General features: G+C 41.4%; 1 protein-coding gene across 2 annotated transcripts; it reads right to left on the bottom strand.

Moving 5' to 3' along the window:
• Positions 1-28,923: 28,923 nt before the first annotated feature.
• AP4E1 (adaptor related protein complex 4 subunit epsilon 1) lies at positions 28,924-97,543 on the bottom strand. Of its 2 annotated transcripts, XM_079767613.1 has the most exons (21): positions 97,334-97,543; positions 95,367-95,438; positions 90,225-90,348; positions 84,058-84,131; positions 81,842-81,963; positions 77,289-77,448; positions 75,511-75,677; positions 72,267-72,340; positions 63,246-63,368; positions 63,034-63,143; positions 61,588-61,727; positions 59,633-59,745; positions 59,408-59,526; positions 54,585-54,887; positions 52,595-52,709; positions 49,367-49,490; positions 43,459-43,714; positions 39,613-40,167; positions 38,221-38,411; positions 34,463-34,620; positions 28,924-31,967 (listed from the first exon to the last, which is right to left on the bottom strand). In XM_079767613.1, exons 1-21 carry the CDS (start codon positions 97,481-97,483, stop codon positions 31,807-31,809), a joined length of 3,411 nt encoding a protein of 1,136 aa, XP_079623739.1. In that variant the 5' UTR covers positions 97,484-97,543; the 3' UTR covers positions 28,924-31,806. The 2 variants fall into 2 exon arrangements, with proteins under 2 accessions (XP_079623739.1, XP_079623740.1); XM_079767614.1 differs by lacking the exons at positions 84,058-84,131; positions 95,367-95,438; positions 97,334-97,543 and having other exon boundaries at positions 90,225-90,311.
• Between the last annotated feature and the right edge of the window lie 6,802 nt (positions 97,544-104,345).

Below are 104,345 nucleotides of genomic sequence, written 5' to 3'. Positions count from 1 at the left end.
TAACCCAGTGGTCGGCAAACTCATTAGTCAACAGAGCCAAATATCAACAGTACAACGATTGAAATTTCTTTTGAGAGCCACATTTTTTAAACTTAAACTTCTTCTACCGCCACGTCTTCAAAATAGACTCGCCCAGTCCGTGGTATTTTGTGGAAGAGCCACACTCAAGGGGCCAAAGAGCCGCATGTGGCTCGCGAGCCGCAGTTTGCTGACCACGGCTCTAACCCAACCTTATGTGTACATTTCAACTTACCATTGGCATATAAATTCAAGTGACTGTCAAGTTTCCTCAGCCAAATGAAATGGTTACAAATTTCAAATACTTTACATAACAATGCAGTGACCAAAGAAAGGATCTAATTATTGGTTTATTCCCAGGGTTTTAACTACATCACTTAGTGGCCCTGAAAAGCTGTTTTGGCCGGGGGGGGGGGGGGGGGGGGGGGGGGGAGTGTGACAGGCTAGCAGAGGCTTTCATAAACAGGACTCTGTGGATGTGCATTTTGCTCAGAATCCTGTACAAAATTTTCAAAAATGAGAACCCACAAAAGCAAAGTTAGCGTGTCTACATGTAAGTGGCACCTGAAATAAAACTGATTTCAAAACAAGTAACAGTACAAAATCACTCAGTTACAAACCAGAGAGCGATGCCTGGCTGCGCAATTCCAAGGCAGAGAAAGGACTCATTCTTTAAGGGGGGTGAGAGGGCGGCAGAGCAGCTTGTCTGTCATCTGGAAACATCACCGAGTCTCTGAGCATCCCTGAGCACTCGGCTCTGTCCCCGCGGGAGGGAGGACACGAGGGATGCATGCTGAAGTTCCCACCCCACCCTGACTAGGTGCCGTCCGCGAATCTGAACCCTGCAGGAACACATTCCCTGCCGGCTGTGCCTGCCATACGTCTGTATCACTCTTCCTCCGTGTTTGCATCTGTGAGTCTTGACACCCTCAGCAACTCCAGGTCTCTGCTCAGTGACAAATGAAAATGAAAAGACTTCTCCATCTGTGCGTCTCTCCAAACTCCCATCTCCCCCATCTGTACATTTCTCAGAAGCAAATCAGTACATTCACTGGCTGCTCCAATGAAATTCTTGTATTCATTTATATAAAAGAAGAAAACTCAAATCAGGCCTCCATGTCCTCCATCCCAATGTCTTTGGGGATTTTTTATTTATTATTATTATTATTACTATATGGTCCCAGATGTCAAGAGCAAAACCAATCAGTAAAAATTCTAGAGCAGCCAACTGGCTGCCATGACACTGCATTAGCAGACACTGCAATGTCCAGTAAAGGGCTGGGACATTGACAAGAGTCATGACTCAGACAGCCTGGAAGGAGAGGGTTGCCAGGCTCTCCCAACTCAGAACTCTGTGGTCAGTGGGTTTCCCTTACTTAGTCCGACCCGGCTCTAGGGGCTACAACCAGGCCAGGCCCACCTCCTGCTCTTTCCTTAGAAGGTTGCCTTGCTTGTTAGAGAAAGGACTTTTCTACAATCCTGTCCTCAAAATGGCACCTAGGAATCCTGTGGCGGGTGAGCTGCAAGGAGCAAGAGTCCATGAGTTCTAAAAGGAGTTTTAAGATTTTTGTTTCATCCTAACTTAAAAAAAAAAAAAAAATCAAGATCAACATCAGTAGCTTCTGAATCATGTGGGGATGACTATCTTATAACCAGCTGGTGCCATCTGGCTTCAGGGTTTGAGTTATCTTTGTGTTTACAGTGTCATTCATGCTGATTGATCAACTCAAATGAGAGAAAATTATTTAACTTAATATGTTTCTCTACCTTGGCCTGGGCATCCCCTAGGGGTCTGCAGGCCTAGTTGCGCATCTCTGAGTTCTCAATTTTGAGAAATGTTGCTACTACAAGTGGAAGTATAGGCTTGTAGAGAATGAGTGTCACCCTGCCCTGGAGGGTGACTCATCTGTGGGCCTCAAAGGCAAACCTGTGTCTGAGGGACACAGAGGCCTGCTGCAGAAAGGGGCAGGCTCCCACAGGAAAACTGGCCAGGTAGAGCTACCACACATAAATCAAAGGATTGACAAATCTGTCCTGGCGATCCTAATACTAAATCTCAAAGGTACAAGAGAGGCCATCGCCGGACATGCCAGGCACTGCTGCTCCCAAGGAGGGGAATAGTGGAGAAAGCTTGCAAAGCTTCCTTGCAAAGAGAAGTGACCTGGACCTGCCCGCACTGTCCCAGTTCCAGCTGCACCTGCAGCATGCAGATTCCCAGGTGTTAAGTGTATGTGTGGTTCCAGGATCCCAACAGCTTAATCTTTGGTTGAATTGAAGAATAAGGCATGTGGCACTCAGAATGCCTCCCAGTCCCAGGAGGAGGAAGGGGTAAGCCAGAGCAAGCCGTTCTCACACCCCACCCTGATTAGCACCTCAGTGCCACACTAACCTGTCCTTTCCCTTTCTGTCCTTTGTTGCTGAGTTGGGGCAGGTCTCTACAGAGGAGGTGTGCTGGCCGCCCACCCAGGCAGCCGGAGTTTGGGCAACCGGACCCCCCAGGCCGTGGTATAGGACTCTTCCTTGCTGACTGCTAAGGCCTTTCTGGACCAGTTCCTGGGAAAAGGGAGTCTGGGGATTGGCTCCACCTCAAGGAGGGGCTGGGTGGGAGCCAGGGCTTGGCACAAAGCGAATGCTGAATGCCCAGGCTAGTGGGGACGCAGCAATTAGGTTATGTTAGGGGGGAAAGAGCGCTCTTCCAGCCTCTGGCTTGTGAAGGGAGAGCTTGCGGGCTAGGTCCCGAGGGTGACTGGGCTCCCTCTGTCCACCTCTCAGAGCAACGTCTTCCCTGCCAAGAGGGTCATATTTCCTTAGTGATGGGAATGGGCTGCCCTGGTCTGTGTAAGAAGCAGCTACAACTTGACCTTAGAAATTGATAGTTGGGTTTGGGAGACAGAGAGTTGCACAAGGCCCCTAAGAACGCTTCCAGTTCCATAGCTCCGTATTCTGAGCATCACAGGAGAGAAGCTTTGGACATTTCTTCATTGCAGGTTTCTTAGAGGGAAGCTATTCATTATTTAAATGAAGAAATAGCTTCCAAATAGACTGAGGAATGACTCCTCGATGATCCCCGTCAGGACTTCTGACCGTAGGTCTAAGTTCATGATTTCAAAAGGGAAAAGCTTTAAGCCAGAAAATGCAGGGTAAAATCAATCCATGAAGACCAGTGAGCTGCAATGTGGGCCCAGATAGTCAGGCAGTCACCAGCTTAGCAGGTGCTCGCTGGAATCCAACGTTAGGACTGACCCTCTACCGAGACACACATTTCAAATCAAAACGTGTCAGACTCCAGGAACACATCTTTGTAGAGATAATAGGGTGATAAGCAAAGTCATGAATAAGTCATTACTGATTTGAGTCAAATATCATAGCAAATTATCAGAATTAGGTTTAAATCCTATTAAATAAAAGACTAATATGCAAATCGACCAAACAGAGGAACAACCAGTCGCTATGATGTGCACTGACCACCAGGGGGCAGATGCTCAACGCAGGAGCTGCCCCCTGGTAGTCAGTGTGCTCCCACAAGGAGAGTGCCACTCAGCCAGAAGCCCTGAGCCAGGCTCACAGCTGGCGAGCGCAGCAGTGGTGGTGGGAGCCTCTCCCGCCTCCACGGCAGTGCTAAGGATATCCAACTGCCGGCTTAGGCCCACTCTCCGTGAGGGAGTGGGCCTAAGCCGGCATTCAGACATCCCCCGAGGGCTCCCGGACTGCAAGAGGGCACAGGCTGGGCTGAGGGACCCCCCAAGTGGACAAATTTTGTACATTGGGCCTCTAGTATATTAATAAGGCCATTCTCCCAATAAATGGAACATTTATGAAGTTCTCAGAACTTCTCCCCCCACTGTTTGAAACATTTTTAGTACATGTCATTACAGCCCAAAAGCTCTTCCTTCACAAGGATGGAAGAGTGCTCTTTCCCGCCTAGCATAACCCTAATACATTCAGCATTCTCTCTGTGCCAATGACATGCACCCCAGTATGGGGAACTCATTCTCTCACTGAAATAACACTATCCTTATTCGTATATACAACTAGCGTTCTTTGAAATATCTCTAATATGCATCTTTATGTTGCATTCCATGCACCCCAGTGTTGTGAATGCACCTTTTTAAATTAACACTTTTATTGAGATATAACTCACATAGCATACAATCCACCCATTTAAAGCCCGCAATTCAGCAGATTTTGGTATATTCACAGATATGTGCAACCATAACCACAGTTTTAGAACATTTTCATCACCTCAAAAAGAAACCTAGTACCCTTTAGTTATCATCTCCCTCTGCCCATTCATGCCTTACTAGCAATATAAAAGTTGCTCTTTTTATATTGCTGTACATCACACATAATAATTTTTCAATATTGGAATTGCACTACAGGTGTAGGTTAAGAACAAACCAATCCCAATGACATGCACAACTAAGACTCATTGTGTGGATCCAGGTTGAGCCTCACGCATCCTCTGCATCATTCCTGGGAGGACAAGCCTCACCACCCTCTTAAAGGGTGGCCTCTGCAAGGAGGTGGATTCGTCTAAGTCTAAGGATGACAGGATATTAAAGTATCCAATTATTATTATAGAATCATCTACTTCTCTCTTTAATTCTATCAGTTTTTGCTTCCTATCATTAAGTGCATAAACATTTATAATTGTCGTGTCTTCTTATTGTGTTGAACCTTTTATTAATATGTAACACTAGAGGCCCAGTGCACGAAATTTGTGCCTTGGGGGGGTGGCCCCTCAGCCTGGCCTGTGCCCTCTCGCAATCCAGGAGCCCTGGGAGGATGTCCGACTGATGGCTTAGTGGGCCTAAGCCATCAGCCGGACATCCTTAGCATTGCCACGGAGGCAAGGAGAGGCTCGCACACTGACCACCGGGGGCAGTTCCTGTGTTGAGTGTCTGCCCCCTGGTGGTCAGTACACATCACAATGATCGCTCATTCCACCATTCGGTCATTTGCATATTAGCCTTTTATTATGTAGGATTCTTCTTTGCCTCTTGTGACCTTTTTAGATTTAAAGTCTGTTTTGTCTGATATTAGTACAGCCAATCCTGCTCCCTTTTGGTTACTATTTGCATGAAATATCTTTTTCCATCCTTTCACTTTCAATCTATTTGTGTCTTTGGATCTAGAGTGAGTCTCCTGTCAACGGCATATAGTTGGATCATGTGTGTTTTTTCCATTCTGCCAATCTCTGTCTTTTGATTGGATAGTTTAATCCATTTACATTTGAAGTAATTACTGATAAGAAAGGACTTCTGTCATTTTACTATTTGTTCTCTACCTGCCTATAGCTTTTTATTCCTGCATTTCTTCCTTATTTTGTGTGTAGTTGATATTTTGAAGTGAAATGCTAAAATCTCATTTCCTTTTGTGTGTATTCTACAGCTGTTTCCTTTGTGTTTACCATGGGGAATACATTTAATGTCCCCAAGTTAAACACTCTCATTTGAATTTATACCAGCTTAACTTCAATAGCATACAAAAACTCTGCTCCTTTACAGCTCTGTCCCCACCCATTTTAGTTGCTGTCACACAAGTATATCCTTCTACGTTGTATGTCCAAAAACATAGATTAATAATTATTTTAAACTAGAGGCCCGAAGCACGAAGATTCGTGCAAGAATGGGCCTTCCTTCCCCTGGCTGCCAGCATCACCTTCGTTCTGGCTGGAGCCGCCTTTCCGCTCCAGCCCGGAGCCTCCTTTCTGCCTTCCTACACTGCCCAGAGGCACTGAGCCACTGGGGTGGTGCGGAATGCCCGTGTGTGGTGACGGCGCAAGTGTCCCACCCCGTCCTCAGCTGCTCGGTGCCTGCGTATTTAAATTAACCTGCCATCTTTGTTGGGTTAATTTGCATACTCACTCCTGATTGGCTGATGGGTGTCATGAAAGTACGGTCAATTAGCATGTTTCTCTTTTATTAGTGTAGATGTATTTGTCCTGTAAATCATGTACAAAACAAAAAGTGGAGTTATTACAATAATGCTAGCCTGTGTATTTACCTTTATTGTGATCTTTATTTCTTCATCCTTTCATTTTGTCTTGCAGGACTCCCTTGAGTTTTTGTTTTACAGGCTAGGCCCAGTGATACCAAACTCCCTCAACTTTGGTTTTTCTGAGAATGCCTTAATTTCTCCCTCACTTTTGAAGGTCAGTTTTGCCAGACATAGGATTCTTGGTTGACATTTTTTTTGTTGTTGTTGAAAACTGGACATTTGGATCTAAAAATGTGGTAACTCTGGATATCAGCTTCTCCTCTTTCCCAGGGTTTTCTAGGTATTTTTGTTTGGTTGTTTTTTGTTTGTTTGTTTGTTTTTGGTTGTTCTTGTTCTTGCTTTATTGTTGTAGGCTGTCTCTGTGATAAGGATCAGCCTAAGACATAAATGTAAGGTCTTTTCAGGTCTTTTCTGAGCCTTCGCCTTTCCCTGGGCATGCACAGTCACTTTCTAATTATCCCCATATATGTAGTTGTTTTCGAATGTCCTGGTCTTTAATATCTGCTCCCAGAAGGGAAAAATGAAGGGGAGAAGGTGCCGGTGAGGAGATAGAAGGTAGCTGGGCAGTTAGGGATGGGAACTGGAGAAGGGAAACTAAATAGAGAAATCCAAGAATATCAGAACATTGCAGACATGGCAGGATAGAGTTTGCTGGCTGTGCCCTATTCTGAGAAAAACCGCAGAAATAAACAAGATGACCCAGGGCCGAACCCAATTGAGTGAGGAAAAGACAGTGACATCACCTCAGACCTGACATGGCAATCCTCAATCAGGTCCATCCCACCGGTGGGAACTTGAGCTTTAAAATGTATAGATGTTGCTATGGCAGAATTCTTTGAATGATCAATCAGGAGCTAGCAAAGCATGTATCTACCCCTGGACAAAGAAGCTTCACCGGCAACCAATTTGGGCCCCCTCCCCACTGGGGGGAGTCTAACTCTCTCAATAAAATTTTATTTTCACTTACCTCCTTGTCCATGAATTAATTGTTCAACTTCACGAGACAACAAACTCAGACCCAAACAGAAAAACTGGTATCACCAGCTCTTTAAGTCCCCTGGAAGTCACACCAGCTGGAAGGTAAAACACAATTACAGGAGGTGCAGCAACAATGACCACCTGCCTCTTTGCATCTCTGTGATCAGAAGTGACAATCAGTGATCAGAACCCATATTTGGAAGACAGGATCCTTTTTGACCAACCTGATTCCTGCAATTGTGTGCAAGCTGCTCAAAACTGAACATGCGCACAGCTGCCTGCCACACGACTGGGAATAGGGAGTAAGTAGCTGCTACTGTGCTAAGAGCTGAAATTGACCAAAATTAACCATCCAAGCCTTCTCATAAAAGTTGTAAGCCTTATTGACAGACTCCATAGTTCCAAAATAGTTTACATCAGACAACTTCTGCCAATGAAATTGTTGTCTATGTGGGGAGACATTTCCTGTTGCCTCTTACTCTACCATCTTCCCAGAATCCTCCTTGGCACATTTACTCTAGAGTCTCCAGCCTACTCTCCCATGCCCTATCACATGTACATATCCATGACCTCCATGAAGAATGCCTCCTGTTGGTGATACTTCCTGCCACTTAGGTGTTCAAACCATTGAAGAGGTCGTGAATTCTGCTCAGCAATGGTCATTGGCCAAATGCAGGATTTATCAGTGTAGGAGGACTAAGGAGCCACCTCTTTAAATCTCTCAGCTCCTCAATCATGCATCCTTTCACATTTTCTACCAATGTGATCAAAATTCTAAGAAAAAGAGAGGATCTTCATGCTGTGTTTGTGTATGTGTACACATATGTGTGGATATACAAAAACTTCTTTTCTAACTCCCAAAACCACGAAATATATATATATTTTAGAGTAAAATCCTATTGAGAAATTTCCCCAACCTCTCCGAGTTAACTACAAACAACAGGATTGCTTAAAATTTTCTTGGCAAAACTTAACACCTCCAAGAACTTGAACAAAGAAAGCCAGCCCATGAGCACATGTGCTTGATGCCTCTGAACTTGGAGCAGGTTCTCTGACCATCAGTAGTGGAGAGAAGTGGTGACATTTCACCTCCCACCTCTCCCCTCTCTGCCTCTCACCCTCTGTATGATGTTGGTCTCATTGTGGACCAATTAACACTGGGTTGATGTGAGGGGAGACTGCAGACCCCTTCACTCAGCAGGGAACTTACTGGGCTGCTGAACTAGGTCTTTGTGAGAGACTGGTTCCCCCTGACTCTCCTCCCCCACTTTGTAACTGCCCTGGGAGAAAAGGCTTACAGGGGAGTGGGTGGCCCTCACAGTTGTGGCTGGCCAACTCCTCACTTGCCTGTGAGTTCCCAGAGGAAATGCAAACAAATCAGACTACACTTGGCTGCTGGCCAGTGAATCTTTGAACTTCTTCAATAAGTCTTTAAAACTTTGGTTCTGACCCAAATCTTTTGCTCCAACATAAAAACTTCTGGGCCTCAAGTCTCTCTGTGTAGGGAAACAGTGTGTCTGTGGCATTTGAATAAGGGTGTTTATCTAAAAATGGTTCCTTGAGTTCTACCAGATTGCACAATGAGCTCACTGTGCCTCACCTTCCATCTTCAAACCTTCCTGAATATCTAGTTTGTTCACCTACACCCTTTCCCTCGGCTGTTGGGTGTATTTACTTGTGAATGTTCCTAACTCTTGTCTTCTTTCTTTGTAAGCCCCCAATTGTGCTTTGTAAAAGGGCCCAGAGGTTGCTGAGTTTTCACTGAAACCAGGATGAGAGAGAACAAACGCTCCAGCGGGAGGCGTTTGGAAGGTATTGGCCGCGGGTATTCACTATGTAAAGTGGCTGTGGAGCTACCACTGTTACCAAAACATGTTTTTAATTTGAGAAATTGGGGAGATATAAGGTACAGTTTTTTTCTTTTAGACTAAATGGTACATTAGTTGTTGTTGTTGTTGTTTTCATTCTCTCTTTGTTGCTTAGTTTCAAAGCAGATTATATGGCAGATACCTGCTCTCCAAAGCCACATCTCCTGCCCTTATAAACAAGTCTCAAGGGAGAACCAAGTGTTCTAGACCAGGCATTCCTCTGAGTACCAAACCAATACCCTCCCCACCTTCACTTCCACACCCTCCTGGAAATACTATTATTGGGTTCACTGTGAGACGGAAAGGAAGCCAGTTGCCAGTGAACCACTAAGCAGGGTTTGTTTGTTTGGGTTTTTTTTATCTACCCTCCCACCCTTTTACCTGTACAGCATGGATATTCCAACAGCAACCAAATCCTCCCCAGGGTGTCTCCTTAGGTACTAAACTTGAGACCTCCTCAACCTGAAACATGCCTGCTCCAGACCTACAGCAGATCTGGGGATGAGAGGCATCAAGTCAGTTCCCCCAAAGAGCCCTAAATAGCTTGAAATGTAATTGGAAGCAAAGGAGGATTCCAGACTCAAGGAAGGAAGAGAAAATCACAGATAACACCCTAGGCGTCTTTTTTAAAAAAATTGGAGTGATCAATAATTGTTAACCCACCCTAGCTGGTGTGGCTCAGTGAACAGAGCAATTGGTTCTTGGACTGAAGAGTCCCAGGTTCAATTCTGGTCAAGGGGTCCATCCCCCACCGGGTCAGGGCACATTTGGGAGGCAACCAATCAATGTGTCTCTCTCACATCAATGTTTCTCTCTGTGTGTCTCTCCCTTCCTTCCACTCTCTCTAAAAGACAATGGAAAAATATCCTCAGGTGAGGATTAACCAAAAAAAAAAAAAAATTGTTAACCCATTTCCATTACTGCTCTCTTAATCAACACCTCCATAGAGTCAAGCCTGAGCTGTTCATTTTCATCTGAGTGACTTTTAGTGACCATAGCTGGAAACAGACTCCATTTCAGAATTAGTTTTCTTTACGGCACACTTCCAGCATGTCATAGGGCCTTGAGTGTTGTGAAGTACCATTCTTTGTTCCTCTTAAAGTGTCAGCTTAAACTTATCCTATATAATAAAAGCCCAGTGACCAAATGGCGGAACGACCAGAACGACCAGTAGACTAGTCACTATGACGTGCACTGACCACCAGGGGGCAGATGCTCAAGGCAGAAGGGTATTCACTATGCAAAGTGGTCAGTGCTCTCCCACAGTGGGCTAATCCCCACAGGCCACGCCCCCCACTAGTGCACAAATCCTGTGCTCCAGGACTCTAGTATTGTTATAATTGTTCTGTTTTATTAGTAGTTATTGTTATTCTATTATTGTGCCTAATTTACAAATTAAACTTTATCATAGCTTTGTATGCATAGAAATAATATATATAGGGTTTGGTGCTATCCAAGGTTTCAGGCATCCACTAGGGGCCTTGGAATGTTTCCCCCATAGATAAGAGGCACTACTGTACATATTTATTTTGTACACTAGTGGCCCAGTGCACGGATTCACGCACATTGAAAGGGAATTAATTAGAGGAAATAGCTGGTTTTCAGACATATTCTGTCACTGACACCGGCTGGGGGGAGGGACCATGAGGATGGGGCTCCCTCCTCCCTCCTGTCAGGGTTCCGGGTGCAGGTGAACAGGATTAAGGACTGTTAGGGCGCCGGCAGAAAGCTAACCAATGGCTGACTCCACGAGGAATCAGGCTCCCTCCTCCCTCCTGTCAGGGTCAGGAGTGGGGAGGGCTGATTGGGGCAGGGTCGGCCGGGCGGAGGGGCTGCGGGAGGTTGGGGGAGCCGATCAGCCTGGATCCAGCCGTTTAGACTCCGCAGTGCACAGGAAGGGTCCCTAGGCCTGGGCAGTGATCAGGGCCTATCAGAGCTTTCCTTCCCCCAGCTGCCGGCAGCTGGCCCCGCCCCCACTCCTGCCACTGCTTGCCATCTATGCTGCACCACCCCCATTCCTCCCCCGCACCGGTCACCTCCCTCTGCAGGCAACAGGCATGGGGTGCAATTGCTTAGCTGGCCTGGGCCTCCCTCTGTAGGGCGATCGCTGGCCAGCCCTGCTTATCTGCCACAGCATCGCTGGCCGGTGGCCTGGGCCTCACTCTGCGGGGCGATCATGGAGCCCCCCGATTGATCGCCCCGCCGGCCAGTGGCCTGGGCCTCCCTCTGCGGGGCAATCGTGGGGCAATGGCGGGGCCCCCCTGACCAATCGCATTGTACCCGCCTTGGCTGTCCTGGTGCCAGTGCGTGTCATAGCGTGGTCGTACAGACGGTCATTCTGCTGTTCGGCCGTTCAGTCTATTTGCATATTATGCTTTTATTATTACAGATATTTTTTACTTAACTGAAAGTAAGTTGCATACATGATGTTCCTTTATCCCTTTATCCCACTCCAGTGGATATTTCCTAAAAACAAAGACATTTTCTAACTTAATCTCAGTACAGTTATGAAGATTAGGAAATTATCATTGATATAGTATTCTATCATCTGATCTCAGACATTATTCAGATTTCCTTCATTGTCCAATAATGATCTTTTTAGCAAAAGCAAATTCAAAGTACAGTATAAGAAACATAGTTAATAATCCTATATAGCCCTAACCGGTTTGGCTCAGTGGATAGAGCGTTGGCCTGCGGACTGAAGGGTCCCAGGTTCGATTCTGGTCAAGGGCATGTACCTTGGTTGCAGGCACATCCCCAGTAGGGAGTGTGCAGGAAGCACCTGATCGATGTTTCTCTCTCATCGATGTTTCTAACTTTCTATCCCTCTCCCTTCCTCTCTGTAAAAAATCAATAAAATATATATATTTAAAAATATTAATAATCCTATATAATAAAATGCTAATATGCAAATTGTCCCCTTGACTGGGAGTTTGATCAGGAATTCAATCGGGAGTTTGACTAGGGGGTGGGACCGGCCCGCCAACCACCCGTTGCCCCTCCCCCCGGCTGGCCCCTCCCCTTGGCCGGCCCAGCCCGATCAGCCCCAATCGGGGCAGGCTGAATTCATGCACCGGGCCTCTAGTATGTACATAAATGTGCTGGGCCTACTATTTCAGGACACCACCAAATCATTTACAAAGATGGACACCATCACCAGAAAAAAGAGGAGCTTCCAAAGATGCATGCTCCTTGCATTCCCTATTTAGGCATCCTTTGTCTTTTTAGATGTGGTAATAATCACATCATCTTCCCGCCACCCCCAAAAAGGGTTTACTTTAACCACCCATAAAACAACTTCATATTCTATCATAATATTTGTGGATTAAATGTGATACTTGACCTCATTTTGTTCTGTTTTCATTTTTTCTGTACCCATCGTATTCAGATATTTACATAGAAATTTCTAAAATTGGCCAGAACACTGACAGAGCAGACAAGTTATGTGAGCAGATGAAATAACATATTCATGGATATTTATGATGTTGTAACTTTCTAAAATGCTGTGAAGTCAACTCCTCATACAAAGATAATATTGCTAGTGCTGGTATTTATGGCAAGTCATAAATGAAAAGGTGGGATGCCTATTTTGGGTAATGGCTGCTGTAGGTCACTTCGACATTACTCTCTGCTATAGAGAATTTCGGGATGGCAGTTTAAGAGCAGGCTGATCTTGGAGGGAGGCAGCCCAGGCTACATGTAAAGGGGTGCAGTCATTGTCAACTGCCCAGGTAAAGAGTGGTTTCTGCTGTCCTACCTCGGCTGCCTTGAGGTAGGTGGGGAGTCACACTGTGCACTCGCTTCTTCTTCTATCCTTGTGCTAGTTATCCCCACAAGAGCTAGGACCTCATTGCTCTGGAGTTCAAACACAATTACAGAAATACAGAAAATCCAGTAAGGGATGGCTCAATGTCCCTAAGGAGATTACTACCATGGGGTGAAGTGGGCAACATTAAGCACCCAAGAATTATAACCAAAAGAAAATAGGGGAGCTGTCTGAAACAACCAACATGCAATCAGGAAAACAAAAAGCACTCCAGACATTTCAAACAGAGAGAGTTTAGTACAGGGAATTGATTGCCGAGTTGACAAAAGAGCTAAGAAGCCTAACAGGATACAGTAATGCACTCCAGAGATCGGCAATAACCATAAACCCAAATTCCACCAATCTTTAGGGCTGGAGGTACCAAGCAAGGGAGGCAATGTTACTTGCTCTCAGGAGCAAGGGCATCCAGTTTGGATAAAAATGTGAAGTAGATTTTGGGCACATTCCAACCTCCATTTCCACCCCTTTTTCAGGAATCCCAGCCTGGGGGACAAAGCTTTCTTTATAGATTACTTAAAAGGTTAAAGAAAGCCATGTACCTCATGGTACTCAGTCTAGATCCCATTAGGTAACAAAGAAATGCCGTGTCCTATCAGGTCTTTGAATAAACATAAAGGAGAGTAACAAATACAAGTGTGGCAAAAGTAGGTTTACAATTATATGTGAAACAGTTTATTCTTTTTTTAAATATATTTTTATTGATTTCAGAGAGAGGGAGAGAGAGGGAGAAACATCAATGATGAGAAAGAATCATTGACTGGCTGCCTCCTGCATGTACCACACTAGGGATGGAGCCCACAACCTGGGCATGTGTCCTGACTGGGAATTGAACCATGACCTCCTGGTTCATAAGTCGATACTCACTGAACCATGCCGGCTGGGCTGAAACAGTTTATTCTTGCATTATTTTGCATATGAACTATAAATCTGCTTTTGCCTCACCCTATATATATTATTAACATAATAATCATTTATCCTATATAATAAAAGGCTAATATGCAAATCGACCGAAAGGTGGAATGACCAGTCACTATGACACTCACTGACCACCAGGGGGAAGACGCTCAATGCAGGAGCTGCCCCCTGGTGGTCAGTGTGCTCCCACAGGGGGAGCGCCGCTCAGCCAGAAGCTGGGCTCATGGCTGGTGAGCGCAGCAGCAGTGGCGGGAGCCTCTCCCACCTCTGCGGCAGCGCTAAGGAGCAGCAAGCCCAGCAGTAAGGAGCAGCAAGCAGGCAGGCGGTAAGGAGCAAGGGGTCCCGGACATCCCCCAAGGGCTCCCATACTGCGAGAGGGCACAGGCCGGGCTGAGGGACCACCCCTCCCTGAGTGTACAAATTTCGTGCACTGGGCCTCTAGTATTAATATCTATATATATAAAAGCCTAAGCAACTGAACGACTGATCAACCAGTCGCTATGATGTGCACTGACCACCAGGGGTCAGATGCTCAATACAGGAGCTGCCCCCTGGTGATCAGTGTACTCCCACAGCCAACCTCCTGCAGCCAGCCAACCTCCCACGTTCCCTCCCCTTTGGACTAGGCAAGATGGCCCCTACAGCCCTGATTGCTGGCCAGGCCAAGGGACCCCACCCGTGCACAAATTTGTGCACTGGGCCTCTAGTAAAAAACATAAAATATTTTATCTACCCTTGCCCCTGCCCTCCCCTACCCCAAGCTGGCTCTCTCCCACAGTCCATCAGAAGTATGGAGACCAGATGTCATGGTTTGCCAGGGACAACTATAATACACTTAATGTCCTGGTATCCCATTTTTTTAGTATGTGTCCTGGAATTTTCATCTTTTTGAAGAACTAAAACTTGAAAATGCTAAGAAGGAAATATAGGTGAAAAATCTGTGTGACCTTGGATTCAACAACATTTTCTTGGATATGACACCAAATGCATAAGCAAATGAACAAAAAAATAAAATTGGACTTCATCAAAATTAAAAACCTTTGTGCTTTCAAAGGATACTATTAAGAAATTTGGAAGACAACCCACAGAATGGGGAAAATATTTGCAAATCATACATCTGATAAGGGTCTAGTATCCAGAATATCTAAAGAACTTAGAGCTAAACGATAAAACAAGTAACCCAAATTAAAAGTTGGTAAAGGATTACTGATAGTTCTCCATAGTGTTAAGCACATGAAAGGATGCTCAACATCATTAAAATTAGGGAAATGCAATCAAAACCACAATGAGATGCCATTTCACCCCTAGGATGGATCTATACTAATAAAAGGGTAGTAAGCTAATTAGACCGGACATCTTCCAGACATCTTCCGAACGTCCTTCCAAACAAAGCCACGGTGACAGGGGCCGAGGCAGAGGCGGTTAGGGGTGATCAGGCTGGCAGGGGAACAGTTAGGGGCATCAGGCCAGCAGGCAGAGGTGGTTAGGGGTGATCAGGCAGGCAGGCAGGCGAGTGGTTAGGAGCCAGCGGTCCCGAATTGCAAGAGGGATGTCCTGGATTGGAGAGGGTGCAGGCCGGGCTGAGGAATCCCCCCCTCATGCACAAATTTCATGCACTGGGCCTCTAGTATAATATAAATAGCAGACAATAACAAGTGCTGCGGAGGATGTGGAAAAATTTGAATACATTGCTCTACGGGCCATGCCCACCTCGTTCTCTAATGGGGGGTCTGGGGACAACCATGGGAAGCCTGGTGTGACCACTGGCACTTGCTCCCTCTCCTCTCTAGGCTTCTGGGACTGGCGACCACACAGTGAACCTTAAAATGTGGCCTCAGACAGCTGGCCCAACCCTGGCCACATCCTGAACTCTAGTCCTCCAGCACTCGGCTTGTTCCCAGCACTCTGGACAGGAGCTGGTGGTCTGATGCTTCTATATCAGTGATGGGCAACCTTTTGAGCTTGGTGTGTCAAACTTCGCCAAAAAACAGCATAACTCGGGTAGTGTGTCACTTTGAGGAAAAAATATTATTTCGCAAATGTTTCATCCTCGGCATGCGGCTGCCTCAGCGGCCGCGTGTCATCAAAAATGGCTACGCGTGTCAGTGCTGACACGCGTGTCATAGGTTCGCCATCACTGTTCTATATTATGCCCTGTTGGGAGCAGGCAGGGCACATTAGCTGAGAAACTTTATATTCAAAGGGTCTCAAATTGATGTAGCTGAAATAATTCATCTATTTTAAAACGGCATTTCATGTATATAAATAAAAGTTAATTTCAAACACATTTTATTTCATTAAATAATTATACATATACCTGTGGGTGTATCTGTGTATGCATTCTAGATTAATATGATTATCACTCACTTTTAGGTGATGGTTGTTCTAATACGAAACAAACACAAAATATCAGTGAATAATCAATTATCAATGAATGACTCATTGAAAATAGTATTCCTCTGGATTCACAATTACCTGCTTCAATTAAATAAGATAATTGTAGCATAATTTAATTTCCTGACAACTGCCAAATTAATCTAAAATTTAAAAATGACTGTAATTTCTCAATTTCCTTTAGACTACCTGGATTCTCAGCATTCAGAACAGCTTTAAATCTGGAAGTAACCAAGAAAAGAAAACGTAAAACGTGTCTTTCTCAAGTAGAAAAGGAAGAACCCTTCCAGCGACAGGCTTGTCAATCTGCTCGCAGAAGTTATGGCACCTTCTAATTGGCAGAACTCCCAAAGGGCCAGCTGCTTCTCACCAAAGCCAAGAGATATGGAAGGGGAAAAAAAGAAAAAATGAAATAAAATAGGCAGAGGATATTTAAGGACGATCATAATATCCCAGTCTAAGTACTACCTCTACTGCTATATATCTGTATGACCTTAGGAAAGTCACTTAAGTTCTCTGAGCCTCAATTTTCTCACTAATAAAATAGGAAAATAGCCCTGGCTGCTGTGGTTCAGTTGGTTGAGCATAGTCCCCTACACCAAAAGGTTGCCAGTTGATTTCTGGTCAGGGCACATGCCCAGGTTACAGGCTCAATCCCCAGTAGGTGACGTACAGGAGGCAGCTGATAGATGTAGCTCTCACATGGATGTTTCTCTCTCTTCCCCTCTTTCTAAAAATCAATAAAAAATCTTTTTTAAAAAATAGGAAAATAATATCTGTGTTCAGGGATTTAGGGAAATCAAGCACATGACTGTGTTTGGAACAGCTTTTGACCCAGTGGCACTCAATAAATGTTTCCTTGTTTTTGTAATGACAAATTAATTTCTTTGGAGACCTTTAGGATTTAATTAGGGATTGAGTATCATTCTAGACTAGAGGCTCTGTGCACAAAATCCATGCACTTGGGAGGGCCCTCAGCCCAGCCTGCATCCTTTCGCAGTCTGGGAGCCCTCGGGGGATGTCCAACTGCTGTGGAGGCGGGAGAGGCTCCTGCCACCGCTGCTGCACTCACCAGCCTTGAGCCCGGCTCAGGGCTTCTGGCTGAGCGGCGCTCCCCCTGTTAGAGCGCACTGACCACCAGGGGGCAGCTCCTGCATTGACCGCCTGCCCCCTGGTGGTCAGTGCATGTTACAGCAACCAGTTGTTCAATTGTTCACTTGTTCAGTTGTTCCGCAGTTCGGTTTATTTGCATATTAGAGCTTTATATATATAGACTAGATACCCTGTGCATGAAATTCATGCAAAGGGGGGTTCCCTCACCCAGCCTGCACCCTCTCCAATCTGGGACCCCTGGCTCCTAACTGCTCACCTGCCTGCCTGCCTGATTGCCCCTAACTGCCCCCCCTGCCAGCCTGATCACCCCTAACTGCCTCTACCTGCTGGCCTGATCACCCAAACTGCTCCCCATGCCAGCCTGGTCACCCCCAACTGTCTCCCTCTGCCGGCCTGGTCACCCCTTACTGCCCCCCTGCCGGCCTGGTTGCCCCCAACTGCTCCCCTCTGCCGTCTGGTTGCCCCTTACTGCCCCCCCTACTGGCCTGGTCACCCCTTACTGCCCGCCCCCCATTGACCTGGTCACTCCCAACTGCACCCCCACCAGCTTGTGACCCCCAAATGCCCCACCCCCGCCGGCCTGGTCATCCCCAACTGCCCCCCTGCCGGCCTGGTCACCCCACGCAGCCTGCTGTTCAGTCGTTTGGTCATTCCTCACTAACCCCCCTGCCTGCCTGGTCACCCCACGCAGCCTGCTGTTCGGTCGTCCATCTGGTTGTTTTGGTCGTGATGGCCCCTGGCGTTTTATATATTAGGATAACCTGACCAAACCTAAAATATACAGAGAAGGGTTCTGTGTCTACACACAGTAATACAAATCTCTTCCTTCCAAATTCTATATGGAATTTGATCAAGGGCCTCAGAAATTCCTAGAACAGGATAGGGATGTGTCCCTCACAAAAGTAGAACCTGGCTAGGGCACTAACCCTTCTAGCCAAGAATAACAAAGACTGGATTTACCCTCCTGCCTTAAACAACTAAGAAACTAGAGAAATTATATGAATATTTTGAATTTTTTAGGCATTGAAAACTAATCAACACAGGACTCTGATTTCCCTGAAAGATGGAAACAAGAACAAGGCAAGGCCTGTGACTGCCCCAGCTTACTGCCTACACGCAGTTTCCAGGGCACAAGATAGAGAGGAAAAATTCCAAGAGTTCAGGAAGGCAAGGATGGCTAGAATTTGGGGTGGAAATAGTTTATGTTTCCACCAGCCACAGTGCCATCATGATACAGAGGTAGAATCCTCAGAAGCGTGTTTTCTTAGTGGGCATATATTATCAATAGTCCTGCTCTGGACTCGACATAATAAAAGTTTATAGGCTGCTCTTGAAATGAGCAAACTCCAAGTGATCGACCTGTGCACCAAAACAAACTCTAACACTACATAAAAGAACACAGTAAAATCCAGCACCCAACAGGGTAAAACTCACAATGTCTGACATCTAGTAAAAATCACTAGGCATGCCCTAGCTGGTTTGGCTCAGTGGATAGAGCGTCGGCCTGTAGACTGGAGGGTCCCAGGTTCGATTCCGGTCAAGGGCATGTACCTTGGCTGCAGGCACATCCCCAGTAGGAGGTGCGCAGGAGGCAGCTGATAGATGTTTCTCTCTCATCAGTGTTTCTAACTCTCTATCCCTCTCCCTTCATCTCTGTAAAAAATAAATAAAATATATATTTTTAAAAAATCACTAGGCATGCAAAAAGACAGGAAAATACTACCAATAACTAGGAGAAAATGCAATCAGCAGAAACACACATGGGCCCCATAGGGCAATGGTTAGCATTCTGGACTCTGAAACAGACAGAAAGCACAGAGATGGCAGAATTATCCAACAAAGACATTATAACAGCTATTACAAATACACCCCATAAGTTTAAGAAAGTAGTAGGAAACATAATCATGATGAAGAGAGAAATTGAAGATACAAGAAAGACCCAAATGGAACCTCTAGAAGTGAAAATTATTATATCTGAACTGAAAAACATACTAATAGCAGTTTAGACAAAGATAAGTTAGATATAGAAAAGAGACAAATACAGGACCAAATAAGAATTCTTCCAGAAGTAGAGGGAAATTCTTTCTTTTAAGAAGACATAATTCTCTCTGAGTTGCCATTAAAGTTTAATAATAATGGATTTAATGTTAGGATTAGCAGTAAGGTATAGAATAATCACTGATTGCTTTTTCTAGATTTGATCTTTACAGGACTATAAATTGAGATTTTTTTTTTAAGTAAAAAATATGTTTTTATTGATTTCACAGAGAGGGAGAGAAATATCAATGATGAGAGAATCATTGACCAGCTGCCTCCCACACACCCCCTACTAGGGATTAAGCCCACAACCCAGGCATGTGCCCTGACCAGGAATAGAACAGATGACCTCTTGGTTCATTGGTTGACACTCAACCACTGAGCCACACCAGTAGGGATAAATTGAGATCTTGGTTAAACATTAGATCTAAGAGAGGACCAATCAATCCTATACAATAAAGAGGTAATATGCAAATTACTATCACTCCCACACACAAGATGGCCGCCCCCATATGGACATAAGATGGCCTCCACAAGATGGCTGGCAGGGGAGGGCAGTTGTGGGCGATCAGGCCAGCTGGGGAGGACAGTCGGGAGGGACCAGGCCTGAAAGGGAGGGCAGTTGGGGGTGACCAGGCCGGCAGGGTAGGGCAGTTATGGGTGACCAGGCCAGCAGGGGAGGGCAGTTAGGGGCAACCCAGCCTGCAGGGGAAGGCAGTTCGGGGGTGGGGGGGGGGTGGGGGACCCAGGCCTGCAGGGGAGGGCAGTTGGGGGTGACCAGGCCTGCAAGGGAGGGCAGTTGGGGGGACCAGGCCTGCAGGGGAGGACAGTTATGGGTGACCGGGCCAGCAGGGAAGGGCAGTTAGGGGCAACCCGGCCTGCAGGGGAAGGCAGTTGGGGGCAATCGGGCCAGCAGGGGAGCAGTTAGGCGTAAATCAGGCTGGCAGGGGAGTGGTTAGGGGGTGATCAGGCTGGCAGGCAGAAGCAGATAGGGGCAATCAGGCAGGCAGGCAGGCGAGCGGTTGGGAGCCAGCAGTTCTGGATTGTGAGAGGGATGTCCGACTGCCCATTTAGGCCCGATCTCACTGGGAACAGGCCTAAACGGGCAGTCGGACATCCCTCAAGGGGTCCCAGATTGGAGAAGGAGCAGGCTGGGCTGAGGGACCCACCCCCTTCCCCCAAGCATGAATTTCGTGCACTGGGCCTCTAGTAGAAATATAATGAAATGCAGTCACATATGTAAGTTTAAATTTTTCTAGTAGCCACATTAAAAAATAATAAGGAACAAGTAAAATTAATATTGATGTGTTTACTATTTTACATTTTTGTACTAAATCTTTAAAATCCAATGTTTATTTTATACTTAGAGCACGTCTCAATTCTGACTAGCCATATTTCAAGAGCTCAGTTACCACATATGGCTAGTGGCTAACATATTGGACAGCATGGGTCTAAGCAGTTGCATCAATCAGGGTAAAGCTGGGTGCTGAAACAAACCCCAAAATCCCAGGGGCTTAACACAACCCAAGAGTTATTTTTAATTCAGATTACAGTCCAAGGAGGTTGACAGGGAAAATAACTTTGCTTCATCCCAAAACCCGAGCTTCTTCCAGCCAGTGGCTCCACTGTCTCCTTTCTGGAGACTGTCACTGGAGTTTCTTCATCCACCACCTGATGAGCAAAGGGTAAGGGATGCCACTGAAGGAGCAGCAGCTACCAGCTCACAATCTCCTCGTAGCTAATCACAACTATACAAGAGCCCAGCCAAACCACATACACATTTAAGACCTCTGCTCAAAGAATGGAAGGGAAAGGAGAAGAAGAATGAAATGTCACATCTTGTGGATGGTTCAATGTGAAAAGTCTTTGGAAAGGAGAGAAACTAAAACTGAGCTAATGATGTGTTTCCTTCTCCACAGGCAGTGGTAGTCTTGCTGCCCCCATCTTCTCCAAAGAAGATACAACATAGATTAACGTATTATAATTATTATAGATAATCCTATATAATAAAAGGCTAATATGCAAATCGACCAAACGGTGGAATGACCAGTCGCTATGATGCGCATTGACCACCAGGGGGCAGACGCTCAACACAGGAGTGATAAGGATGTACAACTGATGGCTCCCAGACTACGAGAGGGTACAGGCCAGGCTGAGAGAAACTGCCCCCGCCACCCCTGAGTGCACGAATTTTGTGCACTGGGCCTCTAGTAAATAATAATATGGACTGAAAACAACAATCATTACAGGAAATGACAAACTTCACTAGGGGCATCTTAATGACCTACAACTTTTTAGAAAACCCTTTTTTAAAACTGTAAAATAAACCCTAGACACAGAAAATTGCATTCTACAAATGAGTAACTTAATAAACTATTAATAAGGGGGAAACTATTGTTATACCACTTAGATAAAAAAATAATACTTTGCCAGTCACACAAAAAGCCCCATTCCAATCATAATTTCCTGCCCCCAAAGTAATACTACCCAGGCTGTTATTTCAATCACTTTCTTGTACTTCTTTTAGTTTTAATACCCAGCTGTGCATCCCTGGACACTATAGTCTTGCTCATTTTTAAGAAACTTGATATGTCCCTTTTCATCTGAAGATTCCTCTTCATGCCTTTCTTTTCCTTATCTGTTGAAGAACCCAGGCCATTTGGCCTCTAGGATTTTCTAGTCTGAATTTTGCTGATTGCAAACTTGTGGTGCAGTTAAACTTATTCCTCTGTCCTCTGTATTTTGAGTTGCAAGTTGGCAATTCAATCTAAAGACTTAAACAAACTCACATTATTCTATTATTTTTTATAAGACTATGGGTGATTTGTATTCTTTCATCAGGTGGCACAAAACATCTGGTTGCCTTTCTTTTCAATATTAGCAGTCATTAATTGGTGTTCACTGCCTAGATCTATTAATACACTGAACACTGCAAAGTGTAAGTATTCCATCATTTGTTTTCATTTATTAGCAGGAATACTTAAAAGATGCTTCTCTTCATCTATTTTGCTACCCAGTGGTTTAATTTCTGTATTTGGTAGTTTTCAAGACAATGAATTTATTCCCTAGTAAGCGTTATAAATTCAAGGATTTAAGCATATTTGGATTTCAATACATACCTGTACTGAAGCTCAAATTGTGTAATGTTTGGCCAGTGGGAGTCTCTTCAAGTTAGCTACTGTGGTCTTTTGTAATGACTTAGTAGTTTTTGATAGATTATTCACTACATGGTATAAAAGGCATTCTAGGCTCATTTTGTACAATTTCTGCCCCAGACCTGGAATGAACCATTTCTACAAGAAGCCTTAGTTTCTTTCAGTGGGAAATGGTGTTATAGTATTTCAGGACCATAATGATGGTACTAGGGGTGTGTATGTGTATCCTCAACACAAAATGAAAACTAGAGTTTACTCACCCTCTTCTATAACTGTTTACTTTCTTCCACTGAGAATCCAAAGATACAGATTATGACAAAATTAATATAGCCCATAATCAATCATTTGTTTTATCCCACATTAGAATTTTAGATAATACTACCACTGCCAATTACTAAAGGTGCTTTTTAAATTTTGCATATGCTTTTTCTACTTCCCCCCCTTTTTTTCAGTTGTACTGTATCTACATTGTCAGTGCACATAGCCATTACATACTGTACTTTCTTCCTTTTATTTTTAAAAAAAATATATTCTATTGATTTTTTACAGAGAGGAAGAGAGAGGGATAGAGAGTTAGAAACATCGATCAGCTGCCTCTTGCACACCCCCTACTGGGGATGTGCCCGCAACCAAGGTACATGCCCTTGACCGGAATCGAACCTGGGACCCTTGAGTCCGCAGGCCGACGCTCTATCCACTGAGCCAAACCGGTTTCGGCTGTACTTTCTTCCTTTTAATTCTCTCTATTCCTAGTTCTGCATGTATTTTATGCTTACAACCAGCCCTTATGAACCTCATTCTCTAGGAAGTTCCTCAGGAAGGGTTCATAGGAACAATATTCTGTGACTCCTTATATGTTGACAACAGTTTGTGCTCTTTATACTAGTACTTGAGGATCAATTTTACTGAGCATAAAATTCTTGGTTTACATCTTTCCTGGAATATTTAAAATGTATTATTCTATTTTCTTCTGGTGTAAAGCAAGTGTCAAAAAGTCTGATAATAATCTAACTTATTTTCCTTATAAGTCACTGGCTCTTTTTCCTTAGATGGCCAACAAATTTTTTCTATTTTTAAAATGGTTTAGTAATCTTACTAGAATGTCGTATTGGTGTTTGCCAGTTGAGATCCTCGGGTATGCAGTGTCTTTTTAGTTTCAAATCATTTTTTGTTGTACTTTCAGGAATGTTTCCTGGAATTATTGTTTCATATTAGTTTTGGTTCTGTGCTTTGAATGTCTTCTATAGGAGCTCTTACAATCCATATGTTGGACCTTCTTTGCCTAGCTTCAATATTTAACACTTTCTTTGAATATTTACCACCATTTCACTTCATTTTGAGTTTATATAGCTCTAATTTATGTTGTTCTTCCTCTTTCTTTCTCTCTCTCTCCCTCCCCACCCCTACCCCTACAGAGTTTATATGGGATTTGACCATGGTATCCTTTTCTGTTGTTTATATCTCTATAAAATTAGTTTTCCTAAATATTTAGGAGGCATGTTTCAGGGTAACTTTTCTGACTTTACAAAGCATTTTTTCTGTGTGTTTTTTATAATGTTAAAATACTAGTAAAATGGCAACATGCTTTCTGACTCTGTTAACTTTTCCCACTTTTATCTGGACCTTCTATTTCCTGTCTTTTTATTGCCTTCTCTTTGTTTCTTTTCTCCTAATGATGCTAAGAAACTGATACAGAAACTGATACAGAAACTGACAGATCATGATCACACGAACCACCATGTGCATTAACTCATTTCACAGTCCTATAAGGTAGGTATTATTATCCCCATTATACAGATGGGAAACTGGAGCAGAGTATTTAAGTAATTTCCACAAAGGTATAAATTAGTAACAAGTGGAGCCAGGAATAAATTTTTTTTTTTTTGGAATAAAATTTGTCAATATACCAGCAACTATGTATCCTGCTCAATTTTGATACCTCTCCAAGCAGTTTCTACTCAGTATGTTGTCCTTTTCTGGAAGAGAACCATAACTAGTCAGTTTCAAGGGTTCATACAGTCTACAATGCTTCAGATCTTACTGTGACTTGCACTCATTCCCTGTGAATTGTGCAAGACCCTGTCCCGTTTCAGATGCTAACCTCAATTTGATTCACTGTGCCTTCCAGAGACCTGTTGGCTATTGTGGAGTTGTCCTGTTCTCGGGTCTATTACACAACCATTGCTTCCCTTTGCTTCCTCCTGCAAAGATGCAAATAAGATGCACATATTTTAGCTTTGATGACTTGTTACCACCTTCTTGCATTTTGAGACCCTGTCACTTAGTTTTGTTGCAAAAATTGTATGTGGGTTTTTGGTTTTGCTATCTAGTTTCTCTGACCATTTTTGTGTGGAGATTCAGGAAAATTCAAACCCTAATTGCTACTGCCACCATCTCCCCAGGACCTACAACATTTTATATACTCACACAAGATTCCTCTCCCACACCTGCCCAATCTTTCCAAATAATTCCCTTACTTACCTCCCAAACACTCAATAGCGAATTATTTGTAATCAATCTCAATTGCAGGAATGGGTATGGGGAAAACACAATCACAAACAATCCCAATGAGGAAGAGGAGAGTGAGACAGAATCTAAAACAGTAGTTCTCAAACTTGGCTGTGCATTGTAATTACCTGTGCAGTTTAAAAATTACTGAACCCTGAGTCCCATACCTCAGAGACTCTGATTTAATGGCTTAGGGCCGAGGTCGGCAAACTGTGGCTCACGAGCCACATGCGGCTCTTTGGCCCCTTGAGTGTGGCTCTTCCACAAAATACCACGGTCTGGGCAAGTCTATTTTGAAGAAGTGGTGTTAGAAGAAGTTTAAGTTTAAAAAAGTTGGCTCTCAAAAGAAATTTCAATCATTGTACTGTTGATATTTGGCTCTGTTGACTAATGAGTTTGCCGACCACTGGCTTAGGGTATGAAATTTTTAAAAGGTCCTCAGTCTAATGGACAGCATGGTGATTATCCTATATAATAAAAGGCTAATATGCAAATCGACCAAATGGTGGAACCACCAGTCGCTATGACACACACTGACCATCAGGGGAAGATGCTCAACACAGGAGCTGCCCCCTGGTGGTCAGTGTGCTCCCACACGGGGAGCACTGCTCAGCAAGAAGCCGGGCTCACAGCTGGCGAGCGCAGCAGCAATGGCGGGAGCCTCTCCTGCCTCTGCATTAGTGCTAAGGATGCCCGACTGCCGCCTTAGGCCCACTGGGCCTAAGCCATCGGTTGGACACCCCCTGTGGGTTCCCAGACTGTGAGAGGGCGCAGGCCGGGCTGAGGGACCCCCCGCCCCCTCCCGCCCCCCCCCCCCCCCCCCCGTGCATGAATTTCGTCCACTGGGCCTCTAGCAGTTAATAATACTGTATTATATACTTAAAATTTTCTAAGATCTTGTGTTTTTACCATACACACAAGTAACTATGAGGCGATGAATGTGTTAATTAATTTGACTGTGGCAATAACTTCACAATGTATGTACATTAATTAAATCATCATGTTATACACCTTTAAAAAACCACATTGTACAACCTAAATATAAATCATTTTTGTTAAATGATGCTTTTCTTCCACACCATGAAGCAATTCTCTAGTTCTTAGCAGACATACACTAGGTGTCCCACAAATAAACTCAATTCTGACACTATCTACCTGGAGACAGCATCACAAGTTAAAGGCTCAGTCCCACAAGACTGCCCCACTTCAGATGCCAATCGCAAGTCCAGGCTGTCGCCTGTGCTTCTGACCAACTGACTATAAATTGGAGGCTCCCACAACCCTCTTCTCAATTAATTTGCTAGAGTGGCCCAGAGAATTCAGAAAAATATTTACTTCGGTTTATCATTTTATTACAAAGGATATTATAAAGGTTACAGATGAAGAGGTGCACACAGTGAGAGACAGAAAGGTCCTAAGTGCAGGAACTTTTGTCCCCATGGAGCTGGGGTGCATCACCCTCCCAGGATGTGGATACTTCCACCAACATGGAAACTCATCAAGTCCCATTGTTTTTATACAGCTTAACATCCAGCTCCAAACCTCCCCTTTCCTGAGGTCAGTGGGTGGGGCTGAAAGTTCCAACTCTCTAATCATTTGGTCTTTCTGGTGACCAACCTCATTCTGAGGCTAAATACAGGCCCCACTCTGTCAGCTCATTAGCATAAACCCAGGTGTGCTCAAAAAGGCTCCTTAGGAGTAACAAAAGATACTCATCTCTTCTGTAGGTGAAGACTGGTCCAATGTTTGGGTTCAAATCATTTCATTTTTCCCATAGCTCACAATAACTCTTCTATTTAACCCCATCAACCATTAATCAGTCAACTAGATGAAAAAATATAAATTCTTATACCGTGATATCTATCATCAAGGGACCAGCTTGTTCTAATCACTGGTTTTGCCCTTACCTTCATTCAATGACGTGGTAACAATTCAGACCAAATGCCTCTCCCTAAGAACACCCATGCCTTGCCTCTGTTCCTACTTGTCACATAAGGGGTGGAGAAATGTACAATTAAATAGCTTTCTAATTACTTTTCTCTCACTGAAATACAAATAATCTCTGGGCTCCCGCCTCTAACCATTTGGCACATGTCCTGCCAGACCCCATTAGGGAAAAACCTCCTGAGGTCAGCCATTTAGTCACATTGGCAATTTAATGTTTTAGGGAAGTAAAAGTACTCATCCACTTAGGAAAATAGTTTAAAATAACTAAAGGAAATTGATTCCTTCCCTTGGAACAAAGCCCACAAACAAGCTGCAAACCACTGCTTTTTCAGCATTACAGCTGCTCCAAAGCAACTCCTGAGTTCGACATCATCTGTGCTTTCCTCACATCCAGGCCCATCTTCAAGTGCTCAGGGCTCTCCGGGCCTCATTTTTTGGGTACCCTCCTATCTTGGATTCATGCACCTAGCATAAATTTTCCCATGTGATACAAATGAAACACATTTCCTTTTAAGTATCTCCTTTTCCTGACGCTTTATCCCAGAGGGCCTGTTCCTTCCCTACTTTCCTGATGCTATTAACCCTATTAATGTCAATATAGTTGCCTCTTCCATTATCATTGTGCTTTTCTAAATAGGTGATGCTAATTTAGCTGGTAAATCTGCCTTGCCATAGTCACTAGCTCCCTATATTTAACTTTAACTTCACTGATCAAATATCTACTGCTTTCTGTCCTAGCACAAGTTCTTTTAGACTGGTAAAACTTTATGGACATCTGCCATAATTCAGACAGGTACCCCTCCTCCAAATCATAATTTCTTTATATATATATATATATATATATATATATATATATATATATATATATACACACACATATATACACACACACACACACACACACACATATATAAAATTATTATTATTATTATTATTGATTTCAGAGAGGAAGGAAGAGGGAGAGAGACAGAAACATCAGTGATCAGAGAGAATCATCGATCGGCTGCCTCCCGCACGTCCCACACTGGGGATGGAGCCTACAACCCTGGTATGTGCCCCAACCTGGAATCGAACCATGACCTCCTGGTTCATAGGTCGATGCTCAACCACTGAGCCACACCGGCCAGGCTCAAGTCATAATTTCTAAGAGAGCTCTTAAATGCCATGCAAGTTTTCACAGGACTTAGCCTTCAGGCTGGCAAGAATCTCATCAAGCAGTTATGTTTCTTCTCTCCAAATTGGCACAAGGTGTTTTCATTGTAACCCTTTTTCACTGATTTATATCTGTAAACCACATCAGATCACTTTATTTCTGAGAGAGCCACAGTATTACTAAAATCAATCCCTGGACATTATTTGGTTTCAGATTACTTATTCTGAGGGGGTAGGTCATTCATTCAATAAACCAATTGCCTACTACTGAGTGCCTATTATGTGCCAGACAAAAGGGACATAAAAATATACAGATGGTTCCACCATAAAAAGCTCAGTCTCTCATTATGCACACAAACCAATAACTTTCAATCATTAACCCTGGTCCATTTGGCTGCAAGCCACTGCCCTTCAAGAGCCCTTTTCCTTTCAATTACTACTGTGGGCGTTTAAACTCCTCAGTGCCCCAAAGATGGAGCTTCAAATCTTAGTACTAGTATGTTTTCCTGCCCTACATTTTAGCCAATAGGAGGCATAAATCAGTGAGGTTTAAAAGCCACTTCTGATTTAGCTTTGTGTTTTACAATATGCATACAAGATGGCCCAAAGATCCAGAGTCTTATCTGATTTACTGTGGTTCATCCATCTGGAGGCAGCTGTAAGGAGAGGGCATTAAAGAAAGAGAACTCTGGGATCTCTGTCCAGGCTAGACTGAAAGCAGGGTGTCTGGACAGGCACCTGAAGATCATCCACGCTCTAACCTGTCGGAAGCCCACAAAGTTCTCTCAGAACATAACATAAAAACAGCAATATCTTTATTTTTAATAACTAATTAGACCAGATTCTTATGGGCCTTAATGAGTAACTTACTCTTTTCATCCCATTCCAATTGTTTCTACTTTTTTTTTAGCTAATGCTTATCAAATTACTGAATAGTACTACTTATTATTCAGCTATTTAGATAAAAAATACACAGAACAAAGAACAGTATAGATCACTTTGTATTTATTAGATGTTTAACTGAATTATTTCAAATTACAGAATTCAACTCCAAAACAAGGTAATTAATGGTTACTAAGTTGTTATTCCGTTGCATTTTTCCCTCCTAAAATTTTAACACAGCAAAACACCTTAAAGACATATGAATAGGTTCAGTGCACTTTAGTGGCTCACAATCATGAGACAAAGACCACATTTATCCATAAAAATTAAGACAAATAGCTCAATATTTTAAAATATTATTGACATAAAATAAAATAAAGGAAAAAATAAAATACTGCATTTTTACCACAACCATTTTGGTAGGTGATAGAATATTGTTTAAAACAATGCTCCTCTGCAGAGCATAGGCTGTGTTGGCACGCTTGGCACTTAAGCACTTGGTACCTGCTCAGCTCCCATCTGCAGTTTTTTAGAAGGATCCTTACTCAGACCCACATTCCCTGAGCCTGCTCTGCCCTCCTCCGCAGGGACTATTCTGGTGGGAGCGTGATCCTTCCACCTGCTCTTAAGACTTTGCTGTCTTCCCTTCATTCCCTCCAGATTCACACTTGCTGCGACCTGCATTCTCAGCAAAGATGCCTGGCACAAAATTCACACAGGTGAGTAACCCCACCCCCTCGCTTTTATTCCAGATGATGCCCCTTCACTTGACTAAATTATGACTATAAGGTGAGGAGATGAGCTACCAACAGCAATCATTCTCCCTACGTTGTAGTCACATCTATAATACAAAAAAAGTTAGTGATGTCTGATTTAGAACTTAAAACACTGAATTAGTTTAGACAGAAAATATAGTGCTCTGAAGTTCTTTAAAATCTACTCTTTCCTACTATTGTTTTTAAAACCATAAAAATATAAAAATTGTAAACATTCTACTAAACATTTCAGTAGAAATCCTGTAACCCTACTTTTTATTTAGTGGGTTCAGAAAGAACAAAATAACACCATGCTCCCTTTGGAAGACCCAAAATCATGTTCCCAGCCCTCACCTACCACTGCACAACTCTCACCACTAGACAATCTATAGGCCAAGCACGTCTCTGATGACAACTGCTGCTGCACCCTTGTAACAAAGCAGCAGGTCACTGTAATCTCTCCCAGATCAGCTGTCCTCGGGTTTGCTGGGCACCTTCCATCCACTGCTCTGCACTCAACCCAGCCTCAGTGACCATGCAAACAGATGGAAGTAAGGGCACAAAAAATCGGGGGGCATCTCCAGTGCCACAAACTGCATCCCTCTGCAAAGTGAGAGGGCACTTCCTATCTCTTTGTCAGAGTAACAGCAGAATCAGGAGGGGCTGCTGCTGACAGAGGCAGGAATAAAGAGGAAGCTGATGGTGCAGCCACCAGCGTCCACCACACCTCCACAGACAACATGTTCCCTTCACCGTGACACTGCTAGGAGCTTGAGGATGAATCTCACCTTCTATTTAAAAGGAGAAACCTACACCGGAAATTCCAGTCACTTTTCATTGCTCTTATAACAAGATTTTGCTGTTTTTAAAAGCATGAAAGTAACAAGGTATGACATTTTTTTAAATGAATAACTTAAAACTTAATTTTTAAAAATACTGTTTTGCTTTTAGGAAGGAATACGCTAGACACAAATAACTAATGAAATCTATCAGCTCTGGGGAATCCCCTTAGCGTCTTTCAGATCAGCTATGATTAATGAGATAAACTAAAACCAGAATTCCACACCTGGGCGACAAACAGTACCAAGTAACCAGAGCACTAGCTTCAATGACTTAAAACTATATTACCTGAATAGTCTCCATGGTGAAGTGTCAGGAAAAGAGAAATAATAAATATCTCCACAGCACCATAAGGTTTTATAAAATATAATTTCCGTTTTTAACCTTAATGTACAATCTCAAGATTCTGGTCCATATTAGACTGATAATAGTTCTGACAGAGTCCACAAAGGCACAACTATAACATGAAAATGATGTATTTTACTGAAGACCTGTATGGTATACTTAGTCACTGTTTCGGTTGCATCCACTGAGTACTAGTGGATTTAAAGGCCAGGAAAATGGTTTTACCATTTATACTCTAGTCACAAATTTCAACTTGCTAAAAGAACCAAAGTGGTAACTAACTAAAAGATTTGCCATAACTAAAAAGTCCTTTTATATGTTTGCTTTAGTACTGTGTGCTCTTGTGGGTTTTGTTTCTCTATGATAATATTTTGTAAATGGCTCTGAGTTTTTAACATAAAAATACAGTGATTCATTTTTAATATTAAAAATAAACACAAATGGAAAACAAACTTTGTAGCCAAATTATCTGCAATTATGTATAGCAAGTTATCCATAATAACTGTATCAGAGACTGGATCCCCAATACCCAGCATGCTCATGGATCTTTTGAACTAAGTGTGTGCTGTGCCAACTTAGTTCAACACTGATCTAAGCAAAACATAATTGAAAGTAATGACTTGCCTACCAAAAAGCACACACTGCATTCCAAAGCCAAATGTGAATTAGGTCTGGGGTTATCAATTCCATGTCTCCCCCACATTAATGCAGAACTCAAACCTGACTTCACTACAAATCGGCTAGCACTAGAGTAAATTTGCTATAAAATTACTTATAACAAAATAAATATTTTCAGTCCCTCTACACTAAGTGATATATAAAGCATTAGCAGTTTATAACATTAGCTCGGGTCACTCTTTAGGACCCAAACACACTGTACAATCCTGAGTAAAAGGTTAAGGATACAGTTTCTTGGGGATCTTTCTTGATCAGGAATCATAAAGGAAACACATAATACCACAATTTGCAATTATCCCCGTTTTCATTAGAAGTACCATGAATTATTTACTTTGGTAAATAAGTTTATGTATGTAAACCATTTGTTTTGATGGAGTAAAATATAAGAGCTACTGCTAGGATCCCTCCATCACCTTTTGACACTGATACAATAAATAGTCGGGAAGAGAAGAGCAGGAGGATCTAAACCATAGGACTAATACGTCACCATGAACTCGGAAATGCAGCAAACAGGGGATGGATGGGAGCAGCTGACAGGCCAACAGCCCTTCACTGCCTACAAACAACAAAAATTAAAAATTCTTTAATACAAAGGAACTTCAGTAGACATTTCTACAAAGAAGATACACAATGGCCAATAAACACATGAAAAGATATTCAACATCACTGCTCATTAAGGAAATGCTCATCAAACCCACAATGAAATACCACTTACCACTTCACACCCATGAGGAAGGCAATTATCACAATAAATAAATACAAGGGTTAGTGAGGACATGGAGAAATTTGAACCCTTGTACATTGCTGATGGAAATGTAAATGGTGCCACTGCTGTGAAAAACAATATGATAGCCTGGCTGGTGTGGTTCAGTGGTTGAGCATTGACCCATGAACCAGGTTACTGGTTCAATTCCCAGTCAAGGCACATGCCCGGGTTGCAGGCGCAATCCCCAGTAAGGGGTGTGCAGGAAGCAGCCGATCGATATTTCTCTCTCATCGATGTTACTCTCTAGCCCTCTCCCTTCCTCTCTCTCTAAAAATCAATAAAAAGCATTTAAAAAATAATAAATGATATTATTTTTCCAAAAATTACATATAGAATTACCATATGATCCAGCAATTCTACTTCTGGGACTTGAACACTGATATCTGTACACCTCTATTCACAGTCGCCAAAAAGTGGAAGCAACTCAAGTGTTCGACAGATGAATCGATAAAAATGTGGTATATTCATACAATGGAAAAGTATTCATTAGGAAAGTTTGACACATGCCACAACATGGATGAACCTTGAAGACATTATGTTATGTGAAATAAGCCAATCACAAAAGGGCAAATATTGTATGATTCCACTTCTATGAGGTACCTAACATTGTAAAATTCATAGAGACAGAAAATAGGATGGTAGGTGTCAGGGACTGGAGAGGGAGATGATGGGAGCTATTGTTTAATGGGTACAGTTTTAGTTAGGGGAGAAGGAAAAGCTCAGGAGATGATGGTGACAATAGTTACACAACAATACGAATATACTATGTGTACCAGTTAATAATGCGGATTTTTTTCAATAGATGGAGTTACACATATGTTGATATATATGCGATTTGATATGTATGCTATTTTATTACATTGACAGCAAGCTTCAAAACTTCATGTCAAATTTGCTGAAGGTGTTAACATCATAGATATTTTTACGCTTAAAAATGTCAAATTAAGTGCCAAAGACAAGAGCATTTGCGGGAAGTTTTAATTCATTACTTTATTTTGAAGAAAAAGTTACCGTATACTTTGGGAAGCTTATTGTGAACATGCTCCATCTCAAGATACTTGTGAAGGCTGGTTTAAACGCTTTAAAAATGATGATTTCGATGTGAAAGACAAAGAAAGCCCAGGTCAACCGAAAAAGTTGTAGACCAACAATTACAAGCATTATTGGATGATAATAAATAATCATCCTTTTGTTGGTCAAACTCAAAAACAACTTGCAGAAAGATTAAACGTTGCTCAGCAAACGATTTCTGATCGTTTATAAGCAATGGGAAAGATTTTAAAGGAAGAAAATGGGTGCCACATCAAGTGAATGAAAGACAAATGGAAAACCTAAAAGTCATCAGTAAAATGTTGCTTCAACAGCATGAAAAGAAAGTCTTTTTTGCATCGAATTGTGACTGGCGATGAAAAGTGGATTTATTTTGAGAATCCCAAACACACAGAATTATAGGTTGATCCAGGTCAACCATCAACATCGACTGCAAGGCCAAATCACTTTGGAAAGAAGACAAAGCTCTGCGTTTGGTGGGGTCAGGAGGGTGTGGTGTACTATGAGCCTCTAAAACCAGGTGAACCTGTTAATATTGGTCGCTACCAACAACAAATAATCAATTTGAACCACGCTTTGATCGTGAAATGACCAGAATGGGCCAGAAGATACGGAAAAGTAATTTTGCTTCATGACGACGCACCATCACACACTTCAAAACCAGTTAAAGAGACTTTAAAAGATCTTGCTTGGGAAGTATTAACCCACACCCCATATTCACCAGACCTTGCACCTTCAGATTACCACTTGTCCCAATCGATGGCACACGCACTTTCTGAGCAGCACTTCAAAACATATGAAGAAGTGGAAAATTTGGTCTCTGAATGGTTTGCCTCAAAACAAGAAAAGTTCTATTGGGATGGTATCCACAAATTACCTGAAAGATGGGGGAAATGTGTAGCTAGCAATGGACATTACTTTGAATAAAGCACTTTTGATCTTTCTCTTGAAATTATCATGTTTTCTTTAATTACAAAATCCGCCATTATTAACCGGTACACCTAGTACTTAAAGCCACTAACCTGAACACTTAAAAATGGTTAAAGTAGCAAATTTTGTGATGTATATTTTACCACAAAAATTCTTTAATAAAATCTGAAGAACACACTCCTCTAAAAGATACTAATAACAGGAAATATGGCTCTAAGAAATCTGACACTTTTGAGAGTTTATCTGTGTTCTGATTGTGAGAAAGCCTTATAAACACGGGATTGCCTTTTCGTAACTCTACGAACCTATAATGTCAACAACATGAAGTCGCAGTTTCTGTTGCAGTGTCTTCAGGGCAGAAGGCAGAGCAGCTTGAGATTCTGACATTTTTACATTTTGCTTCACATCATTTGCGAAGGATAACCAGAGTTTGCCAAAGTCTTCAGTTGAGATTTTTAATGGTCTGAAAATAATGTTTAAAATTAGATTGATGTCCAAAAGGATGAAATGATTCTAAACAAAAAAACATACATTTTAAATGATCCCTGGGAATAAAACAATTACTGTAAATCTGGGTCCCACAAAAAATCATGTTTTTAAGCTAAATATGATTGGAATGCTAACCATTTTTTCATCCTCCAACCTGAAGAAAGCAAGAAATGTTATTAAAGTGCAAATGTTTTTTAATAAGTCACCTAGTTCTTTTTCTGAGTATTAGTGATTTCAGTAAAATGTTATCAAGTAATTTCATGAATCAAATATAACATAAAACTTTTCTTTTATATACACTCTGGATTGGGGGATAAGGAGACACTCTATTAAAGTCATATACAGGAGCGTGAATATAAAGACCCAACACCTTAAGTAAATTAAACCAAGAGAAAAGATTTTAGCAAATGTACATATTTTTAAAATGATCCATGAGACTGAAGATCAAATAGCTAACACTGTGGTATATTGAGGTAGAATTATAGAGGACTTTTATATTCTACTTATATTTTTCTACAGCATTTAAATTTTTATAATATGTATATATCAATTTTATAATTAGGAAAATATTTTTAAAGACAGAGGATTTTATTAATATACACAGAAGAATTGTGTTATATGTTGTGCTTCTTCGGGTTATGAATGCTCACCATGGGAGACATCTCACAGTCAAAGAATGTAAGTTCTTATATAGCAACATGAGTATAAATACTCTCACAGATAGACATGTTCATACTAAAAGACTTTAAAGAGTAGGCAAAAACTGAAGTAGTGTAACACAACTGGAGTGTGGAGAGTTTAAAAGTTTTACAGACAATCCCGGGTATTCTGCATTCTTGGTTCAAGCAGCCTTCATTTAAAAAAATGTTTGAATACAGTCCTGGCTGGTTTGCTCAATGGTTAGAGCATCAGCCCATGGACTGAAGGGTCCTGGGTTCAATTCCCGGTCAAGACAATGTACCTCAGTTGCAGGTTCATCCCTGTCCCCGGTTGGGGCATGTGCAGGAGGCAACCAATCAATGTGTCTCTCTCACGTTGATGTCTCTCTCTCTCTCCCTCTCTCATGTGCAGGAGGCAACCAATCAATATGTCTCTCTCACGTTGATGTCTCTCTCTCTCTCTCTCTCTCTCTCTCTCTCTCCCTCCCTCCCTCCCCCTTCCCCCTCCCTTCCATCCTTTCTAAAAGTCAATGGAAAAAATATCCTCAGGTGAGGATTAAAAAAATAAATTTAAAAAAATGTTTGAATACAGTATAATATATTCGTAAAACTAAATGAGAGAAGAGTTAGGCCGTTGTTTTCAATTATTTTGGTAACACTGAATGGTGCTTAGTATAATGCTAAATCCTCTCTAATAAAATGGTAATATGCAAATTAACCATCACTCCGCTACATAAAGCCACGCCCGCCAGCCAATCAGGGCGAGTATGCAAATTAACCCCATCCAAGATGGCTACAGCCACAGAGAGCAATGTTTCCCAGGTAACAGAGCAAGCCAAGCTTTCCATAGCCGTTGCAGGCCTAAGCCTCCACTCAAGCTACAAAGTTTCAATTATAGAAGGTAAACAAATTCAAACAAATGGCAGCAGAATGGAGCTTGAGAGAGCAGGCCAGGGTTGCCCCCGGCAACAGGGGAAGCAAAGCTTTCCGCACACCCTGGCCGGGCTCACCCGCTTAAGGCTACAAAGTTTCAATTGTAGAAGGTGAATTAACTGCCACAGAAATGGCTGCCGCCCCGGAGGGAGCAGCAGGCTTGGCTCCGCTCCAGGCTACAAAGTTTCAATTGTAGAAGGAAAATAAATTCCAGATACCAGGGCCTCCGCTTGGGTCGCCAGGGGGCGTGGCCGGCCTGCAAACCACCACAGGCCCCTCGCTCAGGCCGCCCCACGCCCCAAGGGAACCCCACCCTGATCCGGGACACCCTTCAGGGCAAACCAGATGGCCCCCACCCGTGCACCAGGCCTCTATCCTATCTAATAAAAGAGTAATATACAGATTGATCATCACTGCAACACACAATATAGCTGCCCCCATGTGGTCAAAGATCCTGCCCCCATGTGGACACAAGATGGCCACTACAAGATGGCCAGCAGGAGAGGGCAGTTGGGAGGCACCCGGCCTGCAAGGGAGGGCAGTTGAGAGGGACCAGGCTTGCAAGGGAGGGCAGTTGGAGGTGATCAACCCTGCAGGAGAGGGCAGTTAGGGGTGACCAGGCTGGCAGAGGAGGGAAGTTGGGAGCAAACAGGCTGGCAGGGGAGCAGTTAAGCATCAACCAGGCTGGCAGCAGAGTGGTTAGGGGGTGATCAGGCTGGCAGGCAGAAGCGGTTAGGAGCAATCAGGAAGGCAGGCAGTCCTGGATTGTGAGAGGGATGTCCGACTGCCCGTTTAGGCCCGATCCTCTGCAGCAGCGCTAAGGATGTCCTGGTGGGATCAGGCCTAAACGGGCAGTCGGACATACCTCCAGGAGTCCCAGATTGGAGAGGGTACAGGCTGGGCTAAGGGACAACCCCCCGCCGTGCACAAATTTCGTGCACCGGGCTTCTAGTACTAATATAATCACCTATACTAATAAAAGGGTAATATGCTAATTAGGGCAGACGGCTTCAGGACGTCCTTCTGGAAAAAGCTGCAGTGGCTGCGAAGGGCCCAGGCTCAGGCTGGCAGTGGCAGCAGCAGCAGGGTACTAGAGGGAGACCAGGCTGCGGCTTAGGCTGGGGGCCAAGGCAGAGGTGGTTAGGGGCGATCAGGACGGCAGGGGAGAAAGTTAGGGTCGATCAGGCCGGCAGGGAGGCAAGTTAGGGTCGATCACGCCAGCAGGGGGGCAAGTTAGGGTAGATCAGGCCGGCAGGCAGAGGGGTTAGGGGCAATCAGGCAGGTAGGCAGAAAGGTTGGGGCGATCAGGCAGGCAGGCAGGTGAGCGATTAGGAGCCAGCGGTCCCGGATTGTGAGAGGGATGTCCAACTGCCAGTTTATGGGATCGGGCCTAAACTGGCAATCGGACATCCCCTGAGGGGTCTCAGATTGGAGAGGGTGTAGGCCAGGCTGAGGGACACTCCCCCCCACCCCCTGTGCACAAATTTCATACACCGGGCATGATTTCGTGCTCCGGGCCTCTAGTGTCTAATAAAAGTATAGTAACTTTGCTGAGTAATTTTCCTGCAGATCTCTAAAGCTTAATAAACAGAATTAATCAAATAAATGAAATACAAATGAGAAATTTGAAAAACTTTAAGAAAAGCCATGTGGAATCTTTAAAGTTATTTCAGTTTAAACATTACTTTAATATTAGTTTCTCTCAGAAGTTATCCAGGATCACCAACCAACCCCACCCTAAATAGGGTCCCATAATATAATGGGTCACTGTACCATTTATTTTCTCTAAAATTCACAATTATATATGTATTGATATGATTGTTCAATGTCTCCTCCCTAGGCTGGACAGTAGGGGCTGTGTCTAGTTTTGAATTGTTATAATCCCTAGCACACCTATCATAGTACTTCTGTCCAGAGAAGAGGCCCAATGAACATTACTGAATGACTGAATAACCCGAGTTAACATTCCAGAAAATACTTACCTAATGAAATCTAACAGTGATAAGTTTACTGAAAATTCTAGCTGAACAGCATGAGTGTTCATCATTTGATAATTTATAAAACCAGAAAGATTCCCTTCTGTAAAAGGTTTTTCCATCTGCACACTATATTGAAAGTTTTTTGTGTTCTCTGCTTCTATTATAGGCAAGCAGCATCCGGGTTGCTCAGTGATCTGTAGATAAAAGTAATGCAAGTATTGAAGAAGGGATCAATACAGACTATCATATGAATACCAAATTTCTATTTAATTAAGTAAAGTACATTACTGAGATGTTAATAACTACATTATGAAGATGAATAACAACTTCACTTGAGAAAAATTCACTAGCACAGATAATCAAGAACTAATAGTACAGAGGAAAAAAAAAATGTAACAAATGTCATTACAATGAAAAAGCCTCTGTATAATTTAAGAACCAAAAAAATATGTATTAAACTCTAGTCTTGTGGCGCTCAATCCTGGCTAGCACCAGATCTTTAAAGCTAGGAGAGTTAAAAGATATAAAGAGGTGCCTTCCCTTTCCATTCTCCACCCTTACTCAACTTCTGGTGGTAGAGCTCAGGCTACTGAATTGGGTTTGGTTTGGTTTTGTTTTAAGTTCCACAGGTGATTCTTATGCAAATCTAGAACTTCTGCCCTGGTCAGGCCCAGGTAATACCCCATTCAACACAATCTAGCTCACAGAAGAAATTAGGTCAATTTTGTGGAATACTGACCTACTGGTCAAATCTCATTATAACTCCACCAAGGACAGCCACACAATAAGACAAATAGCATTAATTTCCAGAAATCACAATGGCAGTCTCTTGGAGCCAGGCAAGAAACAACTGAAGCCTGAGCACTCTATAATGCAAAGGCACTATTAATATTTTCACTTTAAATGCCAGGAAACTACGGCACAAAGCAGGTATATAACTTGACCATGGACACAGCTAATATGCAGCAGAAGCAAGATTCAAAGGCAAGCAGTCTGAGTCAAGAGTCTATTTTTAACTACTGTGCTCTATCAAAACTCATTTTATATAGGGTGGAGGAAAAGTGGGTTTACAGTTGTTCACATGGAAAATAATGCAAAAATTAATAAATAATACAAGAATAAACTCTGTGTTTCACGTACTCACAATTGTAAACCTACTTTTGCCCGCCCCTGTATTTGTGGCCTTCTCCAATACAACCTTTATTATGTGTCCTTGAATCTTTTGAATAATTCATCCTTACACAAATTAATTAGATAATCTGTCATACCTTGTACCTTTTTTTGCTAAAGAGGAAGGAAGAATGTGAAAAAAATGCATAAACCATCAGAAGAGCCAACAGCAGAAACACTAAGCAAACGCTAAGGCAAGAAATAACAAACCATTCATTGTCATACCTTGAAATTTTCTGCAGGAGCAATTTCTAAGTTAACACCTTCCAATTCCAAACCACTCTTATTAGAAACTAACCACACCATCAATAAACAATCATCTTTCCAAATTTTGTAAGAAGACAATGACATGGTTTCATTATTGCAGACCTCCATGAGATCTGAATGCATGTGTTCAGTAGTTTCTTCCAACAAAGAAGCTAAGGAGATTTCATTGGCAAGTGAGGCTGTGGTGGATTGAGGAGGGTGAAAAACTTCCATGTTGTCATCAGCAAACAAAGAAGGTGTAGACCGCCTGCAATTTGAGAGTTTCTCAACCAAGGGCAGTTCTGTGAGTGACTCAGAATCCAAAAGTTCTGCACTGAGAGTAAAATTCTTTAATTCTTTGTCTCTTCTATCCCGCAAATTATCCAAATAATAATCTTCTTCATAAGTCACATTTGTAGGAGAACTAAAGGAAGAACGGGTCATATTATGAGCATTGGTTGTTTCTCCACTTATGGTTTCTTTGACTTTTGATTTCCTTCTGAACTTGTGAGAGATGGTATCTGCTTTTCCTAGCTGTGAAAATGAAACATAATAATATAAAAAGAAACCATTCTTCTAGTCACGAGTTTTAAACATTTTTCTTAATTTCAAATGAGCAATTTAATAGCTTGCTAAAGTTCTATGTATAAAGCACCGATTAAAAAAGAAATCAGAGATAAATAAAATCTTAAGCCCTGAAATTCTGATAGCTATATAACATTGAACTACTAGCTAAATCTTATTTCTCATTTAATAACACATAAAATCAGCCCGGCCATGGCTGGGTGTTTAAGCATCAACCATGAGCCAGGAGATCATGGTTTCATTCCCAGTGAGGGCACATGCCAGGTTGCGGGCTCAATCCCAACAGGGGGTGTGCAGGGAGCAGCTGATCAATGATCTCTGTCATCATTGATGTTTCTCTCTCTCCCTCTCCCCTCCTCTCTGAAATCAATAAAAATATATTTAAAAATAAAAATAAATAAATAATACATAAAATAAAAGAAAGAAATGTTAAAAAGTCCAATGTAAACAATTCTAAAAACTTGCTAGATTTCAGAATACTAAAGTACAGAATTGCGCAAATTAAAAAGAGTAAGAAACCCAGCTATTTTTTTGTTCTTGAGTTTCCTTACAGAGTTCTCCTCAAATACAGGGATGGCTCAAACTCTGATTCAGTAATATACAATAATCATGATTTCATGGCCTATGAGTCAATAAACAGGGAAGAAAAACTGGTTTTACCTCAAGAATCAAATGGCAATGGCTGACTGGAACACAGAGCAGGAAAGAATTTTATAAGTGACTAGTGATGTTTGCTATGAATTCGAGAGATGGGAACAGTAAATTTGCCATCTTTGAGCTAACCCTCCTGAGGAATGGCCTGCAAATCTATGTAAGAAGAAATGACTCAAGTGTCCCCCTTGCCTCTCAAAGTCCTATCTAAAATCAGTAGAACAGACTGGCACTCACTACTCTAAGTCTAAGTCCATGCGTACACCTTCCTGGGGGCTGTAACACCACTTGGCCACCCTTCACATGATTCTAGTTAACCAGAATTCTAGTTCCCTGTCCATACTCTCTCATTCTTTCAAGTCCCAACATCTCTTCCAACTCTCAAAGGTAATAGATGAGTCTGTCTCCTCCCTTTCAATTCAGAAGTCATCAAACAAAAACTAACACTGTTTTAACATAAAAACAAGTGGGGGTTGGTGGGTGAAGGATTTCCATTTCCAGTAGCCATGGGGCTTGAATTAGACATACAGTAGTCCCCCTTATCTGTGATTTTGCTTTCCATGGTTTCAGTTACCCACAGTCAACATCAGTCCAAAAATATTAAATGGAAATTTTCAGAAATAAATAATACATGTTTCAAATTGCACATCATTCAGAGTAGTGTGATAAAACCTCTCACTGTCCCGCTACATAAATCCCAGGACGTGTATCATTCCTTTGTCTATATCCAGGCTGTAAATGACACCTACCCATTAGTCACTTAGCTCTCTGGGTTATCAGATCAACTGTCTCAGTATTGCAGTACTTGTAATTCATGTGCCCATATTTTACTTAATAATTGCCCCAAAATACAAGAGTAGTGAAGCTGGCAATTTAGATATGCCAAAGAGAAGCAATACAGTGCTTCCTTTAAATGACAAGGTGAAAGTTCTTGACTTAATAAGAAACCAAGAAAATCATATGCTGAGGTTGCTAGGAACAAATCTTCTATCTGTGAAACTGTGGGGAAGAAAAAAGAAATTTGTACTAGTCTGCGTTAGCAACTCAAAGAGCAAAAGTTATAGCTACAGTCAGCGAAAAGTAGTACTTAGTTAAGATAGAAAATACATTAAATTTGTGGCTGCGAGACATGAACAAGAAACATGTTTTAAATGATGGTAATGTGTTGCTCCAGAAAGCCCTGAGCCTACACAAAGACTTCAGCAAAGGATCTCCTGAAACGAGTGACACCAAGCCATTTACTGCAAGCAATACTGTTAGGCTGCATTTGTTTTTTCTTAGGAGGGAATGATATCAAGTCTGACAGAAATGGAATCTGTAAAAGACAGAGATACAGGTAAAGAATGTAGCCTGGAGTCTGGCCTAGTGTCGACAGGGATGGAGAGAAAATTCCACTAAGGGAGAAGGAGGATGAAAGAACTGGGATAATGTAAAACTGAAGAAAAGGCAGCTCTAATCACAGTTTTGCACTAGGTACGTTCTTCAGACCACCAAATGGAAAATGACATGGAATTTTCAGACACTCAAAAACAGTACCTTGCCCAGCAGGTGTGGCTCAGTGGTTGAGCGACAACCTATGAACCAGGAGATCATAGTTTGATTCCCAGTCAGGGTACATGCCCAGGTTTCAGGATCAATTCCCAGTAGGGGGTGTGCAAGAGGTAGCCAATCAATTATTCTCTCTCATCAGTGTTTTTATCTCTCTCTCCCTCTCCCTTCCTCCCTGAAATCAATAAAATATATATTTTTTAAAAATAGCACCTGCCCTTCACTCCAATTTTTCATTCTTTTACTATGAGAATAATACATTAGGATAAAAACTTTTGAAAATCACCATAATTGTAATGCCTGAATGTAGTTTTCATTTTTGTATAAATCATTCAATCTCAAAACACTTTTATCTTCTTAACAGTTATAGGCAAGATGTAAATAGAATTTTATATTATTTTTAATATAACCTAAGTATTTTTTATTTTATAATGCAGTACTTATAATTTTTAATGGCTGAGTAATATGCTGAGCTAATATAATTTATGTACCCTTTCTCCTGTTAGACACCTAATTGACTCCTATTTTTCACTATTAAAAACATAATTTTGAGAAGTACTTTTTCCACACAAATCAATATTGTTGAACTATTATTGTTGACAGTATTTCCATCAAACCCCCCTCCCACTGAGAACTGTCCTCCACCCACTGGGGTGAGAATACTCTTAGTTATAGTTATAACTTTATTTGGGCCCTGCCCCTTGCCCTAGCTGACTAGACAGACTAGAGAGAACACTTTACTCAAGCTGAGCCAATTAGATTTTCTCTTTCAGGAATACAAAGGTGTGTCATTGGTGGCTCTGAAGCTGGGAAAGCCATTTCCCACGATAGATAGATAGATAGATAGATAGATAGATAGATAGATAGATAGATAGATAGATAGATATAGATATAGATATAGATATAGATATAGATATAGATATAGATATAGATATAGATATAGATATAGATATAGATAATGGCCAAGAGCTTTCATAGAACAAGGTTTTTTATATGAAACAGGGGACACAGACTCTCAGAGGAATATAACTGGCTACTTACCAAATTGACTGTACTTTCTGATCCTAGCCCAACAAATAATGACGATGCCAGCAGCTGCTTTTCTTTCTCCTCTTTAGATTGGGTAAGGAGTTGAGATGGGTCCTTTTTTGTTATAGTTTGGTCTACATTCTCTATTATGCTCTCTTGAGGAACAGGCGGAACTTCAGTTTCATCGCCAGTTTTGCTTTCCTTCTTCGGAAGATAGCCCTCTTTCCCCCACAATTTCTGTATACCTTCCAGCTTCAAGCTACTTGTCCTAAGAAGATTGACAATGAAATCAAGTCAATTTAAGTAACTGCTAAGCAATTACTTTCTTAAGGCATTTTTAAAAACCTATCATTGCCACGGCCTTTTAGGAACAGCTTTTATATTTTATTTTGTATGCACAAAGCAAAATCTAGATCTCTAGATTTTATTTTAGTTACAGAAAAACGCCCCTCCCTCCACCATCCTTCAGACAAAGGATTTAAGGCAACAGAACTCTAGACATAGTTTAAAATTTAGATCATTTAATTTTCATTTAATTGCTTACGTAAGGTGTCCACAAATAGAACTACTGTAAATCAGTTCCTTAACCCCAATGACTTTGCAAAATATCTTCAATTCTGCTGAGTTAAAGATGAGAAATGACTCTTAAGTTTTTTAGCTATAATCACTCAATGAAAGAATTAACCCTACGTAAATTCATCAAATAAAATCCTGTTGCAAAAAAAATAATCATTCAAATCCACTCCGATGTGTAAACTTACCTTTGATCCAAAAGGTTTTTTTGATATAAACACTAGCTACATTTTCGATCATTACAATGTACCTTTATAAAAATGAAGTGAGGTTTGATTTATAAAAGAAAAAAGTAAGATTTTTGAAAAAAGCATGAAGATTAGGAGGTTTTTATACCTGAGTTGAAGAAGAATTAAAGTAGTGATTAGAATTTGGGCTCACCTACTGCTGTCCCCAAAGTGACAGTTGTGAATCTGCAGTGTCTAATATAACCATAAGTACAGGCTGAAACAGCCAAAGATTGCCCCTATTATGTTCATATAAGAACTATGTGTCCTTGGCACTTGGCTCGTTTAAGTAGCCCTGTTGTGGTCCAAAACAGCATTTTGGAAATTTGCACTACAAGATAGGCAGATCATAAAAGAAAGACTCAGAAATGTTTGTACTGATTATTATTCCCTTCTAATTTGTTAGAATCATGATCACTTTGATTTCTGTACAATGCCAGAAACAAAAATAGGTAGTTATATTCCATACTGAGCGAAGAACTAATAGCTATTAAGTACTATTTGGCTGAAAGAAAATCTGAATGTTAATAAAGAATGATCTACAGGGAATCAGTCCATTCCTTCTCAATAAATGTTGCTGCTAAATGGTCCTTTATAAGTATCTTCATTTCTCTCTTTCTTTCAGGTACCAAAGAATTTTCTAAAAAGTTATTAAGCCCAGCCAGGATTGCTCAGTGGTTGAGTGTCAACCTATGAACCAGGAGGTCACAGTTCGATTCCCAGTCAGAGCACATGCCCAAGTTGAGGGCTCAATTCCTGGGGGGTGTGCAGGAGGCAGCCGATAGATGATTTTCTCTCATCATTGATGTTTCTACCTCTCTCTCCCTCTCCCTTTGTCTCTGAAATCCATAAAAATATATTTTAAAAAATAAAAATAGCCCGGCCAGCATGGCTCAGTGAATTAGCATCAACCTAGGAACCAAGAGGTCATGGTTCGATTCTTGGTCAGGACACATGCCCAGGCTGGGCTGCAGGTTCAATCCCCAATGGGGGGCCTGCAAGAGGCACCCTATCAATGATTCTCTCTCATCATTGATGTTTCTATCTCTCTCTCCCTCTTCTTTCCTCTCTGAAATCAATAAAAATATATTTAAGAAAGTAAAATAAAATAAAAAGTTATTTAAAAAATAAAAACTGTTATTTATCAACCTCTTACAAGAAAACTGGTTGTCCTTGCATGAGCAGATCCAAAAGTGCTCATGGTAGCCACTAAAATGACCCCCAGCATCTCTAGGGTGCTCACCAGCAGCAATTCAAAGGGATTCATAATGTTCACAGCAGGATTACAGAGTTTCTATAACCCAGTGTACCAAGACATATCCTTTAATGATTTTTTTTATTAAAAAGCAAGTCCCCAAGTTTTACTAATAAATGATTTAAATACTAGTTTTTAAAAAAAAGGCAGGTGTGTTGGACACCAGTATGCTCCATACAGATCTCCTTTCAATGCAAGACTGTATTGTCCCTGCTGTTGGCAGTGCAACCCCCGCACTGCCTTAGGGGCACAGGGCCACCTCACCGAATATAACGCTGCTTCCGGAGCAACTCACACGCAGTGACTGATGAACTTAAGCACAGAGCCCTGTCCACCCATTTTGTCCCACCTGAGGATAACTCTGAAGGGCCATTCTAGCTTCAGAGCTCCCCATGGGGTCAGTAAAATGTGTCATTGCACTGCATGGCATCTTAACTACTTCCTCTGCCCAAACCTGCTTCTTTCCCCTTCCTTCCATAGGTATTGAACTCAAGGGCACTCCTTAATATTCTACATGCTAAATTCCACCACACTGTGTGCTTCTCAGGAAACCCAACCCCAATAAAGGGCAAAATGAGAAAGGGGAAGAAAAATAAGCCTAAAAGTATCCTTGAGCTATTTTAAAGGTTTTTCTGGCTCATTTCATCTGCACAACATGCCTCTCATCAACATAAATTTTCAGACGGTCTAAAAAGCAGACAAGTAAATAAGAGTGCAGTATAAAGCCTTTATATACAAAATATGATATAAAACATATTGTAAAAAATGTTTTTAAACATTAGTCATCTTAGTCTGGATTTTGATAATAAAAATCCCTAATACAAATGGTATACCTTGTATTATTTTGGTTCAGACCATTCGAACACAGAAGTAAATTCTGGCCAAGCAACCTTCAAAAGATTGGGGACATATTTTTAAACTCAGCTCTAGGAATTCCACTTTGAGGTATGGTGCTGCCTATAATAGGACTTAGGGTAAGAAATTCCAAATTGGGCTGGCAACTGCTTTACTATCAGCTTGCCAGAGAATACATAAGAGTGACTGTCTCCTCCTTAAAGCTGATTCACCTGGCCAATTACCACAGAAGGGAGATTTTCATATACATTTTACTAATTTTCTTTCATCTCTGACATTTCTATTATAGAGAAAGGGCAAATAGCAATATTAAAATATTTCCTCTAATTAATTCCCTTTTAATGTGCATGAATTTCGTGCACCGGGCCACTAGTCTAAAATGAGAGAGCTATGGTCCTCTTTGGAAAAGAATTGTAAATGTACCCTTGTGTTCCATTTTATGGTAATACAGCATATGTGTAATTCCTTAACTGCTTTGCCAAATAAATGCCCTTTCTCTGAGAGTAGTACATGTTTGCACATAGAATTTACAAGGCCCTGTTTAGTATTTAGTTCAATACTAAAAAGCAGATGCTGTCAACTGTTACGCAGGTAAAAGGGACTACGTCTCCTCCCTGGGTTTGGAGCGTTATCATCTCTCCTTCCCTTGCCCCTCAGTTCCCTGTTTGAGGCACTTAATTGCTATTACCTCCACTATCACATGCCTACAAACCATACCTGCTTCCCATGCTTGGAATACCAAAAATTAAATGTCTGAGAAAAAAATGGGTGTCCACAGAGCAGAAAAAAAGGCTAAGGAAGAGAATTTGAACTTATGCCACTTCATTCAGCATATCATTCTATATTCCTCATGATCTATGTGTCTTTGTTCTGAGAAATACTTCTTACAACCATCTCCCTGGAAGACCAACAAATGCAAAGATGAACATTAAATAGGGTGAATGACTCCTTAATGAATATATAAAAACTAAAAATTCAAATGTCATCTTTGAAAGTTGTCACCTTTGAGATTTTATCACATTTATTCCAACAATGCTGCCATTACTCAAAACACTTGAAATCTTTTAGAAGAAGCTCCTACACAAACAAGAAAGCTATTTTCATTTACTTCATATCACAACAGAATACTGACTAAAGTCATCCAGATTGATCAGAAATTTTATTTGATAAACTCAGCTTTTGGATAATTATAATGACAGCTACCATTTATTAATCACTATGTACTCAGCTATATGAGGCACTTTGCATAATTTCTCATTTAATTTAATCATTTTTCTGAGAGTAATCCTACCTAATAAAAGGGTAATATGCAAATAATCATCACTCCGCTATGCCCACGATTGGGCTCGCGAGTCCCGCCCCCCGCGCCTCTCAATGGCCGGATCGACCGCCGCTGAGGGGGGACCGATGGGGCTGAGGGGGGACCGATGGGGCCGGCGGGAGGCGCGGTGGGAGCGGCGGCGGCACCTGGTCCCGCCCCTCAGCGTTCGCGGGTTGGAGCGGCAGCGGCGCCCGGGTCCCTCCTATCACTGAGGGACCTGGGCGGTGGCGGTGGCGGCGCCCCAATCGCAGTTGGGCGGCGTGGGGCCCAGCAGCTCCCGCCCCACGCTGCCGCCGCCGCCGCTAGGGTCCAAGCCCCCACCCTGAAAGAAGGCGGAAGGAAAACTGGTGCCAGTAGCCAGGTGAAGGAAGGTCTATTGCACGATTCTTCGTGCAAAGGGCCTCTAGTTTATTTATATTTCCAAAATCAAAACCTACTTTAAAAGGTTACCATTTGGCTGCACATAAGATGTTTAGACATCTGTATCACCAATTTTCAAGGAAAGGAACTCTAAAAGCATTTTGAGTAAAGCACACAACTTCCTCAGGTGAAATCATTCACCTTATTTTATGTTCATCTCTATATCTGTCAATCTTCCAATGAGATAGTTATGAAAAGTTGATTATAAGAAATGTAGAATTATATCCTCAATATTCATCTGGGTATATAAGTTGTGATATACTTCTTTAAATATATTACACACACACATATATACACACATATACATACAATATGTAGTAATAACACACACATCATTACTATGTGTAAAGGTTGTATACATCCTATGCTGTCTTGGAAATAAGCAAACTCTCTTTTTTATTTTTTTGTTAATCCTCATCCAATGATATTTTCCCATTGATTTTTAAAGAGAGTGGAAGAGCCCTAGCTGATTTGGCTCAGTGGTTAGAGCATTGGCCTGCAGACTGAAGGGTTCCAGGTTCAATTCCAGTCAAGGGCACATGCCAGGGATATGGGCTCGATCCCCAGTAGGGGGGCGTGCAGGAGGTAGCCGATCAATAATTCTCTCTCATCACTGATGTTTCTTTTTTTTTAAATATATTTTTATTGATTTCAGAGAGGAAGGGAGAAGAAGAGATAGAAATATCAATGATAAGAGAGAATCACTGATTGGCTGCCTCCTACACACACCCCTCCCCCCACTAGGGATTGAGCTCACAACCTGGGCATGTGCCCTTGACAGGAATCAAACCTGGGACTCTTTAGTCCGCAGGCTGACGCTCTATCCACTGAGCCAAACCAGCTAGGGCATCATTGATGTTTCTATCTCTTTCCCTCTCCCTTTCTCTCTGAAATCAATAAAAATATATTTTCAAAAGAGAGAGAATGGAAGAGAGAGAAAGAAACATCGATGTGAGAGAGACACATCGATTGGTTGCCTCCCGCATGCGCCCCAACCCAGGCCGGGGATCGAGCCTGCAACCGAGGTGTGTGCCCTTGGCCAGAATTGAACCTGGGACCCTTCAGTCCATGGGCTGATGCTCCATCCACTGAGCCAAACCAGCTAGGGCGCAAACTCTCTTAAAGTATAAGGACATACTGTATCGTATCAACACTTTGAGAGCAAGTAGAAACAACAGCCCAAGCAGAATTTAGCTTTCAGGAACCCCTCTACATTTAAAGACATTTAAATATTCCCATGTTCTCAATTTTAATAAGAAAGGAACTTACTCTTTCAGCCCTGTCTCTGCACTGTTTCCAGATATATCTGAACCCAGAGAAATGCCAGCAGGAGACTGTCGTCCAGTAAAGCCAGATGAAGAAAAGGAGAGTCCATATGGTTCAAAATTGAGAACTAGAAATTTAAAACAATAAGAATGGTTCATATTTAAAACAAAGCCAAAATTATTTTTTAAAAGGCAAAAATTATCAAAGTTACCATCATTACTGAAATAAAATAACTGAAGACTAGAATCCAGTGACAATTTTTAAACTGGAAGGGAACTTGAAGATGACTAACCAAATATTTATAATAATAATAACAAAACAGCTATGATTTATTTAATACTACTACAGTCTTCATACTATTAGCTGATCAAAGACGGTACTTCATTTTTATCATTTTACCTCCCTTACAACCTAAAAAAAAACTCAATTAGGAAAGACAGCTAATAGCTGCACAAACTATATCTACTGAAAAGTTGCTGCTCTCAAGCAAAAATGTTTAAGCAGCTATGAATGAAGAGATGACTGTATTTTGCTTAACAAAATGGCACATTCCTGTACCGAATAGACTGACATAGCCCTCAATGTGAAATCTCCCTTACTGATGAAGAACAGGTTTACTCAGGTTCAGATTCCATTGAGCTTGTATACCCAAATGAATTCAATCAGAGCCATGAAAATTCATATTGTTATTGTGGTAGAGCAGATGCCAATATACAGTCTCTTCTTTCTAAGTAACAGAACCCTTGATTCTTAGCTAGGTACATGGCCACCCAGAAAAGAGATGACATTTCCAGACTCCTTTGACATCTTTCTTCCCTCCCTTCCTCTTCTATATTCATGAAGCCAACATTAATCCTAGGCTGGCTATTTATGATTTCTTTAATGGGAAAGAGCAATAACCTGCTTTGTATAAAGTCCCACTATGTATATTTGTTTTCCTAACTGCCACATTTATCCTTTTTCTTCTTAAATCATAAAAAGTACCTAAGAATATATTAATGTGGATATCCTCATTTTACAAATGAAGAAATTGTGGCAAAGAGGTTGCCATGAACTTACCCAAGATTACAAAGATAGGAAATGATACAGGCAGATAAGAAAGAAAAAGAAATCAGGCACTTTGGTTCCAGAGTTTCACTCTCAACTACTATATTACATTGCCTCCTCCAAAGAAGCATAGCCCTCAGTGTGAAATCTCCCTTACTGACAGAGAACCTGACCCAAAGAGTACCAAATAAATGTTTGTTTGTTAGCTAAATGAATGATATAGAAGAGGAATCAATGTGCAGTAGAAAAAAGTAATGGGCAAATTGATAATCAGAACTGAGTTCTTGATGTAGGTCAGGTGTTAACTAAGTATACGAACTAGACCTTCATTTCTTTATAAAGTGAAGAGTTCAGACTAGGTCAGCAGTTTCCAAATGCTGATGTGATAACCAGAATCAAGCTGACTTCACCGAACACCCACAGGCCTTTGTGTACATACAACCAAGCTTTCAGAGATTTAGATACAGAAGGTATAGGGAGAGGGCCATGTCCTGTCTTATAACTGATTTCTCTCCCCATGATGTAACAGATAGCCTAAGCTCATGAAATTTGGATTTTACTTTAGAAAACTTTCCAAAAACAGATTTTGGAAGAGAAGGGAAGAGCCTAATTTGAGAACTTAACCCCATTTATAATGATGTTCTATGGGGGGGAAAGTACTTGGCAAAGGAATTCATTGGTTTGGGGAATTCCAGGACTATCTATTACATTTATATCAGCCACTTAGTTTATTTTAAGAATAGAGACAGGCAGTGCCAGGAACAAGGCTCTTCGTCCTATCTCCTCTTCCCTAACCCACCCCTGAATTGTAGCAATAGCAGGCTGATGGCCCAGACACACTGAAAATAAGGAATATGGCAAATGGTCCACATCTCCCACTCTGGAACACCAGATTTTCACTCCTTGCCCTGGATGTCATAAGGCTATATGCACTACAGTCACAGGTCGGGCAATTATAACTCAAAATTTTATTTACCACCCCTCCACACACACACACACATTCCATCAATACAGGGTATCACTGTGCTAAACAAAAACTTTAAAAGAACAAATACTTCTAAAAAAAGATAACATCATGCCTATTATTAGTGTTTATACTTTTGGGTCTCATTTTAGGATCAACCATTTAGTTGTATTCCTATGCCTAGCACAGAGCCTGGAAAATATTAAGTACTCAATAAAATCATTAAATGATTTAAATCATTAAATAATTTCCTCCTTACTAAAATCATGACAGAAATCTTTCCTTGACAGGCTACATTTCTTATATGTAGTTTAAGTTATTCTTTCCTGTCTTAGCTGTTTCTAACATCACTCATCACATATTTTGTTGGAGGAAGTGTTCTAACACACTTAAGATATACAAGACTGCACAGAATGAAAATGAAACTCACTAGTCCATAGAACCAGTTTTTTCCTGAAACTGTTTCACAGGTATGCTCACACTACTATCTGTCAGCCCTCTATCACAGTGACCAACATGATAATTCCACCTGCCAGGTCTTTTGAAATTCCTGGATGGCTGTCTTATCTTAGGCACTGCTGTGTAGGAAGCCTATGACTTTAGGAATACCTCTAGGCCAGTGGTCGGCACACTCATTAGTCAACAGAGCCAAATATCAACAGTACAACAATTGAAATTTCTTTTGAGAGCCAAATTTTTTAAACTTAAACTTCTTCTAACGCCACTTCTTCAAAATAGACTTGTCCAGGCCGTGGTATTTTGTGCAAGAGCCACACTCAAGGGGCTAAAGAGCCGCAGTTTGCAGACCACAGCTCTAGGCTAACTGTTTTTTCCTGGGTTTCCAAAGACCTAGTCAGGGTAAACAAGTCTCAACTACTATATTACATTGCCTCCTCCATAGATGCATAAAAAAAGATGTCCCACCCTGGCCAGTTTGGCTCAATGGTAGAGTGGCGGCCTGCACACCAAAGGGTCTCAGGTTCAACTCCTTGTCAAAGGCATTACCTGATTGCAGGTTCGTTCCCCAGCCCCAGTATGGGCGCATGCAAGAGGCAACCCATGGATGTGTCTCTCTCACACTGATATTTCTCTCTCTCTCTTCCCCCCCACCCCCTTCCACTCTCTCTCAAAATCAATCCTTACCCATGGATATTTTTTCCATTAAGGAAAAAAAAAAAAGATACCCCTATAACCCAGCCTATAAACTCATAAAAAATTACCTTTTTCCTGGGAAAGCTTTTCCTCCTGCCGCTGGTGGTGAGGTTTGTACGGTGCTGCCCCCTGACTGAGTTCTTCAGCCACATGACTATCCAGAAAAGATAAGGAAGCATCTACCTATATTAAATTGAAGCAAAAATCAGGAATTAAAAAATTTACCCTAAAACAGTATACTGTACGTTCACATAAGTACTTTCAGCCCATATATCCTAAAAACATTTTTTAGGTGAAAAGCAGAGATTCAATTCCAAAAGTACTACCTAACTCTGTAGCTTTCTGAAACATCTATAATCAAATCACTCAGCTAAGTCATGTGCAGTTACTACTAATTTCACTGCACTGAGGAATACATTTTTGAGTACCCAATTTATTAGGGCATCATGTTAGGTCCTATGATAGAGACAGAAAAAGACACAGTTCCTGCCCTCATGAGACTTGTAACCTACCAGAGGATAAGACACATCATATACTAGAGCTATAATCTGTATTAGTTTCCAGCTGTTGAGGGATAAAAACAAGGTGCTGACAACATTCGTTCCTTTTGGAGGCTCCAGGGGAGAGTAAGTTCCTTGTCTCCTCCAGCTTCTAGAGGGCTGCCAGCATTCCTTGGCTGTGGCCACATCCCTCTGATCTCTGTTTCTATAGCTACTCTGCCTTCTCTACACTGAACTCTTGCCTCACTTTTCTAAGGGCCCTTGTGATTATCTCATGCCTACTTGGACAATCCAGGAAAATTCCCCCATCACAAAAATCCTTAACTTAATTACATCTACAAAGTCCCTTTTACCATTTAAGGTAACATACACACACGTTCCAGAGATTGAGATGTGAACCTCTTGGGGAGCTATTATTCGGCCTCCCACAGTGCCTTTGATTTAACTATCCAATTCTTTTCTATCTGAAAATGATGTTCAAAAATCTATAGAAAATTACTTAAAACTAATTTCAACAGGAATAGAAGAGTACAAGAGAATGATTAAATAAATAAACAAAAAACAAGAGATAGAGAATGAGTAAGGGAAAAAGGAGAAGAGAAAAAGTAAGAAAAGAAAAATGAGATATACACAAGAGGATAGTAGTGATAACCTCAGAAACCAGAAACTAGCTTCTCTTGATTTAGCCAAATGTATGCAAACAGCTGATAATTTAGAACAGCAAGTAAGTCTCAAATATTTAAGTGGCTTGTCACACTCTGAATTTGGAAAGGTTTAGTTTCACTAAGATTCTTGGAGAAAAGAGGAAGTGAGGTTATTTCCTAGTTTAATTTTACATGCAGCATCAATGAATGTCTCTGAAATGTCTACCAAATGTTAAAGCAAGGCCTCTACCTTTGAGGACCTATTGAGAGAACAAAGGAACAAAGCTTCAAAATTAATACAAGTCATGAAAATCTAAATCAGAATTAGTGGGAATACTGCCCATCCTCTTCTCTTTATCAACTATATGACATCTAACATATAAAAATTTGAGCAAATCTGGTTTCCTTTTGAAAGTTTTCTGATTTACACCAATCTGAGGGACAGACTGGTACAAATTCAGAGGGTGGGCAGTAACTGAGTGCATTGGGTTAAAAGGGGTGGTGACTAAAAGGAGGTGAAAGAGAGAAAGTTTGGCGGCAGGTTCCAAAGTGGTAAAGAATTTAGACAGTGGATGGACATGGAGAACTATCTTTTACATTCTCAAAGAAAAGAGAGGAATAATAAAACAACATATTAGAGTTCAAAGGAGATCAAAATTCTTGAATTACTATATATTCAAAAAGATTGTCAGAGCACAAATCCCTTCACTGCAGTTCTTCAGAAGAGACACTCTTCAATTCCTGACTTAGGATCACTACTGCACAGAAGCTCTCAAATTCTCTTATACTAGTGTGAGAAACATTCCAACCTACAGAAACTATATTTTGATATATTCCTGACATATCACAAATGCAAAAATTATTCTGTTTAAAGATTATGCAATTTTTAAAAAGGTGGAACACAAATGTCTTACCACCATGTCTTCACAACTCTTATTAACTGGAAGCAAACTCTTCATAAGTTCTGCATTCTCATGCAAATGCTTTAGTTCAAATGCATGCTGTCTCAGACAAGTATCCAAAGATACCGTAAATTCCTGGATTAATCTCTCAACAATGTTAGAAGAGTGTGCCTGAGGTGTCAACTTGGTCACAGCAGCAATTAGCCAGGCTTTTGTTTCTGAAGAAATGGAGTCATTCATAAGTAACTTGTAGAGCTTGGTTATAACTTCTTCTGGCGTTTCCTTATCTAAGAGGTAGGAATACTCCCCTAATACCTATGAGTAAAACAAGGAGATGTTTATATACAAATATCACGTTATACAGCAAACTATACTTGGAAATCTAAACAAAGTGCCTATTGCTGAAGTGAATTTAATCTAGATTAAACATATTCTCATAGTAAAAAAAATACATTAAAGATTAAATTGTACATATTAGTTCAAAATTATACCAAGATTGGAACTCGATACAAAAATGTTTTCTACATCTTGATCATTAACAATATACAGAACAGACACATTTACCAATTAACCTTCTTCTGAACTTCCACGTTTGGTTGTTGGTTTTTACAAGCATTTTCACATTCTGTTATTACTTTCTAATAAAGTATTTAAATGAGTGGTTCTCACATGCTAGCATACATAAGAGTCACCTGAAGAGTTTCATTAAAATACAGATTTCTAGGCTCTAACCACAGATATATGAAAAGAGATTGTCAAAGAGTACAAATCCCTTCATTGCAGTTCTCCAGAAGAGACACTCTTCAATTCCTGATTAGGATCACTACTGAACCAAAGCTCTCAAATTCTCTCTCAAACTAATGTGAGAAAAATTCCAACCTACAGAAACTATAGTATGCCTGTGGTGATAATCTGCACTGCACAATTTGAACAAGCATCAGCTGATTCTGATGAAGATGACCCACAGAACTTTGAAGAACACTGATCTACATTACATATCATTTTTCTTACATCTAACTTATCCAGGAGATATATAATCCTACTGGTCTAAAAATCACTAATAAACTGACAACTCATGAAGTGTGAGACCTTTCCTAAATAGTATTTATTAAGTATTTTCCTATCGTTGGTGTAATATTGGCACTAGCAAGAAAAAAGAGGGAGGTGAGGTGACAGTCAAGGGAAGATGTATCGCTTAGTAACAAGAAGAGGAGGAAAAAGAAATAAGACTCATTGCCCTGGCCGGTTTGGCTCAGTGGATAGAGCGTCAGCCTGCAGACTGAAAGGTCCTGGGTGCCATTCCAGTCAAGGGCACATGCCTGGGTTGCAGGCTCGATCCCCAGTAGGAGGAGTGCAGGAGGCAGTCAATCAATGGTTCTCTCTCATCATTGATGTTTCTACCTCTCTCGTACGCTCTGAAATAAAAAATATTTTTTTTAAAAAAAAGAAAAGAAATACGACTCATTAAGTTCAATCCTTAAGTAGTAAGATAATTTTTTGAGTGCTTTAATAAAAGTGGTTACCTCTTTAGAAGAGCAGGTAACATAAATCCCAGTTCAAAAATTGGTGAATTTATATTTCTAGGAAGATGGAGTAGAAGCATTTTTCCCACATTCTTCCCATGAAATACACCTAAAAACCCTTGATGTTACAAATAAAACACATGTAAAAAGACTCTGAAAGGTGAAGAAAAGGCAAATCGCTAAGGACTTTGGGACCTAAGGAACAATACAGTGAGGTACCTGTTGCCTCAGACACCCCAAACTGGATACTGGAGAACTAACAACCTGGAAACACCAATGGGCTCAAACAAAAAAGTCCCAGGAAAAGCCTGCCCTCTAGCCAAATAGCCAGGAAGACAAAAAGCTTGGACTCCAGCTAAGCACCACACAGAAAAAAACTGCAGCCCTACCCATACCAGCAAAGGCAGAGTGGAGGGCCAAGACTTCAACCCCTGCCAGGCTGTAAGAGGCACAACTCCCCACAAGGATGGTGACAGAGAAGGCCAAGTGGGGATCAGGACTTTCATCCCACCAAGCTGCAGGGGCCCACTCCCTGGCTGTGTCCGTGAAGGCCCCGCAGGAAGCCTACATCACCTCCACCCAGGTATAAGGAGGTGCCCTTCCCCTCTCTGCTGGGGTGTGGTCAGGGGCCTGTGGAGAGTCAGCACTTTCCCCATGGCTCAGAAATAACAAGGACACCCCTTCACAGTGTCAGCAGAGGCCACTTGTTTAATCTTAACACCCTTGTCGCAACATCATCTTCAAAAGGATTTAGTCTTCATTTATGGAACACACCACCCAAAGGCAGCAGAATGCCCGTTCTTTTCAAGCACCCAGAGAACATAGCACAACCCAGACAATATCACAGGCCGTAAAACAAACCTCAACAAATTTAAAAGGAACTGAAATCACACAGTATTTTCTCTGACAATAGAATCAAACTAGAAATCAGTAACAGAAAAGATAACAGGAAATTTTCCAAACACTTAAAAACTAAACAACTCTCTTCTACACAATCTTTCCAAAAAATAGAAAAGAACACCCTCAACTCATTTTATGAAGCCAGCATTACCTTGATACCAAACCAGAGAAGAAAAATATGAAAACTACAGGCCAATATCCCTCATGAACAGAAATGGAAAAATTCTTAACAATGTTTCAAGAAATCTACAAAAACAATTCTAGATTGCCAGGCAATAAACATATAGAAACCAAAATTAAAAATCCATTTACTACTGCTCTAAAGAAAATGAATTACTTAAGTATAAATCTAACAAAACATGTACAGGATTTATATGCTGTAGAAAGAAATAAAAACACTCTAAATATATGGAATGTAAATAAATAAATAAATAAATACATACAATGACATGTCACGTTCATGGAGGGAAAAAACAAATGGCCACCAAATATAATAACCAATTTAGCATAAGGATTATCAATGCTAAAGCACTGGTGAAAGAGAGCTGAGGAAAAGATGTTCACAGACCCTCACAGAATCACCTCACATTAGTTATAAATTACTAAAAAGAAAGCACTCCTTGACAATGGAGAGATCTGAAGGTCAACGTCTTCACCAGACAAACTTACAATCACCGATAATGGAAGGAACTGAAATTACATGCATCCTGATATGATGCAGTAGGAAGTACATATGATTGCCAATGTAGAAGTCTTGCTAAAAATGTTTAACAGAACCAGAAATAATCAGAGAAATTCAGAAATGTTGGACATTCTACAACTCAATAGTATTCATCCAAAAAAAAATCAATGTCATGAAAACAAAAAGAAAATGAGGCTCATTATAAAATTCTTAAAAGGCTAAAAGAATATAAATAAATAGAATTTGCAAACCCTTACTGGATGTAGGATTGGAAAGAGCAGAAAAACAGCCTTAAGGGGACTTTTTTTTGGACTGTGAATATAAACTGTATCTTAGATGATACTAATATTTCTTAGGTATAATAATGGTTTTATCATTATCTAGAATAATGTCATTCTTACGAGATTCATGTTCAATTTTTTATGGGTCAAGTGTCATGATGTCTACAACTCAATTTTAAATGGTCCAGTAAAACAAACTATATAGAGGTAGACCTAGATATAGGTATAGCTGTTGATAGAATAAAGCAAAGATGATTAAAAATAATAACTGGGATGCCCGCCCAGTGTGGCTCAGTGGATGAGCATCAACCCATGAACCAGGAGGTCATAATTCAATTCCCTGTCAGGGCAAATGCCTGGGTTTCAGGTTCAATCCCCAGTAGGGGTCATGCAGGAGGCAGCTGATCAATGATTCTCTCTCATTGCTGATGTTTCTATCCCCCTCTCCCTTCTCTCTGAAATTAATAAAAACATATTTTAAAAAATAAAATAATAATAACTGGGAATCTAGAAGAAAAGTATAGTGGTACTTGTTATTACTAGTCTTTCAACTTTCCCATAGATAAGAAAATTAAAATTCTTAAATAAAAGTCTGGATAAAATTTAAGTTAACATGCTAAGTTTTGGCAAAACTATAAAATATTAAAATGTGCATACCCTATGACCCAAAAGTTGTACTTCTCCAAATCTCCGCTATAAACACTTACCCATATGCATAAGGAGGAATACACAAAGATGATGGGATATATGTGATTATATATGATTAAATTACATAAAATTGTGACTTACATCTTACAAAGAGATGATTTCCCTTGCTGGCTTTGATGAAGCAAACACCCATGTTGGGAAGCCCACATGGCAGGAAACTGAAGGTCATTCTAGGAACCTACAATTTTACAGCCGAAGAAGCTGATTTCTGAGCTTGGAAGTGGACTCTTTACCAGTCAAGTGTCAGATGAGACAGCAGCCCCAGCCAATACCTTGACTGTAACCCTAAGAGGCCCTAAGCAGAGAACCCAGTAAGCCATGCCTATACTCCTAACCCACAGAAACCATGAGATAATAGATTTATGTTATTTTAAGCATTAAGTCTGTGATAACATTATTTTACAGCCATTGTTAACTAATATGTCATCGTTACATGAATATTCACACATTCAAATATAGATTCACAAAGGAAACACAACAAATGTGTTGTAGACAGAGAAATCTAAACAAATACCCATATTTAAAAGACTAGACATGTGAGATAGCAGGGAGAATGAGCAGACAAGTAAACAGTTAAGTGATAGAAGGCAGCTGGCCACTGGGGGTTGCGGGGGAATTGACAGCTGAAGGAGTTAGCTGAGTAGTAGAACTGAATGATTTCTGAAGGAAGTATATCGTTAGCATTTGCTTTTATAAAAACATAATTTTATAAACATTTATGATTGAATGTACTTTGCTCACCCAACTCATAACTTGAAGAAATCTCTGTGGATAGAACACATTTTCCACATCTAGTAAAGTGAGATAAGACTGAACTGCATAAAGCCTTAATTGTTGATCTTCTGTTTCATCATCAAAACCTACAAGGAAATTGATATATCATTTTCATTAAACTCTCTAAGGACTCTGTAGTAAAAACTTTTAATTTAAAAGTCTTTACTTTACAGAATGCAACAGTTTACTAACCTTCTGCTAGTAGTCTCAGGAAGTTATTGGGAATATCAGGATGCATCACATCTCCTCCTACTGAAAACACAGCATTCATTGTCTGAATAAACCATGCATTATCAGGAGCATATGTGTCCACAGTGTTAAGAACAAGTACACTTCCAAATGCCACTTATTAAAATTATCCTTTCTGCATCAACCTTTTAAAAAATAACCAATTCATCCTAGTTTGGCATTTTTACCTTTAACCTCTGCCAATAATATGTTCTATATTCCAGTTTTATGTAAAATAGGTGTTCAATAAATCTTATTTAATAAACTTTAAAAACCAGTTCAGGTCGCTTTATCTAGCACTCTGTTTTGTACATAACAGGCATCCAATAAATAAATGGCAAGTAAATGAAAAAAATGTTCCAGCGAATTACAGACAATACATAATGGAAAATAATATACACGTCAGAGAAACTGAATGTTGTGATGTGTCTACTTGAACAAGTTGTTTAACCTCCTATCTAATCTGCTCCTCTTCAGTTCTAATATTTTATCTTTTTGCTGGCCAAACCTAGAGCACTGCCTATGATTTAAGCAATTTCCAAGATAATTTAATTAACATTATTCATTCATTCTTCCTTAGCTTTAACAACAGACATCTTAAAGAGAATGCAACCCTAAGAGGCCCTAAGCAGAGAATCCAGCTAAGCCATGCCTATACTCCTGACCCACAGAAACTATGAGATAATAAATTTATGTTGTCTTAAGCATTGAGTCTTGACCAGTAGAAATTCCTCTGACTTTTAAAAAACTAATGTGATAAGTATCATGTGAATGGAGTTCCCAACTACTTTACTGTGACAATTTCTAATATAAACAATACAGGGGTGAGCAAAAATAGATTTACAGTTGTAAGTATGCAAAACAGAGTTTGTTCTGGTATTATTATTAATTACTAGAGGCCTGCTGCACAAAATTCGTGAAGGGGGGGGGGGGGGAGGGCGGGGTCCCTCAGCCCAGCCTGCACCCTCTCCAATCTGGGACTCCTCAAGGGATGTCCAACTGCCCGTTTAGGCCCGATCCCACCTAAACAGGCAGTCGGACATCCCTCTCACAATCCAGGAATGCTGGCTCCCAACCGCTCGCCTGCCTGCCTTCCTGATTGCACCTAACCACTTCTGCCTGCCAGCCTGATCACCCCCTAACCACTCCCTTGCCAACCTGATTGATACCTAACTGCACCCCTGCCGACCTGATTGCCCCTAACTACCCTCCCCTGCCAGCCTGGTCACCTCTAACTGCCCTCCCCTGCCGGCCTGGTCGCCCCCAACTGCCCTCCCCTGCAGGCCTGGTCACCCCTAACTGCCCTCCCCTGCCGGCCTGGTCGCCCCAACTGCCCTTCCCTGCTGGCCTGATCACCCACAATTGCCCTCCCCTGCTGGCCTGATTGCCCACACTGCCCTCCCCTGCTGGACATCTTGTGTCCACAAGGGGACAGCCATCTTGTGTGTTGGAATGATGGTCAATTTGCATATTACTTCTTTATTATATAGGATTGTATTATTTTCCATACAATGTAAACCTACTTTTGCCAACCTCTGCAGTGTAAAGGATAAATGTTAGCATCCTGATCCCTCCACCCAACCCACACACCCCTAAAAACAATAAGAACTTTTACTCAGAAAAGAAATTGAGCAGGAAGTAAAGTCAAAGACAAGGAGGGACAGATAGAGAAATCAGGCAGAGGTTCCTGTATCTTCTTGCTCATAATACTGACCAACTGAATGAAAAGAGCCAGGAAAAAGCCATCCCCTAAGAAGTCTACACAAATTCCTATTTTTGACAAGAGAGGCTTGGATATCAGGAATGGAAATTATGCTGGGTCTCTGAACTCAACTTGCAAGTGAACATGTCCATACCAATCATTTTAAACCACTGTGTAACTAAAGGCATTGTATGATTATGGTTCAAACAAAGGATATTTTTCAGCCAGCTCAGCTATTTTGCCAACCAAATTGATGATAATATACTCTTCTTTGCTCTGATGTAAATATTCAAGCATTTTCTGGACAATCACTGTTATATTCTGTGCATTAGTAATTCTGTAAAGAAGTTCCAGGGTCTATTTAAGGAAGAGAAATAAAAACAGTATTATAAAACTATGCATGATAACACCAATAAATACAGTAACATATGTTTATAACACAGTTGATTCTTTCACTTTTACTAGTATGTAGATCTCCTGAGCAGGCCATTTAATAGGTGTGCAAAAAATGCACAGGTCTTAATAATGGTAACCGTTAGAAATAAATAGAACTTAAGAAAAATAAAACTAGTTTAAAAAATTAATTATGGCCGTAGCCCATTTGGTTCAGTGGATAGAGCGCTGGCCCACAGACTGAAGGGTCTCAGGTTCAATTCCGGTAGAGGGAACGTACCTCGGTTGCCAGCTTGATCCCTGGTCTGGGTCGGGATGCGTGTAGGAGGCAACCAATTGATGTGTCTCTCTCACATAGATGTTTCTCTCTCTTTCTCTTTCTCTCTCCTCCTCCCTCCCTTCTACTCTCTCTCTAAAGATCAATGAAAAAAAAATATCCTCAGGTAAGAATAAATACATAAATATAAGAATAGTTTTGTTTCAAACACAGTACCTTTTAAAATTCATAATCTTTTTTAAAAATTACAATTGTTTAATGCAATACAATGTTCTCTCAATAACTACTTTTAACTCATTGCTTCTAAGTAACTTACATGTTTAGTGGCCCTTTTTATCTTTAGTACTTTTAAAATCAGAAATAAAACTATCCACTCTTCTTAACTAGGTCCTATGTACCATTTTAAATGAAGGTATAAAGTGATTTCTCTACATGACAATTAACAGAAATATTTATATAGACACCCAAGCAATTTTATAAAAGGAAAAAGTTGAAAAAGATTAAGCAAATAATACACCTTTCCTTCCAAGAAATTAAAATCATTTTAGGAATGTTTTCATACATTCCTACATATGTAATAGGGAATGCATTATCCCATTTTACAAATATTATAGATAACAATGAAAGATTATTAATCATCATATAATATATCTTAAAATGGTACTAATAAAAAACTGGGAATAAAATGCAGGTCTTCTATTGATATAATATCTTGGACCAAAAAGATATTAATGAATCTATACAGGAAATTGGACCTAATTCCTCCAACTCATAATTTAAAACCTTTCCTGTGGATACTGACACAAGAAGTGTTTAGAAAAGTTTCTTAAATTTAGCAGAAAGAATAAAATGCTCTCAAAAGTTAAAATACACACACACACACACACACACACACACACACACACACACACACTGCCCACCACTTTAATTTCTCTCCATAATGGCAATAAAAAGTTTTAAAATTGTAACACATAATTCAAAACATCAGCTTACCTCTCTTTTAATAATGGGATCAGGATGGTCTAAGCATTCAATTATTGTCATCTGGTGTTGAAGAGCCAGAGTGGGATCCTGTTGGATAACATAGGTAAGAGCCTTCAGTCCTAAAAGCAAAAATCACATTATATGAAGTGACTTGCAACAAATACCCAGCAAATTTCAAAAGCTCTCTTTGTAATTTTTGTCAAAAGAACCAATCATCTTACCTAAATATTTGAGATTTATTTTAGGTGACAGGACAAATTTTCCAATGCACTTGGCAGCCTTCTCAAGTAATTCTGACTTGGGATAAATAGAATAGACTGTATGCACACATTCAAACAGAATAGCTAGAGAAAGAAAACATAAAAATGTCAGGGATCATGTTAAGGCATAATGAAAGAAAATATTTGTGTGGAACTCATAACAAAGCAAACTAATTAGAAGGCCAGTTGTAGTCAAAAATCTTTTTGGAACATTTTCAAAGATATAAACGTTATTGTTTTCAGACTTATACAGTTTTTAGGATTATGTATGTTAACAGTACAATTTAAAGAGAATTTTGTATAGTAACAGATAAAAATAATGCATTAATTCATGCAACAACTATTTACTGAACACTCCTATGTGCCAGACATTGCTCTAGTAGTATGGATACAGCAGTGAACAAAACAGAAAAAACCCTTCCCCCCTCAAGGAGCTCACAGTCCAATGACACATAGGTAACATTTTCATTGTTCCTATATAAATAGATATTTCTATTTGAATGCTTTAAAATAATTTATTTTAATATAATTTATTTATCTAAAATAATTTATTTTCTGGCCATTTCTACCACTTGTATACAAAAACTCTATATGTGATTTATTTCAATATAATCATTTTGGGATACTTTAGCATTTATTTCAAAGTAGAACCACTGCTCAAAAATCTTCAAATCACTTCTTTAAAAATTAACCACAAAGAATATAAAACAATCTATTGAACACCTTGATAGTGTTCAATGATTTTCTTATATAGTCAAAGATCTGATAACTATGACAGATGATCAAAGTGACACTAACATATTTTTCAAACTCTTTTACAGAGCATCAGTCGTGGGGCTGGAGCTTTGCCACGGTAAAGAAGAATCAGGTAGGCACCACTAAGTCCTGCATGGCCTATGCAATCATAGCATGAGAAGTGAGACAGACTCTGCAGCCTTAAAAACAGTTCTAATACAAGTTGAAGCATATCAAGTGTCCCTGACAGAATCACTTCTCTATTTCCAAGTTTAAAAAAGCATAACAATCGGACACTTCTTTGCATGCATGATAGATTCTAAATGTTCAACTAGCTATTTTTTATACTTGCCTATCAATTGAGGCACACATAAATACTGTGTAAAAAAACTTTATATAAACCCTTTCGATAGAAAGAGAGAGAAATCAGAAATATAAAGTGCTAATTAAGAATGGAACAGACTTAAAAAAAGAAGGGAACTGACTTGCCCTGGCCAGGTGGCTCACCTGGTTGGAGTGTCATCCCATACACCAAAAAGATTGCGGGTTCAATTCCTGGTAAGGGCACATACCTAGGTTGCAGGTTCAGTCCCAGATCGGGCTGCATAAGCAACGTTTCTCTCTCACACTGATGCCTGTCTCTATCTCTGTCTCTCCCCATCTCTCTAAAATCAATAAATATATTCTCAGGTAAGGATTAAAAAAAAAAAAAAAAGGAGGAAAAAAAGGACAAACTTTTTTCTGTAATTTAAGAAAAACCTATAAAGTAAGTTAACTGAACTTAAAAAGATACTTTGTATATTCGGATGCCTCACTATAAAATGTCTATTCTGTGCTATGAAAAAGTTGACTTTACAACTTCATGAACTAAACAGAGCCTTAACCAGCTACCCTCAGCATATTTTTGCAGGCCTGTGAACTAAGAATTGTTTTTACATTTTTTAATTGAGATATAATTGACATATAACATTACTTTCAAGTGTATAATTACAATTTATTTTTAATATTTTTATTTATTTCAGAGAGGAAGGGAGAGGGAGAGCGAGATAGAAACATCAATGATGACAGAGAAACATCACTGATCGGCTGCCTCTCGCATACCACACACTGGGGATCGAGCCTGCAACCCAGGCATGTGCCCTGACCAGAAATCAAACCGTGACCTCCTGGTTCATAGGTCGAAGCTCAACCATTGAGCCATGCTGCCTGGCTCTAATTACACTTTTAAAGGTTGTAAAACACACACACACACACACACACACACACACACACACACAAAAGAAAATACATGACAGAAACATAAGTGACTTACGAAGCCTAAAATATTTACTATCCGGTTCCCTTTTCAGAAAATGTTTGCCAAACCCCAAACTAATAATGTGACAGCCCTGAGAAAGATTAAAAATGATGTTCCATTTTCTATCATAATTGACATTTCTTCCTTATTGGATTCCTGCCATTCAGAACTCTCCTATTTTACTACAAAAACTTCTTACTACTCATCTAAAATCTAAACTTTTATATATAGATGTTCGTAAGATTTCTGGAAAGCTAGTATAGGTAAAATTAATAATTCAAAAACTGCATTTACCAGTCAACTTAGGCGTAAATGAGCTGAAAATGAATTTAATAGGTGTTTAAATTATTTTTCTCACCTAGAACTAAGTCATTTTATTCTCCAACTCTACAAAATCTGAATATAAGTCCATAAAAGCGGTCTTCTTTCCACAATGTTTGAGAGAAATGTGCTTCTGAAGATTTCTAAACATAAAAACACTAGTGGCCCGGTGCACGAAATTCGTGCACATTAAAAGGGGATTAATTAGAGAAAATAATTTAATATCGCTATTTGCCCTTTCTCTATAATAGAAGTGTCAGAGATGAAAAAAAATTAATAAAATGTATATGAAAACCTTCCTCCTGTCAGAGTCTGGGGCCCACCACGGGACCCAGAGTCAAGTCCCCGCCCACCCACATGCGCCTCAAAATCGCATGAGACCCAGACCTGGCCGCGCCCTCCCCTCCGCCCGCCCCCCCCCACCATTGAACTAGATCCAGACCCGGCCAGTCCCATCCTTGTCAAGCCCCGCCAGGCAGGGGACGTAGCCTCAGGTCCCTTGGCCCGGTGACAGGATGGGGGGCGTGGCCTGAGGTCCCCCAGCCCAGACCAGGGCAGGGGGCGTGCCTTGAGGTCCCCTGTCAAACCCCACCAGGCGGGGGGGCGGAGCCTCAGGTCCCCCAGCCCAGCACCAGGAGGGGGGCACAGCCTCAGGTCCCCCGTCAAGCCCCGCTGGGCAGGGGGACGCAGACTGAGTTCCCCCGACCCAGCACTGGGGGTGCACCTTGAGGTCCCCCGTCAAGCCCTGCTGGGTGGAGAGCACAGCCTGAGGTCCCCGTCAAGCCCCGCCGGGTTGGGGGTGCAGTCTGAGGTCCCCTGGCCTTGTGCTGCCTGGTGCGACCTGAAGTCCCCTGTCAAGCCCCACCTGGTGGGGGGCGCGGCCTGAGGTCCCCCGGCCTGCCGCTGGGGCGGGGGGAGCAGCCTGAGGCCCCCTAGCCCAGCACCAGGATGGGAAGCACAACTTGAGGTCCCCCATCAAGCCCCGCCAGGTGGGGGGCATGGCCTGAGGTCCCCTGTCAAGACCCATGGGGGCGGGGAGGGTGTAGCCTCAGGTCCCTGCTGATTGCTCGTTAAGGCTCCTTATGGGAACTTGGCCTGAGCTGTGGGTGCAGCCATCTTTGTGACAGAGTGATGGTCAATTAGCATATTCCCTCTTTATTAGATAGGATAGCTTGGAGCTTTATTTACTCTTCCAGAGCAACCCAGGTCCTAACGAAAATATCATCAAGTAAAAATTACCAAATTAAAAATTAATAGCTTTCTAACATCCACGACATTGTGAATTTATCATAGATATATTGGTTTGGAATATGCACAACATTTGAAGAAGTTCTACTGGTACCTTATCCTTCAGATGACATTACTTTCATTTTAAATAAGTTACGTCTCTGTCTACTGACACCACTCTGGCAGGGAGATGGGGTACCACCCAATGGAGCCCAGGTTTTCCACGCTGCCTCTATGACACTTTCAGAGGAGGGAATCCTGATTCATTCTGGATGGGATGTGCAAGTAGCTGCTAACACTACCCTGCCTGGGAGAGGAAGGGATACTTCATTATTGCTTCCTATGTTGCCTCCACTGACATTGAGGGGGTGGCCTTTACTAGCTTCCTCTAACACCAGCCCAGCAAAGGGAGGGAGTGGTACCTTGCTCTTCCCTACTCCTGGATAAAGTGAAATCCAGGCTTCCCACATTATCTACACTGACAATGAAGGGGGGTTGCCCCCATTAACATCTGGCAGGAATGAAATTCCTACTCCCCTCCTGGGCTTCCCTGCCACCAGCCCAGCAGGAGGGTTGGGGCACCTCCTTACACCTGGTGAGGGTGGAAATCTCAGCTCTCCTCTAAGCCTTTGCTGCAGTTGGTGGACCCAGTTTTCCTGTGTGGTGCTTGGTTAGGATAGAGGGGCTATTCTATAAACGTTTCTCTCTTGCTAGCTTGCCCTTTTCTTCTTGGGGTGTTCTGTCTGCACCTGTTGGCATTTCCAGGTTGCTGTCTGGGGTATGCGAGGCAAAAAGAAAACCCAATACTCACTATAGTGTCATTCCTTGTGTACCAAGGTCCCTAATCTGTCTACCTTCATTTCTCCACCTTTCAGAGTCTTATGTTTATTTTACATATAATGTCCAGGGTTTTTAGGTATACTTAGGGTGAAAAACAGGGCAAGGTATTTATATCTACTCCTGATGGTTCTGTATCTTGTACTCCATTTTATATAATTCTCCCAATTTACCAGTCTACTAAAAATGTCAATCTCATCTTATCAGTACCCTGCCCAAAAGTCTTCCATACCTCCAGATTTATACAGTATGAAGGTCAAACTCGTTTGGCTACCATGAAGAGACCTCCACAACATGGCCTTTCCCCCGCTCCCACTCTGAGCTGTCCTTTCAGGCTAGTGAGTCAGTGTTCGCTGAAAGTGCATTAAATATCTCCAGTTCTGCACCACATCTCATGCTCCCTCTTCCCAGAACTCTCTTCAACATCCCTTCTGGCTACCCAAATCCTACCTACCTTTCAGGGTCCTATCTATAATAATAAAAGCGTAATATGCTAATTAGACCAGACATCCTCTGGACATCCTTCCTTCCGGACAAAGCCGCAGTGGGCAGGGGCTGCAGCCGCAGCAGGCAGGGGCCGGGGGCAAGGCCCTTGCATGAATTTCGTGCATCGGGCCTCTAGTTACATTAATAAAGCCCCGTGATCTCCATCACCTCTGAATTCTTGCAATACTGACTCCCTGTACCATCCCTCTACATTCTGTCTTATACTGGTATTATGCTTTCATAAATAAGTTATATCTTCCATTATATTATAAATTCCTTAAAGGCAAAAATTATATTTTATACTTCTTCATATCCTCTACATCACTTTATACAACGCCTGACATATAGCAGATACTCAATAAATGTCTCTCATGTGATTTATTTCTTGATTTGACACTAAGGTAAATTATAATAATGGAACTTTCATAAAAATATTGTTTAGAAAATATTAAGGCTGAAACTCAACCAAATAGATAACCAATAAAGTATAATAACTTTCTCTTCCTTCCACTCAGTTAAAACATATTACTCATTGATTAATCCAGTGTCAGATACTGGGATATGCTGATGAATAAGACAGACACAGCCCCTTCCCTTATGAAGTTTATAATTTAAAATTCACATTCTTAAGCAATCAAATATTTATATTAGAATACTAGAGAGTACTATTGTTAAAACCCATGTTAGCTATAAACAATATTAATATAAATATGGAATAAAAAGCATAATGATAGAAATAAACAGAACAACCAAAACTGTAAGGTTTCTGTAGAAGGTGATATGCTGGCCTGACAGCCTACAAAGAGGCAAACTGTTGGTGTTGGCTGGTTCCAGCAATATTTTTTTTTTTTATAATATATTTTATTGATTTTTTACAGAGAGGAAGGGAGAGGGATAGAGAGCTAGAAACATCGATGAGAGAGAATCATCGACCAGTTGCCTCCTGCACACCCCCTACCGGGGATGTGCCCGCAGCCAATGTACATGCCCTTGACCGGAATCGAGCCTGGGACCTTTCAGTCCGCAGACCGACGCTCTATCCATTGAGCCAAACCGGTTTCGGCAGGTTCCAGCAATCTTAATAAGAGAAGGATGCCCCAGTGGAAAACATTAAAAAATATCCCATCAGGTATACAGTATTCTGCAAATCAAAAGGAACAGGTAACAGCGGTTATCTCCAGAAAGGGGAACTGGGTGGTGGGTGATAAGGATTGAAGGGACACTTACTGTTCACTGAATACCCTTTTGTACTTTTTGAATTTTGAACCATGTGCATATATTACCTATTCAAAAAAATAAAAACATTGAAGCTGAAATGCGATTATAAAAAAAAGGGTGGCTTTCTTCAAGAAAAACAAATTCTTAACTAATTTTAAACAGAATTCCTGGAGAGCCTTTAAAACTTTTACCCTAGACAATGACTGATTATATCTCAAGGAAAACTTTTTAACTTCCTTTAGCTGCCTGCAAAGACTCTGACACTTCTCTGGATCTTCTGACAAACCACCTGCCTCGGTAAGGGTCATCCTTACCTCTGGACCCTTAGTCTTCTCATTACATAGCAGGATCCTAGATAATGTCAACTGTTCATTATACTATACTAGAAGCCCGGTGCGTGAAATTCGTGTATGGGGAGGAGGGTCCCCTCAGCCCAGCCTGCACCCTCTCCAATCCGGGACCACTCGGGGGATGTCTGACTGCAGATTTAGGCCCGATCCCCGGGATCGGACATCCCTCTCACAATTCTGGACCGCTAGCTCCTAACCACTCACCTGCCTGCCGGCCTGATCGCCCCCAACTGCCCCCTGACCCTCCGCTGGCCTGGTCACCCCACGCAGCCTGCTGCTCGGTCGTTTGGTCGTCCCTCACTAACCCCCCTGCCAGCCTGGTCGCCTCACACAGCCTGTTTGGTCGTCCGTTTGGTTGTGATGGTCGCTTAGGCTTTTATATAGATAGATATTCGTAAGGGCAGGGGCTGTGTGTACCATATTCTTCCTTTAATCGCCCATACTGAACATGGAGAAATATAAGTCAATTAATTCTTTCCTTAATCTCTACCTAGTTTACAAATCAAGGTTTTTTGTTTTGTAGGCATTCAATAAATATGGGTTGAACAAGTGAATAAACCACTCTTACTGACTTTAATCACCATTTATACATGCAAAACCTTACTCTATCCTTTTCAATTTACTATCCCAATACACTACCATTTGCATTATTTTTCCTGTATGAGTCTTATGCACGCAAACCTTTCTCCTTATTCCTACTGCATCTTTGTCAAGCTTTTATTTCAATTAAACTAGTTCAATTTCTGCCCTCTACCCTACACTTCTACAACCATTATTTTTAAAGATCAACATTTTATCACTGTCTGAAAGAAAAAGCAACACTCTTCACCCCCATCTTCACAGTACTTCACCAGATTTAAGAAATGACTTCTCATTTGAGTTATATCTCTCAATGCCTCTTCTACTACCCTTCTGCATAGCATGCAAAATTCAAACTGTTTTATATCTATCTCTTAAATATCCCAATTTCTTCACCCAGCTTTCTCACATTGATCAATAAAGAACTAATAGTTCCTCCCTCTGGCTATTATGATTGGAAGTGTTTCTGGTTACTTTTCTGAGTTCTCCACCCTTCTCCCCTCAAACTTGTCTCCTGTCACTAAATTACTTTTTCAAGTTATATAAAATATATATAAAGAACTACTGTCTCTTCACAAAATACAGTATTATTATTCCATATATATATATATATATATATATATATATATATATATATATATAATCTATATCCTACTTATCCTTCAGTTGTGTTCTTAAATATTGCTTTTTCATAAAAACCTTCCCTGTTCTCCCCCTCACCTAAGACTAGCTGCTGTATTCTCCCACAGCACCCTGTAATTCTCCTTTATAACATTTATAGCACTGGCCCTTTCTAATCAGTGAGCTAAATGATAACACTGTTTTATTCACAGCTGTATTCCAAGTATCTTGCACAAGGCCTGACAACAGAAATTTTTAAAATATTTCACAATTAGTTGACTAATTGATGTATTTAAGAACTATCCTATTAAATATGGAACAGGTCTACTAAGTTGATGAATATTTTCAATAAAAAGATAATTTCTCTTAAAAAATAAAGTCTTGCCCTAACTGGTTTGGCTCAGTGGATAGAGCGTCAGCCTGCGGACTTAAGGGTCCCAGGTTCGATTCTGGTCAAGGGCATGTACCTTGGTTGCGGGCACATCCCCAGTAGGGGGTGTGTAGGAGGCAGCCGATAGATGTTTCTCTCTCATCGATGTTTCTAACTCTCTCTCCCTCTCCCTTCCTCTCTGTAAAAAAAAAATCAATAAAAAATATTTTTAAAAATAAAAAATAAAGTCTTAAAAGAGAGACAAATATAAAAATGAATTTAGGTCAACATTTAAAATAATGCCATAGCCCTAGCCGGTTTGGCTCAGTGGATAGAGCATCAGCCTGCGGACTGAAGAGTCCCAGGTTCGATTCCAGCCAAGGGCACATGCCCGGGTTGTGGGCTCAATCCCCAGTGGGGGGACATGCAGGGGGTAGCTGATCAATGATACTCTCTCTCATCATGCTTCTATCTCTCTCTCTCCCTCTCCCTTCTTCTCTGAAATCAATAAAGATATATTTTAAAAAATAATAATAATGCCATAATTTCAAATTATTTCCACTAGTTATTCAATACTTCCATTGAAAAATAATAACCCGTCCAGATAGTGTTGCTCAGTGGTTGAGCAACAACCTATGAACCAGGAAGTCACAGTTTGATTCCCAGCCAGGAGCACATGCCTGGATTGGGGGCTCGATCCTCAGTGTGGGGCGTGCAGGAGGCAGCCAATCAATGATTCCCTCTCATCATTGATGTTTCTATCTCTCTCTCCCTCTCCCTTCCTCTCTGAAATCAATAAAAATATATTTTTTTAAAAAAGGAAGAAAAATAATAACCCAAAGAATCACCTTAAAAATTGACATAAAATTCTATATGGAATATTCAGCTATAATACTGAAAAATACTGTTAGTCGTTAGAATAGCATTCACATGTTACCTACCATATGTGACATTGTGATTTAACTCGGCTCTTCGTAAGGATTCATCAAGAACATCATACATTAATTCACTTGTCCTGTTTAAAAGATATTTTATTTGCAGTAAAATTACAGTATTAAAACCCAATAAAACATAGTTTTTCAAACTTCTCTCTCTTTAAAACTGAGGATCTACAGAAAAGTGAAAAAATTCATTTTATGAAGCTATGGGAATTTCACTTTTTAAAAATTCCATTTGTTCTTTTTCATGAGTTTAACTTCCTGCTTTATCAAAGTTGACGAGTCAATGAAGATAAACATGTCAATCAACTCTTTCCTAAACCTGTACCTAGTTTACAAGTCAGGCTTTTGCTTGGTTGAACACACTATCTTTTATAGTTTTCTTTATAATAAGATATTTCTACATGTTCCAAGTTACTACAGTAATACCTCACAGATCCAGATTATTCCAGACAGTACATTATCTGTATTTAAACCACATAATTTTTTAAAATATTCAAACACTAGTCTATGAGCAACATTGAGCTCTTCAGAAAGAAAACTTTAGCTTTCATTTGTGTTAAATGTAAAGAAAACTAAGAAATTTGTCCATTCCTAAGCCATTATGATCACTGATTACTACTGCGATAACTGGGTGGAGGCAGATGCTGTAAGAAATGCAGCGCTTTACAGAGTCCTAGCACTCATCCTCCTGCCTAGAAAAGTCTTCTACAAGATGCCAATGTGAAAACTATGGCTTCTCAGCTAGTATTTTTGTATGTTTTACAAATTCAAAAACTACTAACAGAAATAAAAACTACCTCAACCTAGCATGCACATAGTAATCTTACAGAGAAAGTACACTGTAAAGCAAACAAGAAAAAATATCAAAATAATCTGGGGCTACACAAATTACTTAATCATGTATATCTTTATCAAAAATGTCTTCTTTTTCTCCAAATATACAACTATCAAATTCAATCTGAAGTGTGTGTACTTTGATTCCATCTTGACCAAAGTATAAATATCCAGTGAGAATCCATAACCATATTCTAAAATCCTTCATTTTACTGTGTAAGCATTTCTTCCACAGACAATAACCATATAGTAGATGTTACAAATTCTCCCTTCCCCCCCCCCCCCGCCCAATTTAGTAATTCTACACCTGGATTACAATCAAGTTTCTTAATTATAAAAGCCAATATCTGGCATAAATCATATTTAACCACATGAAATATAGAAACATTTGCAGACATGATCAAGCTAAATATAAATAACCTAAGAAGCAAAATGCTGTAAAACACAAGAAAATACTCAAACAACAGATATAAAAATCCATCAATAAATAATAAATTAGTAAATTATTTCTTTCAATTAAATACATTAGAATATGTTATAAAATAACATTTTTTCTTTGCCACATTGAATTAAATCATTTCTAAAGAAATATAAGGTTTATGTTAACCTAAAATCTCATTAGAGTTGGGACAACAAAGGAGAAAACATTTTAATGTTCCACAACATTGTAAGAGTTCCAATCTTTATTCACTTTAATTGTGCCTAATTTCCATTCAACTGAGCCCTTTGAAGGTAAGCGCTCTTAGTCATCTTTGTATGTATTCTCCAAATTCATCCATGAAAGGAAGGGAAGATGATGAGTTACTACAGTTAGTAAATTCACTAAAAGCCTCAAAGTTCCTTCCTGACAACTTCTGATGGCATTAAATCTTTTTAGACCAGTAAGGCCTGGGTACATTACTATGAAATTTGTGGTTTTAAAAGAGAATTCCAGTGAACTCCAACTAGAGCTCCACAACAAGATAGGCTGGGTTACATAAAATAAAATGTATTTAGGACAAACATTTTTCATGTGTGTCTGCTCCATCAGATCCCTAGATTTCAATCAGGATTGAGATTCATAAACACAGAAAAAAATAAACTAGCAATACACCAAGAGTGATATAGCCCAGTTAGCACTTATCAGGAGTGCAAAGGGCAAATGGATGCTGACAAGGCATTACCAGGAGTGACAGCCTCAAGGACAATCCCTTCGTAAAGATAGGCTAAGAATCAGAATGTGTAAATGAATCCTACTGCATGAAAGAGAACCGAATCTCATAAAGTCAGAACACTGAAACTCTTCAGGGACTCAAGCCATGGTCCTTACTCTCAAGGGAACTAAAATCTAGTTGGACTTGCTCTCAAATCGTTCAGAAAAAAAATAAAAAGAATGTGTGCCCTACCTGGATTGGCTCCGCAGTTAGAGCATTGGCCCTGGGGTTTGATTCTGGTCAAGGGCACGAACCACGGTTGCAGGCTCAATCCCAAGCCTGGGTAAGGGTGCATGTGAGAGGCAACCAATCGATGTCTCTCTCACATTGATGTTTCTCTATCTATCTATCTCTCCCCCCTCCTCTCTCCCTCCCTTCTACTCTCTCTAAAAAAAAAAAAAAAAAAAAAAAAAATTAAAAGAAAAATATCCATGGGTGAGTTTTAAAATAATAACATGTGCACACATGCACATACAGAGAGAAAACGCAAACAATGAATAAATCTAGATAAAGGGCATAAGAGAGCTCCTTGTACTATTCTTGGAACTTTTCTGTAAGTTTGAAATATATTTAATAGGAAAGATACCCATAAAATATAAATTATTGGTTAAAAGAGTATTCAGACAAATAAATTAAGGTAAAGCACTCACATCCAACTAGAGCCGAGGGTCAGCCAGCTAGAGTCTGCAGGCTCACTACGCTGGTCATCTAATTTTGTATGGCTGCTGGCTAAGAATGGTTTTTACATTTTTAAATGGGGGGGGGGGGGGAGGATCAAAATAACATTTCACAACACATAAAATGTATGAAATTCAAGTTTTAATGTCCATAAAAAGAATTTTTATTAATTGTGCTCATTTGTTTGTGTACTGTCTATGACTGCTTTTGAGCTATACAACAGCGAAGTTGAATGGTTGCAACAGGCAACATATAGCTCACAAAGCCTAAATATTTATTATCTGGTCCTTAACAAAAATAGTTTCCCAACCTCTAAAGTAGAATGGCTAAGAAAGCTTCAGAGAAGACATAAAGCTTCACGGGTCCTTTCACTGTGAGTAGGATTTAGATAAGCAGAGAGCCAGGATTATCCCAGCAACCTGAATTATATACTTCTTATAAAGGGGTTTATTTATCACTACTAAGCAAACCCAAAGCATTAGGAGAATCTGGCTTATCTAGAAACCTCCAGGTTGACTATCAAATTTACTTAAGTTTACCTTTGATCATCTTTTCCTAGAAGTCTTAGTATTCTCAACAGCTGGATTTGTAACCATGGTGCTGGAACACTGTGGTAATTGAAATCTACTGGAAGCTTTCCTCCAACTACTTGCTTCAAAATTGTTACAAAACTCCCAGTCAAATCTTTATATCCAGATGAATTCTCCTACATCCAAAAAAAATAAAACCAAAAACCTTCCGTTAATAATAATGTCTTAATATATATAAAACAGACTTGGTTGAAATGCCGTATAGAAGCTAACTTAATACATGTTGACTTAGAAGTTCCATGTTCACATTTAATGAAAGTGTTCTAATCTGCTTAATTTCTTCCATGATGAAACTCCTCTGGCTACCGATCCAAAGCTGAATCATCCCCCAAAAAGCTCCCACCACTCCCTTCTTGTTCCCACACACAGTATAATCATATTTCAAAAGTTCTTATAATTTCATCTTATATAGAACCTTTAATAGTCAATACCGGCAATAAATAAAAAGAACTGGCATACTGAAAAAGGGCTGTAATAGCTCTACTTTTGAGGAAAATTAAGACCTGTTTGCAATCTCTAAACTTTGCAAAGGTCTTCTCATGTAAATGAGCTAAATGTGTTCTGGGTGGAAGAGCACAGAGCACAGCTAAGACTACTCAAACATTTAAACCCTCCAAAGTCAGTGAATCTGTCTATTAAAAACTAATCAGCCCTATAGTACTTATGTTGGGGTTCTGAATGAGTGTACCTTGATTATATATCTGACTAATCTCTTGGCCTGGAAGAATTAAATGCATATTCCTCAAAATGAACCCTAGATTCGTCATTGTAATTTTATTATATATCAAGGACACATTTTTTTTAAAGGAAATGATAGCTCTTTCAAAGTTTAGTAAATGTTAGAGGAAAAATAAGATTCAATATCAAATATCTATTTATATCATAATGTTCTAGAACACAATGCATTAAAGATACCTTCAATTCTATAATTTTAAATTAAATTCAACAGCATATTCCATTTCATTATGAGATACTCAAGAAATCTCTCACAAATATATACTTTCAGATATAAAGTGTTTCAGGCAATTCACCGGGGCTGAATTAGTAGAAATCCATGTCACCAATTAGAAAATGTTTTTACCACACCATTCAACCCTCCTAGCTTTTCTGATACAGTATCAATGTATGGCATCAACACTAGTCTCTACCTTGTGCAAACCTTATAGGCTCTCCTCTTTTCTATAAGCTGCTATGCATCCCATAAAGTTGTATGAAACACAATCACTACTTAAAAAACCACAAATCTGAACATTTCAATCACTTTCCTACCTATCATTTTTCTATGTTTCTTCAGTAACATGAAAAACTTTTAGGCATTAAAAAAAAAAAAAAAAAGACTGCCATGGCAGTTGTTGCTCAATTGTTGGAGCACTGATGGCTCTCAGGTTCAATTCCCAGTCAGGGCACATACCCAGGTCACAGGTTCAATCCCTGGTCAGGGTGCATATGGGAGGCAACCAATCACATGGATGTTTCTCTCTCTGTCTCTCCCTCTTTAGAATCAATGAAAAAAAGCATATCCTCAGGTGAGAATTAAAAAAAAAAAAAAAAAGACTAATTCTATAATGTGCCTACTACTAAAGCTATCAACAACTTGCAAAGACTACTATTTAAAAGTCAATAATAAAAACTTCAAACTAAGCATTTGACTGAAAAATCAGAAGGGTTTTTTTTATTATGCCATAATTATATTTTTCTAATGGCAACTACTGAAATTTTCAACTTACCTTAATCATCCTATGGTATATGTGCAAGGAAGCAGCCATGACCCCAACATCTCTGTCACAAAGTGCTTTACGAAACTTAATATGGATATGTTGTACTTGATTAGGAGCAATGAGATGGAATTTGTATAATGCCAGAACAGCTTTTCTTCGTATAATCTCCCTAAAGATAAAAAATGAAATCTGAACAAACCATCTGAATTTTCAGGCATTTAATTTTAAAAGATTACAGACCAAATGATTTCAATATATTAACTATCACCTTAATCTAAAAAGAGAATTATACATTCATTAATTTCCTTTCTTAAAATTTATTTTTATTGATTTTAGAGAGAAAGGAAGGGGGCAGAAGTAGAGGTAAAGAGAGAGAGCCCTAACAGGTTTGGCTCAGTGAATAGAGAGTCGGCCTTCGAACTGAAGGGTCCCAGGTTCGATTACAGCCAAGGGCATGTACCTTGGTTGCGGGCACATCCCCAGTAGGGAGTGTGCACGAAGCAGCTGATCGATGTTTCTCTCTCATCAATGTTTCTAACTCTCTATCCCTCTCCCTTCCTCTCTGTAAAAAATCAATAAAAAAAATTTTTTTTTTAAAGAAAAGAGAGAAAGAGAAACATTGATTTGTTTGTCCTACTTCTTTTTACATTCATTGGTTGATTCTTGTGTGTGCCCTGACTAGGGATCAAACCTGCAAACTTGGCTTATGGGGACAACACTCTAATCAACTGAGCTACCCACTCAGGGCTATTATTAATTTCTTTATTCTAATCCACCAAACTATAAAAAGTGGTTCTCTCTAGGTTAGATGTTAAAGAGACTTTACCCATATTATATAATTAACTAATTACTAGTAGCCCTGCGCACGCATCCGTGTGCCAGTAGCTCTCTGCTGCCCTCCTGTAGCTCTCCGCCCACTGCCCCGCCCTCCTGGAGTTCTCCTCCTCCTACCTCCCCCTCTCATAGCTTGCAGCCCTGCCCCCTCCTGTAGCTTTTTGCCGCCCACTTGTAGTTCACTGCCCCACCTTCCTGCAGATCCGTGATCTGGTCGTTATGTGGTTGGTCATTACGCCTCAAGGCGTAACGGATAATTAGCATATTCCTCTCTTATTATATAGGATGGAATTTTGGGGTAACAAGCACATATTACTTTTTAAACCAGAACAACAAGAAAGATAAATAAATTCCTTAATTCCCTATTCCACTTTTAAAAGCTGTATCTAGAAATTGGGAAAAGAAGCAACAGTAAGTTTAAATTAGTAAGAGGTAACTTCAGCTAGTAATATGCAAGTCTTCATTAATATTAAGTCTCTTTAACATTCTAGCTTTTTATCTTTCTTTTTTTATATTATGAGCAAGCATAATCCAAATATTTTAAGGGGGCAGGGGAGGAAAGGATTCACAGTAAATGATGTTACTCCTCTCCTTGCTCAGCTCGTATTTCAAAAACCTCTTTACAATGAAAAGGAAAATATATACAAGTCTTGCACTTCGTTTGTCACAGACAATGTCTAGCACACAAGAAGTAAAAATAGAGCTTCTACCCTATGTTCATAATGCAGTTTCCAAGAGAGTACTATATTCCTTGTTATTCTCTCTCATGCCATGTCTACATAGCTCATAGCCACAGACTTTGCTAACACTGCTCACAGCAGCAGCAAATGGCACAAAAGAAAAGTACTTGCTTTTACTTTATGTACTGCTATTACTTAAAATCAGAAAATATCAAAATTGAGATTATTCAAAGCAATCCTCTGTGTTCTATTCAATAATTCCTTTCATAAGATTCCTAACAAATAGTCATCTAGCTTCTGCTAAATTCCATTAACAAGCAACTCACTATCTTCCTAGCCAAACTATGCCATGATGAAAAATTATTTTCACGTAGAAAAAATTAACAACACACTTGTCATTAGTATTAATACTATGGTGACTGCAAACAACATCCCAATGTATTGCTAGTGGGTATTAACCAATATTAGTCTGGGAGAGAATAAGTAAATGAGATCAGAAAAAAACAAACTCTGAACAGGCTCAGGAATGCCTAACCCTGGCCCGAAGTGATGGTACTCACTAACACAAGACCTCAAGAGACCTGGATTCAAGCTCTAAGTCTGGCATGCAAAATACAGCAGGGATTCAAAGTCAAGTCCAAACCCTGTCTCACATCTTCTTTGTGACATCCACTAGCCTACCTGTAGCTCTGTCCCATATTCTTTAGCTTCACTCCATAACATGGAATGGATATAGCCATAATTGCAGAATCAGTTTCAAGTCTAAACTTTAACTAGTAGAAGACAGGAAGTCCAGGATTTGAAATTAGAGTAGTTGGGAAACAGCAAAAAATAAAATAAAAAGGGTAAATGGGAAGCGATAAGGAAAAAATCAATTCCCAGAAGAATCTATATATATAAAAGGCTAATATGCAAAGTGTCTCCTTAGGAGTTCAACCGGAGACCAGGAGTTCAGTAGCTCACTATGATGTGTACTTTCCACCAGGCAGGCGGCGCGGAATGAAGAAAGGCCCCGGCCAGCAGCCAGGGAAGGAAGGCCGCAGCTGGCAGCCAGAAGGCCCCAATAGGCCCTGATCACCAGCCAGGCCTAAGGACCCTACCCATGCATGAATTTTGTGCACCAGGCCTCTAGTTTCATATAAAGAATCAGTATGTATGATTACCACAAGAGTGGTGGTATGAAAGTTTTATATAAAAATATGTTTTGCTATGTTCAGATCAACCTATAATTATCTAAGAAAAGCTAATATATTTCCAGTAATTAATTGTCATTACCCAGCATTTGTTCTAACACAGGTATGACATTAAAAAAACATTATAACAAGTCTGAAAAACCTATAAAGTTATTCTACCATTCTTAGTGAAACTATCATTTTAGCTATTTCTTTAAAAATAAAAACCAGCCGAAACCAGTTTGGCTCAGTGGACAGAGCGTCGGCCTGCAGACTGAAAGGTCCCAGGTTCAATTCCGGTCAAGGGCATGTACCTTGGTTGCGGGCACATCCCCAGTAGGGGGTGTGCAGGAAGCAGCTGATCGATGTTTCTAACTTTCTATCCCTCTCCCTTCCTCTCTGTAAAAAAATCAATAAAATATATTTAAAAAAATAAAAAATAAAATAACCAGGCCCTGGCTGGTTTTGCTCAGTGGATAGAGCGTCAGCCTACAGACTGAAGCATCCCAGGTTCAATTCCAGTCAAGGGCATGTACCTTGGTTGTGGGCACATCCCCAGTGGGGTGTGCAAGAGGCAGCTGATTAATGTTTCTCTCTCATGGATGTTTCTAACTCTCTATCCCTCTCGCTTCCTCTCAGTAAAAAGTCAATAAAATATATTAAAAAAATAAAAATAAAAACCAGGCTCAGCTGGTGTGGCTAAGTGGTTGAGCATCAATCTATGAACCAGGAGGTCATGATTCAATTCTGGTCAGGGCACATGCCCAGGCTGCAGGCTCAATCCCCAACAGGAGGCATGCAGGAGGCAGCTGACCAATGATTCTCTCTCATCATTGATGTTTCTCTCCCTTTCTCTCTGAAATCAATAAAAATATATTTAAAAAAAACAAACAGCCCTTGACGGTTTGGCTCAGAGGATAGAGTATTGGCCTGCAGACTAAGGGTCCAGGGTTTGATTCTGGTCAAGGACACATACCTCAGTTGCAGGCCCTGGTCGCAGGTGTGCGGGAGGCAACCAATCGATGTATCTCTCTCACATCAGTGTTTCTCTCTGCCTCTCCCTCTCCGTTCCACTCTTTCTAAAAATCAATGGAAAAAATATCCTCGGATGAGGATTAAAAAAAAAGTCAACAATTTATAACTTTAGAACACTAAAAAGACTGACTTAAAGAGGCATATGAAATACAGAAATATTGAGTAACAAAAAAATATTTATCAAGAATGTATGCATAATTCAAATATTATAATCACAAAGGAAAAATAGAAAATAATTGCAAACTTTTTCCTAGCTTTAAAGGTTACAAAGTTAAGAAACAAAAGAATTCAAGTATGGTGAAAAAACAAGCCAAGCATTAAGGAAAGAGTTAAGGAACCTTACAGGATAAAATTAGCAAAATACTAAAAGTTAAGGATACATTCTACTATAAAACAGTATTTGAATACTCCAGTTTTAATATAAAAGCATCCCCAATACATGAAGCTCTCTGCATTCATAGCATTTGAATTATTTCTAAATGTTTTCCATTATTTGACTTTATCCTCAAACAACTTTGTGAGAATTAAGGAGCTTCAAGCAACCCCACACAGCCAAGGGAAAACCAGGCCCCCGGCTGGCTAGCGGTAGAAGTGGGAGGAAAGCCAAGGACTCCTGACACGAAGCTCCTCACTGCCTCTCAGTTTAACTTCAGAAAGCTGCCTGGTATTTTTCTAAACCCACGTAAAAATAAAGGACAATGCTATCAGGGATTTTTGTATTTTATCTGACAAAGAATATCCTCTATCTTGGTAGGACTAAGTAAGTTATAATAAATTTTTAGTGCAAATTTTTGTTTTGAAATATATAGTATATACACCTATCCAAAAAGAATGTACTTACTTAGAATGTTGAAGTTTATCTTCTATTAATGGAAGAACAGCTGGAATCATTTCTTGAGGGAAGATCTGGCTAACGATAGTAAGTGCCATACATACTTCCACCAGGTTAGTGCTCTGCAAGTCCTGACACAATCATTAAGCAAAGAAAACTTTCAGTGCAAAGTTCGGAACTAGGTATAGCGAGCACAACATTGCAATGGCCCCGCTTACTTAATAGGTTTCTATTAACTTTATAATTAAGTTGTATATTTAGCTCATCTTTTATAGGAATACTCCTGTTTCATTTGCTTTAACAGTCAACAAATAAACACAGCCAAAAAGCAATTGATCCAAAAGGAAATTGTATTTCTGTTCTGACACTGGCCCAAGTAGTCAGTCTCCTTTAGAACAGCTTTCAAAACTTTTCTAAACTAATAGCAAACCAACTTTATGAATTGTCCTTGTTAAACAATGAGTGAAAGTTTAAAAGGAAGTAATTCTCAAATATTCTATATAATAATACCCCAATATGCAAATCGATCGAACAGCAGATCGACCTGTGGAACAACCAGTTGCCATGACATGCACTGACCACCAGGGGGCAGACATTCAATGCAGGAGCTGCCCCCTGGTGGTCAGTGCACTCCCAGAGGGGGAGCACCACTCAGTCAGAAGCCGGGCTCACGGCTGGCGAGCACAGCGGCAGTAGCGAGAGCCTCTCCCACCTCTGCTGCAGGTAGACAGTAAGGAGCAAGGGGTCTCAGACTGCAAGAGGCCCGGACTGCGAGAGGGATGTCTGACTGCCGGCTTAAGCCCGGTCCCCGAGGGGGACCGGGCTTAAGCCGGCAGGCAGGCATCTCCCAAGAGGTCCTGAACTGCGAGAGGCCGCAGGCCAAGCTGAGGGACCACCCCCCTCCAGTGCACGATTTTGTGCACCAGGCCTCTAGTATACAATAAAAGGCATGAATTCATACATACTTAGATATGCACCAATTTTATTAATCATTCTAACAGAAAATGAAAAACTATATTTAAAAGTTTGGAAAAACTTAAGCTACTAGTAATCTTAATAGAGTATAAGACTTAAAATTCAGAAAGTACTACACACACAGACCCACACATCAAAAGACTGACACAAAGTAAACATGAAAATGCTCAACAATTCAATTATACTTCATTACCAATTTTGATTAAAAATTTAAACAGGAGCCCTAGCCGGTTTGGCTCAGTGGAAAGAAAGGTCCCGGGTTCAATTCGGGTCAAGGGCAAATGCCCAGGTTGTGGGGTCGATCCCCAGTAGGGGGCATGCAGGAGGCAGCCGATCAATGATTCTCTCTCATCATTTATGTTTCTATCTCTCTCTCCCCCTCCCTCTCTGAAATCAATAAAAATATTTTCTAAAGAAATAATTTTTTTAATTTAACAGGAAAAAATACTGAGTATGGATTAAATTGTGTTTTTATTATCTGTACATTCCAGTTCCAATTATATTCTACTAGAGGCACCAGTGGGGTCCCTTGGCCCGGCCTGCGGGGATCAGGCCGAAACCAGCTCTTTGACATCCCCCAAGGGGTCCTGTATTGCGAGAGGATACAGGCCAGGCCAAGGGACATCACTGGTGCACAATCGGAGCAGGGGAGGGACTGTAGGAGGGCTCCAGGGCGTGTCCAGCCCATCTTGCCCAGTCCCAATCGGCTGGACCCCAGCAATAAGCTAACCTACCAGTCAGAGTGTCTACCCCCTGGTGGTCAGTGCACATCACAGCAACTGGTTGAACAGTCGAACAAACAGTTGGACACTTAGCATATTAAGCTTTTATTATATAGGAGGAGGATTACTTTTAGAATTTAAAATAATGATTCAGTTTACATCTCTATTTCTTTAGAACAGATCCCAGAGAAAGAGACAACAACATGTAAATACCCAGAATTAAGAGTCTGGAGATCTGAGTTATAAGTTTACAATAACAGCAGCAGTAGCTACTACTACTTTACATAGTGTTTCATCCAACCTTCACAACTTAGTTAAGTTCTATTATTATCCCCATTTTGCAGATACAGACACTGATCTAAAAGATCTTTCTAAAATAAATAAATAAATAATAAAAAGATTTTTCTACGCCCATTCTGTAAACCTACCTTCTTCCAAAAATATCTAATTCAATATGACTAAGGAAAAATGTCAGGTGCCTGCAGAAATAATTTCTGACTTCATAATAACCAACATACAATACAGTACCTTTACAACTGTATTCACAAGAAGAAGCAACAGTTCATGACTTTCATGTAGAAATAAAGACACTGCCAAATAACCTATAAAATTTGAAGGGAAAAGTCTCATCACAAAGTTTCCCAAGAATTTAAACAAAGCAATCATATATTCCAAAATTAAGTGTCAAAGATACCAGTTGTAGGTAAATATGAAAACAAGTTGTAAAATATGAAGATCAAAACCTCTAGTAAGGAAGATTTCATGAGTTCTTCATCCTGAAATCTTTCAGAATTACATATTTCACAGGATATGCCTAAAGTGGAAAAAAGACTGTGTGTACCAACTTAAAGTCGTGTAGACACGAGAAATATAAGCTAGTTATGTTTTGTGCATATCTCTACACAATCTATCAAAACATTTTATGTCCTGTAGCCAAACACAGAGTTACTCAAAAACTAATAGCTACTAGAGTTAATAGTGTGTTACTGGCTATCTGTGTTGTTGAATGAGCTACCACCTAATATCAAGCCATATGATGTAAATCATATACTAAGCCATAAACAATACCTTATTTCCTCAATTTGAAGACATACTAGTCACACTTCATACAGGAACATTTGTTAGTTACTATGGGTCAACTACATTACAAGCCTCACCTCATTTAATCCTCACAACTCTATGGGATAGATATTATTACCCCTGATATAATAATGAAGCCCCAAAATGGTAGTTGCCCAAGGTCTATACCTATTACATGGTAGAGCCAAGGCTCAAACCTAGCCAGGAGGAGTAGGTTCATGTTTTTAACCCCATGTTGTTCCTTCTCTCCACACAGTCTACCATGAGGCCCTATCCCCTGAATCCTGTCTTCATTGTTTTTCATTCTTCCCAAATCTTTTCAGCCCTTTCATTAGTGATTCTATTGTTAACTATACCCATCATTACCCAGCACCTATACTATATGTGTGTGTTTGGGAACATGGGGAAAAAATGGAAAGTTCCTATTCTGAGTCCCTTGAGATGTTGCTTTCAGGTGTATCCTCTGCTTGGCTAAAATCTTACCTAATAATAGAGAAAGATGTAAATTGACCGTACCTTCACTATGCCCACAGCCAATCAAAGTGAGTATGCAAATTAACCCAACCAAGATGGCGGTTAATTTGCATACATACCTGGGTCCGGGGAACCTCCTCGGCACCCAGGTCACTCCCAGCCAGCCATCAGGTGGAGGCTTTAGGTTTAGGAAGGGGCCGAGCCTGCGATCGGAGGGGCGGGGGTCCCCTTCCCAAGCCTAAACCTGGGGCGGAGGCGATCAGAGTGGCTGGGGTCCCCTTCCCAAGCCTAAACCTGGGGCGGAGGCTTGGGGTGTGGGAAGGGGCCGAGCCTGCCATCGGAGGGGCGGGGGTCCCCTTCCCAAGCCTAAACCTGGGGTGGAGGCTTTAGGCTTGGGGAGGTCCTGGGGGGAACCCCTTCCCAAGCCTAAACCTGGAACAGAGGCTTTAGGCTTGGGAAGGGGCCGAACCTGCAATTAGAGGTGCAGGTGGGGAACTCCTTCCCAAGCCTAAACCTGGGGTGGAGGCTTTAGGTTTAGGAAGGGGCCAAGCCTGCCATCGGAGGGGCGGGGGAGTCCCCTTCCCAAGCCTAAAGCCTGGGGGGAGGCTTTAGGCTTGGGAAGGGGCCGAGCCTATGATTGGAGGTTGGGGCGAGGGGGGAACCCTTCCCAAGCCTAAACCTGGGGTGGAGGCTTTAGGCTTGGGGAGGTCCTGGGGGGAACCCCTTCCCAAGCCTAAACCTGGGCAGAGGCTTTAAGCTTGCGGAGGTGCCAAGCCTGTGATTGGAGGTTCTGGTGGGGGGACCTCTTCCCAAGCCTAAAGCCTGGGGTGGAGGCTTTAGGCTTAGGAAGGGGCCAAGCCTACAATTGGAGGGGGGAGGGGAACTCCTTCCCAAGCCCTTCCTGAGCCTGCGATCGGAGGTGAGGCGGGGGTGGGGGGGCCCTTCCCAAGCCTAAACCTGGGGAGGAGGCTTATGGCTTGGGAAGGGGCTGAGCTTGGGATCAGAGGGAAGGGGAAAATATCAATAGAAAGATATCCTCAGGTGAGGATAAAAAGAAAAATAAAGAAATGTCATATCCTATGAAAGACACATCTTGAAAATGCTTAAAGAAAGTTGTCATTTTTTCATGGTGAAGGGACTGGAGTCCGTGTTGATGAAAACACCTTGGCGGCTGCGGTGACTGGCAGTGGCTGCAGCAGAGGGGTGATGGGGCTGGCGCCTTCCCCTTATCAGCCCAGTTGCCTCAAGCAAAGGGAGGCCAGACTGCGGCTTAGGTCCACTCCCAATGGGGTGCGGGCTTAAGCCATCTGTAGGAAATCCCCTGAGGGCTCCCAGTATATGAGAGGGGGCAGGCTGGACTGAGGGACTCCTCCCCAGTGCAAGAATTTCGTGCAACGGGCCCCTAGTCCTATATAATAAAAGGCTAATATGCAAATTGACCGAACGGCAGAATGACTGGTCGCTATGATGAGCATTGATCACCAGGGGGCAGACCCTCAACACAGAAGCTGCCCCCTGGTGGTCAGTGCCCTCCCACAGGGGGAGTGCTGTTCAGCCAGAAGCTGGGCTCGTGGCTGGCGAGCGCAGCAGTGGTGGCGGGAGCCTCTCCCACCTCCGCGGCAGCACTAAGGATGTCTGACTGCCGACTTATGCTGTCAGTTGGACATCCCCTGAGGGCTCCCGGACTTCAAGAGGGCACAGGCAAGGCTGAGAGACCCCCCCCCCCCCGCCCCCAAGTGCATGAATTTCGTGCACCAGGCCTCTAGTAAATTTATAAAAATTCTCTACAGGTTTGGATGTTTTTCTGTTGACACTATCATCAGAGACTGGGAGTTGATGCCAAATGGATTTGTACAGAAACCTATTAAAAGAAGCTCTAGAGATGATTAAAAATGGCGGCGGAATAAGTTCATGCTGCACGGGCAGGCTCCCAGGAACAAACTGGAATTACAACAAAAATACAGAAAAACTTCCTGAATAATCAACAGAAGACTCGCTGGAGAGAACCCTGATGCCCAAGGACTGAAAGTGGAGACCAAATAGAAACTGATAGGAGTGGCAGAGGCACGAAAGGGCTGGCCAGGCACCCACAGACAGCAACTGAAGTTCCAGAAAGATATCTCAGCTGTGGGGGGTTGCCACTGAGAACTCTGGGGTCTAATCCCCAAGCTGGGCCCCCCAGCAGAGAGCACCAGAACTGAGAAGGGGACCCACATAACATCTGGCTGTGAAAAACAACAGGGTTGCTGTCAGCCAGGGAGATACAGCTGGAAATTCAGGTACTCTCTTAAAGAGCCAAAGCACAAAATTCCCTGTGGAGCCACCCACCTTGTGCTCCAGCAGAAGGAGGGCAGAGTGGACTGGAACTGTGTGAGCAGAAGCCAGGATTAGGGATTCAGGGATTACAGCACAGAAGGCAGACAACCCCCAGCTTCCCTAGTTTCCTATGCTGAGTCATTCCCTCAAATAGCGAAGGACTTCTTTCACACACACACAATTGCTATACAGGCAGCCTTGCCTGAGAGGAAGACAGTTGACCCACCCTACTGGAAGATACCTTGCCCCACGGTGTGGAGTTCCTGAGGCCACCTAAGAGACTAAAAATAACAATTAGCCTCCAGGCAGAAGCAACTGCCCCACCCTATTGGGAAAAAAAACTCTCGCCACACCAGAGGATGACTGCCTGAGGGCAATTCATGTCAAAATCCTATCAGTCTGTAGGCAGAGGAGGTCTCTGGAGGCTTTGAGTCTTTGCCTGATCTAATTAGTCAGAAACAGCATTTGACACTGTCCTGCACTAGATATTGAGAGGTGTAAAGAATCTACCTAATACATAGTCACAAACCCAAACAAGCAGCCAAAATGAGGAGGCAAAAAGACAATCTCCAAATGAAAAAACAAGAAAATTTTCCAGAAAAAGAGATAAATGAAATGGAGACAAGAAATTTATCTGGAGCAGAGTACAGAGTAATGATAGTAAAGATGCTCAACAGCATGAGAAATGATATATTAACTATGGAAACAGTAATAAAGAATAACATCGCACAAATAAAGAACACATTAGAAGGAATACACAACAGATTAAGAGAAGCTGAGATTGAATCAGTGAATTAGAAGACAGGGTTGAAAAAAATCACTCAATCAGAGAACAACAAAAAAACAACCAAAAAAAACAACATTTAAAAAAATAGGAGGACAGCTTAAGGGAGCTGTGGGACAACGTGCAACATAACAATATTAGAATAGCAGGTTTGCCAGAAGAGGCAGAAAGGGAGAAAGGGATAGAAAACATGTTTGAAGAAATAATGGCAGAAAACAACCCTAACCTGGTAAAGGAAAAATTCACACACATTCAGGAGGCACAGAGAACCTCAAGCAAGAAGAACCCAAACAGGGCCACACCCAGACACATTATAATTAAAATGCCAAAAATTAAAAACAAAGAGAGAATCTTAACAGGCAGCAAGAGAAAAGCAAACTGTTACCTACAAAGGAGCTCCCATAAGGCTGACACCTGACTTCTCATCAGAAACTCTACAGGCCAGAAAGGAATGGCATGAAGTACTCAAAGTAATGGAAAGCAAGGATCTGAGACCAAGATTGCTATATTCAGCAAGGCTATCATTCAAAATAGACGGTCAAATAAAGAGCTTCCCATACAAAAAAAAAAAAAAGGCTAAAGGAATACATCACCAGCAAGCCAGCATTACAAGAAATGCTAAAGGGACTGCTGTAATGAGAAGAAACCCAAGCCTCCTGCTCGCTCAGTGGCTGCAGCCATCTTGGTTGGGGTTAATTTGCATACTCACTCCTGATTGGCTGGTGGGTGTAGCGGAGTGATGGTTAATTTGCATATTACTCTTTTATTAGATAGGCCTGATTTCAGAGAGAGGAAGGGAGAGGGAGAGATAGAAACATCAATGATGACAGAGAATCATTGATCAGCTACCTCCTGCATACCACCTGCTGGGGATCAAGTCTACAACCTGGGCATGTGCCCTGACTGGGAACTGAACCATGACCTCCCGGTTCATAGGTCGACGTTCAACCACTGAGCCAGGCCTAGTTTAATGAGTTTTGACAAATATATATATATATATATATATATATATATAGAGAGAGAGAGAGAGAGAGAGAGAGAGAGAGAGAGAGAGTCATCCAACCACCATCACAAGAACAGGCAATTTTTAATCTCTATAACTCCAAAATGCTATGAATCAGGAAAACTGACTTTATTTATTGGCTCTGAGTTTTGAAGTACTATTACCTGTATAAAGTTTTGGAAACTACAAGGCAATGTTCTAAAAACATACTATACTAGAGGCCCAGTGCACGAATTCGTGCACGGTTGGGGGTCCCTCGACCTGGCTGGCAATCAGGGCTGACTGGGACATCTCGCCCAGTCCTGATCGGGGCTGATCAGGGCCAATCGGGAGGTTCTGATTGGGGTGATCGGGGCTGGCCAGCCGGGGGGAGGGGCCACAGGAGGTTGGCTGGCCAGGGGAAAGGGTCACGGGAGGTTGGCCGGCCGGGGGGAGGGAACACGGGAGGTTGGCCGTGGGAACGCACTGACCACCAGGGGGCAGCTCCTGCGTTAAGCGTCTGTCCCCTGGTGGTCAGTGCACAACATAGCGACAGGTCGACCGGTTGTTTGGTTGTAATGCTCGCTTAGGCTTTTATATATGTACTAGAGGCCAGGTGCATGAAATTCATGCACGGATAGGGTCCCTAGGCCTGGCTGGCGATCAGGGCCGATCTATGGGGCGATCCGTGGGGTGATTGGGGTCCCCTGCGGGCACCCGCCTTGGCTGGTCTGGCACTGCCCACTCGCCAGCCCCGCCCTCAGCCATCGCTGATCGCCTCCTTCTGCGGGGCAACTGGCAGGTCAATCCGGGGGTCCCTGTTTGCATCTGCTTTGGCTGGTCTGGGGCCTGTGGGATGGGGGCAGCTCCTGCGTTGAGCGTCTGCTCCCTGGTGGTCAGTGTGCGTCATAGCGACTGGTTGTTCCGCCAGTCTTTCCGCTGTTTGGTCCATTTGCATATTAGGCTTTTATTATATAGGATAGAAGATACCTGCCATCATTCATTTTATATAGTAATTGGAACTTTAAGGACAAGATTAAGTCTTGAACACATACATACCTACTCTTTTTTCTAAAAGGTTTCCTTGTTGTGCCAACTTGATTGCATGTATGTAGCCAAAGGAAGCATCATATCCAAGCATTTCACAATATATAAGTCTCACCATACATTCCTTCATCATTTTCTGAAAAGAAAAATATCCAGTAACTGTGTAAATAAATAGAATATTTTATTTTTTTATTATGTTGTAATCATTTAACAAGGAAATTCTTTAATCCTGGCACTGAAAAGAGTTTGTTTGTGTGTGTGTGTGTGTGTGTGTGTGTGTGTGTGTGTGAGAGAGAGATAAATTAATCACCTTAAGTCAGACTTTATAAATAAAAGTTGCTCCCTAACTTAACTACCAACAGTATTCATTTTAGTAAAATAATTTCAATATTTTGTTAGTCGCAATACTATAAAATAAATCAACTGGAGCTATTTATAATTCTAGATGACCCTCATGTAAAATTTGTGCATAATGTGAGACATATGATCGATCCACAGACAAAATATCGCCCATAGTAATGTGAGTTGGCTTCTAGATTGCCAACTATTTTAATATATTTTATCAACTGAAAGCATTCATAAAATTCCCACAAGTTGGTAATAATTTCTATAATAAAATATTTTTCACATTTAAAAACAAAATTGCACCCTAGCCAGTTTGGCTCAGTAGATAATGTTGGCCTGTGGACCAAAGGGTTCTGGGTTCGATTCCAGTCAAGGGCACAATTGCAGGCTCCTCCCTGACCCAGGCCCTGGTCAGGGCTTGTGCAGGAGGCAACCAATCAATATATTTCTCTCACATCAATATTTCTCTCTGTTTTTCCCTCTCCCTTCCACTCTCTCTAAAAAAAAAAAAAAAAGAAAAGAAAAATATCCTCAGGTGAGGATTAAATAAATAAATAAATAAATAATTGCATGTGAACTTCTTCAGAATTATTATGCTGTATATAACATTCATCAGTTAACTACAGGACATGATTTCATTAATGGTAGAGCCATTCCAATCTTTAATCTTTTAAGTGGGTCTTTCAATATTTACAACACAAGCAAATAAGTTCCATTAAAAGATTCTATAAATTTGTTTATTAATATATTTGCATTTTAAGTATTTGCATCACTGAGTATTCTCAATACTTATAGCAAATTTTAATCAGAAATAAAAATGTGTTTCAAAATTTAAAAAGCTCAAACTTCTAATATTTAAAAATTAAAATTAGTATACTATAGGATTACTGAATCACAAATCCTTAGGAAACAATAAAATATTCTATTATTTTTCTAAAATTAAATCTTTATTGTTGAAGAGATTACATATGTCCCCTTTTTCCCCCCATTGACCCCTTCTAGCCCGCCCTGTCCCCCTTCACCATACACTATTGTCTGTGTCCATGGGTTATGCACATATGCATACAAGTTCTTTGGTTGATCTCTTCCCACCCACCCACCCCTACATTCCCTCTGAGATTCCAGAAACAATCAAATATTTTAATGTAAGCATAATAATGATTACTATTTCATTTTTATATATTTTTTAAATAAAGAGTTTAAAAAGAAACCATAGGAAAATCTCAGGGGAATAAGGTTTAATTCAGGTTACTTGTATTTAAAGTAATATAAGTTAATTCATTACCACATTAAGACTACAAATACTGAAAAACAAAAGCTTATAAGATCCTGGAAGACCCTCTTCAAAGGGCTTCTATATAAACTAGATACCGGGCACACGAAATTCGTGTGCAGGTACAGTCCCTAGGCCTGGCCTGTGATCAGGGCCATCTTCCCCAGGTGCCCGCAGCCAGCCCCGCCCCCCGCCCCACCCCCTGCCGCCACCCAGCCCCGGTTCCCCGGTTGCCATCGGGTGATCAGTGCCTGATGGCTGGGGGAAGGGACCAAGAGGTCGGCTGTTCCCGCCTGCTCACCAGCCCTGCCCCCGCCGTGGGTGGCCATCAGGTGATCAGAGCCTGCCGGCTGGGGAAAGGAACCAAGAGGTAGTCAGTGCACCTCACAGTGACTGGTCCAGGGGTCATTCTGCCGTTAGGGTCAATTTGCATATTACCCTTTTATTATATAGGATAGAGGCCTGGTGCATGGGTGCGGGCCGGCTGGCCTGCCCTGAAGGGGGCCCTGGATTGGGATGGGGGGGTCCCCGCTCAGGGGCAGAGCTGGCCTGGGCGAGGGGCCACGGGCAGTTCACAGGCTGGCCACACCCCCGGCTTTGTCAGGAAGGACGTCTGGAATAACGTCTGGAAGACGTATGGTCTATCCAAGGGGTCCTCAAACCTTTTAAACAGGGGGCCAGTTCACTGTCCCTCAGACCATTGGAGGGCCGGACTATAGTTTTAAAAAAACTATGAACAAATTCCTATGCACACTGCACATATCTTATTTTGAAGTAAAAAAACAAAACGGCAAAAACACCCGCATGTGGCCCGCGGGCCGTAGATTGAGGACGCCTGGTCTATCCAGTCTAATTAGCATATTACCCTTTTATTAGTATAGATTAGGAGTAAAAGTGTTCATTTAAGCCATTAAGTATCAACCTTGGTTTTATAACATTTATCTCAGAGTTTTTCAAAAGTCATTATGTACTTAAATTTATATTACAGACATTGCTATTCTCTTAGTTTTAAAGAAGGTATATTCCCCATTGCAGGAATTCTCTTTACAATTGTCTAACAAACTCACCCAACCTCTTCATGACCACCTCAGGGACAGACTACTCTGTAAAGCATGTCTAGAGTTGGCTGGCCATATTATAACATCTTCTTCCTAACTTCCACCTATTTATCTTAGTTCTGCCCTCACCAGGTTTATGCCTGGTAGCAAAATAAATTATATTTATTGATGCCAATTATAGAAAATGGAAATCTAACATAGTAAAAAAGTGGGAAACCATTTCTACTTAACATTCCTATTAAGTACTATGAAACACAATGATTTTACAGATACACACAGACTTATGTACACACACAAACATCTACACTAATCTACACTAATAAAAGAGTAAGATGCAAATTGACCGTACCTTCGTGATGCCCACCAGCCAAACAGGAGTATGCAAATTAGCCCAACAAAGATGCGGGTTAATTTGCATACACAGGCGCCGAGTAGCCAGGGGCGGGGCAGGACGCAGGCATTCCGCACTTTCCCAGCCTCTCCAGGCTTCTGGGCAGCATGGGAAGGCGGAAAGGCGGCTCCGGCCAGAGCGAAGGTGGTGCCGGAAGCCAGGGGAAGGAAGGCCCGTTTTTGCACGAATCTTCGTGCATCGGGCCTCTAGTATATACATAATATACATAGATACATCAAATTAGTTAAGTTTTGAGTTTCCTTTGTCCACATATTTTCTTTTTTAATATATATATGTTTTTATTGATTTTATATTTTATTGATTTTTTACAGAGAGGAAGGGAAAGGGATAGAGTGCTAGAAACATCGATGAGAGACAATCATCGACCAGCTGCCTCCTGCACACCCCGCACCGGGGATGTGCCCGCAACCAATGTACATGCCCTTGACCGGAATCGAACCTGGGACCCTTGAGTCCGCAGGCCGACGCTCTATCCACTGAGCCAAACCGGTTTCGGCTGTCCACATATTTTCATCATAAAAGGAAATATATACATTCTCTCAGACTTTACAAGTGCTCTATTCATGTACATGCATGTACTCATGCAAAATGATCACCCAATATTTTTATTAGAGGAAGAGGGAAAACATTCCCAGTGACTTACACACAGAAAGCACTCACTAAAACTCTGTTGAATAAATATTGCTTGGAAAAATCTAATTATGTAAAACCATATTAAAATTAGCAAAGAAAAAAACACACACAGGTCTTAATCTAACAATGTAGGAACAGTCCTATAGTGACCTGCATAAAGTAGCCACTCATTAAAAAGTTTATGTGCCCTGGTCAGTCTAGCTCAGTGGTTGGACTGTCGGCCCACAGACCGAGGGATCTCAGGTTCAATCCCTGGTCAAGAACACATATCTGGGTTGCAGGTTCAATCCCCAGCCCCTGGTCAGGGTACATGCAGGAGCCAAACAATCAATGTGTCTCTCTCACATTGATGTTTCTCTCTCTCTCCCTCTCTCTCCCCTCTTCTTCCCTCCCTCCCACTTTCTCTAAAAAAAAAAAAAAAAAAAAAAAAATCAATGGAAAAAATATCCTCTGGTGAGGATTACCAAAAAAAAGTTGATGAAATTAATGCTGTTTGAAAAATCTAACTATGTGGAACCAAGTTTAAAAACAACTGGATTGTGATTTAGCTGCTAGGCAATATACTTAGTTTTATAGCAAGAAAACCATTTTCTTATCTTGTCAGTCAACCTATATTCCAAGATATATAACTGTAAAATGAGATCTACAATGTGTCAATTTGGATCTGAGAATATTATTTTAAATGATATATACTCACCTTTTCCCAGAGCACAACATTAAAACAGCAAGATCAGCACTAGGGTCCCAGAAGTATTGCCACATTTATGTAATTACTAGATACCAGGTGCATGAAAGTTCATGCACTGGAAGGGGGAGTCCCTCAGCCCGGCCTGCCCCCTCTCACAGTCCGGGAGCCCTCAGGGGCAGGATGGGACCAGGCAATGAAGGGAAGGCAACGCCCCCATCACACCTCTGTTGCTGCCACTGCCGGCAATGCAAGCCTCGGCCGGCCTGGTTACCTGAGCCTCAGGTGGCCCTGGGCGGCTGGGCAGCCGCCATCCAAGGCTTGCCTGCACCTCGGGCCAGCTCTGGGGACTGGGGGACTCCGGAGGCAGCCGCGCGGAGCGGCGAGACTTGCCTGGGGGCGGGCTCGGCCGTGCCACGTGCCTGCCGCCCCAGCGGGGCTGAGGGAACTGGGTGCCGCCATCTTGTGACTGTGGGCACTGCCATATTTGAGGGCGTGACGGTCAATTAGCATATTCTCTTTATCAGATAGTATCATCACATCGGCACTAAATTGACATTAGTCAACCAAATCTTGCTCCATGCAGTCAGTCAATAATAAAAGGCTAAAGTTAATATCTGACTTGCTACCATCCATAACTAATTGTGATAAATGAGATTTTAGCAAGTGATCCATTAGATGTCACTATGGAGTCCACAGTGGACCAGACTTCAAATTCCAAATGTGCTGGCGCTGACTGCAAACTTACCAGTGTTGTTGAAGGAGCAGAAACCGCTGCTTTTAGATTACTTAGTTCCTGCTGGATTAGTTTCTCTTCCTCCTGAAAAAGTGAGAATATTTAAATGCATGAACAACTGTTTTTTAAACTATACAGTATTTTTAAAACTTTTTGTTTATTTTTAGTATGTTTTTACTGATTTTAGAGAAAGGGAGAGAGAGAGAAACATCGATCAGCTGCCTCCTGCAGGCCCCCTACTGGGATTGAGCCTGAAACCCAGACATGTGCCCTGACTGGGAATCGAACTGGCAACCTCTTGGTGCATGGGTCAATGCTCAACCACTGAGCAACATTGGCCGGGCTGTAACAGTATTTTTAAAGGGAAAATATAATTTATAATACTTTTAATAAAAATAAACATTATTTTAAAGGAGAGTTATAAAAATTAATAAATATTTCCAAGTCTAACCCATATCCCTCTTTTTTTCACTCAGTTACTGACCCCTTAAAGACAGTTTAGTAGAAAAAAAAGGTTTTTTTATTAACAGTGGAGAAAAAAAAAAATTCTTCATGTACTGGCCAACAAAAAGGTTCTCACATCTTTCCCTTAAAATTAAAAAGCCTTCATGGAATAGAGAAACAGGGTAAGGCAGAAACAAAATCAGTCTGTTTCCCTTACACTATATTCTTCTTCTCTATCTTTCCCTCCTTATTTCTCACACCCTTTCCCTCACCTCTAACACACAATAAATATATCAATGTGGTCACTTCTACTCTCTGCATTGTATTTTACCTTCTTAAAGGCACTTGAAAACTGGTCCCATTTTTGGCTAATATAATGCTATCTTTAAACACATTGAATTAGCAGGTATCCATTTGGTGGCTAACCGAGAACTACTGGTAAAGCACTACCTCATATAGATACCTTACATATAGTAGTAGTTTCAAACCTCAATTTGGGTCCAAATTTTTTTTTTATTTCATTCAGCATCTTACAAAAGTTAGCAAAGGACAAAACGTTAAGACAACATTAAGTCCACAAATAATGAATTTTGAATGTGAAGCAGACCCTCCCCAGTTCAGCAGCATCTTACTTCAGTTTTAAAAGAACTTTTTAAACACGCAGAGCACTCTGAAGAAAAGCCTTCCCTCTTTGCCTTTTCCTCTCTCCTGGCACTTATATCACTGTATACCTTACACTTGTCCAAGCCCAAGATGAATGGCCCATTCCTTGGGAAGAGGAAGTGTGTCCTCCTTGTCTCCCACATAACCTCTTCCATAAATATATCTGAACAAATTATGACACAGTAACCTGATTTTGTAAAGATATCAGCTCCTTAAGCTTTGAATCAGTATCTTACACAACCTGTGCAACTACCCAAAGCTGTGGGAACTTAATCACCTGTAAAATAACTGCTCATCTTCAAAGCCCATCTGAGGCAGTGACTCACGCAAGCAATTTGTACACTTTGGAAGAATTATGCTTTTTTTCTTTGCCCTACGCATTGGTCTGACCTCAAGCCCCCCAAAGATATTCGACAACAGGTTCAGACGGCAGGGTCTGCTCCAGAGGGTGACATGTGGCACAGAGAGGAACTGGGGGAGAGGAGGAACTGAGGAGGGAAGAAACTTTGCAGGCGGTGCGTGCTGACACTTGTTCTGCGCTTGCATTTTCACTCGCTTGACGTCTCACCCAATCCTCCAAAAGACCTATGGAGCATGCACTGGTATTCTCCCACTTCGGCGTGCAGGAAACACAAGCAGGTTCAAGAATCAGAGATCTGCCCGCCGATCACGAGTCGGTGTCAGGGCCACTGGAAACCGGCCTCCCAGTTCTCAGTCCCGGCAGCAAAGTGCCGCGTCCAGACGGACGCAGAGATGGACCGACACCCGCTGCCCGAGCCCCGCGGAGGACCAGCCCCGGGCTCGCGGCGGACACCGGCCTCCCCGCGCGGGGCCTCCCGGGCGTCCCGACCTCCGGCCCGGCCCGCACTTACGTGCTTGGAGGTGAGCGCGGTGATGCCGCGGATGAGGCCGCCCAGCCGCGAGGAGAAGGGCGCCCTGGCGGCCGCGGGCCCGCCCGCCCCCGGCGTCTGCAGGAAGAGCCCGGGCAGCGCCGTCAGCGTCTTCTCCACGATGTCGCTCATCGCCGCCGCCGCCCGGCTTCATGCCCGGCCCAGCCCGCCGCCCGGCTTCATCCCCCGCCCAGCTCGCCGCCCGCCCGGCCTCCGTAGGCACTTCCTGTTTGTTTGAAGAAGAAATCTTTATTGATGCTCCGCGTGGACAAGCACAGTGCAGTTCTCGGCAGAGGCCGCGTGGGGGCGCGAGAGGCCGCGGGGAGAGGCACTCGCACAGCCTGCGCGCGAGGTTTGACTTCGGGCCGGGAAGGAAAGGGCGGGTTTCAGCGGCTGCCCGGGGTCCCGCGCCTGGTGGTCCTCCCCTGGTGGCCGCTCGGACCCGTCCCTCTCGGTTTCCCTCTCCGGTTAGCAGCCTCGCGCCCCCGAGACCGCCGCTAGGGGTGCCTATTTCTGGTTCCGTTGGGCTCCACCGCTCACTCCCTCCACCGCACCACGAGGGGCCGAGCGATGCGGGTCCCCGGCGGTGCTGGTGACAGACGGCAGGCTGCCCTGCGAGTCCACCCCTCTCTTCTCCTGGGATTTAGGAACCCGCCAGGACGGGCGAGTGGTCGGGAGACCAGTCGCGCCCCGCCAACTCCTGCTCGCGGGTCGCAGGGTCAAGGCCACTCTCCTGGAGCGGACCACCTGGCCCCGCGGGCAAGCCGGGGTGGGTGTCCCTGTCCTAGCTCTCGCTCGCGCCGCTCTTCTCCAGTGATCGCAGCCGCCACTGCATGAATATGCATCTCCCCACAGAGAGGTTCTCCATTGCTCTTGCCTCAGTTTCAACCAGGAACAGACTCTAGTACAGTGGTTCTCAAAGGGCGGACTGGTGACTTCTGAGGGGCCCTAAGACCCTTCCTGGGGATCCATGCAGTCAAAACTGTATTCATCTTACTTAAATGTTATTGGTTGTTTTTACTCTCATCCTCTCCGGAGTGTCCAGAGAAGTTTTCAAGAGAATAGCTAATATACAATCGCTCTATTGGCAACTGAAATGTGTGCTTGAATCGTGTTTTCTAGAATCTTCTAAGGTTCACATCATATATATACACATATAGAATATATGTACATATAGAATATATATGTATATCCCATATAATAAAAGCCTAATATGTAAGTGTCCAACCATTCGTTTGACCAGTCGCTATGATGCACACTGACCACCACGGGGCAGACGCTCAGACCAGTAGGTTAGCTTGCTGCTGGGGTCCAGCAAATCTGGACTGAGCAAGTCGGCCTGACTCACCCTGGAGCCCTCCAGCAGTTCCTCCCTGGCCCTCTCTCAATCCAAGACCCCTCGGGGGATATCGGAGAGCCAGTTTTTGCCAATCCATGCAGGCCAGGCCGAGGGACCCTACCCGTGCACCGGGCCTCTAGTATCTATATAATGTTAGTTTTCAGAAACTAACTCAATTTGTCCTCAGTACTTCTAGTGTGTTCTTATGCACTATCTTCACTTATACCTAATCTCTGTAACCTCATTAGTCCTCCAACAAATGGTTTTTTGAAATCCCTAAATTGTCCTAGTACCTAGGCAGAAACACAAGAAAAAGGTCTGTTTTGTTGACTTGTTTTAGGAGAATATTTTTAAATTTATTGAAAACTTTTCTAAATATTTAAATTTTACCTGAAATCGTTCTCCTTTTAGACATTAATGTCTTATTCTAAAATAAAATTTTGTTTATGTTTTGTTTAATTTTTAGGATTTCATTGGCTTACAAAAGGGAGATTAGAAGACTTGCTTTCTCAACCCTCCCACATCTAAAGATGCTGGAAAAGATGACCGTGGCATCAGTACCAGAGAATTCTCTCACTTGGGTAAAGGGAAGAATCTGAGGGAAACTGCAAATAAGTAAGGAAAGCATAACAAAAGTTCTTTCTTTTCCTTGGCATTAGGGATGGTAATAATTTACCTTACCTTGTCTTATTCAACAAGACAGTTTCAAATACTATTATGGTTCCAGTTGAGTTGAGGCATGATTTTGAGACCAATAATTCAGTTTAAAAGAAAGGGAATTTAAGATTTTAAACATGACAAGATCTTTAAATGCCAAAACTTTTGTGTTTCCACCTTTCAAACTAGAAAGGAAAAACCCCGGAAGCGCCTCACAGGTTAAATGATTGTGTTGCACCGGCTAGAGAAGGGCACACAGTAACTGAGACACTAATACAGTCTGTACATTATTCAGTGAATGTCTGCGACATGAAAAGTCAGTCAAAGAAATCGTGGCAGTGCTACTCTCCAAAGATGCAGTAACGCACCAAATTAGGAAATTTGTTTCAAACACAAAGACTGAATTAATATCTCATCTGCAGAATTATACTGCCTTTCAGATAGACAACAATTATATAATTATAGATGTAGCTAGACTTGTTGCTTTGTTTGTATCTACCCAATACAAGCAACAACAAATCCTTGAAGAAGAGCTTTTATATAAATGCTTGGCACTAGGCACAGGGGTGCAGAAAAAAGTGTTGAACATTTTTTTTTAAATCTCATAGTTTATCTTGAAAGAACTATGGTATTTGCACTAATGGTATTAAAAAACCACCGACAGCTTAACACAAAGCAAGGCAGAAGCTCCAAACTGTACTCTTTACCACCACACACTCACTTTTTATTTTTTTTAATCCAGTTTTGCCCTGGCCAGTGTTCTCAGTCATTAGAGCAGGGGTCCTCAAACTTTTTAAACAGGGGGCCAGTTCACCATCCCTCAGACCATTGGAGGGCCGGACTATAGTTTAAAAAAAATTATGAACAAATTCCTATGCACACTGCACATATCTTATTTTGAAGTAAAAAAACAAAACGGCAAAAACACCCGCATGTGGCCCATGGGCCGTAGTTTGAGGACGCCTGCATTAGAGCATCAGCCACCAGAAGCTGGAAGAGGCAAGGAAGGAATTTCCCTCTAGAACCTCCAGAGGGAGCGCTTCCCTGCCTACCCCTTGGTTTCTGCGCAGTGAAACTGACATGGGACCTCCAGCCTCCTGAACTATAAGAGAACACATTTCTTGTGTTCTTATTTTTTGTGTTTATGTTTTATATTATTTCTTTATTTCAGAGAGGAAAGGAGAGGGAAAGAGAGAAACATCGATGATGAGAGAGAATCATTGATCTGCTGCCTCCAGCACATCCCCTACTGGGGATCGAGCCCACAACCTGAGCTTGTGTCCTTAACTGAAATCAAACTCTGGACCCTTCAGTCCATAAGCCGATGCTCTATCCACTAATCCAAACTGGCTAAGGCATCTTGTGTTCTTATTTTGAGCCAATTTCTTACAGCAGCCCCAGGAAACATACAAACCCTAAAGCAAAAGATTAAATGCAGAACGAGGCATGAGAATCCAGCTGTCTTATATTAAGCCTGACAGTAAAGAGACTTGCAAAATTGAAGAACAATGCCACTCCTCTCACTGAAGTTTTTTCTGTTTTGAATATATACCCTTTTTTTTCCCTTTAAGTTGTTGGCATGTAATTGTGGACGAAAGGAGCCACATGCTGAAACGGAATTTTTGGACTGGAACCCAGATTTTTTGGCAGTTGGAATCGAAGAATGAATCCACGGACAGAGGATAGTACAGCAAAGGTGGAGACTTATTGAAGAACAAGTACAGACTCCCATGTAGGGAGAGGAAAAGAGTCCCACAGAATGGACTCCCATGTGGGGAGGGGGAAAGGGTCCCGCTGACTTCCTGTTTCCATCTAAACTAATAATGGACAAATATGTAAAATGACCATACCTCCACAACACCCACAGCCAATCAGGAGCGAGTATGCAAATTAACCCGACAAAGATGGCAGGTCTGTGGGCAGCGTGCACGCGTGCAGGCGACAAGCAGCCAGGGGCTGGGCGGGATACCCCAGCGAGTGAACAGACAGCAGGGCCCCCACAGAGAGCAGACACCAGGGCCTGTGGTGGCGTCAAACAGGCAGGTCAGCAGAGAGCAGAGAACCACGGGGAGCAGGCCTAAGCCATCAGTAGGACATCCCCTGAGGGCTCCCAGATTGGAGAGGGTACAGGTTGGACTGAGGATGTGTCTCCCCCTCCCCTCTACCCCGTGCACGAATTTCGTGGCACTGGGCCCCTAGTGGTTTATAAAGGCTGCAGATCCTGGTGCCTTGATATCCCCTCTGATTGGTCACTATTCCCTTAGACTGGTTACTATAGCAACTTGTGAACTGTTAACTCAAAGGTCAAACACCACATAGAGCATGTGATGCCCTCCTCCCTCATTGTTCTTTTCTTTCTGGGCTTTCTTCTTCTTTATTTTGTAAATATAGACCTTGTAGGCTACTTCCAGCTCCCTGGTCTTATGTAAATGCAACTGTTGCTGCTCCCTGTGCCTGGCTTCCTCGTGTTATGGAGATGTACTTGTTGCTGCTTCCTTGTTTTATGGAAATGTAACTTCTCCCCAACTGTAGTCCTATGTGGTTTTTTTTTTTCCCCATGGACCACAACTTTAAAAATTCCCTAAACCTGCATGGCAGTCTTGCAAACTCAGAGACCTAAAGTAACCACAAAGGATGGTCTGAAATTAAACTTTAACTAAAAGCAGTTTTGGTGGGTAGTTACATCCTAGGCTGGTATCTTCACTGACAAGGTCAACATTTACCTTAACTAAGCCTTTCTGTCTTTTTGCATCTATGATAACATACCCTTGAAATGTCTGGGTAACTTATAACTTCCCTTTTTCTGGACCCCTTGGGGCACAACCTAATGTGCCTGGGAGCCAGGACAGATACCACAAATTCCTTCATTGTTATGTTAATTGTTCCTGCACCCACCTAAGTATGTGTCTATCATTTTACTTTTTATCCAATCCCAGGGGTTTCTCTGCTTTGCTGTCTCCCACCTCTCTAGGTAACACCAATGGATTTCAAGTAACCCACCTACACCCCTTTCCTTTGATTGCAATGTATAAATACAGATGTAACCTGCCAGTCTCCAGAGCATTATCTCAATTCATTGAGGTTCTGCTTCCCAGCAGATGTCAACAGTTTAGCTCAAATAAACTCACAAAAATTCTTTACAGGTTTCAATGGTTTTTTACGCTAACATAATGGATTTATTGTGGCTATTTTAAAGTCAATTAATGGCTTAAATTTCTCTCCATTTTATTTTTTAATTCAATAAATACCTATAGATATAACCCATATAAACAAAAGCTTTTGGAGGCCCTCAATAATTTTTAAGAGGAGTCCTGAGATCACAAAGTTTGAAAACTGTTTATCTAGTACATAGTAGGTTCTCGATTATTTGTTTAAACAATCATTATGTTTATCATTTCAGTCACATCAATTGATATATGAGTATAGGCTAGTGAACAGCAAAAGAGTTTAGGGGTAAAGTGAATGGTTGCAAGAAAAGACAAAGGAATTCTTAGAAAAGAGAAATTTGGTTAAAAGACAAAACTATTCCAATTGACCAGCTTTCTACCCTGTGCCCCACAAAGATCGTTGAATTCTCATCAGTTCCTGCAATTCCTCCTCAAGCTTCTACCTTAAAAGTCAAAAATTTTAAATAAAGCCAAGAAAATGTCAAAAGCCCAGAAGTGAAATTCTTGGTAGGAAAAGCTATAAAATTATATAGCAGGACTTTCTGATATTTAGAAAGATGGGATATGGGAATTCAAAGAAAATTTGGAGGTTATCAACCCATCTAATTACCTAATTTTGTAAAAAAAAAAAAAAAAAAAAAGATATTGTACTCGGGCTTTGGAAGTCACTTGACCAAAGTCACATGACCAAAGTCACACTGCCTTAGGGGTAGACTTTGAGCCTGGAGCTTTTGTCAACACCCTACCCTACTTCCCTTCCCCATACTTTCGTGCTATTGACAGAGAAGTAAGTGGTTGCCTGTGGCTTCCTGTTCTGAGACTCTGGCTCCAAGCCTTGCCCTGAAATGAAGGGGGGATGGATGTTCTCTTTTAAGCTTATAATTTTGGACTGTCCATTTTCCCATAAATATGGACTCTTCATCCTCCTTTTCCCATCTTTCCTTCTGTCCCAGGTAATTTCACTCAGAAAGCCATGCTATCATGGGGATTGCACCTAGTAAATTAAACCCTCTAGAACTGGATGTTCCTTGTATCTCCCAGTCAGGAAGGAGGGCAGCTTCACTGAGCTAAAAATAGGGTAGAGAAGTGACTCAGTACGTGAATGAGGTGCATGTTCCTTAAGAAGAGAAGATGCAGAGGTCCTAGGACAGCAGGGAGGAGGGGGAGGGAGACAAACTAGTGTATTCCCCATAAGAATACAGCAGCCCCACCACAAACTTTCCAAGCAGGGCTATCTCACTTGGAAATACATACAGATGTGTGAAAGGACAATAAAAAATTTATTTCTCTTCAGTGTATTTCCCAACTTTCCTTTTAAAAATCTTTTACTTTGGCCAGCCAGTGTTACTCAGTGGTTGAGCAGCAACCTATGAACCAGGAGTTCACTGTTCGATTCCCTGTCAGGACACATGCCCTGGTTGCTAGCTCAATCCCCAATAGAGGGCCTACAGGAGGCAGCTGATCAATGATTCTCTCTCATCATTGATGGTTCTCTCTCTCTCTCTCTCTCTCTCTCTCTCTCTCTCTCTCTCTCTCTCTCTCTCTCTCCCCCTTTCCCTTCCTCTCTGAAATCAATAAAAAATATATTAAAAGTAAAAATCTTTGCCCTAGCCAGTTTGGCTCAATGGATAGAGTGTCAGCCTGCAGTGTGGGGCGAGGCTACAGTGTTTGGGCAGGTTCAAGCCTTGGACTGATGAGAGGGCACAGGCCTCTCATGGCCACGTGCAAGTCCCAGCTTGGATGGTAGAGCCTCCCAGCACAATTATAGCCAAGAGCTATAGTTGTAAGCTTGAACCTATGGTCCGAACACGTGGCCCCACATGCCTAAGTG

Source organism: Cnephaeus nilssonii (genome assembly GCF_951640355.1).
Source record: "Cnephaeus nilssonii genome assembly, chromosome: 4".
Classification (NCBI taxonomy): domain Eukaryota; kingdom Metazoa; phylum Chordata; class Mammalia; order Chiroptera; family Vespertilionidae; genus Cnephaeus; species Cnephaeus nilssonii.
This window is presented reverse-complemented; position numbering and strand designations above follow the sequence as displayed.

Bases quoted from the DNA above. Each gene is read 5' to 3' on its own strand.
- AP4E1 (XM_079767613.1), bottom strand. From the start codon at position 97,483: ATGAGCGACATCGTGGAGAAGACGCTGACGGCGCTGCCCGGGCTCTTC. The intron at 63,144-63,245 runs GTAAGATGATTG...TTTTGCTTTTAG, and splicing joins AATAAATCTCAAATATTTAG to GACTGAAGGCTCTTACCTAT. The intron at 49,491-52,594 runs GTAATTTTTTAT...TTAAATTTCTAG, and splicing joins AAAGCTTTCCCAGGAAAAAG to TTCTCAATTTTGAACCATAT.